General features: G+C 35.9%; 1 protein-coding gene and 1 non-coding gene across 3 annotated transcripts; both read left to right on the top strand.

Annotated features, from left to right (window-relative positions):
• The first annotated feature begins 27,949 nt into the window (after nucleotides 1–27,949).
• Nucleotides 27,950–111,098, top strand: LOC143381772 (uncharacterized). 2 transcript variants are annotated; one of them, XM_076835412.1, is made up of 6 exons: nucleotides 27,950–27,994; nucleotides 31,278–31,340; nucleotides 66,069–66,139; nucleotides 101,668–101,794; nucleotides 108,068–108,146; nucleotides 109,645–111,098. In XM_076835412.1, the coding sequence occupies exons 3-6, from the start codon at nucleotides 66,104–66,106 to the stop codon at nucleotides 111,011–111,013; spliced, it is 1,611 nt and encodes a 536-aa protein (XP_076691527.1). In that variant the 5' UTR covers nucleotides 27,950–27,994; nucleotides 31,278–31,340; nucleotides 66,069–66,103; the 3' UTR covers nucleotides 111,014–111,098. The 2 variants fall into 2 exon arrangements, 1 of the variants encoding a protein (XP_076691527.1); XR_013088890.1 differs by lacking the exons at nucleotides 66,069–66,139; nucleotides 101,668–101,794; nucleotides 108,068–108,146; nucleotides 109,645–111,098 and adding an exon at nucleotides 56,001–56,947.
• Nucleotides 101,450–101,523, top strand: Trnae-uuc (transfer RNA glutamic acid (anticodon UUC)). Its single transcript has one exon. It is a non-coding gene; the product is annotated as a tRNA-Glu (tRNA).
• Nucleotides 111,099–144,179: the final 33,081 nt, after the last annotated feature.

Below are 144,179 nucleotides of genomic sequence, written 5' to 3' on the forward strand. Positions count from 1 at the left end.
GATTCATGGTTTATTATGGTTTATAATAATATAACTTATTATATTATTCATGGTTTATTCATTAAAAAATTTTAATGAGTATGCTATTTCTTTAATATTTTTAAAATTTATTTTTTTCAGAAATATTCTATTTTGACAATCTCAGATTTATAGAAGATTTAAAACAGTAATGAAAAGAATTCCTAAGAAACATTCCCCAAATGTTACAATTTTGTTAACTTTTTTATCTCTTCTTCTCCATTTCTAGATAAGTATAGGTACACAACAATTTTTATCTCTGAACCATTTGCAAGATGTGCACAATATCTTTTTATTCCTAAATACTCACATTTTCTAAAAATGAGAAATTATCTTCTATAACTATGGTGCAATGCTCAAAATAGGAAAACTATATTATAAACATATACTCTACAAATCTTATTCAAAGTTTTCCAGTTATTTCAACAGTTGTCTTTGAACCAAAATAAATCCAATTTTGGGAAATTTTAATATCAATTATTCACTGTATCCAGTGGTGATGATGATGATGATGATGATGATGAACAAGAATATTATTATTATTATTATTATTATTATTATTATTATTATTATTATTATTTTAATCTAGGATGATTCCTGAGTATTTCTGGGCTATTTGACACCTATGATTTTGAATGGTGTATGTCAGTAGTAGTTCTGTAGATTTTCCTTCAGTTTAGGATCATATGATATTATCTTATGAGTGGATTCAGGTTATGCCTTTAGAGGAAGACCATCATGCATACAATACCTAGTTCTTACACTACAGCATATTCTGGCAGCACTGACAAACATGGTCACAAATTATGATCAGCCTCTAGTAATGGTGGACAATCTCTGGGATCTAGAATTAGCTTCTACTTAAGAGTAAGCAAATATCTGGGGCCTCAATCACACAGGCATAAGAAATTATGGAAGTATACAGTGTTACTTGGTGCCATCACTAGTTATTGTTGAATAATTATTTGGTTAAGTAGTATCTGTCGGATTGGTCCACGATGAACATAGTATTTATTTACCCTTTATATTTAATAAATATTTTTTTGTGGAAATACTTTGGGAGTTTGAAAATATCTGCTTGGTCCTTAAAATTTCACTCACTAGAATTAATATTTCATTGATGATTTCTCCTTGTGTCAAATTATTACTATGGTGGTAGCCAAATGATGATTTTTTTCATTGATTTTATGTAAACAAATATAGTAAAACCAACCAAAAGTGGGCAACATAAAAAAGCTTATCATTTTGGTATTCATACCCCAGATATGGACAGCAACTGCCATTTCAAGATGATTACACATCTTTTTGATGTGTTCTCATTCATACTGGAGTACTTTTGACTTTCGTTCACAACAAGATGTTTCAAGCATATTGTTTATTTGCTTGTTCCAGAGCTGGAATTAGCCATTTTTTTCTAGAAGCTCTATTTTTCTGTTAGAGGAGAAATATCTGACAGTATTTGTGGTGGTTGTCATTATTACCTTTGGGTTTTCATGTTAAGGACATTTATCATATCTATAATATAAAAAAAATGTGTATTTTTTCTTTTTAATACTTTTATAATTGTCAATAGTCCTTTATTTTCTTTATTGATGCACGGTGCTGAGAATCAACCCCAGTGCCTCACACATGCTAGGTAAGCACTCTTCCACTGAGGCACAACCCCAGCCCAAAATGTGTATGTTTCATATAAAAAACATGAAGAAAGGTCTTTTATATATATTCTGATTTTATGTGTATATATTCATATATAAAAAGATTTATACTGATAAATTGCATATGCACATGTAAAGAATATTTATTAAAGAATTTTCTTATATATTAGAAATAGTTCAAATACTCTTCAAGAATTCTGTTTTTATATCTGTAAAATAATATAGTATGTAAAAATTTTTGAAAATGGGGTGAGATTTATAGAATATGTATTATTTCAAATACAATGCATATTTAAAGCTCTAGTTTATTAACACATCTTAAGTTGATTTTGTTCTAATACTTCTAACAACTTGCCAAGATGCAGAAAGAAGCTGCTGCCACACTGGCGCTCTACCTGGTTACAGAAATAGTATTCATCATTAGATTTTAATTTTCATTACCAGTGGATAAATGCTCAAATATTTGACTCCCAAATTAACCTTAATTCTGCTGGTGGATTGCACACAGGGATCCCTGTTCCACCAACTTGTCAATATATTTGCTGATATTAAAATTATATCAATGGAATTTGCAAAATATTTCTTCAGAGTACTACATCATTAAGACTTTAGGCCTAGGGCTGGGGATGTGGCTCAAGTGGTAGCGCGCTTGCCTGGCATGTGTGCAGCCCGGGTTCGATTCTCAGCACCACGTACAAACAAAGATGTTGTGTCCGCCGATAACTAAAAGAAAAATAAATATTAAAATAAAAAATAAAAAAAAAGACTTTAGGCCTCATGGATGAGAATTTCTCTGTGGCCATAGCCTAAAATCTGCAATATATAAAATCAAATGTCTGTTGGCACTCCAATAAAACTATATTTTCAGGGTAAGTGGGTGAGTCTCAGTGGTAGAGTACTTGCGAAGCATATATGAAGCCTGAGGACAAATCTCAGCATGGCAAAAGAAAACAACGACAGAAACACTTTATTTGCCAAACAGGCTTACATGCTGGATTTAGTCTTGATTTGTTGGTCCAATGTGCTGCTAATGCAGTGAAACTTCAGTGGTGACCTGCGTGCATTTCATTTTCCTTTCTATGCACAACACACTTCATATGCACCACATCATTCTTCTACAAAGACTTTTTGTACAATTCAGTTTATAAAATAAGAATATTTTCTGAATTTGCATTCCTTTGTTTTGTTATTAAATCACCGTTTCAATATAAGTACTTTGCATATCTGCCCTTGAAACTTATTCTGTTATCTTTTTTTAAAAAATATTATTATTAATTGTTGATGGACCTTTATTTTATTTACTTATTTACATGTAGTGCTGAGGATCAAAACCATTGCCTCACATGTGCTAGACAAGTTCTCTACCACTGAGCAACAACCCCAGCCCTCTGTTATCTTTAAGTAAGAAAACTAATACTCAGCTTATCTAATAAATCAGGAAGAAATTTTCAAGGTGAGTGTAGATTAAATTTTTATGAGTTTATTACTTAATACATTTCTTTAGCATTTTTGGTGTCATTTGTGCAATTTTAAAAATTTCAAAATGTTACATATGATCATTATAAAAAGATTAAAAATACAGTTAAAGAACAAATATTATTTTTTATTATTTCACTTAAATACAATGTTTTTCAAAATGAGGGTCTGTAAACACTAAATTAAAATCAATTTCCTTTTTTTTATTTTATTTTATTTTTTTTTTTTTCTGGTGATTTCTGGATCTAACCCAGGACAAGCTCTACCCTAAGCCATATCCCAAGTCTTCCATTCATTTGTGAAGCTCACTCTTGTGGTTTTCTCTTCCTGCATAACTCCAAGAATTACTTTTCCCAAACTTACCTTTGAATTTCACTTTTAACACATAACTTCATAGGGGCTGGGGATGTGGCTCAAGCGGTATCGTGCTTGCCTGGCATGCGTGCAGCCCAGGTTCGATCCTCAGCACCACATACAAACAAAGATGTTGTGTCCGCCAATAGCTAAAAAAAAAAATAAAATAAAAAAATAAAAAAACACATAACTTCATGCACTTAATTTCACAATTACTCATTCATCAATGAAACATTTCCACTTCTAATAACAAGAATTCCCAAGTGACTGAAGGGAGTTTAGACTCCACACAAACAGTTATACAAATGATTTCTCTTTCCTATAACCACACATAAATGTATGTATACAGCCCCAATACCCAGCCAAATAGTTGTAGTAAAACTAATAAGAAATGGAGATAGAGGGCAAAACCAAGAACAGCTTTGCTGAATAGGGAAGGAAAGCTTTTGCCTTTCCTGCAGATCAGCTTTTCCCCAAAGTTGACACATTGGCATGATCAGGAGAAACTGCCCAATTCTCAGGTTTCCCCTTTTGGAGTCAGAGAAAAGAGGAGAATGTAGGTACAGCATTCTGGATTTTCAGGGAACTGTTTTCTGTCTCCTGTGACACAGAACTGGTGGCATGCTTTGCTAATTAGGCACACTGAGAAAGAGGGAAAAACAATGAACACAAAAGAACCTACAGTGTAGATACCAAGTGGCAGAAAATTTTGTGTACTTCTGATGGAAGCCCCCAGCTCTCTGCCTGGAAAGCTAAGTGTCCGGAGAGAATGTGTCCCCAAGAAGGGTGATGAAGCCCTTAAATACTTAACTGATCTTGCTGGTAAAAGTTTTACCCTGTGTGAACCCACCAGGAGAAAGAATATTCAAACTAAAATTCTCAACCAAAGGCAAACTAGTTTCAAGGAGCATCCCAAGGATAGGCAGAAGACAAAGCCATACTATCCTATAAAAACTGAGGGGCCTAGAAAATGAGATTTTTTTGTTGGTGTTTCTGTTAAGAAATCAGGAATGATTAAAACACTACAGTTTTAAAAGTATTAAGAAATACTAACAACAATGAAAAATAAATGACAATAAATTCAATATTCAGGGATAAATCAATATATAATTGAAAACACAAATGATCATTAAATTTGTGATTCTCAATCTCCCTGACCCCCAGTACTGGGGAAGGAATCTAGGCATACTCCACAACTGAGCTGTACACACCGTTCTTTTTAAATGACCACTTTTAGTTTTGAGACACTAAGTGCCCAGGCTGGCTTCCAACTTACGATGGTCTGCTTCCTTCCACCTCTACCATGCTGGAATTAAGGGCATGAGGCACTGTGCCAAGTTTCTCAACCTTAAATAAAGAAGAAAAAAAGGCAAGTGAAACTTTAATACTAGTATAGAGAAAGAATAATAACCACAGTCCAGTAAAGATAATTTACCAAACAAAAATTAACAAAGATAACAAAAATTTAACAAAGATAATTTAAGGTCAGGAGAATTGACACATACATTTTTCCAAGTGATTTTACTTGGAAGGATGAATCAGAAAGATTTACAAATTCAGGGTCAGTTGCAGCAATTTAGCAAGGCCCTAATCAACAATGAGACTCTGTGTCAGATTAGAATATAAAAATGATTGTGATGGAGCTCGGTGAAAGACTACCACTGAGTCCACTCTCCTATACCAATGAATAAATTAATCAAAATCACAAAACAATATGATTCTAAGGTGTATAAATATGTTCTGGACTACAGAATATGAACATGGAAGTCTTGGTGTTTTATTTGATTAATTTGAAAAAACATGAATATCAAAAACTCGATGGCATAAAAGTTGTACAAATGAATGGAAGTGGGAAAAAATCTAAGTAGAACATCTGTAAAGAGAATCTATGAATCAAGAAAAGTACATTCTAGAGATATAAATCCAGAAGTTAAAGAGATCCCTCTCAGAGAATTCATATCTAATCAACAGTTTAATGAGGTGTACAAATAAAGGAGCAGGCTTGTTGAGTATTTCTAATTAAAATAGCACTTAAAGTGAAAAATGAGCACTACTTCTGCAAACCAGGAGACAGCATCAATTTTAGATGGCACTACATTTAATTTTTCAACTAAAATCTTGAACCTGAGGCATGCCAGCTATTGCTGTTTATATTCAAAGGTAAGTAAATTAAAACTCACTATTTAAAAACTATTTAAATAGAAAATAGAAACATTTAAGAGCAGAAATGAGATGAATGACATATATACAAGAAAAGATTAAAAGTTCTATATTATTAATCTTGGAATTGTTCACTTAGAAAACCTGACACATTGTAAAAAAAAATCCTCACTATCTTAAAATTACAATGAGATATGAATAAGAGATTAATTTTGAAAATAATACCTTTATTTATTTTAGGAATTGAGGATCAATGAATGTCTGTTGCTATTGTCTGAAATCTGTAATAGACAATAAATGAATGGGAATGGACCCATTCAAAATTTAGTTATTACTAGAATAGTGGTAGGGTGATTGCCTACCATGAGTGCACATGGAAGTCCCTGAGGTTGATCATTGTAGCTATAAAATAAAACAAAAAAGTCAAAAAGGTGCCTTTATTTACAAATATGACCATGCTGTAGATTGGTCTACAGGCATTAATTTGCTGATCTTCATGCTATATCCAATTTTCTGCTGATGGAGCAAATCACTTTAAAGTTACTTTACATAACTTTCTCACTCCTTTATAAACATATCTCAACTTGTGTCACACAACATTTTTCAAGTGACTCCATGTAAAATTTTCAAAAATTCATATTTCTAAATGACATTACTTTAAAATTTTCTTCTCTTTTATTTCTTTTTTTTAAATTCAGTTACTCCACATAACCAATTTGTATATGTAAATAGTACAAAATATCTTAGAATAAGCTAATTTGTGTCTACCAAGAAATATTGTCTTTGAAATATTTATTCTTCATGGAACTTTCTTATGCACATATCAACAAAATTTAAAAATCAGCTATATAACATATTACTAAGAAATATTCAAGGGGTCTTTTAGTTAATTTCTATCTTTATGAATTTATTATTAACTACCTTGGTCTAATGTGGTTTCTGTGGCACATGTATGTAATGTAAAAAAAAAAAATAGTGACTGGTTATAATGGTTCAGGCCTGAAATCCCAGTAATGGAAGAATAAATCAGGAGGATCACAAAATCAAAGCAAGCATCAGCAACTCAGTGTGGCACAAGGAAAGTAGTCTTGCTGAGGTGGAGTGAAGAGGAGTAGGTGCAGGACTGGTTGAAGTTACCTGGGAACAGGCACAGAGCCTGAGAATCTATGCTTCAACTACATGGTGAGGCCCAGGTAAAACATAAAAATACTAAGCAGCAGACACCCATCTTACCATGTTTTACACAAAAGCAGAAGCAGGCAGCTACACATTTTTCTGCAACTCTTTAATATAGTACACTAGCCACCAAGTGACCCATTGCAAACTGTGTTTAAGTCTCCCCTGAGCTTGCCACTCAGTGTGCAGACTTTGCCTATTTAATAAGCTCACCTGAAGAAGCCCAGTGCTGTGTGTAAAGGATGGAGCAATATTTTGAAATTTTAAAATATTATCTACTTATCTTTGAAAATTATAACAAACATCAATTTATAAACATTTTATTTATATTAAGTTTATAGAAAAACTGGAAAACACATCTGGTTTTCTTCAGAGAAAATACACCTACTTGTAACCTATTTTACTAGATTAATTCTGCTTCAACTGTTTTAAGGTTTTAAATTGGTCAACTCAAGACTTGATCATCAGTGTTGAAGGTGACACATTGAGTTCTAACTTCACAGTTGGTCCCAGAAAATACTAGCACACACTGGGGCATTGAGAGACTCCCTGTCTCCTCCTTACTTTTTTTCCTTTTTTGTTTTTTCTCAATTTTTTTCTTTTTCTTTTTTTAATTAGAATCCTTGGTTGCTTCATTTAAATAGCACAAATTGGTCTTATAATCTGAGAACTAGTCTCTGTAGCTGGACAGCTCTTGAACCTTATTTTTCAGCTGCTCAACTGCCCTTTCTACAGAAACATAGATACTTTTCTGACATCCTGCTTTTTGCTGTTGTTGCTTGTAAAATCATAACAGATAAATTTAAACAAGTCTAATTACTGTCCTTCAAGAATCAATTCATCTTTCGGGGCTCAAGATACTGAACAAGCAATCCCTGGCCTGGCTGCAGACCTCTTCTTTCAGGAAACCCAATGTAACACCTTTTGGGGCTCCTGTGACTGCAGTCAGTGGCCCAAGAGAGACCAAGCCCCACACTGATGGGATAGGAACCTGCCACCACACTTTTCTGGGTCTGTCACCATGATGGTATATCCCTTCAGAGTGATAGAAAAAACTTCTGGAACACCCTCAGTGTGCAGTGGACTGCTGACCTTGCTCTTCTCCCTTTTACTGTCCAGGAGGCCTGAGTGACTGATTTCTCCTCCTGCAGATCTGAGAGTCAGGCCAAGCTCATCCAAGCTGTTGCTGCACATAGGCAGAAGATTTTCCATCTTCTTTTATTCTGTGAGGGTGAAGTGTTAAAAGTTCTAATAAATGTCAAGATGTGATTTTTTTCCTTTTAGAGCATTTAATGCTTCCAACTTTTTTCCTTTCTTGGTTTCTCTATGATTTTGTTGTTCTTATCTCAGGCAATTTAAATACAAAAGAATCTTAGAGACATATTCCCATGCTCATGACTTATCACTGAATCTTCAGAAGGATTGTTCTTGCTGCTGACATGAGAAAACTCACCATCAGTGATGGACAGCTCTTGGCTGGACCTTTTTTGCTGATTATGGACTTACAGATGTGATGTACAATATGTGTCAGTGCTGTGAGCTAAAGAGGTGTGGGAATGAAAAATCACTAAAATCACTGATGAGAACAAAGTGGAACAAAACACGCTGATGTGCTGATCTGTCACCAAGATGCAGCAGTCCTGAGCCTTGATATTACCAGAGAAAACTGCAAAGGAGCAAGCAGATCCTCTGCAGGCTTCTTGGAGACATGGAATCAGAAAGTGCTATGTCACAGCTATAATGTGCTCCTAACACATCGGATCACATGAGCCTGTAACAATAATCTAAGGTGGTGGCTCCCATGTGAGCTGCTACTAAGGCCTGCATTGTTGGTGTGTTCTGAAGACACCTGGGAAACACTGGCTTCAAAGACATCATTAGCAGTTGGGGGATCAAAGCCCCAACTTTGGAATATGGTCTAGTGATATTTGTAGAGGTTGTGTTTCATGGATTTGGTGTCATGTTTAGAAAGTGTATTCTTAAAAAGAAAGTGGAACAGGTGTGATTACACACACACCTGGGATAAAAAGTGGTTTTATTGTCAAGAGTCTGATAGGCTGCTCTGGTAGAGCAGGGAGACCAGAAGCAACTTCCTATTTGATGTTACTTTTCATAGGCTATAATCATGGTGGCACATTAAGGACAGGTGTAGTCCTGATTGGCATAGAAAGCATCCACTGATTCTGTGGAAAGCAAGTTTGTTTATTAGGAACAGAAACAGTCAGTTCTCCTATCTCTCAAAAAGGGGAATGAAGAAATTGGCACATCCTTTATCATCTCAAGGAGAGACAAAGAAACCAGCATGTCCCCATCTCAGGGGCTGGTAAATTGTCTGCTATCTCTCAATGAGAGAACATACAAAGACCAGCATGTTTAATCTCTGGCTAGTTTATATTTCTTGAGAATAAAAACAGTATTTATAAAGTGGGAGTGGGTAAAAGGAAGATAGCTGTAATTAATTTTTGTTACTTTAATCTTGAATCAGTTTGCAATTAGCTACTCTCTAGTCAAATTGTATTTTCAGGAATTCATGCCAACAATTGTCATCTATTTTTTAATGGAACATTATTTTTAAATTTTACTTCCGAAATATCTTGCCATTACTTTTCCTGGAAGCATATTTTTTCTTGATTTTATATTATCACAATGTTTACAAAATTGTTTTGTACATTATTTATGATTTGAAAAAGATTTTAAGTCTTCTGACACTGCTTAATAAAAATATTTTTCAATAGTACAGTCAATTTATGAGTCTAGAAAACTAAAATCTACTTTACATAGGTGTATTGGTTGTAATCATTTAAATGAAATTACATAACTAGCAAAATCACTGTTTTTTAATGTAACAGAATTCAAAAATTGATTTTTGTAATTTCATTGAATCTCTGAAAAGCCAACCTAGAGAAACATGAATTCCTGAAAATACAATTTGACTAAAGAGTAGCTAATTGCAAACTGATTCAAGATTAAAGTAACAAAAATGAAACAACAAGCTCCAAAAACACGAAAAAAAAAAGATTCTTTTGTGTACATGTTCATCTAGATTTTTCACAAACTGTTATGTCCAACATTTAAAAATTAGAGCAGTAACTGGATGATCTTATTATATGCAATTAATACTAAAGCTGATTTAAGAATGAATACTGTTTCAGAGCTGCCTTTGTTATCTCCAATTCTTTCCTTTTATGCTTCATCATCTTATAAGTTATTTCAATTGCATTGTAGGTGTGATATCGCCAGTTATAGATGATGAGTCCTGCTTCCCCACATGTTGAAGTTTGAACATTAGAGAAGCATGCAGAGGCAAGCATATGAAGCAGGGTTTATAAAAAAGGGGTAACAGACTCTCTCACAAGGGAGGAGGAGGCCATAGCTGGTATCATGATATCCCAAGAAGCGAGGTGTTCTGTCCTTTTTATATGTCCTAGGCTTTCTTTATTCTCACGCTTTCCCCACTTATCTTTCTCCTTCCTGCTTACTTGACTAGGTTCTGGAATGCTCAGTGGGATGGCCCAAAGGTGGGAAACAGGTGGGCTGAAGGGGGAAGAGCAGGACAAGTAGCCAAGGACACATTAACAACCTTATACCTCCCTGTAGAGAGGGGGAGATTCTTGGGACAGGTTACCTTGGCAACAGGTTGGAGCAGGGCAGGTTCTTGATAAGTTCCCTCAGGGGACAAGTCTCCAACTTTCCAGACTCACTCAAAATTGGCCTCCTTGACTGACCTAACTAGATTTTCCTGTCTACACTGACTGCCTGTCTAATTCTGGCTTCAGGTACATATGCCTATAAAAACATATTTTTGACATGCTGTAAATAAGTCTCAAAAATATGAAACTGGAAACTACCAGTGATGTATAAAGCAATATTAACTAAAATGCTCAAATATTTTTTTTAAAAGGTAAAGTTAGAAGCTAATGTGTAGCTTTGTGGTAGCCCTGGGTCCAATCCCCTGCAGGAAAATATGAGAAATTATAAGTTGTGCAGTGTTACTAGCATTTGGCTTCAAACTTGCTGAGGTCAGTAACGGGGACTTGAAATCTAGAGACTAGTATTCACATTATTTTCTGTACTTCACCAGTTCAAGCTTAGTTTTCATTCAGAGTTAGCAAAAACTAATGGTGAGATCTTTATTTCATAGGATTTGGATTTTTATCTTCATAAAATACCATAGTAGGGGCACAGGATCAGGCTGCACTTTCAGACAGAAAATAGATGCAAGTACACAAACAGCCCAATTATTGACAAAGTCAGCTTCTCAGGTTGCAGATGGTGTTTGTCTTTTTTGGTCTCCCTGCTGTTATTGGCTGGAACTTTCTGTCAGTTAGGAGCATTCTCCTAGCTAGAATTTCAGTCCCCTAAATAGTACAATAGATTATAAATGGTGGTTAATTTCAAAGTAGCCCTGATGGAAGAAGAGCCAGAGAAGGAGCAGACATGCACAAAAGAAGTGGAACAATGCTAAGCTCTTATGGAATTGTAAACGACCCAGGATCTTTTGTTTAAGGGAGTAAGAGCCTGTGGAGCTTCCAGTCAAGTGGCATAAAGGCCCATGGGTATGGAAAACAGCATCCCACTAGAAAAGGAGATGGTGTGTGCACCTGACTTCATCGCAAATCTCATCCACAGCTAAAACTTGCAGATTCCTTGTGAGACAAGACTCAGCAATAGCTCCATTGCTAGTTAAGCAAAATGTGAGAGAAGTCACCACCATTTTCCTGAGGCTTTGGTCACTCTTCCTGATTTGGCCAGGTTTAAATATTTGTTTACTCTCTCAGGGGCTTATGGGGCAGCTGGCTGTCCATATGTGCAGGTTCCACACTCTCATATTCAACTAAACTTACCTGCAACATAGTATAAAATTTCCATCAGTACTAATAAATGTACATTTGTCCTTGTCATTACTGCTTAACCTGTTACATGTTATTTATGTTGTACCGGGTATTTTATGTAATCTACAGATGTTTTAATGTATGCAGGAGGGTATGCAAAGATTACATGCAACTACTGTTCCATTTCCTATGAACAACTTAGGCATCCCTGGGGTTTTGATGTTTATGGGGGTCCTGGAACCCATTCAAGTCGGAAGTTAAAAGCTAGGTTTCTGGTGATGCTGATGCTTTGCACAAGATTAGATGAACTCTGGTTCCAGCAACACCTCCAAACTCTGCCCCTTGTATTCTCACTGGCTATGAGAAAATAATACCAGCTAGTGAGTTTAAACTGTTTCAGAGATTTAATGTTCACTAAATGAATCATTCTAGTTAACAAGTTGGATATTAAGAGTATTAAAAATAGTCCCATTTGGTAAATTATAATTATAATTCTACAATTAAATTCAAATTATTATAAATAAATTCTCTTTAAAAAAATAAAGAAAATATTGAAAAATAGATTGCATGGACAAGTCATTAGAGGACATGGAAGAATTGTAAAAAAAAACAACAATCAAACACTTCCAGAATAGGCCAAAATCCAGAAACAGCTGAGTTGAGGCTGATTGAACTTCCTTGGGAAGGACAATTTTGTCACAACTGGAGGTGGAGAAGAGCTACACAATTAGGCTAATTACACAATTACACAAGAAGGCCAAAGGATAAAGTGGAAGAGTGCCGCAGTCTCTGGCTGGGCACAAATCACGAGCCACTCACAGCTTTTAGATTCAGACAGCAATTCTTTATTCCCGAACTCACACCGGCCTTCTACAAACACATTCTGGGGGAATCCACGTTCTCTGCTCAAATCCACACTCCTGGGCTTCTGTCTCCCAAATATATTGTCTGATCCTAAGAACTCAAGAGGAACTCAGGCAGCAGGATACGCCCTATTCTAAAGGGGGAACACCCTAATCTCCTATTATGCTAAACCACCCTATTCTAAAGGGGGAACACCCTAATCTCCTATTATGCTAAACCACCCTATTCTAAAGGGGGAACACCCTAATCTCCTATTATGCTAAACCACTCTATTCTAAAGGGGGAACACCCTAATCTCCTATTATGCTAAACCAGGGACACCCTAAACACGGATCCGCCCTGGTCCTTGAGCAAGGTCACCTTTCAGGATTCCTTCCACTAGACAGCATGGGAGTAGCTGGCAAGGAAATTGTCATACCTACTTGGCTGATGGCTCCCAGCAGAAGAGATTGACACAGAAAGAGATAAAAGGAAGAGGTGAGGGCTACACAGGAGATGATATGAGGTGATGCAGGGCAAAACAGAAGATGAAGATGAAAGATGGTGGAAGGCAACACAAAAGGAAATGAGGATCACTCCATAGGACATGAGAGTATATGGCAGATGACTGCACTGGAGGCCATGAGAGAAGGCAGAGGAAAGTTTTGGAGTAGGTGGTGTAGTGGAGAAATACACAAGGGCTGTGAGAGGACAGAGTGGAGGGCTAACCAGGAAGACATAGAGGAGGGAGAGGAGGGATTCTCAGTGCCCTTGAGAAGAGGTGGTGTAGGCAGAATTACTAAGTCAAAGAGAAAGTGTTGGAAGAATACACAGGCGATGACAAGAGCTCCAGAGGGAGAGGGAGTGGGGGAGGGCTTTCTAGGGGCCATGAGAGGAGGTTGTGTGGATAATCAGGAAGAAGTAGAGGAGGTAGCCTAGGACTACATGGGAAATGACAGGATCCATGAAGAGCTATGCAGGAAGAAGTGAGAACAGGTGGTAAGGGGCTTAACTGGGGCCATGAGAGAAGGAAGTGTAGGGCATGCCATATATGTGAGGAGGTGGTGGTATACTCCACAATAGAGCATGAGGAGAGGTGGTGGAGGTTACACTGACAGAAATGATGGGAAGTGGTTTAGGGCACAGATGAGAAGAAATAGTGAAGGAATAAAAGGAGAAGATGAGAGGAATTGATGAAGGTCTTCACAAGGGATGAGAGGAGTTGGTAGAGAGTTACACAGAGTGGGGAAAGAGTAAGTTGTGGATGTATACATAAGAGGCAGAGAGAGGCAGTGGTGGAGGGCTACACAGTAGCCTGCAAGAGATTGTGTTTTAGGGTTACACAGGGTTATGGGTAGGAGCTGAGTAGAGGTATACAAGAGATGAGAGCAGTTGGTATTGAAAGACACAGAAGTTGAAAGGTGGATGGCTACAAAGAATAGGAAGAGAAGTGATGTCAGAGTGCTACTGTTGAACCTACAATGCAAAGAAAAGACAACTGATGCCAATTTTAAACCAAATTAAAGCAAGCTTATATTGTGTACACAAGACAGCTGATCAGATACTGCCTCTCCTGAAAAGCAGGGCCAGAGGACAGGGCAGTTTTTATAGCACAAAAAATTACAAAGGTGGGTGTCTTGGGAACTTACACCTAACAGAGTTCTGGCAAGCATAATACCAAGGCAGATAGCAGGTTTAATAATCTACATAGCTTAAAATCTCAAGATAGGGAATAAATTTAGATTCCAACATCAGAATTTATGAGGAGAAGCTGGGATTTCAGGGAAAGTTTTTATCTGGTCAGGAAGAGCTGGCCACAGGTAAGTTCAAAGCATGGGGAAAAAAATCCCAGGCAAGTTTTTAAAACATCAAATTATGATAAGGACAAATAGAAATCTTAGTATTTTATAGTGAAACAGAAATGAACTTTTCATGAATTTGTGATGAAATGGCTCTTAATGTTAAGACAGAATTAGGCTTAACATAAATACTCAGAAAACTAAAACCTATGGCATTCTTGCTGGATATTGTGATGAGCTCAAGACTCCAAACCTGAAGCTTGCTGTCTCTTTGTTAAAAACAGACTGTGATCAAGGTTCTAAGGATTAAGAAAGACTGAGGAATTATCCCAGGTTAAATAAAAAATAGATGTAGTCTGATTTCTAATTGATTGTGCATCAGAAAAATAAATAAAATTATTGAAATGACTTCATTGGGATAACCAGCAGACTTTGAATATAGATTGTATATTGGATAATGACATGGTGTCCATGTTACATTTTCTGAAGTTGGTAACCATATTGTGTTATACAAAGGAATGTCCTTGTCTTGGGGAATACATGAAATAATTTGAACAAAAGATCCTAATATTGGAAACTCAAATGCTTTTTTTAAAAGTGTGTATGTGTTATATGCATGTTTGTAAACACATACCTATACACATATAATTATGCACAGAAAGAGAGGCATGTACACATAAGAACTTACAAGGTTGATCGAGCAGGAATATAAGCTGCAGAATCTAGTGTATAAAAGATTATTGTGCTGTTCCTATAACTCTTCTGTAGCTTTGAATATTTCCAAAATAAAAATTAAACAAGCAAACAGAAACTCTCTTGAATTTACTTCTCATGGCATGAATCTCAAAAGTTTTTTTAGGGAACTGTAGTTCAGTGTTAGAGCACTTGCCTAGCATGTGTGGGGTAATGGGTTCAATCCTAAGCACCACTTAAAAATTAAATTTCAAAAAAGGTATTGTGTCCATCTACAACTAAAAAAAACTTATTATTTAGTTTTTTTAGGATCTCAGGAGGCCTTCAGTTGTTAAATATTTGTTTCTAATGAATTGAAAGCTTCCTGTTTTATTCCCAAAATTATTAACAAAATTAAAATGCCTACTAAATGGAAAAAAATAGTATCTCCCCTGTCATTAATTTTATGTACTTAAGACAGCCAAGTTATCTAAGAATCCAACCAGACTTGTTCTTTGTTTGGGGGGATGTGGGGAAGAGTGTGCTTTGATTGTGACATCACATATCTGCAGAGCCATCATTTTCACATTCATGGGAGAATATTATTGGTTTTATCATGAGATTGTGATGCTCCTAACAGGTGTTGACTGATAATAAAGAAACACAGTGAGAGAGATGTACTGCAGATGGACTATGCCCAAGAGACTTTCTAGAAAGACTGAAAGCAAACAGATAGGGTGCTGATTTTCCTCACTACAGTTCACTGTGTTCAGCTCACCCAGAGGCCTCTGCTGGCTCAGCAGCTGGCTGCTTCTCTTCAATCTCATCAAAGGGCTGCTGTGAGACTCAGTTTCCCCAGCTGCACCTTGATCTTCAGTGTAAGCTGACTTGGGGGTGAAGTGGCACCCCCTTTCTCCACAAAAAAGTCTTAATTGGGCTTCTCCAGAAATCTTCACCATGGCTGATTTTAGGACTGTCAGCAAAAGAGTCTCTGCAAAAGAGTGCAATGTAGATAAACTTCCTATTTTTGTGTTGCCCTGTTTTACTTGGCCACTGGCTGGGAAGATACTAGCACTCCAGGTGCTGGACACCCCCTTACTAGTTTTTCACAAATATATCCAGTATAATAGTTTCTAGAAATGTGCAAACTAGGCTTCTGGACTTGAGCTGGGCTTCACAGAGATGTCTACATTTTTAAAATAAGTTACCCACTGGGCTCCATGGTAACAGCTAGCAGGGGGAGGAAAGAAAGGGGAGAAGAAGTTCCCCCCTTCTCAGATGTTGTCCTTGAAGAGTTAACATGCTCATACAAGTGAAAGAATAAAGCTGCTTTTATGTGAACTTCTGCAGACTGTGAACTTCTGAGCCACTCCCTTTACATGCTGGGTATAAAACTCTGAAACTCCCTGAACTCGGGGTTCAGGGTATTAATTGATTACAGCAAAAGCTGTGCCCTCTGAACCTGGCTACAGCCAAATAAAACTGTTTCCTGCTATATTTTGTGCCTTGTCTCCTTTATCCCTAAAACAGGAGGTGGGTCTTCCTGCCCTCTGAAGTTTGTAGCTACTACTGACTTGAAACTCCACCCCCACCAGCATTCCAATGCCTGTGCAAAGATATCATCGAATTCCTAGGACCTTACATTCTTATGACACCTAGGGCTCAATTTGCTCCTGTCTTGGCTGATGTCTTGTTGGTCCTCTGAGTCCTGTGATTTTTATGTGAATATAAGGAGACCTAATTCCAGGTTATGGTATAGTTTTTCACAGCTCCTTCCACTTGGTTTATTTTTTCTGCCTCTTGCACATCTTCTGCCTCCTGCTTAATTCAGTGCAGCTCCTGAAGAACTGGACTGTGTCCTGCCCATCTGTTGTTTGTTTGGATTTCCAACACACACACACACACACACACACACACACACACACACAACATACAGGCTTGGGCAAACATATGCACACACAGATGCACTCTTATAAATGGATCCAAACACATAAAAATAAAAACACACAAATGCACACACACAGACATGGACTGCCTCACAGACACACAAAAGCATATAAATATAGACATACATACTTGTAGATACTCAAATACTTAGACATACACACACGTATACAAATTGATAGACACACAGAGACCCATGGACACTCACACCAGGCCTGTGTGTGAAGCAGACTTTATAAGGGTCTGGGAATCTGGAAAAAGTTTTCAATGCAAACAACTTATACATGAATTTTAAGAATCTTCCTTCAAAGCTCCCTTAACATTTGTCCCTTTCCACCTTTTATATTCCCTTCGCCTCCCCAATATTCTCCTCCACTTTGTCCCTTATCAGAACAATTCATTTCTTTTCAACTTCCTAATTTCAAAGTCTGCTCTGAACTTCCCTTTGCACCTTGCCCTTCTAATGATCTAGTTCTGCTGAGAAACATCCTCTGATTTGGTCTCCTGTGCTCACATCAGCTTTTGCAAGGGTAAAAGAGCAGCAGCGAGATTTATTTGCCCACTGAAGTGAAGTATGTCACACACCCTCACACAGACCTAACATAAAATGCTGGCGGGGAGCTCACCACTTGATTACTACCCTTATTAATGAAAGGTTTTATCCTGGTGCTGTTAGAAGTTTCCTTCCCCCTCTACGAAAACACAGAATATTCCCATATTCCTTTTACCCAGTTTCCTCTAATATTAACTCTTAAAAAAATTAAGTAGGCTGGGCACAATGGTGCATGCCTATAATCCCAGCAACTCAGGAGCCTGAGGCAGGAGGATTGCAAGTTTAAAGCCAGCCTCAGCAAGTAAGCAAGGCCCTAAACAACTTAGCAAGACCCTATCTCAAAATTAAAAAAGGGAGTGGGGGCTTGGGATGTCTCTCAGTGGCCAAGCACCCATGGCTTTAATCCCCAATATAAATACATAAATAAATAACTATAGTATAATGATCAAAACAAAGATATCAACCTGGGTACACAACTATCAACTAACCTATAGACTTTGTTTGAAATTTCACCAATTTTCACCATAAATAAACACCAAACTCAAGGTCTCTCCTCTTGGGTTTGGTGTTTACTTATGACTGGGTCAGGTTATGGATTTTGTAGGGAGATGCCACAGAGGTGAAAAGTCCTTATGGGATTATTTGGTGGGAAGGGGGATACATCAACATGATTGGTAAGGAGTGATGTTAATTTCAATCAATGATTAATGTGATGCTTCTCGGATTTCTTACTATAAACTTACTATCTCTCCCTTTGTGATTAATAAATATCTTGGGGGAGATACCTTGAGAATATCTTATTTCTCTCCCAATTTTTACTCACTTAGGGGATGTGGCTAAGTGGTAGAACACTGGCCTGTCATGGGTGAGGCCCTGGGTTAAATTCCCATACTAGAGGAAAAAAAAAAAAAAACTTTGCTTTTGCTCACTTAAATTTTGGCATCCATTCATAGATCTTACCCATAACAATTATTATTATGTTCTCCTAAAGGTGATTTTGTTTTTATTTCCCTCATCCTTTCTTTATTTATAAACTGTAATTCTCTTTAAGGAAACAACTCTCTCTTTCTCTATTCTTTTCTTTCTTATTTTTTTTTCTATTTATAAGGGCTCATGGTTTTCTATTTAATTCTATCACTTATAATCCAATACTATCATTATTTAGTTGTTCAAACTGTTCCAACTTTGGCTGTTGGGAACTCTTTCAGATTGGATCTTGTAGTTTTTCAATAAGCCCCTATCATATTGACCAAGTTATGCTGCATGCATTACAAACATGTCTCAATATATATATAATTATAATGTACCCATTAAAAAAATAAGCCCCTACCCCTTATTAAGCAGCTCTCTATCTTCTGGCACCACAAGGTGTTCCAGGATTATTTTACATTTTCCCTGCTCCAGCTCTGGGAGCAACCATTTCTTCAAGAGCCCTGGTCTCTTTTACTGGAGAATGGTATTTAGAAGCCAGATCTGTCCTGCTCATTGATATGGAACAAGAGTTCTAAGTCCTCTTGGTGTTCAGAATTTGGAACTATGTTATGTCTATAAATGCATGCATACATGTACATCTCCTTTTCTCTGTTTTCTTTTTTCTTTCATCAAAAATCTTTAGTTCATAATGATGAACTAAAATGACATTAGAATGAACACTGTGGTTATAAATTGAAATCCATCACCACAGTGTTCATTCTAATGCCATTTTTTTCCTTTCTTTTTTTTTTTTTTTTGTACAGGGGATTAAACTCAGAGGTACTCTTCCACTGGGCTACATTCTCAGCCCTTTTTATTTTATCTTGGGACAGGGTCTCACTAAGTTGCCTCAGACTTTCAATCCTGCTGCCTCAGCTTCCTGAGTAGTTGGAATCACAGGCCTGCACTACCATACCCAGCTAATGTCCTCTTTCCTTACTTGTAACTGTGGAATTTTTTCTTCCTTTTCTTTTTTTTTTTTTTTGTAAATTGAAAGGCTGTTGCTTACATATTGCTAAATTGTGAAAAATGTTCCTTGATCATGCCCCCCAAACTTTTTTTCTCCCCTAGAAATGGCTGATATGATAACACTAGATAGGTTGCTAGATATTGCTATCAGAAGCTACACAAAAGAGAAGCAAACTGATTTCATGCTCCTTTTTTATGCAAAAAGAACTAATCATACTCTTTATGCTTTATTGGAAGTGGGGTGCAGAAGGGTCAGTCCAGGCTGTGGAATGTAAGTTTGTTGTTCCAGCCAAATGAGTCAGATGAGATGTGAACGAAAATTTATTTAAGCAGTTGTGTGTCAACATGGTTCTGAAAAAAAAAAAAAAAAGTTATTTCTTGCTCCAGCCCTCTGGAAAAATTTCCACTCTGAGGTCCTCTCACTTTGACCACTGGCCTCCCTGGAGGCAACTTGCCTCTTGGGCCACTCTTTATCTCTTCATTGATTTCTGGTCTCTTCTCATTCCAACAACCCCAACATAACTGCTGCTTCCTTTTCTTCTTACAAATGGAGGTCTATTTCCTTTTCCACAGACCCCCTGAGTGTTCATCTCAGTGTGGGGTCTCAGCAAACATGGCTCAATCAACTTGGGTCTTCAGAATCTTTTTAATCAGAAAAGCCAAACTTACATTTTTCTTTATTTTGTGGCTTGAGCTTTGGTTTCCCTCATAGGTTGCCTTTTCTAATGACATTTGGGGTGTGGAAAACGAACTGTTTTCCTGTCCTTCTACAACAGCCCAGACTTGCTCAATAGGCAACCTCAACTGGAATGTCTCACCAAAACCCCAATTTTGCCTACTGTGCTTCAGATATGTGAAAGATGAGGAGGGAAGGGAAATAGGATCAGATCACTCTGAGGGCATTATTATTCCCAACTGAAATCCCCATTCTTTGAGTTCCTTCTAGTAAGAAAGAAAATAAGCTTGGTGCCAGTATTATTCCTTTTAGAGATATCAATGATTCCAGACGCCCCACTGGCCTGTTTGACTACCATCCTGACCCTCCCGCAGGGAGAGGTGGGGGTCACCTCCACAGTGGCCTGGGCTGACCATAAATGAATTGGAAACACCCATGGTGGGAAGAATGTCAGTGAAAGTGGGAGCCTAAGGAGAACCTATGTTTTCTTAGCCTTATCCAAAAAGCCTGAATGGAACTGTTTGGCAGCCACAGACTTCCTGAGGATGCACTCACTGGGCAGCATCCTGGAGGTACCCGTGTGGTAATTAATGATTGGGACACCAAACTATCACAAGACTGTGAAGAACTCATTTTGAGTATTCTGAGAATACTATGCATTCTAGGAAGGAATGTTTAGCACAGTAACTTAGACTTGGTGGGAAGTATGAGTGATAATATTAATGATGACATCTACAGGGGCATCCTGAGTAGGGATAATAGCAATGTTGTAATAAGAAGATACTCCTAACAACCAAGGTGGTTGGGATTTAGTTCATTTTTTCCTTATGAACCAGGCAAGGCACTTAAGTTTACAACTTAATGAATTCTCATAACTGTGAGGCAGGTACTTCAATTAGACTATTTTACACCTGAGAAACTGTGACTCACAGAGGTGGAGAATTGTACAGAGGTCGAAAAACTACATGAAAACAAAGGCCTTTCATAAATATTTCACCTCATGGTGTAGTCCTATTGGAAGGATCTGTCTTGTGGGTTGTAGGGATTTGATTTACCTGAGTTAAGTATTCATGGGGCCATGGCTGGTGCTTTAGCACAGTATCCCCAATGCTAGTTTCATACTCAGAGAAAGGAAACTGAGACCCAACATATGTGGGTGCAATCTAATGATGGAGGTGCTCAGTCAACCAGTAGAGAAACGTGCTGTTGGAAGCAGTCATAGCACCAGGGATGGGGCCACCCAACCAAGTATTTAATGACCTGGATGGGGTTCAGAAAGAAGGTGGTGAGGATGGAGGGAAGGCACGCCAGAAAGACACAGCAGCAAGAGCCAAAGCACTGCAGTGTGCAGTAAATAGGATGGTGTGGTCCTGCAGTAACAGGCATTTGAATGCAGCCAGAACATAAAGGTAAAGGGGGAGACAAGAGAGAAAAATGCAAGAGAAGCGGTGGCCTTTGGTGAAGCAGCCAAGGCCTTGGGCTCTAGATAGATAAAAGCCTGGATATGGAGTCCAATTCAGTTATGTGCTGGCCATTTTGACTCTGGGCCACATCTTTAGCGCTTTTCTAAGCTTTGTTTTTCATAATTGAAAAGCATAGTGACAGGTAATAGTCTACATGTTAAGCTGATAGCTTGGGTACCTGGTCTGGGGTCACAGAGTTGATGAATGGATTTGCCAAAAAGCATATCTACATTCTATTACATGTAAAGCTTTATTGTTCATAAAGTGCTTATATATTCTTACTTACTTTTGCATATTTCAGATCATTTAACCTGTAAGTAGTATAATTTTTCTGGCTCTGAGCTTATTCTCCCAGTCTTGGTAGCCCTCAAGGGTAGACACCGTATTTTAATCTACCATCACAAGATGTAGCCATGCAGCAATCTCAGGCTTTCTAGAGCATCAGAATTGCTTGGGAGTACCAGACAGCTGCACAGGTCTGTTCCCCATCCCAGATGTATTAAACTAGGACCTTCTGGACTGTGGCTTGAGCTTTCACTCTTGACCAGCTGGGCAGAAAAATTTTTGAATCAATGAGTAAACAATCATACTGTATGTACAGTTGTCCCTCAGTATCCTTGAGAGACTGGTTCCAAGACCTTTCCTGGACTCCAAAATCCATGGATGTTTAACTCTTTATATACAAAGTGGCATAATATTTGTATAACCTATACATATTTTTGGTATATTTTGAATCACCTCTAAATTACTTATAAACATAGTACAATGTAAATTCTATGAAAATAGTTGTTATACTGTATTGTTTAGGGAATAATAATAAAAGAAATGTCTATACATGTTCAGCATAAATGAAGTTTTAAAGATAGTTTTAGGTATTTATGGACACAATACCTTTATTTTATTTGTTTGTTTTATTTTATTTTATTTTTTTTAAATGTGGGACTGAGGATCGAACCCAGTGCCTCACATGTGCTAGGCAAGTGCTCTACCACTGAGCCACCACCCCATCCCATAAATGCAGCTTTAAAAAAACAAAATCTTTTTATTTTTATTTTTGTAGTTGTAGATGGACAGCATGCCTTTATTTTATTTGTTTATTTTTACACAGTGTAAGGATAAAACCCAGTGCCTCACACATGCTAGGCAAGCACTCTGCCACTGAGCTATAGCCCCAGCCCTTGATGCAGGAAGTTTTTGATCCTCAGCTGGTTGAAACTATGGATATGGAAGACCAGCTGAATCAGTCAGGATAGCTACAGCATGCCGTGATAGTCATTAAACCCCAAATTTCAATGTCTTAAAACCAAAAAGGTCTGTGTTTTGCTCACATTAGACAACCGTGATAGATTGGTTGAGGGCTCTGCACAATGGAGAAAACACTATCACGAGCATCATTGTTTGTCCTATCAGAGAGACAGATCTCAGGCTTGTCTCTCTGCACAATGGAGAAAACACTATCACTAGCATTATTGTTTGTCCTATCAGAGAGACAGATCTCAGGCTTGTCTCTCACTAGCATTAAATGCTCTGCCAAGAAGTGGCACAAACTCCCTCCATGCACACTCTTTGATCAGAACTAGTCACATGATGAGGAAGTGCAATCCTGCAGGTGTCCAGAAAATGGAGAGCCAGAAGTCATTGGTGAGCAGTGCAAATGACTACCAGACTCTACAACGTTGGCGTCATCAACTTCATTTCACAGCAATACTTATGAGGTGTGTTCAAGGCCAGATAGAAAATATGGAGTGAGATTTGAGGGTTTTGTGGGGTTTTTTTAGCTCAGGGCCCTATTTTGTTTTGTTTTGTTTTGTTTTGTTTTGTAAATTTAATGAGGCTAGTTGATACACGGCATTAAACTTGGTGGTTCAAAGCCTGGAATCTGGATGTTTTCCAGACTTTCAACTCTGCCACTTACCAGATGTGTGAGCTGAGCAAGTAAAAGACCATTTTATACCCATCAAAGAGATAGTCAAAGGATGCAAGAGGCCAAAGAAGGAGGTGCTTTCTTAAACGGAATGCTTAGAACAAGACAGGGCTTACCTGGGTGGGACTGATAAGGAGAGGGCTACTTTGGGAGGTTGTACAGAAATTGGGTTAGCTCCAGGTGGCAGGGAGGATGCATGTTTATCCCCCATAAATTGCTGCCTCCTGCCTGTCCCAGTGTGAGTGTTTGGGCTGTAAGGAACAGAGAAACCAAGTGGAGTTGGTTTAATAATATGTATTAGCTCAGGAAAGGGATATCCAAGGCCTTGTGTGTCTGAAGCTAGTCCACAGGAATGGTGATGTCATCAAGGACCCAGAATCTTTTAGCTTCTCTGCCCTATTCTCCACCATACAAACCTGTCTTAAGGCCAGCTCCCACGGGCAAAGCCACTGATAACAACTGAGGTTCCATGTAAGTTAGGAGAGTATGCTGGCTTCCTACCGTCCTCCCCCACTCCATTTAGCAGTATGTGGATTGAACCAGGGCCTTGCATGTGTATTCTACCACTAAGCTACATCTCCAGCCCTTTTAAAAAACATTTATATTGAGATATGGTCTCACTAAGTTGCATAGGCTACCTTTAAACTTGCCATCCTCCTACCCCAGCCTTCAAAGTAGCTGGGGATACAGGCATGTGCCACCACATCTGCCCAGAGCTCTTTCTTAAAGCTGATAAAGTTTGTATTACCATTGACTCTAATGAGCTTCCCCCAAATATCTTGTGCTGTAATGAGGTTTGGCTTTTGAGAGATCAGTGTTCTTGGGTAGAAATATTAGCTGTTTTAAGTAGAAAGGGTAGTGCACTAGAGGATGTCAGGCATCCCACAGAATCATTGGTAGAGCTGGAGAAAAGAACTTGAGGCTAAGCTTTGAGGAAAAATGCCCCAAACCACACTGCAGGCTTGGCCAGATGAACTAACCACCAATCCTCCCTTGCTTCCCTGGAGCACCAGGCGCTAGGAGTCTGCCCTTGCTTCAGCTACTGCTGCTGGCAGCCCAGTGCTGCTTCTCCTTCAGGATCTCCACCCTGCAACCACCATACCCAAAGCTGGATGCCTCTGCTACCAAAGCTTATTATTTCTTGCTGATTTATGCCATCCTTGTCACTAGAATGCAGTCCTCCCTCCCTCATGCCGAGTTTGCTCCTATGTATCCTCCACAACTCATTCCAATTAAAGTTCTCTTCTACTCTTTCATGCAGCCATTAGTGGGGAGATCATTATCTGTTTTTTTTTTTTTCATCCTATTTATCACATGGTATTTCAACAGCTTTTGGTTCAATTATTTCACTACTTCCTCTCTCCCTCTAGATCATACACGTGATGTGACCGTGAACTCTGATTACCTCCTCTGCAGCCGTTAACACAGTAACTAGCACATAAGTGCTTAATATGTTTTTATTAAATGAATGAGCATTAAGGAAACCCTATTAGAGGCATTTACAAAATCTCTCTTGGATCAAATGATGTGTTAATACCTTATACCTTTAAACTACACCACACCACATACTATGTAGTATATCTTGAACCCTTAGGGGTTTGCAGATTATAATCACCCCCAATTTTTTTTTTGTCAGACCATAATATCCCTGTGCATCTTACTATGCCTACGTCTCCCCTATGAGGATCTGTCCCACAGAAAATTTTTGCCAGTGACAAGAGCATGTGGCAGGCTTTGGGTCAGGATAGAAACCTGAATCTGGAGTACCAATGCCAGAGGGTGGTGGTAAGATTGTTCCTATACAAAGCTTCCCTCTAATCATGATGTCACTGTGGTATTCCTCCCCAACCTTGCCAAAATTCTCTTAAAAACCTTCATTTTAGGTTTGTTTGTTTGTTTGCTTGCTTTTTGCCTATGGAGTGACTTCCAGAGTAAGGTCTTTAAAAATATTTGGGTGGGCTTTCCTATTTAAGGGGAGCTCTTTATAAAACAGGCTGCCACTCTCCAAGGAAACTGGGAAGAGAGAACTGTGGAGAAGTGTTTTCCTTCCATGATTCGGAGGAAGTGCTAGAGTCACTTGGTTCATTTATCATTGTTTTCAGTGCACTAGAAACTACTTTTATCCCCATGCCTGAGCACATCCTCCAACACAATTTGGAGTTTATATTGGAAGATAAAGAGTAAGTAAAATATCACAAAACTCACCCATGGTCATAATAACTATGATTTATTGAGTGCCTAACAACTGTAATTACTGAGCATCTACTTTGCATATATTAAGCTCAGTTAATCTTCCCAACTATCTATTCATATTCTTATTTTAGATGATAATCTAAGCACAGTCTAAAGAACAATCTACCTTATGGAGAACATAACAGTAAGCAGCTCAGACTGGAGTTTTGACTTGAGATGATTTTTAGGCATTCCATTTTATAAAGGTATAGGCTTTCCTGGTAGAGAAGAACCTGCTGGTCACTGAGTCCAGAGTTTGTAGGTTTGGAGCTGGACTGACTCTGACTTATTCCAATTCTGCCTCTCAATCACTGTGTGCCCTTAGGCAAGTCCTCTCACCTTTTAGATCTTTGGTTTCCTTATCTGTAAAATGGGGGAAATGATAACTTCCATACATGATGGTTCATTTGACTGGACCACTCAGGTAGCTGGTAACACATTATTTCTGGGCATGTCTGTGAGTGGGGTTTCTAAAATGATGCAGTTTGTATCAGTGGCCTTCACCTAAATTGGTTAAAGACCTAGATAAAACAGAAAGGCAGAAGAAAGGTGAATTTGTTTTCACTTCTGGAGCCAGGACACCCATCTTCTTCTGCCCTTCAACATCAGAACTTCAGATTATCTGATCTTCAGACCTTGGTGCTTGCACTTGCAGCCTCCCCAGCTTCTCAGGCCTTCATTCTTGAACTAAGTGTTACATTATTAGCTCCCCTGTTTCTCAGGTGTTTGTACAGGGACTGAGCTATGTCACAGACACCCCTGGTTCTACAGCTTGCAGACAGCATGTTGAGGGATTTCCCAGATTCCATAATAATTTCCTTCTTACATATCTATATCTATATCTTATTTGTTCTGTTTCTCTGGGGAACACTAACTGATACAAGATTATCAGACTAAACGAGTTAGTGAGTGGACAGCACTTGGAGCTGTGCTAGGCACCTTGTAGCTGCCCCTTTGATGTGATTTCACCTCCTTACCCACTCCTTCAGCTGGTGGATTGGGTTGTGTTAATATGTAGAAGGGGACTCATATGCTCTGGCTCATATAGCAGAATTATTTCCTGGAGATTGGACAATCTTGGAGGGTGAGTGGACTTGCATTTTCTAACAGACATAACTATCATGTAAGCTGCTGAAGCCCAGGAAGACTCCAACAAAGGGGTAAACTGAACCTTCAAGGCTCATGATTTTAAAGAATCTGACCCAGAAGTAGTAGACTATGCTGTCTTGTGGAACAGGATCAAACTCAGACTCAGGTTCAAATTCTGACTAACTATGAACACTTATGCTAGTTTCTTCATCTCCAGGACTGGAAGAATATATGCCTTCAATAAATGTTAGCTCCTCTTCTGTAGAAACAATTATTACGATTGCCCCTGGGAAAAAGTGCCATGTGTCTTCTACATAACATCTTGTATATTCTATGTCCTCTATGCCATTCCATCTACTTTGTATCAGCAAAATGTTACCCAAGGAGACTACAGAATTCAATACAGTCTCATCGGTTTCTGGGTCCAGCCCAAGAAATGTCACAGGGAGACCTTAGGAAATTCATGCAATGAAGCTGAAACATTTTATTGATTACAATTTTATCCAGACCAGGGGTATTGTAGCAGATGACCTCCTAGGCATGTCTCTTTTCACTTTGATGAACACTGAGGCCAGGGATGGGGTGGGGAGTGAAGACTGGAGCTAAGAGGCAGTGCCCTTGGTGCAAGCAGGGACAGGGCCTGGGGGTTGTCATGGACGGTACAGGTTTGGGCACCAGAGGAGCCCAGATTCCAATGTGGGCTCTGGCCACTTCCTAGCTGTGTGACTTGGAGCCCATTGCTTAATCTTGCCACGCCAATTTTTCCTCTGTGGAATGGGGAGGATGGTAATATCCTCTTAGGGCAGTTGTGAGGACCCAAGGGGTGTCTTAAAGTTCTCAGCTGCTATAATTACTACTTTTACTGTGGTCCAAGGCCGGATCATGCGCAAAAACACGGGGGTGGGGAGGGGCAACATGGGACCGAGGTGCTGCCTAGCACCTGGGTTTTAATCCTTTGGGGGTCACAGGATGGGAGGAGTGGATTCAGTGGCAGGGATATGGATAGAAGGTCACAAGAACCGCGAGTACCGACCCGTCAGGTGCAGTGGGCGGGGTAAAGGGGAGGGACCAAGCTAATTCCAGGCCGAGTTTGCGCAGTGGTGAGCGCGGAGTAGTGAGGGGAGGATCAAAGTCTCGCGAGATCTCACCGGGCCGTGGCAGCGGCAGCGGAGGAGGCAGCAGGAGAGGTGAGCAACCGGCTGTGGACGGCGGTGGCGGCTATTGGGGGCTGAGGAGCGTGAGAGCGGCAGAGAAGGAGGCCCCTGGCGAGGGGAGCGGGGCAGGTGGGTGGCCAGAGTCTTTGGAGGCAGTCCAGCACGCCCCATGGCTGCTGCGGCGCTGCCCGGTCCGGACCGCGCCATTCCGGACCCGCGCAGGGTGGGGCGGCTGGGCCAGTCCCTTTGGCCAGTCAGACCTCGCGCTCCGTGAGACCGCGGTCCCGCCTCAGTCTCCTACAGCGGCGGGGTTGGCACTGTTGGCCATGGCTGCTCCACTTTGCGGTGTGCCAGGCACTTAACTTGTGCACTTACATGCCTGGGCTGCACAGAGAAGTGCAGCACCCTGCCCAAAGTTGCACTGCTGGGATGTGGTGGGATGGGGCTTCCAACACCCACACAGGCCTGTGCCCCTGTTTTGCCTCTGGTCCATGTCTCAGTAGTGCTTGCAGCTGGTTCCCTGGGGTCCTGGCGGGGCTGCAGATGGTGTGTAGGACCTACTCTGAAATTGGATGCAGCATGGTATGTGAGTTCATTGGGATACACTTTTTCCAAGCCTTTTGTCTGATTCCTGGAAAGTCTTCCATCCTAAACTGTCATTGGTCCCGCGTGTGTGTGTGTGTGTGTGTGTGTGTGTGTGTGTGAGAGAGAGAGAGAGAGAGAGAGAGAGAGAGAGAGAGCGCGAGCGAGCAGAGGTGGGCTTAGAGTGACCTTTGTACACTAGGGGTGGGGTCACTAGCCCAAGACTTGCCCCAGGAAAAAGAAAGTTTGATTCCCATTGAAGCACGTGATTCTAGCCTGGAACTAGCCTGGTTGTCAACCACAGAAACAAGGCCCCTCTCTTTGATGTTGAGCATTTGTAAAGCCCACTTCACTACTGAGCAGTGAGGTTTGTAAATAAGGTTTCACATAAGTGAAAGTGGGTATGATACTTTCACTTACATGTAAAAGAGAAATAAAGGGAGAACAATGTATGATATGCATTGCTCTCACTTATAACCAGAACTTTCAGCTGTGGTGGAAGACAGCATGTGTTTCAGTGCTTGCACCTGCTGCTAATGAAGAAGTTTGAGTTGGTTTAAAAAAAAAGTATTGGGATCTAGTTCAAATAAGAAAAGCAAAGAGGGAGATGAAGATGGAAACTAGGGATAAAACACTTAGTGTTGGGATAACCTTATTTAAGCTAATAAAAAGGAGAGGCTAGATTGAAGTAGGGATGACATGCCAAGGTCAATTACAGGCTGCCTCAGTCTACCCACAGGTCATACTATGACCCTTCCATGGATCCCTTCTTTTCCCACCATGTCACAGCACATCCTTTGTGTCTTGTGCTTTGAGGTACTGCTACTTGAAGAAACAGTAATGAATTCCTTTAGTTGCTTTCTCCTCATGTAAAACAAATGAAACACCAGTGTTCATAAATATGAGTACCTTTTTTTTTGAAAAGTGTGTGAGGGAAACAAACTTCTTTGTTCTTTTTCATGGAGAGCACATGGTGGGCAGTTAATGTATTTGAGGTTAAGTTGTTCAGAAAACACAAGCAGATTTTATGAAATATGGATTATTTTTGTTTCTTTCTCCTATTTCTGAAAGCTTGTAGGTCCACTTATACTTTTTTTCCAAGACATTCTTAAGTTGAATTTTGATGATTCAGCATCTATTAAGTTCATTGTTTACTTAATCAGCCCCCCTGGTGGGTATTTGGGTCTTCTCTAGGTTAATCACAGACCATACTGTGGTGAAACAGCTTGTATACATATCATTTTACATATGCAGGTACATCTGTGGGATACATTCCTAGAAGTGGGATCGCTGCACCACTGGGTAGTGCATTTATAATTTTGTTAAATACTTCCTTTCTTAAGTGTTGCACCATTTTAAACTCCCACAAGTACAGTTGATCCTCCTTATCCATGGAGGATTGGTTTGAGGACCCACTTGTGAATACTAAAATTCAAGGATGCTTGAGTCTATTATATGAAAAGCATAGTATTTGCATATAACCTATGCACATCCTCTGCATACTTTTAAATCATCTTTAGATTGCTTAGAAGATCTAATACAATATTAATGCCATGTAAATAGTTGTTACACTGTATTGTTTAGGGACTAATGACAAGGAAAAAAGTTGTTATGTGTTCAGTATGACAATTTTTTTAAAAAATATTTTCACCTATAATTGTTGAATCCAGTCTGAATACCACAGATAGAAGAGGGCAGATTGCAGTGTATGAGAGTTCCTATATTTCTGAGGGCTTTCCAATGTACTGTGTGTTTACAACCCTTGAATTTGTTAACAGTTTGATAGATGAGAATTATCAATATAGAGTAGTTTTAATGTACATTGCTATCATTATTAATGAGGCTGAGCTCTTATGCTTAAAAACTAGTTGCATTCCTTTTCCTGTAAACTCTCTGTTCATGTGTTTGTTCACATATTTGTTTTGAATTGCTTTTTTCCCCTTATCAATTTCTAGAAATTTATAAATTGTAGAGATTATCCCTGTGTGATATAAATTGTGTAGTTTTTTCCCAGATTTTCACTTATTTTTTATTTACCTTCACATATTTTGATATACAGAAGTCTTACATTTTTTTCTTTGAATTTTACAGTTTATATTACTCATTACGGTATCTTGATTTTTTAAAAAAAATATTTCTTTATTTCTATGTGGTGCTGAGGATTGAACCCAATGCCTCACAAGTGCTAGGCAAGTGCTCTACCACTGAGCTACAGCCCCAGCCCAGGTATCTGGATTTTAAGTCACTGAAAGGCCTCCAAGATTTTTAGAATTTGCCCATGGTTTCTTTTAGTACTTTTATGGTATCACTTTTACATTTAAATGTTCAAATAGGATTTATTCTGGTGTTCAGAATGATGCATAGGTTCAGCTTTCTTTTTCTGTGTCCCTGTTATTTTCACCTGTTGATTTTAGAGCCCTTCTTTGAAGACTCTTATGGTATTGTTAACTTTTGGATGTATTGGGGTGTCTCTGGGGTTTGTATTCTATTAGTCTTTTTCTTCATATATCAGTATCACAGTATTGGTTTTATAAAAGTTTTAGCATCTTTTAAAACTAGTTTCCCCTTGTTGCTTTTCATATTCCTGGGAATTCTTGCTTGCTTATTTTTCCATGAGTACTTTTGAACTGTTTTGTCTAGTTCCAGAAAAACAAAACTAAAATAAATAAACATCAGATTAAATATATACATTTAAAATGTATTTAACTTCTCCAAATTTTTTTTCTTTTTTCAGGTTCTTAATAAAGGTGCTAAGAAAGAATGTAACACAGGAAAATAATTAAATATTTTCACTGTGGTAAGTGTTTTATGATTTTACATTTTAAAAATTCTTTAATTATTATTATTTTTTAGTTCTGCTTCCTTAAGTTGTAAAAGGGATATTGTTTTAGGAGCATTTGACTTCGTAGAACCTGTGGTTGGTAAGGTGGATGCCAATAATGTGGGCTGCTTGAATAATGACGTTTGTCTTTCCCTATCTCTTTGACTCTAATATTTTAATTTCTATTATCTTGTCATTATAAAGTATGGTTCTGAGAAGGAGATCCTGTATTACATCTACTTGCAACATTCAATGAATTCTTTCCTCTTAAATAGGAAGTTGAAAAGATTTGAAGTAATTTTGGTGATATAGAGGCATTTCTTTATCTTAAAAGTTTGTTGAGATTTTTTATTTTACTAATTAGAAAAATTTTTACCCATATAAAACAACTTAATGACAAAAGTCAGCCCTCAACTCCTACACAAAGAAATAGCCACCATTAACTCACTTTTGGAAACTTATTGATGGATATGAAAGTATATAGAAGACTTTAAATAAACAGCAGTTTTTCTCTATATGAAGCTATGTGGTCATTTTTAATGTGTTTTATGTATCTCTATTTGTGAGTTGAAACTGATGTACATAATCACGGGTGATCATTTTACTGGCTGCCTAGTTTGTTTTTTTAATGATTTTTTTAGTTGTCAATAGATCTTTATTTATATATGCGGTGCTGAGAATGAAACCCTGTTCTTCACAGGTGCCAGGCAAGTGCTCTACCACTGAGCTACAACCCCAGCCCTTGCTGCCTAGTTTTCCATCATTTAGAGGCATCATACTTTATCTAGCTACTCCTTTGATAAGATTTAGATTTAGATTAATTTAGATTGTTACTTGTTTTTCTTTCTTGTGAATAATGGTATGTTGATAATAGTATACTTATTCATTTATCTTCTTAGAGTTATAACTGCCCGGTCAAACATTATATATATTTTGAATATTAATAAATGTGGCTGAGCTGTTATCTGTAAAAACTATCCCCTTCAGTGTCCATGAGAATCCTATTTTTAAAACCCTTGCTCACACCAAGTTTTCTTAATCTTTTTTAATCTTTGCTAATCCGATATGGGAAAAAAGTACATTTTTGAGATAACATGTTTTTTACTGGTACTGGGGATTGAACCCAGGGGCACTTCCCCAGTAAATTAGATCCCAAGGACCTTTTATTTTTATTTTTATTTTTTTATTTTGAGACAGGGCCTCGCTAAATTGCTGAGGCTGTCCTTGAACACGTGATCCTCTTGCCTCAGTCTCCTGAGTTGCTGGGATTACAGGTGTGTTCCACTGTACTCAACTATTGAAGGAAACCTTGTGTTATTCAAAGATTTCTTTCATTCAATATTCTTATTAACATAAAGAATTCTCTTCTTAAGGACATACTTGTGTTTCTTATATGTCAGATATTCTTAGGCTTAAATGTGATGAAAATACTTAAATATATTGAATTGTTTTTAGGTCTTTTGCCTTGATTTTAACTCATTATCAATATTTGAAAACTTGAGGGTTGGGGATGTGGCTCAAGTGGTATCGTGGTAGCCTGGCATGTATGAGACACTGGATTCAATCCTCAGAACCACATAAAAATAAAATAAAGATATTGTGTCCACCTAAAAGGTAAATATTAAAAAAATATATTTGAAACCTTGATCAACTAGCTATAATTGTTTTGAATACAGAATGTTTTCCTCTGCAAAGAGCAGTACTTTTGTGTTTTATTCACCTGAAAGGAAGCCTAAAATAACTTTCAAAATAATTCTTTTTAACAATTTTCAAACATGGATACCTATGGCTGAATAGCATACAGAATATTATTTCCATAATTGGTTGATAATATAGTGTTTTTAAGTTATGTAAACTATGTGATTGTGTGTTCATGTGTAAACCTATGTGTATTTCTTCTGTCCAAAAGATTTTATCACTTCCTGATGAAAATATGATTTTTAATTTTATGTTTGCTTTAGGTTTTATTTCAATCAAATAAGAGTTACATATAAGGATGGCCTCACATGAAGCAGATTCACAACTTTGTCATTTACCTACTGTTTATTCTTTGGCTTAATAAGAAAACATTAAACTGTCTTCTCTATATAAATTACATCTAGATTGCTTTTCCTGAGGGGGGCTTTTGTTTTCATCTCAATTAACATTGTTTACTGAATACCCCAAGGTTGGGACCATATGGTCCAACTGGTGATTTATTCACTAGTTTTTATTCAGCACTGAATACCTACCTACCTGGTAGGCATTCACAGGTGCCAGGCAAGTGCTCTACCACCCAAATCATTATTTACTTATTTGTTTAATTTTTTGGTACTGGGGATTGAATCTAGGGGAACTTTACCACTGAAACACATCCTCAGCCCTTTTTTATTTTATTTTTATTTTATTTTATTGTTATTTTGAGACAGGGTCTTGCTAAGTTACTTAGGGCCTCACTAAGTTCCTAAGGCTGGCCATGAACTTAGGATCCTCCTGCCTCAGCCTCAATCTCCCAATGGTTGATGTGTATTGTCATTATTAGGTTAAAGATGTGAAAGAGAATAGCTATACATTTTAATTTAGAGAAGACTAACATGATTTCATTTAAATTAAGATGTGCATAACTGTATGGCAATTGCTACTATTTCATTTGATGAAACTTTGTTTCAAATTTTGATTTGGACTATATTTTTTAGAATCACATAAGCCCTGTAGTTTAAATCTTTTTTTTTTTTTTTTTTTTATGGACAGAGTAAGTATTTAAACTAGGTATGCTGCTAGATCTTGTTTAAAATCTGTTAATGTTTCCCAGTATAGACATGGCAATATTTTTCACAATATGATGTTTAAAAATAAGGATAAAGGGGCTGGGGATGTGGCTCAAGTGGTAGCGCGCTCACCTGGCATGTGCGGCCTCGATTCGATCCTCAGCACCATATTCTTTCTATCTATCTCTCTCTCTCTCAGGAAAAAAAAAAAAGAAAAGCAGGATAAAGTAAATGCCCCCCAAAATAAAGTAAATATAATTGTATGGTTCACATTTTTAAAAATAAAATCAGAGAAATAGATTGCCAGACTTTGAGTAGAATGAATAGAATTTTGTCTGGGACATGTCTGTGAAGCTTTTCTGACTCCTAAACCAGTTTTTCACAGCCAAAGTAAACAGAGAGATGGAACAATTAATGATCTAATAGATTTAAGCATTGTTTTAGTCTGGATTTTTTATAGTTTATTTCTATTGGAATGCAGGATTCTAAAGAATAAAGGTAACTAGTTTTAATTAGTATTTTTTTTTTTTTTTAATAATTTATTTTTTAGTTTTCGGCGTACACAACATCTTTGTTTGCATGTGGTGCTGAGGATCGAACCCAGGACGCACGCATGCCAGGCGAGCGCGCTACCGCTTGAGCCACATCCCCAGCCCCTTAATTAGTATTTTTGTAGAAGTCATTTGCATGTGAAAATTTTAAAATCAAATAATCCTCTAGCAATTTTTATTTGCACTTTAATTTGCCTAGCAATTGTTTCTTTTTTAATATTTATTTTTTAGTTGTAGTTGGACACAATACCTTTATTTTATTGATTTATATGTGGTGCTGAGTATTGAACCCAGGGCCCTGCATGTGCCAGGCAAGCACTCTACTACTGAGCCACAACCACAGCCCCTAGCACTTGTTTCTTAATACATAGTTCAAAATTAAATTAAGGCAGACTTGAAATTATTGAGTCTTCATTATTGAGCCAAATTAATGAGGTTTTCCTGAACTTTTCTTTCTGGGATCTTATTATGGCTAATGATGTAATCTTATTTGTTTTCTAAAATATTGAAGTTCAATATTTTTTAATCTCTTTTCTGTGGCAGTACAGGAATTTGTTTATACAGTGCCTTTTATTTTACTGATGAGTTCATTTCTTTAATTGTGTGCCCTAAAGCTTACTAAAAATATTCCTGGAAAGTGAAGGATTAAATAGAAGTTGTAATTAAAATGAAGGATTTATCCTTTATTTCTCCTGTTAGCTGCATTTGTTAAAATTTTTATACAACATTTAAATAAATATTAAGACTTTATTACAGGGCTGGGATTATGGCTCAGTGGTAGAGTGCCTGCCTGGCATGTGTGAGGCACTGGGTTTGATCTCAGCACAACAATAGATAAATAAGTAAGTAAGTAAGTAAGTAAATAAATAAATAAATCTATTATGTCCATCTACAACTACTAAAAAAAGGACTTTATTATATATTACATTGGTTGGATTTTGTGCATTTGAAACAGTTTCTTCCTATATTAGGCATAAAGCTTAGTTTAGACTGGCATAGTAAGTGATCATTTGATTGGAAAGTTGGGTAGACAGAGAAGTTCAGTCTTCCTGTGCAGAATTTGAGACTTTGTACTCTGAGATGAAACAGCTTGCAATCAGGGTGGTAGTACTGAGCTGCAGTGGGAGGAGAGATGCCAGGTGCTGGTATACAGTGTAGATGAGAGCTGCTCAGGGTTTCCTTCTATAGATTCTGCAACTGACCAGGTCTCCCCAAGGGGCACTGTTAACTCAATGTCTTATGAGTAGAGTTTTAGAAAGGGGAGGAAATAAGAGTAGCTTTGGGGCACAAGGTCCATAATGAGCTCAGAGCTTAGTGAAACTCCCAAAGTTCTGAATGTCCCATCCTCCTGAGAAATTTCCTCCCTCCTAACCCTGAAAGTTTTGTCCAGTGTGTGACATAATGCAAATTTGTGTGGAGCTAGGCAGAGTGAGTCTATTACTACAGAGTCTAGAAGCTGTCTTTAAATGGACATCCAGCATGGGAATGTGGCTGAAAACCACTACCCCCCTCCCCACATCTTATCTATAGCAGTGCAATTGGAATTTCACACAAGCTTTTTCTTCTTTGGTTTGTCTAGAGAGGACACCTTGGTGCAGGTTGTGTTTGTGTATTTTAAACCCTCTGTGATTTGTTTTAGATATATTTCAGTCTGTTAAAATATAACAATTTTTTTTTTTTTTTTTAGTCTGAACATTCTAGCAGCCATCTTTCAAACATTAATTGCTGTCAATGGGAAAGGATATCTTTCCACATCTTTTCTTGGTGCTTACACCATCCCACTTCTTTTTTCTTTTACCTTAATAACAGATTACTGACACTGGGGAATTATAAACATATTGCATCAATCTTTATGGAAAGATTACCAATTATTGCACTGCAAAATAAACATTTCTTTCTAATAGAGTGTTTCTCTCCATGTCTTTCTCTCTCTCAGTTTAGAGTTTTTAAATACCTTTTAGGTGAATGAATGCTTTGTGTCATGCTGTGATTTAATATTTTTAAGAGACTTTATTGATAGCTTTTTTAAAAACCTATGTGGGAGGAGGATGAAGGAGAAAGATTATTCATTCAATGTGAAATCTTCATAGATCTTTAGATGTCCACAAGGTAGAAGGATGGCCAATGTTATTTACCCCTACTCTGGTATAGTTCTGAAATTAGTATTTGCTGTGAAGAGTTGTGAACAGTGAGAATATTTGTGGTGGTCTGTGGATTGAGCATTGCAGTGTGCTCTTTGTGCTGATTAGATCCAGAAGTTTTGTGGAACCCTGGAATACACCATCGATTTCCATTTTCACTGCCCAAATCAGGAGAAATAAAAGCTTGCACTTTCGTGTTACACATACTGGCCAAGTGGCTACACACAGAGTTCAATTTGAATGTCTTCACAAAGCCAATCCAGCAAAGCTACCAGAAATTAGGTGTTGAAGATGAAATAGCAGTTTTTGTTTGTTTATTTGTTTGTTTTTTAATTAAAAGAGTAGCATTTTTAAAGGAGCAATAGTCTCCTCTTATCTTTACTGTAGAACAGCATGGAAAATTTAGACTCTGCTGCAGTGTGTTAGGCACCTTTGTGACTTCCTGCTTTCTACCAACTGGACTTAGACATCATGAGTTGGTATTGGCTCATATTGAGGAAAAAATAAGGAAATCACATAAGGAGACATATATATCAAAGTATAATCTCCCTGATCAATAGATGTCAATATTTTTTCAAGGAGTAAGCTTGAACCTGAATGTAAAATCTTATAGAAGACAAATCATGAATGTATTTTGATGTCCTGTAAATGGTATTGAGTAAAGAGTGCATTTAAGTGAGAACCAGAGCTGAAGCTTAGCTGTAAAGACCAGATTCTATGTATTTATTTAGATAGAAAAGATATACAAAGGCCTGGGTTTTTTGAATGTCTGGGTTGGGCATGTTTGCTCATTCTCCCTGTCCACATCTCTTAATCTATGATAGAGCCATTAGAGAGCAAGATGACATAGCCCGTCTTCTCACTGATTCCTGAAGTTCAAGTGCATTAGATGCTGCTAGAAAGTGGCAGAAGTGCTGATGTGTGGACTTGATTAGGGAAGCTTCTGAAGTAGATTGATGTTTATAGAATTTGTAAATGGGCAGGATAACAGTGAAGAACATTTTCTCTATTTATCTAGCTGAATCTCAGCTTTAAATTGCATTGTCTGTCTCATTATTTAACCCTCATTATCCAAATTGTTATGCTTTTACCTTGTAAACCAAAAGGTATCCCATTCATCATAAATAATAAGAAGCTTTGTCACTGTTCTGACTAAAAGATCTGACAAGAACAATTTTAGAAGAGGAATAGTTTATTTAGGGGCTCATTGTTTCAGATGTCTCAGTCCACAGGTAGCTGGCTCCATTCCTTGGGGTTCAAAGTAAGGCTGAACATCCTGATGGAAGAGTGTGGAGGAGGGAAGCAGAGATAGACTTGCTAATATAATAATTAACTTAATAATTTTTATATTATCACATGATAATCAGAAAGCAGAGAGAGACTTCACTCACCAGATGCAAAATATATACCCAAAAGTCACACCCCAAATAACCCAGCTCCTCCATCCACACCCTACCCACCTTCAGTTGCCTCTCAGTTAATTCCCATCAGGAGATTAATTCACCTATTGGGTTTAGGCTTTCATAACCCAGTCACTTCTCCTGTAAACTTTCTCTCATTGTCTGGCATATGTGCTTTTGGGAAACACCTCACATCCAAACTATAACATCTCCTTTGTTCTAAGAACTTGGGGCCTTAAAATGCCATCAGTGCCCTTATGGGTAGAAGGGGTGGATGGAAGGAAAGAGGCAATCTGGTTTGTTGTTGTTGTTGTTGTTGTTGTTAAAGTGAACTTACACCCAGTGATTGAAAATTTATGATGTAAGCCAGTAAGCACTCATAAAGTAAGTGGCCTAATTAAGAATGAAAAATTGAACCTGATTTTATAAGTTTTTTGCCTAAAAACTTGGACACATGAAATATTGTGAGAAATCATTTTGAATTTTGTTTGTTTAAATTATAGTAACTCTCTTGATATTCCTTAAAATTACACAGGATGAAATCATTTTTCATAGTGTCCATAAATATTGTAAGTCACTGTTTCTTTAGTCTGAGGCTTGGTAGACTGGGTGTCTACTAAGAATGCAGTTCCCCAGCTCAGCAGGTCCCAGGATCTGAAGAAAATTGTCTCCTTCATCAACCCATCAGGACACAAAGGAGTAAATCCAGATTTGGTGGTGGTGAGGTGACAGTATAAGACTAACCTGGGGCCTTCTGCAGGAAAACCTTCCCTGAAGCAAATCTGAGGATAGTAGCCAGAGAAACAGGCATTATTGACCTTTGACCTTGTTTTTTAAGCATAATTTGATCTTTTTTTTTTTTCCTCTCTCAGAGAACTTTAGGGAAATTCTTCTTTGTCTTCAGTTTAATGTAGAAATGGTCCCTGAAAAACCAACACATTAGGAAAATTCTTTACTCAGCCTTGAGTATATTCACGTGTCACCAGGCTCTGAAATGAGTTATCACTCTGCTTTATTATTTTGCCTCATAACTATTGCCTTTCTGATCCTGAATTTGAGCACTTCATGACCCATCTTTTTAGCAGCCTTTTACACTGTGCTAGTGTTTTTTAAATTTATGGTTGAGTAAGTCAAGATTTGGATGGAAGGAAGATGAAATTGAAATATATCTGTCACCAATGTGTGTGTATGTGCATGTGCATGTGATAAAAAGCATATTGATTCAACATCCTCCTCATTATGTTATAGACAAAGCAAAAATAAGAATGTATAGTGAAAGGGCATATATTGCCAGCAACATGTTAGTAAGTATTTAAAATTCAGAGAGTCTTCTCTTTTTTATTATGCAGAATAAATGATTAAAGCTGAATATTGGTGAACCACTCGCTGCTGTGCTCTTTGACTTGTTGGTGATCCACTTTCTACAACATCAACATACTCTCACTTTTTTTGTTATACATAACTTTTCTATGGGTTATTTTCACTCTGAAACACTCTCCTTAACCAAGCGAAGGAGAATTCCTTTGGAAAATACTCAATTCTCTGGTACAAAATGATTGCACAATAAACACAGTTCCTTGGACATCTTAAGGAAGGTTAATTCTCTAGAAAAATCAAATTGGTTTACATTTGTTGGCAAATTTGTTTCTGCATCTCTTTGACCAACTCTAAACCTCCAGGTCCTTGACTTTCTCCTAAACTAGTCTTAACATCTTCCTGATTTCCTCATTAATTCAGTCAAGTAGAATTTTTGACTTCTGTTTTTTTCTTTTTAATGAGACTTTTAACTTTTTGAAAATTATACTTGCAAGAGTATTGCCAACATGAGCTTATATAACTCCCATATAATGGTAAGACCCACTTCCAACCTCATGCATCCTTAAGTTAAACTTGGCCAAGTAAAAGAGAATAACACACATACATACATATATGCTGTGTAAGATATATATAATTTCTTAAATATAAAGAGAAGCATAAATTGGTTCTATGATGTTAATATATGAAAAATTACAAGTTAATATTAATTTTAAGAACTACAGACAATTTTAAGAGGCTGGCCTGTTGCTCAATGGACTCATTCTATTTGCAAAAGCCCAGTGTTTGATCTGAGTTCTTCCCTTGTGAAGCCATGGATAATCTATGGGTATTAAAGATTCGTGGATGAGTAAAGAAGAATTTTAAATATTCTCAGGGATCTACCTGTGTGACCAAGATATCTCTACATGAGAAAAACATGACTCTCTAAGGACTGGAAGGTAAACAAAATTTGTGATTTCAAAGGGGTTTCCTGAGATTAGTGAAAATAGGAAATAAACCACATCTAATGAAATGGTGGCATAGCACATTTGAAAGAAACCCTCCCTTATGATTTTCAGCTCTGGAATGTGGTGTCAATTAGATACTGCCTTTGCCTGAGTGAGAGATTTGCATCCCCATGCAACTTTATTTCTGGCAAGGGTGACACCTGGCAGCTTAGGAAAGAAGACAATTTAGTAAAGAAGCATGACTGAGCAGGTCTGTCCAGCATCAGCCATTCATTGCATAAGGTGAAGAACTTTCTGGGTTTGATGCTATCACAGTCTCTGTCATCCAGGTGTGCACAGTCTTGTCATAAAGAGACATCAAAGCTAGAACATGAGCAAGCAGAATGAAAATGATGTAGGAGAGATGTAAGTGCTCTGGAGGTCAGAGGAGGTGGGCATATCCACAGAGGGACCAGAAGGGGCCTTGGAACAGTGGTGGAAGTCTAGAGATGTCTGAAAGACCAACTAGGGTTTCAACAGACAGATGTGAGTGGGGGCTCTTTAGTTGAGTCCACCAGCTCAGCAAAGATGTGTGGAAATAGAACAATGGTGTTTAAAGACTTGTGAACAGTGAGGCAGAAGCAAAATAGTGGGGCCACCTTTTATCAGTCTCCCGAGGAATAGGATAAGAGGCTTGTTCTCAATTCAGTAGAAAAGCAGAAGGAAAAGATGTGACCAAGAAGTCCATTTGAGTTTGAAATGGAAAGGAACTACTATTAATTGAGTACTTACAGTGTGTTAGGGACTTGATAGTTGTTATCATAATTTTACAGCCAGAAGACTGAGACTCTGGAGAGATTGAGAAATGAAAATCACAGTGGAAATAACTGCAAATTCAAATCACAAAGCTTACCTTCTTTCTCCCACTCCTTATTGGCTAGCAGGGAGGAATGGTGGGGAGATCACTATAGAAGCCACTGTGCCAATCCAGGCAATAGGTAATGAGGGGTAGAAAGAGGAAGATGGCTTTGGAAATGGAAAGAAGGACATAAAGAAGCATCCAAGAAGGCCAGTCACTGTGGCAAAGGAAATAGATGCCTAGGAAGAGTCTAATTAATGCCCAGTTTTGAAGCCTGGACTCAAGAAATGTGTTTAAAAGGAAAAAAAAAAAGCAAGTTTGGAGAAGGGCCTGGTTTAGAGAACAAAAAAAAAAAAAAAACAACATAAGCTCAGTTTGATAGTTACTATGAGATGGATCAGGCTCCGTTTAAGATGTAGGAGACATCTGCACAGAAGTGAGAGGTGAAGACTTTGAATAAATGGCTAAGGTGAAGGAACACGGAAGGACCAGCAGACAGCTTTAGACAATGCCCACCTTTAAGTGGAGGATAGAGATAGAACTAGGGGAGAAAAGGGAGAGGGAAGTGAATCATAGTAATGAGCCTGAAAGGCAGGAGAGAATTTCAAGGCACTGACCCCAAAGGTTAGGAGTCCAGCAGTCCTAGTGCTAGTGGCCTCAAGTTGTATCAGAGAGCACACTGGTCATCCTGCGTCATAGGCCTGGGGCCTGGGACACACTCCAGCCTGAGAGGGTGAGAAGCCATGGGGAAGGTAAAGATGGGGAAAGAGACTTGACTGGGGTGAGGCCCAGGTCAAAGGTGATCCTATTCATGGGTGATGGGGATGCAGGAGCAGAGACGACTAGAAGAATAAAAATGCCCCAGAGAAATATAGACAATGGGGCTAAAGCTTAGAGCTGGAGGCAGAGAAAAAAAAAAATGGCTTTGTTTTTCTTTCTTTCCTACCTACAGAAAACCTGTTTTTGTATTTATTTGCATTTTCTTAAGGATCAGCACTTATGTTACGAGGCATACCTCCAACTCGGAAAAGAACCAAAAGTCACAGTGAATAACAACTAATGGTTTTCTGAAGCCTTCTGTTTTGTTGTTGTTGTTGTTTGTTTGTTTGTTTGTTTGTTTTAATTTGTTATACATGACAGTACAATGACCTTGACATATCATACATTTGAATCTGATGGGATATAATTTCTCATTTTTCTGAGTGTACAGGTTGCAGAATCATATTGGTCATGCAGTCACATATATACACACAGTAATGATAATGTCTGTTTCATTCTACTATCCTTCCTATCCCTCATCCCCTCCCCTCCCCTCCCCTCCCCTCCCATCACTTCTCTCTACCTAATCTATGGTAATGCTCTTCTGCCGCAGTCTCTGGCTGGGCACAAATCACGAGTCACCACACAGCTTGTAGATTCAAACAGCAATTCTTTATTCCCGAACTCACACCTGCCGTCTACAAACACTTTCTGGGGGAATCCACGTTCTCTGCCCAAATCCACTCCTGGGCTTCTGTCTCCCAAATATATTGTCTGACCCTAAGAACTCAAGAGGAACCCAGGCAGCAGGATACGCCCTATTCTAAAGGGGGAACACCCTAATCTCCTATTATGCTAAACCACCCTATTCTAAAGGGGGAACACCCTAATCTCCTATTATGCTAAACCACCCTATTCTAAAGGGGGAACACCCTAATCTCCTATTATGCTAAACCGCCCTATTTTAAAAAGGGGGAACACCCTAATCTCCTATTATGCTAAACCGGGGACACCCTAAACACGGATCCGCCCTGGTCCTTGAGCAAGGTCACCTTTCAGGAGTCCTTCCACTAGACAGCATGGGAGTAGCTGGCAAGGAAATTGTCATACCTACTTGGCTGATGGCTCCCAGCACTCTTCTTTTTTTTTTTTTTTTTTCTCATATCTTCATACATGTATTTTGTATAACGATGAGGGTCTCCTTCCATCATCCATGAATTTTCCCTTCTCCTTCCCACCCTTCTTCCCTATGTAGAGGTAATCTTCTTCCCATGCTCTTTCTCCCTATCCCATTTTGAGTCACCCCCTTATATCAGAGAAGACATTCAGCATTTGTTTTTTGGGGATTGGCTAACTTCACTTAGCATAATCTGCTCTAATGCCATCCATTTCCCTGCAAAAGCCATGATCTTATTATTTTTTAGTTCTGAGTAGTATTCCATTGTGATATATATGCCATGTCTTTTTTAATCCATTGAAGGGCAGAGGAAGTACGTTCTCAACTAGTCTTTCTCTTGAAATCCAAAAATTAGTATTTGGAAAATCATGCCTGTTTATACAGTAAGCATTCTGAAGTGCCTACTGTGTGCCAGAACAGCAGAGCCCGTCCCATAAATCAGAGTTAACAGGTTGTTGTTTTCTCCAGGTCCTAAGGAATCCAGAAAACAGAGCAAGCTTCTGTATTTATAATAATGGAATTGCAGTAATATGTTACTTATTTAAAACAGTGATAAAAACTCATTGCCTGGAAGTAGCCTGTGTTCACAGCACTTCAATATGCATTACAGAGCTCCATGGTGCTATAAGCATGGGTTACAAAGTTGCCAAAGAATACTTGGTGGCAAACTGTCAAGCAAGACCTTATTTTACATTTAATGCCTTGTAGGAAGAAGAGAACACAAGAGGGGTCTTTGGAGCAGACAGGAGAGTTCAGTTGTTGTGAAAAGCAAGGAATCCATGTCCTCCATTGCTGGGGATCTCTAAGTCACTTGCTGGTTTTGCTGAGCCAGGTCTGGGTGCCATCCTTAAATGGAAGAGAATATTTACAAAAGAAAATACATTCTTCAAGTGGGTGTTTTGTAATGTACTCCTGAGAGCTGTCGTGGAGATAAGTTTTATAATGGGTCCTTTTAGCATGAGCTCTGAACCTTCCATCTGACCCTTTGAATTGAATCATTAATCTGTGGTCCAGACTCAAACCTCCTGTGTTTCTTATAACTAATAACTTTGTTTCCTTCATGTTAGTCTGTTTGAAACAGATGCTTTTATAATTGGCTCCCTGGTACTTAGTGATCTACAAAACATGCATTGATCCATGCATGACCTTCTTTGTTATTTTCAATGAAGATAAAACTCCTGAAACTCTCCCTCCCCCACTGCCAAAAAAAACCATTGGGACCTTAACAAGAAATTAAAACATATATCTACCTTATAAATCCACATTCATCTGATTTCCTTCCTTCTCCCAAGCCAAAGTGAACCATTGTCCTGAGTTATGTGATTAATATTCCCTCGCATTCTTTTCTATAGGATCTTATCAAACTTCTTTGTGGGGACCGGAGATATAACTCAGTTGGTAGAGGGCTTGCCTCGCATGCACAAGTCTCTGGGTTCAGTCCCCAGCACAACAAAAAGCAAAATAAAAATTAAAAAGTCTTCTTTGTGTTATACATATTTCAAAAAGTATGTGTGTGAATACATGTTGTTTTAACTTTATAAAAATAAAAAATATAATTATAGGGCTTACTTATATTGGTAAGATCCACTCTGGTGATGCTTGTGGCAGGCATTTGGATTGGGCTTTCTATAATATTTTATTATATGAATATATCAGAATTTATTTACCAACACTGCCTTTCCTGGTTGTCTGGGTTACTCATAAGTTCTTGATATTATGAACTGTGCTTTTATGAACATTCTTACATTTATGTAGTCTTATCCATGTGCAATCTAGGAGTGAAATTGTTAGGTTAAGGGTTATGTTCAACTTTAGGGGAGAGTGTCAAACTATTTTTTTTAATTTTTTTTTATTGGTGCATCATAGTTTTATCTAACAGATTATATATACATGGAATATAATTTCCCCATTTCATTCCCAGTACTTCCTCTTTCCTTCCCCTCCTTCCTCACCTGTTATCCTTCCTCTACTCTGCTGGCCTTCCTTTTCTTATTGCTTCTTTTTTAGTTGGTGCTGTATAGCTGTACAGAAAGGTGGAATTCACTGTGGTATATTTGTATGTATTTATACCATAATTTGGTCAAATGTATTCCAAAGTTCTTCCCTTTTCATGTGCCTTCTCCCTCCCCCTCTACTCCACTGATCTATTTTCCTGGGATCCACTCTCCTTTTTAATTTTTTTTTTTTCTTATTGTGTTCTAGCTTCCACATATGAGAAAAAAAAAAAATGGCCCTTGACTTTCTGAGCCTGGCTTATTTCACTTAACATGATGTTCTCCAATTTCATCCATTCATTCAATTACCAGTAAATGCCATCATTTCATTCTCCTTTATAGCTGAGTAAAACTTGGCTTACATAGATATACCACATTTTCTTCATTTATTCATGTGTTGACGGGCACGTGGGCTGGTTCCATAACTAAGTTATTGTGAATTGTGTTGCTATAAATGTTGATGTAGCTGAATCCCTATAGTATGCTGATTTTAGATCTTTTGGATAAATATCAAGGAGTAAGATAACTGGATCATCTGCTGGTTCCTTTGAGGAATATCCATTGTGCTTTCCAAAGTGCTTGTACTAATTTTCAGTCCCACTGACAATGTCTGAGTGTACCTTTTCCCCCTCATCCTCGTTTTCTCCCGAATATGCCCAGCAGGTTGATAAGATGCTTTAGGTCAAGTACCCAGAACAGGTCCTAGGTCACATGCCATTAAAGCTAAAAGAAGCTTTGGAGATAGGAATGAGGAACCTAACTAAGGCTTATTCATTCAACAACTATTAATCAGGACTAACTTGGTGCTAACTATTGCCCTAAGCCCTGGAAATTTACTAGAGAATGAGCCAAACAAGACCTCCACTTTCCTGGAGTTACTTTCTCATCTTGGGAGGGATTCAGGATGACAGTTTGATTAGGGCACTTTGAAAAACACAATGGTTAAATAGGGAGAGAGAGAAACAAAAAGCTACTGTTCTCGGGCTCCCTTATTCTCTTTTGCCTTCCTGGGAGCAATGCTGAATAGTAGGGCATCTACAAGCACTCAAACTCCCATCTGAAAACACCTCCCACTGCTGCCTCGATTGCTATCTGGTATTCCAATCAAACCCAGTAGTGCAGCCTCAGCACCCAAGCTAGGCAAACATGATTCAGAGAGCCATGAAACTATGATTACACAAGACTAGATATGTTCTGAAATCCACCTGTGTCAAGTATTCCCTCACTGAGCACTCACTGTGTGCCAGGGTCCTGTGGTAGGTACCAGGGATACCAAGATGTGCTTATGTTCTCTAGTAACTCACAGTACCCTGGGCAAGGCAGAAATACATGGTGACACTTTCAAAGCAATGCATGTGCTACAGTGGAGACATGAATGGAGTTCACTGGGAACAGAAACACCTAGTCTGGTCTTAGAAGTCTGGAAGACTTCCTGCAGTAAGGGATGCCTGCTGGAATAGTTTGTGCTATGTAAGGCCACCAGGAGTAGAGAGCTAGTTGGGTGCTAGAGAGCTAGTCCTGAGGTTAAGCACACAATTTAAGCTCTGGCTTAAAAAGCCTCACTTAATATCTTACATTACCCAACCAGAAAAAGCATGCATTTTCTCATCTGTAAAACAGGGATGATAGAGAACATATGTTCATAAGGAGAATTAAATTAAAATGTGTCAAGTACTTAGCTCTTATCTATTCTTTTTATGATCAACTCACAGCAAATCAATTCAATTGGCCAAATGACTAATACACTAAATTTGCCAAAGTCACCAAGTAGCTTAATTAGAATATTCAACTTTGAGTTTCTGATTGTAAGATATGTTTTCCTATTAACCAAATTTAGCTTGATAATGCCATCCAGCAAATGAATCTTGTGTAATGCTACCTTGTAAAAAGTGACATATGCAAAACCCTGGGTTCAACCTTCAGCACTGCAAAGGGGGGTGGGGGAAGATGGCAAAGCAGGAATAAGTCTAAGCTATTTTTTTTTCCTTGTGAAGTGCTATTTTTCAACCAAATATTAAGCATTTCATGTGAAACAAATTTGCTTCAGTTTTTTTCTCATTTCTTTCTGATACTCATGAATGTCTTTCAATGAACTGTATTTTTTTATGATTTTCATCAGTTTTTTTCATGGTATATCAGGCTTAAATTTAAATTTATTAAGTTTAAAATTGAATTTAGTGGTAATTCAGCTTTAAACAATTCAAATTTTAATGCAAAACATCCCAAAGAAATCTGAAATCTTAATTAAGTTTCAAAGCATATTGGAGAAATCAGGATTAGCTGAAAAAATTGTTTCCTGAGAAATGCTGAAAATTTTGGCTCTAAAAAAGATCATTTGGGATACATGAATAAGTAGCAGTTTGCATAAACATTTGACATAAAAATGTGTTCAACAGTTCAAAAATGAGATAGTTAATTTCCTCAGAACAAACTAGTATAATGCATCACATTATCAGTACTTCATTTCTGATATGCATTAACCATAAATAGAAATTTTAAAGGAAACAATCAACAAAACCAGCTTCAAAGAGCTCAAAATTGTTACGTGATCATCAAAAAGTTGAACAAAGATTGTAATCAAAGCATTGACCATATTCTTAAAAAGAAAGAAAGAAAGCTCCATGTAACCATGTTACAATCCAGATAATGGGTACATGGGAATTTATGGTATAATTTTTCCCCTATGGCTGGGAACTGAACCTAGAACCTCATACTCTACGTAAGCACTACTATGCTCTAACGCTGAGTCTCACTGTACAGCCCTGTATAATGTTTATATAAGTTTGAAAATTCTAAATATGCAGGTTGGGGGGGGGGTTGGTGTAAAATCAAATTTTTTTTATAAAAAATGCTGAAAGCATATTCCTATCAATAACAACCAAAACTAAACATTGTCTAAAGCTGTGACATTTTCTGGTAAAAGCTACTGAAACTATTTTGTTTTAATGAATTTCCAAACTGACTAATGTTGGCCAGTGTTTCATTCTGGAAAACTAATTTGATAAATGAGCATTCATAAATTAATTCCTGGGCTATTAAGCCTTGAAGAAGAGAATGCAGTCCTAACAGGAAAAAATAAAAGAAAAAGAAAAAGAAAAACAGAAAATAGATGTGAGAAAGAGGAAGCAACAGAATTTAGCTGGAATTCTGCAACCCAGAGAGGGAGAAGGAATATGGAGATTGGCAGAGCCCAGTCCTAGGTCAGTTATAGCCATGGTAGGGTTTTATAATACTTGGAAGTTGTATTGTGAGGATGTTTTTTTTTTTTTCCTGATTGTAAGCATAATGTGATATAAACAAATTTGAACTAAGGAAAAGAAGCTGAAAAAAGAAAATGAAAACTATAATCCTGTCACTTTTTTATGGGATATGCTAATAAGAATTTTTCTTAATACTTTACTTTTTCTTCTGAAAGGTTAAAAGTCTTGATATGATGACCAGTAGGTGACTGCCTGACCCCAGTCAAGGACCTTTCCAGATAGTACCTTTGTCCACACTGGAGCACCTACCAATATTGACAATTATTTTTTTTTTTTGAAAAAATTATTTATTTATTCTAATTTATTATACATGACAGCAGAATGGATTTATAGTACACATATAGAGCACAGTTTTCCATGTCTCTGGTTGTATACAAAATAGAGTCACACCATTCGTATCTTCATACATGTACTTAGGGTAATGATGTACATCTCATTTCACCATCTTTCCTACCTGCATTCCCCCTCCCTTCCTCTCCCTTCCTCTCGCCCTATCTGAAGTTTCTCCATTTATACCATGCTCCTCCTCAAACCCTCATTATGAATCAGCATCCACATATCAGAGAAAACATTTGGCCTTTGTTTTTGGGGTTGGCTTACTTCACTTAGCATGATATTCCTGTCTTTAAAAAAAGAAAATTACAGTAGTCCCTTTTATCCACATGGGGTAGGTTCCAAGACACCAGCAAATGCCTGAAAACACACTGAATTTTTTATAAAAAATGTTGAAAGCATATTCCCATCAATAACAACCAAAACTAAACATTGCCTAAAGCTATGAAAGCTATCTATTGCTTTTTCTATTCATACATGTATACCTATGATAAAGTTTGTAAATTAGGCACAGTAAGAGAATAACAGCAATAATTAATAATAAAATATGACAGTTACAGCAATATACTATATATGCAAATGTGTTTTCTCTCTCTCTCTCTCTCTCTCTCTCTCTCTCTCTCTCTCTCTCTCTCTCATTCTCTCATTGAATGGAATTTTAGTTAACTGAAACAGCAGACATCAAAATGCTGGATAAGAGGGTTTGTAATTGTTAGAAAATATGACGAGGAGATAAATAAATGTGTGTATGTAAATTTTTGCTAGACAGATATCATTTCCAGCACTTTAATGTGTATCCTAGACTTTTCTTCTGTCATTACTCACATGGATATTATGGAATCTTCTCATATAGTATATTCTAGTTTGTAAGTTTTCTGCCTAACACTACATATAATTTATCAATGTTATAAATGTTCATCTACATTAGTGTTTGAGTGGTACAGAATATTGCATCATGTGAGCAGTGTCTAAACTGCATTCCAAATGTGTGTCACAGTCACCAACCAATCACAGTGAATGCTGGCTAGTGCTCTCATACACTGTCATTGACCAGGTCTTCACTGAGCCAGTCGCACTATGGTAACTTTTACATTGTTTTTATTTGTTCCCAACCAGCTGCAAGGATGAAGTGAATATCTTGTACACTAAACCTTTGTGCACAGCGTGATTATTGTGTAAGGAGACGTTTTAATAAGTTTAATAATAAGTTTTAATAAGTTTAATAATTCCTAAAGGAATTTCCATGTTTTAACTTTTATAATTTATTTAACCAAATTGTTCTCCGAGGTTTTATTAATTTACATCGACATTGGTAGGAAACAAGAGTCCATTTTCCACACTCTCTGAGAATATTACCATCAATATTCTAAGTTCAAATAACATTTCACTAATTCAGTTTGCATTTCTTCTATTACTATTGAGATAAAATTTTCCATGTTTCTTGGTCATTTTTGTTTGTGTGTGTGGACTGTCTGTTGGTATTCTTTCTCCTTTTGTCCACCAAGTGTCTTTTCTCTTATTTATTTGCAAGAAGTGTGTCTATTGAGAGCATTGTCTTCATTAAAGCTGCAAACTTTTTTTTATAAGTTAGTCTTTTGTCTTTTTTTCTGTAACTTTGTCTTTTAGATTCTTAAAAATGTTATGTTGTTAATCTTTCAGTATTTTTAAATTCTCTTTTTGTTTGAATGCATATATATATCATCCAATTTTTCTTTTGACATTCTTTTTTTCATTCTCTTTATCTAAATCTTGGTTCCACTAAGAATTTATGTTAGTATGAGATACAATGCAGGGATCTAACCTTCTTCGAATTGGTGAGCTTAGTGGTCAAATAACATTTATTGAAAATATTCTCTTTGCCTCCTGATTTTAATTGGCACCTTTGTCTTATATTGTACATCTGTTTGCAGCTATATATATTATTGTTAATTCTATTTCTATGTTGATTATTCTTGCAATCATACTTTTATCATTCTGCAATGACTTTTAATAACTTGTTGAATAGTTGCCTTTCTATTATTATGCTGTTTGAAATTTTTATTGGCTAACTGGCCATCCTTACGCATTTATTCTTCTACATGAATATTCAATATTCCTTTTGTCAATTTTTTTTTAAATGTTGTTTAGATTTTTCTTGGAATTATGTTACATTTATGTTATTCTGGAAATAAAGGGCATCCTTACAATATTAGGAAATTAGTGTGTTTTGTCATTTGTTGAAGGTGTTTTTCATGTTCTTCAGTCATATTTTATAGTTCACTCCATAAAGATCAAGCAATTAACTTGCCCAGTTAATTTGAAGCTGTTTATAATTACTGCACATCGTGACAGAGCTCTCCTCCTCTGCCCTGCCCTCGCTATCCTGCTCTGAACATTTATAGAGTTTTATAACTGACCATCTTGTGGAACTCACTCACTATTAATACTTTTTCAGCTGATACTTTTGAATATTACAGGTAGTACAATGATAACTTTGTGCCCTTCTCAATATTCATATTTTTTTCTCTTGTCCTGAGCATGGTTCAGAAATTCACAACTGTGGGTACAGTATTTAACCCATCTCACTATCCCTGAATCTGCTGGACCAGTAGCACCCTTGTTTTCCCTTCTCTCTCTCTCGTTAGTTTCAGATTATCAGGACTGGGACCCTTGGTAAAATTAATTGGAACACTTAAACATTTATATAGCCTGAAGCCAATTAAATTATATAGAAAGTGCCTCTTACCTTAATGTGTGACTGAATTTGTCCACCCATCCCCAAAACATCTGAATCTCTCTCTCATGGAAGTGGTAGGGAGTTCTTTATGAGTTTCTTCTATGGCTTTTAGTCTCATCAGATTTTTCTATCTCTTCTTGAGCAGATGGCTTTGCCTTATTTTATTTTCATAAATTTAAACCAAGTATGCTTTCTTTTTCTTTTCTTTTTTGGTACTTTGGATTGAACCCAGGGGCACTTAACCAGCAAGCCACATCCCCACCCCTTTTTTATATTTTATTTAGAGATAGGGTCTTGCTTAGTAACTTAGGGCCTTGCTAAGTTGCTGAGGCTGGCTTTGAACTCACAATCCTCCTGCCTCAGCCTCTGAAGCCACTGGGTGCTTTAAAAAAAAAAAAAAAAATTCTTAGTTACCATGACAGTACAAAGATCTTGACATATCATATATTTGAATCAGATGGGATATAATTTCTCATTTTTCTGAGTATACAGGTTGCAGAATCAACACACAGTAATAATGATGTCTGGTTCATTCTACTATCCTTCATATCTCCCCAACCCCTCCCATCACTTCTCTCTACCTAATCTAGGGTAATGCTATTCTTTTTTTCTCACATTTTCGTACATGTATTTTGTATAATAATGAGGGTCTCCTTCCACCATTCATGCAATTCCCTTTCTCCCTCCCATTCCCTTCCACCCCTCTTCCCTATGTAGAGGAAATCTTCTTTTCATGCTCTTCCTCTCTTCCCCATTTTGAGTCACCCCCCTTATATCAGAGAAGACATCCGGCATTTGTATTTTTGGGATTGCTTAACTTCACTTAGCATAACCTGCTCTAATGCATGATCTTATAATTTTTTTAGTGCTGAGTAATATTCCATTGTGTATATATGCCACATTTTTTTTTTTATCCATTCATCCATTGAAGGGCATCTAGGTTGCCTCCACAGTCTAGCTATTGTGAATTGTGCTGCTGTAAACATTGATGTGGCTGTGTCTCTGTAGTATGATATTTTTAGGTTTTTGGGGTATAGTCCAAGAAGAGGAATAGCTGGGTCAAATGATGGTTCCATTCCCAGATTTCCAAGGAATCTCCATACTGCTTTTCAAATTGGCTGCACAAATTTGCAGTCCCACCAGCAGTGTATGAGTGTACCTTTTTCCTCCACATCCTCGCCAGCACTTGTTGTTTGTCTTCATCATGGCTGCCATTCTTACTGGAGTGAGATGGTGTTTTAGAGTAGTTTTAATTTCCATATCTCTGATTGCTAGAGATGATGAGTATTTTTTTTTATATATTTGTTGATTGATTGTATATTCTATTCTGAGAAATGTCTGTTCAGGTCCTTGGCCCATTTGTTGATTGGGTTATTTGATTTTTGGTTTATAGCTTTTTGAGTTCTTTGTATACCCTAGGGATTAGAGCTCTATATGATGTGTGAGGGGTAAAAATTTGTTCCCAGTATGTAGACTCCCTATTCACCTCACATATTATTTCTCTTGCTGAGGAAAAAAAAAAAAAAAAAGAACTTTTTAGTTTTAATTCATCCCATTTGTTGATTCTTGGTTTTAATTCTTGTGCTATAAATGTCTTATTAAGGAAATTGGGGCCTAACCCCACATGATGGAGATTAGGGCCTACTTTTTCTTCTATTAGACGCAGAGTCTCTGGTTTAATTCCTAGATCCTTGATCCATTTTGAGTTAACTTCATCACATCAATAGATTTAAAGATAAGAACCACATGATCATCTCAATAGATGCAGATAAAGCATTTGACAAAATACAGCAATGCTTTATGTTCAAAACACTAGAAAAACTAGGGACAACAGGAACTTACCTCAACATTGTAAAAGCTATCTATGTTAAGCCTCAGGCCAGCATCATTCTAAATGAAGAAAAACTGAAGGCATTCCCTCTAAAATCTGGAACACGACAGGGATGCCCTCTCTCACTACTTCTATTCAACATAGTTCTTGAAACACTGGCCAGAGCAATTAGATGAAAGAAATTAAAGGAATAATTATAGGAAAAGAAGAACTTAAACTAGCACTATTTGCTGATGATATAATTCTATAACTAGAAGACCCAAAAAAACTCTACCAAAAAACTTTTAGAACTAGTAAATGAATTCAGCAAAGTGGCAGGATATAAAATCAACACCCATAAATCAAAGGCATTCCTGTATATCAGTGATAAGTCCTCTGAAAAGGAAATGAGGAAACTACCCCATTCATAATATCCTCAAAAAATAAATAAATAAATAAATAAAATACTTAGGAATCAACAAAAGAAATGAAAGGTATATACAAAGAAAACTATAGAACCCTAAAGAGAGAAATAAAAGAAGACCTTAGAATATGGAAAGATCTACCTTGCTTATGAATAGGCAGAATTAATTTTATTAAAATAACCATATTACCAAAAGCACTATACAGATTCAATGCAATTTTGATCAAAATCCCAATGAGAAATAGAAAAAGCAATTATGAAATTCATCTGGAAAAATAAGAGACCCAGAATAGCTAAAGCAATTCTAAGCAGGAAGAGTGAAACAGGTGGTATCACTATACCAGATCTTAAACTATACTTCAGAGCAATAGTAACAAAACAGCATGTTACTGGCACTAAAACAGGCTGGTGGACCAATGGTACAGGATAGAGGACACTGAGACTAACTCACAAAACTACAACTACCTTATATTAGACAAAGGTGCTGAAAGCATGCACTGGAGAAAAAAACAAATGGTGCTGGGAAAACTGGAAATCCATTTGCAACAAAATGAAATTGAATCCCTCTCTCTCACCATGCAAAAAAGTTAACACTGGGTGCTTTTGAATTTAATCTTCCATCTCTATGTTTCTTAATTCTAGCATTATTTATTTGTATTTTCTTTTTTCACATGTAACTTGATAGAGGCTTGCCTCTTTTATTTTTTGTTTTGTTTTGGTACCAGGGATTAAGCTCAGGGGTACTCAACCATGGCACCACATCCCCAGGACTTCTTACTTTTTTTTTTTTTTTTTTGACACAGGGCCTTGCTAAATTGCTTAGGTTCTCACTAAATTGCTTAGTTCCTCACTAAATTGTGAGACTGGCTTTGATTCTGCCTCAGCCTCCTGAGTCACTTAGATAACAGGTGTGCACCACCACCCTTGGCCTTACTGGACTTTAAAAGAGCTATCTCTTTGATTTCTTATCAATTCTATTTTTTCTGCTTTCTAATTTACTTATGTCTGCTTTTATCTTTCACTTTCTGTTTCTACTGTCCATTATATTTTGTCTCCATTTTTTAGTCAATTGATCAGTGTTTCTTTTTTATCCTTCATTTTTATTCAGTTACAAAACCATTTAAACTTTGTCTCCTCTCCTATAAGTAATCATAAAGAAGGATACACAGAGAGGACACTGTAGCTAGGACAGCAGGATCAGAAATAGAGATCAATACTGCACTTCTCTGCTGGGCAACTAGCTCTGCCTCTCAGGTGCCATGATGTGCATAATCTCTTTCATACTTTGCTTCCTGCTAAATGTTAACCAGAGAGCCAAAGTGGCCAAGGGATGCACTCCATCTTTGGCAGTTATGGAAATGAAGGCCCTTCCAACTTTATTGCTTTTTCTGAAAAAAATAAATAACCTATAAAAATGTTAAAACAATCTGTCACTTTTATTTGAATAAATAATAAATTCTAAATTAAGGTAGCACCAGCATTATCTTATAGAGAAAGGTAAGCATCTTCCAAGAAAGATAAAAAAATTAAAAAATGAGAAAAGCTATAGAATGAAAACTCATTTTGACCTTGAGGATTTGGTCTTTGAGAACTTTCCAGCTAAATTTGGCACATAATTTTAGAGCATACATAGATACCCATGAAATTGATGTCTCACAAGTATCTAAACAACCTTATGGTAAGAAAATCTTTGAAAGTGATACCTAAAAAATGTGAGAATGAATCAAAGAAGGGTGACCAATACTCCTCTGAAAAAATGCTTATAAAATATAATTTTAGATCATTTTTATTTATCCATTGAACACTTTCCAAGTTCTTCATGAACTTGAACACCAAGAAGTCAAAATGAGAAACTGTATTAAGAACTATCTAGTTTAGGATCTTGGATCTATTGACAATGATGTTAAAAGGTTAGAGGAAGCACACCTAAAACTGCTGAGTCCAACAATGGACACCATGTGGGGTTAGCAGGGCCTCAATGCCAAAGAAGAAAGAGGATAAGAATCTTGTGAACTAACAAGGTGGGTGAAGCAGAAGGATCACAGGTTTAAAGCCGGCTTCAGCAAAAGTGAGACACTAAGCAACTCACTGAAAGCCTGTCTCTATAAAATGCAAAAAAGGGCTGGGGATGTCACTCAGGGGTTGAGTGCCCTTGAGTTCAATCCCCAAAATTAATAATAATAAATAATAATAATAATAGCTTCTGCTCTACCCTCGGCCAGGTGATGTAAGATCCCAGCAAGGATGGTGCAGACCAGGAATTCAGAGGGACTGAAAAGTTTTAGTGACTGTGAAGTTTGAAGACTTAAATTCCTTACTCAGCGCTTCAGCCTCTAAAATTGGAAAGGTTCCAGTGCCCTTGGACAAGGATGCAGCAATGAACCTAGTTAAACAAGTTGAGCTTATTACTCATCATGTTATGGGAGATTGTGCGGCATAGGCCCCACCTCCTTTGCCATAGGAATGAACTCACCACCTGGACTGGCCCATCAGGAAACTCAAACTTCCCCAAAATAACAAAGGATTCAAGGTGGAGACTTGTTCCATATGGAGACCACCCAAGTCCTGCAGTGGCTGACTGCTGTTAAAGAGAAATGTCTCTCCATCTGACATCAAGAACTAAACTAGCCAGATATATATGCCAAATGTCTTCTTTGATATAAGGAGGGCAACGAAGAATGGAACAGGGAAGAAGAGCATGAGAAGAAGATCACCATTAAATAGGGATGAGAGGGGGGAGGGAAAGGGAGAGAGAAGGGAAATTGCATGGAAATGGAAGGAGACCCTCATTGTTATACAAAATTATGTATAAGAGGAAGTGAGGGGAAAGGGAAAAAAAAACAAGGAAGAGAAATGAATTACATTAGATGGGTTAGAGAGAGAAGATGGGAGGGGAGGGAAGGGGGGATAGTAGAGGATAGGAAAGGCAACCCATATAATCCCTTGGTGCATGAATGGCAAGTGCTCATAAATGGAGTGAACATGGTTCAGGAAGATGATACCTTCAGTACAGGCTGCCATCCTGCTTCATGAGCACCAAGTGAAAATGCCGTTGCCTAGTCTGTGCACATTTGGGGAGGAAAGGGAATTTTGTATTGTCATTCTCTAAATGAGTACATTACCTTGCCAAAAAAAAAAATAATAATAATAATAAAATATTCAAAATAAACTAATCCCAGTAATGGGCATTAATGTGTCAGTAGTGTCAAATGTTTGTGCTTTGATAGACAAATAAAACTGCAAGTATGCTCTGGTAAATCTGAGATATAATAGCCATATAAAATTATATCTTATTGTAATGTATAGTATGTGTACAAAAACACCTCATCAGATGGCAGGCGTACACTCTAAGAAATGCACTCAAAGTGATTTTGCCATTTTTGCAAACATCATAACTGTGCACTAACATTTAGATTGTAGATTACTACAATCCTAGGCTCTACAATATTCTAGCTGTTTTTGTATATAATGCCCATCACTGAGTAAAGGATCACTATGCTACAATTTTTTGTATGTTATAAACTTAGAGAAATCAGTGTACATTTAATAATATTATAAATAGACCTGTGAAACTAAAGAGATAATCTTGTTTTTTATTTATTTTTTAGTTGTAGGTGGACACAATGTCTATATTTTATTTTTTTAATGTGGTGCTTAGGATCAAACTCAGTGCCTCACATGTGCTAAGTGAGCACTCTACCAGCCCTAATCCCAGCCCTAAATAGAGAAACTTTAAAAGAAAAAGCTTTACAATTAGACAATTGCGGCAGTCTGGCTGCAGCAAAATAACGGGGGTGGGGGGGGTGGGGGTGGGGGGGTGAGGAACAATTTGTGTACATTGATACAGTAGAATTGGGAGCCCTTTATTGTAGGACAGGAGGGGTATATATACATTCCACACAGCTTATCTTAATTAACATAAACTAGATAAAGCAGTCAACCAATAAGAAATCTCCATGTTGTATTAAGCACGATTATAAACACTTTGTTTTGTGTCACACAGGTACCCTAAAATTCCAAGAGTTTTCTTTAGAAATAATGGTAATTTTCTACACCTCAGCAGTAGAAACTTTCATTTTTCATTGTCTGTTAGGGTCTGTAAACAAGTCAAGATGGCGCCTGGCATTTTGCCAGAGGGAGTGTTTCCTGAATGTAATCTGTAATATTTTTCATCAAAATTTTAGCATGTGGGGCTGGGGTTATGGCTTGGTGGTAGAGTGGTCACCTAGCACATGTGAGGCACTGGGTTCAATCATCAGCACCACTTAAAAATAAATAAATAAAATAAAGGTATTGTGTACAACTACAACTAAGAAAAAAACATTAACAAAGAAATTTCAACCTTCTTCCCTTTTAAAAGGAAGAGACTAAAGGAAAAAAAAGAGATCTGCTTCAGAGAAGCAAATGAGCTAGTAGTGTCATTAAAAGACACCGATGTATATCATAAAATTATAAAACAATAATAAAGACCAAGGAATCATAGTATGAGCAAAACACAAAGAGGAATCCATATGCATGTAATTTTTGTATTGTTAAGAGCAATAGGATGCTCTAAGCCTATCCATACCAAAAATAACACTAGAAATAAATGGATAATACAATACAATCTAAAGTTAGATGGGGTCATAGTTCCCTCAGAGTGTGTGTGCAGTGTAAGGTAGTGGGTTCAAACTCATTACAAAAAGCAGATATTAAGATGAGATAAAGTTAGAAGTTGTTTTATTCAACCTTTTTCACCAATGTTACTAAAGATATTGACCAGAGAAATTATAGAGGAATAAAAGTTTATTTGCAGGCTTAGGGTTTCAGAGGTCTTTGTCTATAAAAGACTGCTCCATTTCTCAGGGCTCAAGGTGAGGCAGAACATCATGGCAGAAGTGTATGGCAGAGGGAAGCAACATACATGGTGATCACAAAATAGAGACAGATTTTGTTTTGGGGAAATATACAGATTTATACTCCAAAGCCACATCCCCAATTCCCACTTCCTTCAGCCACACACTATCACTTCAGTTACCACACAGTTAATTTATTCAGGGACTCATTCACTGATGAGGTTATGACTATGACCCAATTATTTCTTCTCCAAACCTTCCTACATTGTCTCACATGTGAGCTTTTGGAGGACACCTCACAACTGAACCATAACGGAAATATAGGAGAATAAGAGGCTCCTAACCCTCCCTTTCTCTACTGATACATTGAATACACATCTACTCATGTTATGGGTCCTTCTTTGACAAAGTCATAGATGAGTTCTGAGATTTAGATTCATTGAACAATTGAAAGAATTCCTCAATCAAATGAGTAGAAAAGGCTAGGGTACACCTGGCATTTGAGCTGATGAGTGAAGTGCTATATATTTGAGAAATATCTCCTCAAAGTCAGGGGTCACCTTAAATTAGGGGAGATTAAGATTATATATAAGCTGACTTTATAATTTTCTGTCATTTTCATCTTAATTTATCCATTGGTTAGAGAAGAAGTGATATATAAGTATAAAAATGACAAAGTGGTAGTCTTCTACTTGGTGTCTTTTCATTTGAATCACAACCTGAAGTCAGGGCAGAGAAATTACATATCAAAGGTGTCAGTTTGTTCCAAGAAGAGATTTGCCAATGGTTTTGCTAACTTCTTTTGCTGGAAGAATTGCTTCTCTTTTGATTCAATTATGGGTACAAAAGGGAAAATTAAGCAATCTGCTGATAGACTTTGTAAGATTTGAGCACTTTCTAATCATTTAAATTTCTATATTCCCCAATCCCAAAAATAGATTCTAGCTGTCATGATTCCAATTTTAATTGGAGAGCTAAATAAATAAAGTTTATAAGTATTAGGTGTTTTAATAATGTTTTGCATTTCAGTAAAAGGGAAATATTGATATATAGTTACCAAATACACTTCCCTCATATAAGAAAAAGGTTAATAATTTTGCTAAATGTTTTAAGTTGAAGTTACTTCAAATTACTTCCTGGATGTCATATCCATAAAGTAAGTTTGGATGAGATGGAATTGTTTTTTTAAAAAGTTTAAGTACCAAAGGTAGTCTTGTCTAGAGAAATAATAAGTTAATAAGTATTGGCTTTTCCAATTTGTACTGTAACATCCTTAAGCTTTTTTTTTTTTTTTTTCTTTTTTTGGAGTGTATTTATTTCTCAAGTAAACAACTTAGATATTTTTCTGTTCCTTTTTCTTTCTGATGCAGAGTTCAGGTTAATTAATATTTTACTGCATCTGATAATGTATTACATGTTTGAAGCCTATGACTTTTCATTTTGACATTCTTGTGATTTCATAAGCTGTATTCTTCAAGCAATAAAATTCTAATGTGTTTTATAAATTGTTTTTATATTTAATGATCTATGGGGAGATATCTATCACTATTTTTACTAGTTTCAGGAATGTTAGACCCAAAAGACATTTTTGACATTTGGTGTATTTCTTGTTTGTTTACTGTTATTTCAGAAAATGTGATTTTACTTGTGTTTTTATAATTTACAGCCAGTCATAACAAAACTAATTAAGCAGTATTTTATTTTTAGCATTTTAAAAGTTACTGTAATGTGTTGCCAGTCATTAAAACTTTTTAGTCTTTTGGAGACAAAAACAAAAACAAAACAAAAAAATAAACAAACATACAAAAGATTTGAGCACTTTCTGATCCCTGACCTAACCTTGTTCACCCCAGTAATAATACCATGCCTACAAGTTTTTTTCCAGAATAAGTTTCTCCATGCACTTAGTGTCTAACATTAGCAACTTCGGTTCAAGGGAGTGTATCCTAAACTTCCAAATTCTATAAGCAATAGAGACTGAGCATGTGTAAAACTTCATTTATTGCAAACAATTGGATTTTCATTGTTTTAAACTACTTCCAAGGAGTAAAATTTTCAGCAGTAGTGTAGGCAAAGTGTTAGAAATTCCTGTTTCATCACAGAAAATATTTATAGCACACTCTTCCTCTGGCTACTTGATAGTCTGGAATCTAATACACTTGCATCAAAAATTTAATGCAGGGCTGGGGATGTGGCTCAAGTGGTAGCGCGCTCGCCTGGCATGCATGCGGCCCGGGTTCGATCCTCAGCACCACATACAAATAAAGATGTTGTGTCCGCCTAAAACTAAAAAATAAATATTAAAAAATTCTCTCTCTCTCTCTCTCTCTCTCTCTCTCTCTCTTTAAAAAAAAAATGCATCAGTCAAATGAAAAATTTTCTGCACCTTGTGCAGTGTTGTCAGAATGCCTATGATACAAATTTGAAAGATAAGGATTGGGGTTCTGGCTCAGTTTAGAGTGCTTGCCCAGCACATAGGAGGCACTGTATTTAGCATCAGTACCACATAAAAATAAATAAAAGTAATTTGTCTATCTATGACTAATAAATAAATAAGTAAAATATTTCAAAGTAAAAAATAATCATCTGAAAGATAGTAAGTACCCCAGAGCATATGAGCATGGATATGAAAACTCAGTTGTAAAAGTGTTAGTGAGAATATAAATTGAATAAATGTATTTTGAAAATGATATTTGTATTCTTCAAAAAGTTAAAATAAAAATGCCAGATGATTTAGTAGTAGTAATTCTGGGTATGTATCTAAAAAACTATTGGAGTCATTACATCATAGAAAACACTGCAGTTCCATTTTCACTGTAGTATTATTCACAGAACCTGGTAAAAGAACTGAAGTACCTTTAAGATAAATGGTAGGTTGCACATGGTGCCACATGCCTGTATTCCCAGTAGCTTGGGAGGGTGTGGCAGGAGAATCATAAATGTAAAGCCAGACCCGCAACTTAACAGTGAGGCACTAACCAAATCAGCGAGGCCTTATCTTTAAATAAAATATATAAAAAAAAAGGTCTGGTGATGTAGCTCAGTGGTAGACTAGATCTGTTTTCAACATGTAGTAACATAAATAAATAGGGCCAACATATTGACCCCATGCTTTATTTTCCAAGAAAATTCTGGCTTAACTGGACAGGATGTGTCACATTCCTTAACAAACTGTTATCTGCAGAAGAAATGCAGTTTCAAAATAATGTTCATAAGAGCAACTTAAGTTATCCTGAAGTGAAGACTTTTGTGAGCCTGCTATAGACCAGATTCTGGAACTCAAGAGAAATAAAGATAATTCCTACTACCATAAATTCTGTGTGAGTTTATGCTTAAGAATTCAATTAGAGAGGGTGAACATGAGCCTAATTAACCTAAAGTTGTCATGGCAGAAGATACTTGAGAGTTTGATGTTATCCTGCTGTCAGTCCCAAGTCAAGAACTGTACCTGGGCAGGACTCTTTGGAATCTTTTTTAAGATCTTCAAAAAAAAAAACTGGAGTGCAAGAGAGCCATGCTATTTTCTTTTCAGAGAGAACATACTTTCTTCTATCAGAGTGTCACCTTGTTCCTCCTTCACATCACTTCTAATAAACTCATTGCCTGCCACTCTGACTGATAAGTTTGGAAACTTATGTCTTGATTGAAAAAAAAAAATCTGCATTTGAAGGGGGTGGTCTTCACACTACCTCAATTTTTCAGAGTGTCCCAGCCCTGTATCACTAAAAGATCCTTGCCAGCTGAAGGGCTATCAGAGACTCCCTGGAGTGCCTTCACTTCATACTTTATACTGCTCTCTAGAGGGAAAAGACCTAAGGAATGATATTTACTAGACACTCCAACAGACTTTAGACATGGTGGCTGTTCAAACCTTTTGTTAGGCAGTTATGAAACCCACAAGTAGGACAAAATGGGAGGTTAGAATGAGGACACATCCCACAGGAAATTCTAAAAGGAGGAATTTCAAATCAGATATTGTGATAAGGTATCCTGGGAAGACAGAGAACAGAGACACATTTTCTTATTTTTCAAACTGTCAAGTTACACTTGTCTGCTTTTCTCTCATGTGAAATGCTCACAAAGAGAAAGCAAAATCTTTAAACTGCCATCCAGTTCTTGGAGAAAAATTAGAAATACTGCATTCATTTAAAATGTAAAAAAGAAAATAGTTGACAAGGCAAAGAGGGAATGCTGGCATTAAATATGTGAACAGAGCTGAGTGCAATGGTGCACTTCTGTAATCACAGTATCTTGGAAGGCTGAAGCAGGAGGATCATGAGTTTAATTCCAGCTTCAGCAAAGACGAGGTGCTAAGTAACTCAGTGAGACTCTTTCTTTAAATAAAATACAAAATAAGGCTTGGGATATGGCTCAGGGTCCAGTGACTGAATACATTTTAGAATGACTTATTATCCAATGACAGATAACTAATCCACTCAATATTGGCTGGATGCCAAGATTCAATCACAAGATACCAGCTAGTTTCCATATGGAAGCTAGCTGGTATCTTATAGATAGTGTGGTGGAGGTGTTCCTGCACCTGCTGTCTGAGAGGATCACAGTGTGGGGGATGCTGTGACAGGGCTGCACCACCAGGAAACCAGAACCATGGGGAATGTTAAGTGTTTTGTTCATGATACTCATGAGATAGATAATAGGGCATACAACAATCAATAATAAAAGTACATGTTGCCTGAGATTGCAGGAAAATTCCCAGAATTAGACTAAAGATACAAATAAGATACGTCCTGAGATGTGTTTCAGTATCTCTCACAATACAAACAGTAGTGTTATTTCTTAAGAAATTCACAGGGAAAAGATTGCAAATCAAGGTTCCTGAGAAAAGCTTAACAATTTACACTAAGCCCCTCATTCTAAAGCCACAACCTGTGCAACATATATGCCCTTCACTAACAGATCCTTCTTTGCCCTACACAGGAATTCATGATGAAAATGGGAAACATATAGTTAATATTAAAGAATATAAAGACATAAGAATTTGTATAATTTGTCGAAAGATCAAAGAAACTCTAAAAAATCAGTTAAGTAGGTCATATGAAAAAAGAAAATTACTTTGGAAAAACAGAATTATGTAAAAATTTATATAGATATATTTTAGAGTCAGTTCAGAGTAGTAGGCTTTTAAGTAATAGGTTTCAATGTTTTAAGTGTATTATTGGGGCTTTAGTTTAGAAGCAAAAAAGCTTACCAATAATCATAGATATGCTTTAAAGTTAAAAGTTAATAATAGGTCAAGATACAGGTAATCAAGTTGCATAGTCTAGTACTTAGTGATTGAGGTGAAAATGTAAAAGCTTAATCATGATTGGCAAAGGTTACAAGAACATATTTTAAACAATGTTTCAATATCTTATGAAGTTAATATATGTCAGAAAAGATTGCAACTCTTGAAAATTATGTAAATCAAACAAATTTTGGGCTTTGATGCTATTTATTAACTATATGATTAAACACCTGTTAAAAAAAAGAAGTATAAATGTAAAGGCCCCTCTAGTGGCATCAGATCCTTCCGAAGGCTGCTTGTAACTTGCAACCTGTCATTCTGTCTCCTCTTCTTTTGCTGAGGCAACTTATACTTCAGTACCCCATGCCACTCTTACTTCAGGACCTCTGGATTTCTGCTAGGGCTGGACCTTGGCAATAATAATTAAATTTTTCTTCATTTAAATTTGAAGTTGACGTGCTGTATTGAATTATACAATGTTGATGTGCTGTATTGAATTATAGAAAGTATATGTATAGACATAAATGCCTGTGATTTGTGCTAATATTCTCTTCGTACCCCATACCAAAGAAAAAACAGACATCATAGTTCTATTATTATGCTCAAGGCAAAATTGCAAATAATTTATTTTTTAATTCCTTATACTCTAGGTTCTGGAATACTGAGAGATCTAGAGACCTGGCACCGTTCACCTCTTGTTTATTTTAAATGTTAATACTAGAAACTTTAAAATTTTCTTTGTGCTCCATTTTTTGTAGGGGAGTGGGAACATTGCTGCTTCAGGGAATTACTTAGGAGTTGAAGTCTCAAGCTGTTTTCTCATAAGACCACAGAACAGAAATATTAAATAAAAATTTAAAGTAATTGTGATATTTCATTTTTATATATATGCACTTCTGTCTGGGCTAGATCTACATATTTGGAGGAAACTCTGCCATGAAATAATTTTATCCTGAGGCTCTTAATGCAATTCACAGCAAAAAAAAAAAAAAAGATTCCAGGGCTGTAGAGCATTCCTGTAATATCAGTTACTTGAAAAGCCATCATAGGAGAATTTGAGACCCTTCCCCAGGACTCTATCTATGTTTCTATCTATCCATCAATCCATTCTTCTGTTGTCCTGGAGCTCTGTAGTGAATAATACCCATGGGTCTGATCACCAGTGTTTTTTGTTTGTTTGTTTGTTTTTGCTACTGACAGTTGAACTCAGGGGCACATGACCACTGAGACCACATTCACAGTCCTATTTGTATTTTATTTAAACACAGCATCTCAGTGAGGTTCTTAGTGCCTTGCCATTGCTGAGGCTGGCTTTGAACTCACTGTCCTCCTGCCTCAGACTCTCTAGTTGCTGGGATTACAGGCATGCACCTCTGCATGTGGTGGATCCCCAGTGTTTGATCAACAAAAACAGAGCAGCCAAAAACCTGTCTTTGTGTCCTTACTTGATTCTGATCTGGATGCAATTTACTGTCACTCAAACAGTAGGCCTACTGAAACCACAATTAGACAGGCAGTCAGTGTAGATAGGTAAATCCAGTCAGGTTAAATCTAGGAAGCCAATTTTGAGTGAATCTGGGAAGTTGGAGACTGTCCCCTGAGGGATAGTATCAAAAACCTGCCCCTGCTCCTGTTGCCAAGGTAACCTGTCCTAAGAATTTCCCCTCCCTATAGGGAGCTATAAGGTTATTAATGTGTCCTTGTCTACTCCATCCTGCCCTTCCCCCTTCAACCCACCTATTTCCCACCATTAGGCAATCCCACCAAGCCTTTCTGGGCCTAGGCAGTCCTCAGGAAGGATAAAGATAAGGGGGAAAGGCAGGAGAACAAAGAAAGCCTAGGACATATAAAAAGGGCAGAACCCCTTGCTTCTTGGGATACCATGATACCAGCTATGTCCCCCTTCTCCCTCATGGGAGAAGTCTATGTTACCCTTTTCTAAATAAACCCTGCTTCATATGCTTGCCTCAGCAAGCTTCTCTAATGTTCAGAGTTCAACATGTGGGAAACTAAGACTTTTCACCAATAACTGGCAGTATCACTACCAGTCTCAATTTTGGAGGAAGTTCCTGAAGCCATTTCCAATCTGTCTCTTGGGTGAGAACTGCCCAATCAAGACACAGCCTGTGATGAGGGGGTGGGCTTCCACAGTCTTCTGTTCCTTTTGTTTCTGGAGCCTGCCTTCATTGAATCCATTTTTATGCTTCCAGGTTTCTGTGCTACACTGGAGCTGAAAAAAAACTACATGGGGAACACTAAGCATCCTGAAAGCCAGGAAATGGTAAGTGTGTGTTCTTGTTTTGAGACTGGGTAGAGAGGTTGTTTGAAGCCCATGGGACTGGCAGTGGTGGCTGAAAACTCCTCATAATTGTCTCCAGAGTCTGGTAGCTAGAGGTTCTCTCCATGGCAGCTTAGCCTTCAGTTTTCTCTAACTAGTCTAGTGGAGCTCATATCAGTATTTGAGACCTCAAGTCTTTTGTTCCATAACTGTATGGTGTTTTCAGGGCCTTCCTGAATTCCTATGTGGGCATCTGTGTGCCATTAGCTCAGCATGTCCCCAGATTGTGTGGTGAAAACTGGGAAGAGGACCCCAACTTCATTAGTTGTGTTCCTGCATGAGAGTGAAAGGGTAAAATTTCTAAGCTGCAAAGCCTGAGTTAAAATGTAAAAGACCCGGCATTGTATTGTTAAATTCCTCTGCTACACCCAGAACCTGAAATTCCTGTGGCAGTTAAGACAACGCCCTACTGGCCATTTAGCCTAGGGCCCTGTGCAGTTTGTCAGTAAGCATACAGGGCCCGAACCAATCAGTTTAAATGTGTACCCCGCTTAGGAGTAACCAATCAAACCCCCCCCCCCCAATCTGTTCCTGCCAATGAATGTGCTAATCATGTCTCAGAGTTGTTGTTCAATTTTCCCCGGCGCCTCATGATGATTTGTTCTGATGTATGCAAAGCCCCCGCCCTCCCCAGAAAGTGTACTTAAGCGCTGCTCAACCCCTGCCCAGGGCTCTTGGCTGCTTTCCGTTCTTGAGTGGGCCAGGAGTCCCAGTGCATTGGATTGGATCCTCAATAAACCCCCACCTGCTTTATTGCATAAAGTCAGTCTCTTAGTGGTCTCTTCCTCCAACACTTTGCCGGACCCTTACAAGAGAAGGTGTGGCTTTTTTAGGGACCCCTGTTCTTGCTCCTCCTGAGTGTTTTGTTGTTGTTGTTGTTTATATGTTTGTTTACTTTAGACCAGGAATTATTCCCAGAGGTATTTTTCTACTGACCCACATTCTCAACCTCTTTTTATATTTTTATGTAGAGACAGGGTCTCACTGAGTTTCTTATAACCTCACTAAGTTGCTCAGTCTGGTTTTGAACTCACCATCCTCATGCCTCCTGAGCTTTCTAAATGTAGACTAAGAAGTATCTCAAATCCAGAATGGCTATCTGATAGTTTAGCTATTTATAGGTCTGAGATTAAATCCCAAATTTCCAGCTCTCTTCACAAAGGCAGGGTTCCCTGCTCACCTTGATTAAGAAAAAATAAATAGTGAAATGACCAGGCAGCTGTATAAAGGTCGTCTTATTTAACCACATCTGGAGGCTAATGGATAGATATGTTAATGAGCACCATTAAGGCCTATTCAAATTAAAAAACCTTGAGACTCACTCTTGGGAATACCTTCTACCAAATTCTTTGTCCTTGGAGTGAACCCAGTTGGAAGTCACTTGAAGGAAGATGGGATACAGAAAGGAAAAATATGAACCCAGTTGTTAATAAGAATGCCTTTTTCATTACTCATTTTAAATAGACTTTGCCCCATGCTCTCCAAAAACCATATATAAACTTCGAAGCTGGCACAAAAAAAAAAAAAAAAAAAAAAAAAGGGGTTCTTCTGCTATCATGCCCTCTCCCACATTGTGGGAGTTCTATTTCTTCTTGCTAAAATAAATCTTATTTTTTTTACTCTTACCTTCCTTGAGTGTCCATAGATTTTATTCTTCAAAATTTGTGAAAAAGATCCCAGATATAATTGGTTAAATGGGAAATTTAATTTCATCTCAAAACTTCAGTTTCAACATAATTATTTTTTCTTATGTTTTGTTTTAAAGAGATACTTATTTGTAATTTTCTTCTCCAAGAACTGGAGGGCAGTTTTAAAAGATTTTGCTTTATCCTTATGACTCTTTCACATAAGAAAAAAGCAGGGAAAAATTAGATGACATTAAAAATAATGACTTTTTTCTAAATAAAATACTATAGTCAATGTGTCCCAGTCACCAGGGGGCAAAATTTCGACATGCAGTCAAGGAGAGAAATAAAAAGTGTCCACATGCTTCTGCCCCTTTCAATGCTTTATTCACTCAAATTGCTCAATACAATTAGACTCTATAGGTTCTTACTCAAGAAAATAACAATCCTGAATGGTAGGCATTGCAATGGACATAATCTATTCACAGCAAAAAAAAAAAAATAGTTTGATTAATTTACTGCTAACAATTCTAGATTAATTTTAAACACTGCAAAACTCAGTTAATCATGACAGGCTAGTGACAGCCATTCCCTCTGTGTTCTAAGTTTAAATGTCAGATCAAAAGTTTTAAGCCTTAGGCTTTTAGTCCAGCAGATGCACACTCACTCAGACCATGGTGACAAGGTCCAAAACCAAGGCAGGCTTCTCCTGGCTTGGAGTGGACAACAGGTTGAGGAGAGAACCTATGGAGAAGTTGTGGCTTTCACCAAAGTCCAGATGAAGTGGTAGAGTTTGAGAGATGAGAAAATCATGCAGAGGATCAGAAGAATAATGACAAGTGATGGGATGTCAGGTCCTCATCAGGCTCTTCAGCTTGAGTACATCCTTGTTTCTGCTGGCTAAATCCCTGCTCATTAGCTCTATTATTTATACTAAATTTGGGGGCTTTTAACCTCTCTTTCAATTCTTATTAGCTATCATGGGATTTCTCCATGAATCATTTAGCCTGGGGTTAAAAACTTCTGGTCTTGTGGTCTCCACCCTGATCTTCTTGTCTTTCCTTCTTATCAGGCAAGTATAGCCTGCCAGATATTTTACTCTGTTTATCAGGTTGAGGGGAAGTAACTTTTTTTAGGCCATACTGGAGGACTCTTTGGGTGTGCCTGGTGAGACTGCAGGTTTCAAACTGGAGTTTTTTAAATGGAGCTGTTTAAGCTCAGGGCTAAGACCATCCTCATAGTCCCAATTAAAGACTTTTTTTAATGTAATGGGACCTTAATTGAGGTCCCCCCCCATATATAAGACCACTTTATTAAAATGAACTGTAGAAGCATTCCAAACATTTCCAGCAAACATTTTTTGTCCTAATGTGGAGGAAAATAAAGATGGGACTGGACTTGTTTTAAACTACAAGGAAGTTTAATCACAAAGGCTAGAGTACATAGTGAATCTGAACATCAAAAACCATGTGAGTAACCTAGTACATTTAAAAAAAATTTTTTTTAGTTGTCAATGGACTTTTATTTTACTTATTGATATGTGGATCTGAGAATAGAACCCAGTGCCTCACACATGCTAGGCAAGCTCTCTGCTACTGAGTCAAAACCCCAGCCCTAACCTGGTATATTTTTAATAACCTGTTTTACATAGACATTAAACAGTAGCCTTAATACTTTTTCAGTATCTGTTTGGATTGAATTAATAATCCAGAAATCAGTGAAGCAAAGAATTGAATAATTTTATCTTCAACTGTGGTTTCAGATATCACAGTGTCTGAGTTAAGATTCCCCTTTGAAGAACTTAACTGTGTGTTGTGTTCTCATTCCAACATCCCATATTTGTCCAGTCCTTAGTTTTAGAAGAGTCTGACATAAGGTGTCCCCAGATACCAATGTCTCTTAGTCTATTTAGAAAATATCAGTATCTGAGTCTTCTCTTCTAGATTTCAGTTTGAACTATAAGTGTGTAGCATCTAAGGGGAGTAGTTGGATACTGTGAAGCTGGAAGGAATCTTCTGATGTTCCTTTCATCTAAAAGGAAATTTGTTTGGGGGGTACATACCAGGAATTAAACTCAGAAGCACTCCACCTAGCCTCATCCCTAGCCCTATTTTACATTTTCTTTGGAAAATGAGAGTTGCTTAGTGCCTTACCATTGCTGAGGCTGCTTTGAACTCTCCATCCTCTGCCTCAAACTCTCAAGCCCCTGGAATTACAGGCATTTCCCACCATTGCCTGTCTGGCATTTCTTTTTTTTTTTTTTTTTTTTGTATTAGATACTGTGAATAAAGCTACAATGAAAATGGAATTGCAGTTATTTCTTTGAGAAAAGTTTTCCAATTCATCTAGATGTATGCCCAGAAATATTATTACTGGATTGTATGGCATTTTTTACCCTGATTTATTATTATTATTTTTATTTATTGAGTCATCCTAGATTAACCCATGGGCACTTTGTCACTGTGCTATACACCAACCTGTTCCCCTTTTCTGAGACAGCATCTCACTCATTTGGTTACGGCCTTGCCAAATTGCTGAGACTGGTCTTAAACTTGAGATTCTCCTTTCTTATCCTCCTGAGCCAGTGGGAGCATAGGCATGTGCAGCCTTGTTCTGCTACCCAACATTATTATTAGTGGATTATATGTCATTTTTATCTTTAGCTTTTGAAGAAACTTACACTTTTTTCAAAAAATATATTTATTAATTTTATATTTTCACCAATATTTTTACATGTATATGTACACTGGCATAATTGTCATCTTTCAGAAATTTGTGTACCTTAGTTGGTTTGGCACTAGGAGATGAACCCAGGAGTGCTTACCACTGAGCCACATCCCCAGTCCTTTGTATGTTTTATTTTGAGACAATGTCTCGCTAAATTACTTAGAGGCTTGCTAAGATGCTGAGACTGTCTTTCAAATCACAATTATAAACCTCTGGGATTACAGGCCTCTGCCACCACACCTGGCTCTCAGATTTTACCTAAAGACATTTTAAGAGCCCTGCAGAGGGTACAGGAAATTGGTTGAATTCATGCATTAAATTCCCAAGGCAAGTTTATATGAAGTAGCCAGTGTAGGAGTGTTCTGTAAAGATTTATTCAAATAAACAGGGATTTGTGGTTTCTAACCCCTATTCTGAACTACTATTGGTTATCATAGTCCATAAAGGTGCTAGAAATACAATGTAAATTTATTGGTTTTCAATCTATGTAGATTTGCACATGCTCAGTCACTTTTGCTTCCAGAGCTTAGAAGTTCAGGACATAGTAACTTGAACAAAAGATAAACGCTTAAGTTGAGAAATTTAGTATACAAGCAAACTCATTCTAGGAGAAATTGGTAGTTCTGGCTTTATTATTGGAGTTAGCAGGGTTGGGGCTGGGCTCATGAACTGCTAAAATATTACTCAGGGTACCAGTGGTTCATTATATTTTTCCCTATTACATCCACAATACAACCTAGGGAGAATATCCTCTGACAGCAACAGCAATTGGGAAAATATGTTGGCAAATGTCTTCTTGAGATGAACTAACATCTTTGATACTTGGCCTTGATCCCAGCTGATAAAACACTTGCAGAAGCTTTCATGGCCCCTAGAAATCACCATACATTCTGTGGCTTAGATACTTCTGTATCACTTCTTCCACATTTCTGTTTACTGTGGGTGGTGATACTGACCATTGGGGATTTGGTCTCAAATGGGGTAGTTTGCTAAAGACAGGACTAATACTCAGTGTACCCCAGCTTTCATTCTGATTGAAGGTAAATATTTTCTAAATTGATGAATGTATTTAAGTCTCTCTATTCATTTATAACGTTGTGAAAGAGACACTCAGAACATGAGTAGCTTTTTATTAACTGTATTTTTAGATGGAGAAAAACTCAAGAATTTTAATATTCTGCCTTATTTTTAACATCATCCCCCCATTAACATATGCCTTTTATTGTGTTTCTAAGTTTGGAACCGAGTATCTTGCACATTCTGAACACACACGCTGTGCCAGTAAATTGTGCTACTAGTTCCAAATTCTAACTTCAGATTGGATAATTTCGCCATTCATGTCTAATATTATTTTTCGTATGTATGGTTTTATTTAGGCCTTCCTATTGCTCTTAACAATGCCAAAAAGTAACATATATATGGATTCACATTTGGTTAATTTATGATTCATTTGTTTCTATTATTGCCATATAGTTTCATAATACACATTAATGTCACTTAATAATAGCAACTTTATTTGGTCTTCAAAATGGAAAGTTTTTGGCTGTTTTACATATTTTTCCTAGATAAATTTCAGAAAAACAGTTTAAGCATACTAAAATCTTAATGGGGATATATTATACATTAAACTGAAAAAAATGGTTTTCTTTGTAATTATGAGTTTTATTTACACACATGGTGTGTATAATGGAGCATTTTATGTCCTCTGTAATTTTTTGTTTTGTGATAAGTTGCATATATTTTCTTGAAAGTGTCTATATATGTCATGTGTTACACAGATATCACCTGTATGTAATACTTATGTAATATTTTGTTCTGTCAATTAAACTGAATAAAATTATGTTGTAGGGACAAACAAAGCAAGTCATGGAAGATAGCAGGAAACACTTTTATTTGGCTGCAGCCAGGTTCAGCTTTTGCTATAATCAATCAATCCCCTGAACCCCAAGTTTGGATAGTTTCAAAGTTTTATACCCAGCATATAATAGGATGTGCTCAGAAACTCACAGTCTGCAGAAGTTCACATAAAAGCAGTTTTTTGCTTGTTTTTTTTTTTTTTTTTTCTTTCACTGTTCTGGGCAAGTTTACCCTTCATGGATAGCACCTGAGAAGGGGAGAGATTCTTCTCCCCTTTCTTTCCTCCCCCTGCCAGGTAGTACCAGGGAGCCCAATTGGTAACTTCTTTTATCTTAGAAATGTAAACATCTGTGTGAAGCCCCAGTTAGGCGCCAAGAGGCCTTGTTTACACATTTTTTACAAACTACACTACTGGATACATGTTTGTGAGAAACTAGTAAGTGGGTGTCCAGTACCTGGAGTGCTGATTTCTTCCCAGCCAGTGACCAGTTAAAACAGGGCAACATGAAAATTGGAAGTTTATCTACATTGAACTCTTTTGTAGAGACTCTTTTGGTGACAGTCCAAAAATCAGCCATGGTGAAGATTTCTGGAGAAACCCAGTTAAAACTTCTGTGGAGAAAGCAGGCGCCACTTCAATGAAACTAAAAATATGTCTGATTTCAAGAAAGCAATTTTTTCAAACTATTGTATTTATTTCATTTTGAATGTACTTCCTCTTTGCACGTATTTTTCTGGTTTCAACTGCATGGACTAACATAGCTGTAGCCTTATGCTATCATGTAACTATATATTATCAGGGTTCAAAAGCCCAGTATTTTTATAGGCCTTTCTACTGTTTGAGGAGTATCATATATATTAAATAAACACTTTACACACAAAAAAAATAGCAATTTACATTCTTTCTCTAATTCAAGAGAATTTGTTTCTTGTCCTCATCAATACTGTGTAATTTTTTTGACATCAGATGTTTGCATTTTTCTAATTTGTTAAGATGTTAAGAGGTTTTAATTTTTGAACATTTCTCCTACCAAAAGTGTCATTTCCTTTTTTATTAAATATTCTTAACTTTATGTGAGGTCATTAGTTCTCCCACTTTGTCACTTCTCTTTATACCTTTTCTTAAAATTATTTTATTATTTTAATTGTGGCTGGACATAATACCCTTATGTTATTTATTTATTGATATGTGGTGCTAAGGATGGAACCAAGGGCCTCACCTGTGCCAGGTGAGTGATCTGCTACTGATCCAGAACCCTAGCTCATCTTTGTACCGCTTAATGAAAAAAAAATTATTTTTTAATGTTGCCCAATTTATAAATTTTAACATATTTGTGTAACTTTTTGAAAATAAATAACTGCTCTGTTTTGTGGTTCTTGAGATTTAAAACAAAGTTGCTATTACACTCATCAACATCCCCAGGCATTTTTTAAAAATCTTATATAGAAACATGTTGTTGGCAAGTGACCCAAGCTGACCTTAAAATTTTAACCTTTCTGCCTTAAGTCTTCCAAATAGTTGGCGTTAGAGGCAAGTACTATGACATTTTCAGTATAAATCCCTTTTATTCATGCTGGGGATTGAATACAGGGTTAACTCAAATGAATCACATTCCCAGGATTATTTTATATATTATTTAGTGACAGGGTCTCACTGAGTTTTTTAGTGACTCTTTTTGTTGTGGCTGGCATTGAACTCACAATCCTCCTGCTTCAGTCTTCAGAGTTTTGGGATTACAGGCATTTGCCAGCACACCTAGCATAAATCCCTTGTTATAGTGACTTTTGACAGATATAAATGGGTTATTGAATTTAGGGGTGGTATACCCTTAAGCCACAGCCATATACCCAGGCCATTCGTTATTTTATTTTGAGACAGAAACTTCCTCATGGTGGTCATGGCCTTCCTATGTTGACAAGGCTTTCTTTGAACTCTTGGTTCTTCAGCCTCTACCTCCCAAGTCATTGAGATTATATGTATAATACCATCCACAGCTATATTTTATTTTTATATTGAAGTATATAATACTTCTGAAAATGATTTTTTTCTGGTATTAAGAAAGCATATAATATAGTTTTCCCAAAAAATAACTACTTGTCCCAATGATTTTTTTGAAAGAATATCATATTTCTATTTCTTCAAAGCACTGCACACTTTCTCTAAATTTCAAGTTTTTTGTTGTTTGTTTGGTTTTGTTTCATTTTCTTTTTCTTAATAAAGGTTCTGTGTTACTTACACACATTTATTTATTTGTATTATTATAAGGTATCTACTTATTTCTGTAAGTTTATAGTGTACAGCAATGTGTGGTAAAATCCATCTGTGGTTCAGTGATGTACTTCAAGGAAATATAATATGTAGCCTAAGTATTTGGTAATACAAAATTCTAGATGTCAGTATTCACTGTGACATTTAAAAAATAAATAAGATAAATTTAAAAAGTTAAAAAGTTTAGAGTGCATTTCTTGCAATGTATACCTATCATTAAATGAGGCATATTTGGCACAGGTACATATATATTGCTGTTATATATAATTAATATTTTATTGCTACATCTCAAATTAATTATATCTCTTTCAATTTAATTTGTCTTTTGGAAGCAACCACACATGACACTCTATGCAGATGTACATTTTATATGGTGTGAAAATTTTGCTTTTGCTTAGTATGTTCTGCCCTCTACTCTCCTTTTTATGAAATTTTCATTTCAAAATTATTGATTTTCATGAATTTTAGACTTTTTATTTTTAACTAGTGAAGTCTGTAGAGTTTCTTTTTATCCTCAGTTTTAGGTGCATCCCACTATATAAAGCTTTAATGTTGTGTAATAGACCTCTAATATTCTGCATATTTTACCCCTAATTCTGAGCACTCTGGACTATTAATATCTGAATGGAAAGGATCTCAAAATTATTCATGCAAAAGGCAGGAAATGGATGGAGCAGGATATAAGACTGGTGGATGCTAAGTATGTAGGTGACATTATTTTTTTTTTAAGTATTGGTGGAGGGGCTGGGGTTTTGGCTCAGCTCTAGAGTTCTGACCTAGCACATAAGAGGCCCTGTGTTTGATCATCAGCACCACATAAAAATAAATAAATTAAATAAAGGTATTGTAAACTAAAACTGAAAATAAACACTTTCAAAATTGTGGAGTATATGGGGGTAGGGAGAAAAAGATCAATAAAATTGATTAAAAAAAAAAACTTGAGCAGCAGAAGGGTTCAGATGCAACAATTCTACAATGGCATCATTAGGGTAGAGGGATAGTGTTCTTGGAAGCAGAAATAAAATTTGGGAAGAAAGAAAAAGGTAACTGTTGTACTGTTCCCAAGTGAGGGAGCCAGGTGAATGGGTTCTGTTTTTAACTCTTCCCATCTAGAAGTGGAATTGATAGCTTATAAGGTATGCCTCAGTAAGTAGTAGAACATCATATCCAAGTACTTTTACACTTTTTCAAGGCAACAAGCTCTCCTTTAGAATTCCAGTCACATTACATCTTTGTACTTTTTAGTTATTCATTCATTCTTTTAATTATTTATTTGTTTTTGTATTTACTCACTTTTTCTTTTCATTGTTTTTACATTCCTGGTGATTATATAATGGTATAAATACATTGAATGTTAACTTCTCTAATTTTGGTTTATGTGTTTATTTATATACTTATTATTTGTACATTTTCCCCCTTCCCAAGCCTGATTTATATTAGATCTTAATCTTGTTTTATAAATACTTGATAAAAACACAAACAGCTTAAGGATCTATCTCCTGAGCATAATTCCAATCACAAACTAAAGTGGGCCTCTGGGTCAATTAAAAGCTGTGTCAGATCTCCTCTTTGTTCTTATTTACAGCTTAAAATAGTACTCCTCTCTCACTTGTATATGTTTGAGAACATACTAATTTCCCAATGCAACATTTAATAAATGTAGATGAGTTTTCATCAACAAACCCACTGTTGTTTTTAAATTGTTTAAATCCTTGACCCTGAAAGTTTCACTGATTACCTTTTTTATTCTCTCTCTCTCTCTCCCTCTCTCTCTCTCCCCCTCTCTCCCTCTCTCCCTCTCCCTCCCTCCCTTTCTTTTTCTCCCTCCCTCCCTCCCATTCTCCCTCCTTCCTTCCCTTCCTCCCTCCCTCTCTCTCTCTCTGTCTCTCTGTCTTTCATATTACAGATTGAACCCAGGAATGCTTTTCTGCTAAGAAACATCCTCAGCCCTTTATAAAATATTTTTTATAGAAAAGGGTTTTGCTGAGTTTCTTAGAGCCTCACTAAGTTGCTGAGGATGGCTGGCTTTGAACTAGTGATCTTAAACCAACATCCTCAGAAGACTCTAGGATTATAGGCATGCATCACTTCATACAGCTTTTGATACTCTCTTTAAAATAATCAGTCACAACTCTAATAATTAAAATTGCATTTAAGTCACTCTTTTCTAATGCAGTAATATATTACCAACTAAAATATTTTTGAAACAAATTTATTGAATCACCCTATTTTATTTGAAGAGTTTATTCTGTTACCTCTTTAGAACTTGCTAAATGGTCTTCTTCTTAGAATATGTGTGTCTCTTGTTATCAAATGGGTCTATGAAAAGTGTGTTGAAAATTATGATTCTAAACCTATTATGAACCTCCACATTTCCAAGAGTATTGAGGGCCAAAAAAGAACAATATTCATAACTAATGAATCACTTTCAGTGGAAGCATAGTACCAGTGTCCAAGGTGGAATGCAATCAGGATACTTCAGTGGTAAGGTGGTGTCAGAACCACCACCCTAGGGATTTGGGGACCTCTAAAGCACCATGTACATTTCAGAATCTTTTACTCACCTTTTAAATACAATTACTGCTGCTTGCATAAAAAATAAAACACTATGTATAAGAAAGGTGAATGAGAATTAAATCCTCTGGAGGCACCAAGGTTAATCTTTTATTCTAGTAGATAATTAATCAAATAAGAAACACCTTGCAATTGCCCCCATCTTTCCCAACTACATGAAATAGAACATTTAGATGTACTGAAATGACAAAAATGCATTTCATGGAGGTGGTATCAAAGAAATTTTAATGGCAGAATCTTGGAAATGTGGGATAAAAATATACACATACATATGCAGTTATATAGAGAAAAAGATAAATGATAAGCTCATAAATGCAGGGGTAAATTCGGTGTGCCACATGAGTTGTATGTACAAGGTAATGATAATACCCAAAAGATGAAGAAAGTAGTAATTGAGGTGATTCAGAACTCTATAATTGTGAGGGATAATAATAAAATTTTAGTAAAAAATAGACACTGTTATATCCCTTTGGATATGCCTCTTTCTCCTGCTGTTCATCTGAATTTCATTCTATCAAATGAGCTTAGGTGGGTAAAGTGCTTTCTGAATTTTTGTTTTCTTTTGTTTTCAGGATTTTGTCATCCATGTCTTATAATGCCCAGTCCTGAACTCACTTTTGTGGCTCTTTTACAACTTATTCTCATCTGCAGAGGCACAGACCCACTTCACTCATTTTGTTCAATGAACTGAATTTTCTCTATCTTTGCAAACAATGTTTGGAATAGTCAGTCTATTGGAGGGTCTTCCATATCATATAATATCGTTCTCAGACCCTGTGGGAATTGAGGGTAGTTCCCTGCTGTGTTACTATCATCTTCCCTATCTTCTATGTTTTGAGTACTCCACCAACTCAGAAGAGAAGCATTTGTGGTCACAAGCTAAAGAACACTAGAAGCTATGAGATTTGAGAAAATGCAAGGAATAATTTTCTCTTAGACTTTTATAGGAAGTATGGCTATTTCATCACTTTGATAAAAATTTATATACTCACATTCACTTACACTGTGAAAGTCTTGTATTTAAATAATCCGTAATTGTAAGAAACAATTTCTGGTTATTTCATTCCAATAAGTGACTTAATTCTTTTTTTAGCCATATTAAAAATCAAAAATTACTGCAAATTAAATCTATGTATTCAAATTTCCATCATGATAATGTGATCAGCATTAAAAGGAATTAAGAGAACATTGAACAAAGTTGCCATAAAACATGATTGAAACTTCCCTGCCTTTTCTAAGTGTCAGAAACAGGTTGATCAAGCAGCTTTAAATTTCTGAATAGTATGTAAGTGTATTTGTGATTCATTTTTCAGTACCAGTTTCCAGGGCTGGGGATGTAGCTCAGTTGGTAGAGTGTTTGCCTTGCATGCACAAGGTCGTGGGTTCAATCCCTAGCACCAAAAAAAAAAAAAAAAAAAAAAAGAGAGAGAGAAATAAATACCAGTTTCTTTATGATGTAACTTATTGGTGTTCTTTGATTAAACTATTCTCTTCATGTTAGACACTCACATGTTCTCTTTGCTTTTAGTTACTTCTGATAACTTCTGCCTTAACTATTATTTTCTTATGAACCTAATAGGGATACATTTTATTATTTGGAACTAAAAAAAACTGATTTTCACAAAAGGAGGTTTTCTACTGTTATATATATCCTGATCATTCTTGTTTTATATTTTGGAGATTGGCTGTTAAATTTTCAGCTTTTTAGCCTACTTAATTTATACTTGGTCAATTTGTTGGCTAGTTTCCTATCATTTGTTTCATCAAGTGAATGTAGTTTGATCAATTTTATGGTCCCATTCTCTACTTTTCTACCTCATTGATATTGGTTTCTTCAAAGTTTCCCATCAAAGTCTCTGATTGGTGGTGGGAATAACTAGAAACTAAACTCAGGGCTACTGGAGTACTGAGCCTCATACCCAGCCCTATTTTGTATTTGAATCAGTGGCAGGGCCTCACAGATTTGCATAGTGCCTTGTTTTTGAGGATAGCTTTGAAGTTGAAATCCTTCATCCTCAGTCTCCAGAGCTACTGTGATTATAAGCTTAAGCCACCTTACCCAGCTAGATCTTGCACGTTTTAATTTGATGTCATTTTAAACTTGCAAATACAACTATATTGAACTTACAGAAATATATTTCCATTCATTATATAACTATTATTGTGGTAGCAATTTTTGGGGGATGTAATGTTTCTCTATAATTTTTCTGTTGTACTTACTAAATTAAATATATGATATATCATATTAGTGTCATGTTATTACAGTGTTTTACAACATTTAATATTTTTGTAACTATGTTGTAATAAAAATAAATAAGCTCATATTTCTTCAATCTTATATGACCCCAGTGTAGCTAATTTCAGACACACTTTTTAGTGTTTGTACTCAAATTTGTCATTTTATGATGAGTAGGCCAATGACAAAATTTAGATTCATTCAAAAAAGAAACGTTTAATTGTATTTATTCAGGTTTTATCATCACATCTGATAAGCCTATAAAAAACATAGTAGTGTGACTAATTCATAGGTGATTGTGAGTTGTTTTAGTAATTAATGTGTTACCACAATGTGTCCATTAGAAACAGCTCATAATTTACTCAGTGTACATTCATTAAAATATGATCTTTTGAGAGACCTTTAGCATGACAGCATGAAGATATCCAGGAAAGTTTAGCCCAGCAGAACTACTGAACGGGAAAACAAAATTCCAACTATTTATAATTGCTGGTCCAGAAATGTAGCTCAAGAAAATAGACAAGTAAAGGTACAAAAAAAGTATAAAAGGCAATAGAAATAACACATTTTTTACTTTCTTATTGGATATTGAAAGCAACATATAAAACTGTATATTTAGAATATATGTCCCTAGTACCTCAAAAATTAAAAAAAAAATCTCACATTATGTGGGAAGCATTCTCAATATTCTTCTTTATATTATTTGATACATATTTTGGGGTTTCTAAAGAAAAACATGTAAAAAATAGAGAGTGTCTTCAGACTGAAGTGTTTAACATTTTTATTCATCACCCACACACATACATTTGGCTTGGTACAAAAATCCTGATTTAATTCTACTAATTTACACTTTTTTTCAGAGTGCAACCAAAAGTTTCAGGATGTGTATCTTCTAGTCTAGCATGTATTTAGTGCCACATTAGTTATTCGCCAATGGAAATCAGTCCTCATATGGGCTGAGGAAAAACTATCATTCAATTTCAGTTAATCCAGCTTTTCTCTTATTGATTATGTAGAAGCAATGCTCTGTTGTAAATTCTGTAAGCCCACCAATTTAACTAAGGCACTGATTGATAAATTAATTAATTAATTTTTAATTTTACTGTGGAATTGACTTAAGTAAATGTGTGGCTTTTTATTTTATTCTTCTTATTTTTGTTCTTCTTTGTGCTGGGGATCAAATCTAGCAGTGCTCTATAATTGAGCAAAATCATCTCTGCCTAAGTTGCCCAATTAGTTTTGTACTTTCATTAGCATCAGGAATTAAACCGAGAGGAACTTAACCACTGAGTCACTTCAGAACCTTTTTTTGGTTAAATTTCTGAGGTTGTCTTTAACATTGAGAATTACCTTCTTTTGCCTTCTGAGATGCTGGTATTACAGAAATTCTCCATCATAATAAGGAGCCTTGTACTTATTTGGTTGGCCTCACCATCACAACTTACTAAAATTATAGATGTACACCATAATGCCTGGTGCTTGCTGAGCAAGTGTGAGGTACTGGGTTCAATTCTCAGTATCACATATACATAAATAAATAAAAAATAAAAGTCCATCCACAGCATATGCGTGTGTGTGTGTGTGTGTGTGTGTGTGTATGAATACATACATACATATATATATATATATATATATATATATATAATACATACTTCAAATTTGTTTTTTATTTTATTACTAAATTAATATTTGTTAATAACACTGGTTATTAAACCCATGCTATTATAATAATTAGGCTTCATGAAACTGGATAATGAACTAAAAGTAAAGTATATGTCCTGGTCTCAGGGGATTACAATTCTTCAGTTATTTACAATATATATCATATACCTTTGATTTGCAACTGTAAGTTATCTCCTTCAAGTAGAAATTAAAATTGAGGCTAAACAATGTGTAGGCCAGTTTGTTTTTTTCACCTAAGAACTAAGTGCTGATTTTGTAATTTAAAAACTATTAGATAATTAATTCATTTATAGTAAATTTCAGGTATTAGTTCTTTTAGGGGTTTTGGTGATTGACCCCATTGACACTTTACCAATGAGTCACAGCCTGAGCATTTTCAATTTTAAGACAGGGTCTCTCTATGTTGCATAGGACCTCACTAAGTTGCTGAAGTTGAACTCCAACTTGCAATCCTGACTCAACCTTCAACATTTCTGTGATTACAGTAGTGTTCCACTGCCCCCCACCCTACAGTTATTAGATTTTAAGAGAGCACAATTGGAAATAGAATGACCTTGCTTAGGTGGCTTCATATTTGTAATCCTCTGGCCTCAGCCTCCAAAATTGCCAGTTTTACAGATATATGGTAAATTGTGTAATTTGCATCTTTTTGAATTACTCATATAACTAATGTGTAAATAATATGTCAGGGAACTTTATGCTCAGGACCTTATTTCTCAGGTTTCATTTTGTCTTTTAGTAAATGCCTTGTGACTCCTTTTCCATAAATCTGATTGTCCCTGTGCATAGTTTCTTCTGTCTGAAAACATGGCCATGAGATATAGATGATTTTTGTTTGTTGTAACACAGACTTGTGCCTTGCTATGTTAGAGTAAGACCCAGGACATATGCATGAGCATAGGTAAGAGAGATTGCCAACACTGAACTAGAACAATAGCAGGAGTGAGGAGGCTGAGGAGCCCAGAGAACTGAGGATTGTGTGAGACCTAGCACACTAATCAACAGAGAGATCAAGTTTATATTCTATATAAAATAAATAGGCAATACAAGGAAGCATATGTTTGAAGTATTAGAAGATAGTAGTTAATCATGATTTTTATTCACTCATAAAACAGCAACAACAATCATTAGAATAGTAGCAGAATGTTAATTAGAACATAATAAATGTTCATTTTGGCAATAAGAAATATATATAATACAAAATTAAAAATTGGTAATAGATATCCTTTTAAAAAGAGATAAATAGATATGGCAAGACATGCCTGTAATCCCAGGAGAGGGCTGAGGCAGGAGGATTATAATTGGAGGCCAACCTAATACACTTAGAAAAACTCTCTGCCACTGTAAAAAATAGTCAAAAGGACTAGGGATGTAGTTCAGTGGTGAATGACCCTAAGGTTCCATCTTTGTCCAAAAATACAAAGCAGAAAGAGAGAAAGATAGAGCATGAGGGGCAGAGAGAGAGAGAAAGAAAGAAAGGGAGAGAGAGAAGAACCCAGGGGGTGTGGCAACCAAGATTAAAAATGTACATTTGTACATGGGTTGCGGCAAAACAGGGAACCATCTGCCATGCTTGTGCAAGATCTTGGATTTGATCTCCATCCATGCATGCACACACACACTCACAAAAAATAAATATTTATTTACACAAGAATATTAAAAATTTGACAACTTTACAATAACGGTTGATGTATAGACATAGTTTTCTTATATACTTATTACAAATTATAAAGTAAAAATGAAAATTTAAAAAACCACAGTATATTCACATAAATGTAAGTGGATCTCATGATGAAAACTCAGTGTTTTTTAGAACATTAATAAGTTACATTTTTATTTTTCTATTTTACTTGCTGGAATTTTGACTGCTTTATGCATTCCATAAATTATTTATCTATTTATTCCTGCAAAGCTCATGTGAACATAAAATTAACTTTATAAATATTTTCAGGGTGTAATTCCTTATCATTTAGTATATTTACATGTATACCATTCCCAAAATTTAGTTTCAGGAACTATTTTAGATGAAGAGAAATTAATGCCCAATAGCAGTTTTTTCTTTTCTTTTTTCTTTTTCACAAAGCTCTTGGCAATGACTAATATGTGTTTTTGCTTCATGAATTTACTTGCTCAGAAAATTAAATATAATATTAATTATAAAACACATTACAGTTTTTCTGCTTACTTTCAGTTAGCTTAAGGTTTCCATGTACACATTCATTGTAACATTTAGTGCTCTCATGAAACATACTTGCTCAATATGGCTGGGATAATAGCTCAGAGGTAGAGTGCTTTCCTAGCCTGTGTGAGGCCCAGAGTTCAATTCCTAGGAACACAAAGGTAATATTGCTGAGTAATATTCTACTGTGAGGATTTACATGTTTCCATTTATCTATTTACCTTGCATTGATTTTACATTTTGGTTCTTATGAATAGTCCAGCAATAAATATTCCTATATGAATGACAGTCTCACCACATTTCCAATTACTTTTGGTATATTTCAAAGGTAAATTCTTGTTCATCTAGTAATTCTTTATTTTACCAAAAAACCACCAAGGTAATTTTACTTTTGTATCAAAGAGGCATGGATTTTCAATTTTCTGCATACTGACATATTTTTCTTTTCCATATTGATCCATTTTAGGGTATTTTTTGCAAATGTTAACATTTTTGTTTACATAATGTAAAACAGTTGCATTTGGATAGGCAAAAGGAACAAAAGAATATTGCCAAAAATAAACACTTAGTGGTTTATTCAATGGTCTCACAAAAACAAATTAGAACTGTGACAGAAATTTGTACATGTCAAGAGCTATGAAGTCATCTAGATTTTAGGACTTATCATGACTTAACAGCTTGAAAAATTTGGGGGTCTCTGGGATGTATAACATCTTTCAATAGTTGAGTCTCTTAATGTGGGGTAATTATGAAGGGTGCATTTTGGCACTGGAATGTGAGAGCCAACATCAGCAGCTGAAATTTGAAACATTCTGTTTTATCCAATCATGGTATCTTCAGCCATGCCCTGGAGCATATGTGGACAGCTTTGTTCTGGAAGCATGGGATCTCCTCAGATTTAGTGGTACTGATTGGCATGATCATCAGGAGAGAATCCCAAATCCAAATGTAATTTTTTTTTCTCTGCATAAAAGTATTGCTGGTATATAGGTGACTGAGTTGCTTTTTTCTCCTGAGCTTTCTATATGTCTGAGAAGCCAGACCTCAAATTCAGAACTCGACTTTTTTTTCAGTTTTATTTTTAGGGTCTCAGAATATAATCCTCTATTTTTTATTTTTTCTGTTTACACTCCCAATGCCAACTTTATTACTCTACAACATAATAAACTGTTTCTCATATTTCAAATAGACATATTATTTTGTAACTATTTTTTCTAACACTAGATGGCACTGTTCATAATATTCATTTTATTTTTTAGTTATAGGTGTACACATTATCTTTATTTTATTTTTATGTGCTGCCAAGGATCAAATCCATTTCTTCACATATCTCAGGCAAGCGCTCTACCGCTGAGCCACAATCTAAGTTCTAGGTAGCACTGTTTATGGGATTTTTAATCCTTCTGTTTGTGAGAATTTAATATAAGAGAAAAAAAAAGAAGAATCTTTTGATATTTTGCGATTAAATGTTCATTCTTGTCCTCTCTTGTTCTTTCATAGAAAGAGATACCTTATTGGAATGTATTTAAGTGGGGATTCCCCATTTTAGACTTGGCAGGATGATATGTCCTCATGTCAATCTCATACTTTCTCCTGTGTCAGTTGTTTCTGTGGTATCCACAGCTGTCATGTCTATATAGTTTTGGAGTGTATAGCCCATTTGAATCTCTGTCCTCTCCTGACAAGAGGAAACAGTCTGAAATATAGTGTGGAGATTACCTGGAGAGTAGTGGATGCTCTGTACCTGAAATAAATTTCCTGAGACACCCTTCACTGAAGTCTTTTTTTTTTTTTTTTTCTTTGACTACTAACAATACTGCTACATGATAATGGGCATGCAGTCATTTCTTTGACTTACTCATTTTAACTTCTTGAATTTACACCCAGAATTAATTTAACCATGTTATATGTTATTTCTGTTTTAAATAGTTCAAGGAGTCTACATTATTTTCACAAATGACTTTCCTAAACTTATATTTTCATCAACAGTGGGCAAGTGTTTTCTTTTTCACATATCCGTAGTTTCTTGACATTTTTTGTTATTAGATTGTTGACAAAGCTATTCTCTCTCTTTTTTGGGGGGTAGGCACTGGTGATTGAACTCAAGGGCACTCAACCAATGAGCCAGACCCCAAGCCCTATTTTGTATTTTATTTAGAGACAGGGTCTCACTGAGTTGCTTAGTGCCTCATTTTTCTGAGGCTGGACATTGAACTCATGGTCCTCCTGCCTCAACTTTCCAAACTGCTAGGATTACAGGCATGTGCAACCATTCATGGTGACAAAAAGTACTCTAACATGTGTGCTCAGTATACAAGTGTCCACTTTTTAACTTGTGCATCAAATCTGTCATGGAAGATTCTAGAGTCCAGACTGTCAAGTAGCCACAGAGAGAATATGTGGAAACCTTTTCTGGGAATTAACGACTGTATGTGCTTTCTAAAAACCCCTTCTCTGAACTACTGCTTGAGATTTTAGCAGCCCATTGAGATGCTTGCAAATCATTGGAAAACCAATAGTTTGTGATCTAGGGAAGATTTGCATATGGTCAGTAGTAAAGCTTCATTCCCAAAACTTGAGCATTTGGAATAGCTTTCTCTTTGGGGTCGCCTGCCTAAGCCTCCTACCTTTCTTTTGCAGAGTGTTTTTTGTTGTTGTTGTTGTTGTTTGTTTGTTTGTTTGTTTGTTTGTTTGTTTTAATATGTGAGGTAACTAATTTCTTCCATTGAATGGGAAATGTTAAGAGATTACATCAGTCAGTGAAGAAAAATTTTCCTGCTGGGAAAAATTGGCTGTCATGGAATTTTTAGAGGGGCAAGCTGGAGACTGTAGCTCTTTGTGTGATGAACACCCATAAATGCATAAACCAAATTATTTGTGATTTAACTTCTCTGTCCTGATCCCAGGGTTTTAAGCACATGGATGCCCCTGCATGAACATAGATAACTATCATTTTTTTCTGTATTCTTAGTATTATGAATGTGAAGATCCTTCTTCAGCAGAAGCACAATTAAGATCTAAAGCACAGGAAACTGTTTAGAGGTAGGGTGTTATATATATGGTACCAATCTTCCTCTTCTCAGTACTGGCTGTTGGTAATTCTGTTCCAATTACATAACACATTGCCTAAGGCTGGACTGAGGTGTAAGTCTACCCTAGCTTTTTAAAATCATCAAGTGGCAGATATTTTTCCAGTTGTACTGTTTATATAAATCTCTCAATTCATTTTTTTACTTTGCCTATGAGAAACTTGAAACATAACATTTCCATTTAATATATTCATGGATGGAGAGAGAGTCAGGAGCTACTATTCATTTATATCCCCAACATTGTCTTCCCTTAAGATATGCCTTCTATAGTTGGGCTGGAATTTTAACCCAGTGCTTTGCAGATTGTATACACAAACTATTCCCAAGTGAAGGTATACACAAACTATTCCCAAGTTGATCTTTCTTTAGGTTTGGCCATGTCAATCATTCACATGTGATGTTGCTCTTGAGGTGTTTAGATTTATGTTGATCTTTCAATTTCTGTTAAGTATACATAAAGTTTTACATACATATACATTCAGCTATGGATTTTGTTTTGTATTATGATTCCTTGGTTTTTATTATTGTAAAATAAGTTCTTCTTTTAATTCAGAATTTGGGGGCTGATTTCATGTATAACATACAACATTCCAGATGAATTTTAGAATTTTTTCTCTGGTCACTTATCTCACTAAAAGTAAAATATGCTAACATTTTAATGAGGTGATATTGTAGATTTAGGAGAATTTTATATCTTGGTATTGATGAGTTTTACCATGTACACAATGTTGTGTATAATAAAGTCTTCGATTTTTTTTTTTTTACATTTTTATTTTCTCAAACTCTACATATTTTTATACATGCATGAATGCAAAATATCACATGTATGTGACATCTACATAAAATAATGTGATGACTCACATATTTGTCAAACTGGTTGTATTATGATGAAAATGGGTTCTGAAAATCATTTTTATCACTGTATTACTTTTGTCTTTTTAATCCTATTCTCATTATATATTTCTCAGTGTACATTGCCTTTTCTCCATGTCCTGGATTTTATCTGTTTGGACCAATACTGCCATATCCTTATATGTTATTGTGGTTCAGATATGCAGTAATTTTTATAAGCATATGCTTCTGTTGGGGTATGAACATGTATTTTCAATAGCCATTTCTTAAAAGAAATAACAGTTTTTACACTCTCTTTAGTTCCTGAGAATTTACTTGCTCCATGTGTTTACTGATACTATTTAATTTTGTTTCACAGATATGATTTTAATTTCCATTTTCAAATTACTAAAGCTATTGAGCTATTTTATACTTATTGAACACTATGTTTCCTTTTAAAAAGTGGCTATTGAATTCTCTTCCCTGCCTTTTATTAGTACTGGGGATTGAATTCAGAGGCACTTCACCACTGAACAACATCCTACATCTTTTTTTTTAATATTATCTTTTGATACATGGTTTCAACTAATTGCTTTGGGCCTCAATAAATTGCTGAGAATGGGATCTTATTTCTGAGTATCCTGGCTGGTGGAAGTATAGGGATGTGCCACCATAAATAGCTCTTACTTTTTTTTTTTTTTTTTGAGTCTCTGTTTTTGACATTTTTAAAATTTTTTATTTTATTTATTTACTTTTTTGGCACCCAGTTCAAAAATCAGGCATGCTGTACAACATCCCCTGCTCTTTTTATTTTATTTTTTTAATTTTCAGAAAGGGCCTCTAATTTGCTTATGGCCTGGATAAGTTGCTAAGACTAGCATTAAACTTGGAATCCTCTTGCCCTAGCCTCTTTTTCTCCTTTTTCATATTTGAGACATATATTTTGTCATATGTGAGGCAATTAGTTTTTCCCAATTTGTTACTTCAGTTTGTTCCCTGTAATGATATCAAATCATAATTATGAATTGCATTTAAATTATTTTCTGTTTTGCTATAAAGGTATCATTTAACTTTGAAAAAAACAACCATACTTCTGTCTTTTAATATCATTATTATTTTATTATTTTAGATGATTAAAGAAAGGTGTACCATACTACTCAGACACATTTACAGTCCTGTCTAAAGTTTATTTTGAGTAAGCATCTCACTAAGATGCTTAAGCTGATCTTGATTTTGAATTTTTTCTTCATTTTCCTTCTAAGTAGCTGGTTTTATAGTCACCCACCACTAGATATACTGTATAAATCTCTTTCTGGTAAAAATTTTGCATTTTTATATTTTTATTTTATATTAAATTATTTTTTTAACCAGTGAATGCTTTATTAAGTCATACCAGGAAATGATACAATGACATTTTTTGTTTGTTTGTTTTTCAGATACTCCATTTTTTATGCAACTTTCTTTGGAAGCATTTTCATTTTTTTTCCCTTTATTGTAGTTCAGTTTCTGTGTTTTATCATTGTCTAAATGTCCAGAGTCTTTTTAAATATTCTGTCTTTAGTTCCACAGGGCTAATTTTTCACCTCATTATGAGATCTATATTGATGATTGATTTATTTACTTATACAAAAAAATAAGTAACATATGTAGCTCATTTTAAATCCTATAATCATATGTTTTATGTACTCTAATGGCTAAATAATAACCTAGGTATATAGTGGTCTATATCATCTAGAATTATGTAAGTACCCTGCATCAAGAGCAAAATAACCGAATCACCTTATGGTGTATTTTCCAGAATGCATCCACATCATTAAATGAGGCATCATTATACACACCATACATTTTAAAAGTATATAATACATAAATAATACAAAAATTCTACTTGTGAAATTTACCAGAATTCTTTTAATTTTAGTTGTATTCTCAATGCAACATTTGGAATTACTCCTAATTTCTATGCTATATTAACTGTTAATATGTTTAAATATTACTTCTTTGTTAGTATTTTTCCTCTACTCTCTACCTATAAAAATTGACTTTCTCAAAATATAGAGACCAATATATAGCTAATGAATTCTTAGTTTTATTTTTAATTAATAATTTAATAGTGTAATTTCTTTCTAATCATAACTTAGTCATATTTTTCAAAATGTGTCTAATTTCAAAAAAATTACAAATTTACAAATTTTCAAAAAAATTACAAATTTTTTTTGTTTGGTCCTGGGAATAGAACCCAGGGACTTATGCATGTGAGTGCTAATTACTATTGCCCTAATTACTATATCTATTTAAGGTGTATACTTTTAGTTCTTGATATACAAACACATCTATAAAACCATATCAATAACCAATTAATTCATTCATTACCCCAAAGTATTTTATACTGCCCCTTTTTTAGTCTCTTCCCCATCACCTTTTGTGAAATTAATTTGATCTAATTTAATGATTCAAATACTTGATCAGCATCAAAACTCTACAGATCAATGAGTTATTACAAGTGGAACATATTATGTAACTACTATTTCTATTAAGAAATAGAACATTAATGATGCTACAGAGAACAGCTTCATGTCCTCTTGCTTTCACTGTACCCTCCCATCACCCTAGTGGTAACTTCAACTTTTTCATTCCAACTTGTTTTTTTTTTAATGTATTATTCTTTAAAATAAATAAATATACAGGAGTGGGACCATTTACTTATTTAATTATACAAAAAATGAGTAAAATATGTAGCTCGTTGTGTAGGAAACAAAATCTTACACCAATTATGCTTAAAGTTTGTTGGTGGATCAAATCAGAGGGTGATTCAGGAGCCAGAAAAAGGAAGGGCAGCTCAAAATGTCAGGGATGGAGCATTAAGAGTTCATGTATGAGAGGTTACCAGAGCATAAGGATTGGTGCAATGGGTTGAAGAAAAAAAAAAAGATTAGATATGAGTTACTGGAGAAAATCTGAGGGAGCTCAGATGGAACAGGTTTAGAAGTGGAGCAATAGGCAGATTTAAGTTGAATGAGCAGTGCCTGGAGAGGAAGAAATTAGAAGTCTTAAAAGAAAAAGAGTGTGACATCTCTGGTAGGAGCAGGAAGCCAGATGTGTGGCATACTTGTTTGATTACACCATTACACCATTAAGTTCTGGTTTTTAGGAATTTCTAAATATGAGGCCACTGGGATAAATATTATGCTGCCACAATATTTCCTGTTTTCTCCTAGTTGGGATGAACATTTTTCTCATCTAATAAACAGTTTCTTCTTTCTCCTCAGATCCATTATTTTACTCCTTCACCACTTTTTCTTCTACTCTCTCTAGTTTGCTTTTTTTTTTCCATTGTGTCCATGTTCAGATCCTTGATTCTCAACTATGCCACATTCCTTAAGCTTTACTCTGACATTGCTGTGGGACTGGGCATAGGCTCATGGGAATCTGAAAGGTGGAAGGTGGAGTCAGATGCAGTCTATTTTCATGATGAAAACTGCAGTGGCAGTTACCTGTTGAAACATTCAGAATATTTTGTTGTCCAAGAATAGAACTGATGACTCATCAAGGTATACCTATTTAGGTAGTACCAAATCAGTTTTCCACAAGGCTCTAAATTTTTGCATGGCAAAGAAAAGAATTTGACAATTCTAATAAATTAGCAAGTTTGTAATTTCAATCTTTTTTTTTTTTGTCTTTCTCTTTCATGTTTTCCTTTCTGACTGGTATGCAATAGTGAATTTGCTTGAATATTGTCTTAGTAGTAGTGATTTATACTCTTTTTTTTTTTTTTTTGTAAATTTATGTGATGGTTGAATATTTCTTCTTTCATTAAATGAATTTAGAAATTTTTTTTTCTATAACATACACTTTTGGACTTTAATTCTGTCATATCATCTTTTTCTACATATGTACTTTGCAAGTATTTTCTCCCAGTTTATATTTTAGCTTTGATAACTGAGTGTTCCTCATTCTAAAATATTAAAAAATGCCCTTTAGATACATAAATCCATGGAAATATACAGGGAAAGGTTTTAAAAATTAAGTGGTTTCTGTGGTTACAAATGTTTTATATATATATAAATATATATATATATACACACACACACACACACACACATATACATACATACTACATACATATATATGTATATATAGATAGATAGATATAGATAAAGATACAGATAGTTTGTCTCTCTTTACTCTTTTGAAGTCTGCATTACTACAAAAAGAAGGGAAACATTTGTAACCACAGAAAAGAGACCAATAGCCATGAGAAGCTAAAATGATTCTCTTCCAGAGTTTGTGGGGAAAGTATGGCTTTGCTAATAGTTTGATATTAATCCTCTGTTGTGATAATAAAAACATGTCTATAAGAGAATAAGTTTTTTATTATTTTAAACTGTTATATTTGTGAATATTTCCTTTAGTAGCAATGAGAATCTAGAATCATGCTAAAGTGGTAGGTATCAAATATAAATAGTTGTTGTCCAGGTTGTGAATATATTTGCAAATTATTATTGAAAGCTGCCTACCATATTTTCAGAAACAGAAACAGCTTGATAAAGCAAATTCTTCAAACTCTTCAGTATTTTAATTTTTTTTTCCTTTAAATTCTTAACTTCTACTTACTGCAGATGTGACTTTAGGAAATATTCTATGTTTTTTATAACTTCTCACTACTTATTCTTTATAAAGTATTTTGTTCTAAAATATTTTCGAATGTATTTTATATTCTGCAGTGTTCACAGGTGTAGGGCTGATTCTGACAAACTTTCTGGAAATATTTATTTTTATTTTTAAAGATTGGAGGAATTCTTTATTGCTTCTGTCATCTACTTAATTGAGAACAGGAAATTTACTGGTTCATGTTTCTTTCACTTCTTTCTCTGAGTGGATGTATTTGTGTCTTTTTAATGGTCTTGCTTTTTTGTTTCTAAATTGTAGGTTTGTGAGATTCTCACCAATGCTTTTAATATGGTGAAAGTAAGATATATAAAAGGAGCTTCCTTATGTTTCTTGCTATATTAATTTTGTTCTTTCCTCAAATGAGTAATAACAGAACTTAAAAAGTAGATATTTTCAAGGTCCTCATAAATGAAGTGTGTAAAAATAGGAAACTTTAGATAAAATGGAAAAGTCAACAAAGCATATGCACTTGGGCTTCTGATTAATGTGTATTATGTCATGAATTTCTGGCTGAATGTTATCTAAAGTGTGCTGTCATTGTGTAGATAAAATTTTGAGAGTGAAATCTTAAATTTGGAATGGTCACATAGAACTGTTTTTCATTTCTAATGTGTTTTAGAGTTTTCACCAGGGGTATTAAAGGATCTCTATACGCCTTATTGTGTAGTGTTCAGTGACTTTGGAACCATTCATGAATTTACTTTCCTAAAAACTTTAGAAAAATTTAAAATGGCATATAATAAGGAGGTATTAAATCTGGGTAACTGGTAATAAGCAAGTATTAAAACTGGGTAACTGGTAAAATGTACTTATATACATTTTACATTTATGTAATAAAGTATTCCCATGGTAGTTAATAAGAACCTCTTTGCTTTTTGGGATCATAAATGGAAACACTGATTTAGTCTGTCCTGAGCAAGGATGATTCAAAATGTGTTTACTTTTGAATAATTTCTGAAGCTTTACATAAATGCTTTATGTATATTTATATGTGCATCATACTTTAATGGAAATTTTAAATGTTATGTTTGTGAAATAATTAGGTATTGCAGAATACTAGCAACAATTTGCAATTCAGTACAAATCTCAATTTGGTTCACTTTCTGTTTTAATACTTGATTATTATCAGGCATTTCTCCATGTTCTAACACTTGGGCATAAGGTTTTTGTTGTTGTTGTTGTTGTTGGTTGGTTGGGTTTTTTTGTTTGTTTGTTTTTTTCAGCAACAATGTGGTAAACATTTTTTTAATTTAAATTTTTTTTCAGTACAGGGAACAGTAGTAAGTATTGCTTTACCACTGAGATATATGTACTATCTATCTATCTATATATACATAGTAATATAGTATATATATCTCAGTGGTAAAGCAATACTTATTGTATTAATATAATATAAGCAATAATTATTATATTAATGACACCTTACTGTTCCCAAGCCTGTCATTGAACTTGCAATCCAGCAGTACCAGATACCTTCATTGTAGGATTATTGGCATGCAACACAACCCATGGCTTAACAAATTTTCTTTAATAATTTTCTCCTATTAAATTCTTTGATAAAATGATGTGGTTCATGATGAAGGCACTTATAATTATGTCCTGTGCCTGGTGTATTAGCAGTAATTTTTAACTTAGTTGAATGGGCAAAAATTACTATCAAAGATCAGTGTATACAAAGGATATCAATAATACAATACAGGTGCAGGGTTTAAATAACTGCCTCATAATGGTCCATGTATTAGAGTTCTGTTCCTAAGGTTGTTTTATTTAGTGGAAACTTTACAAGGATAAAGCATATTGGGAATTGTTTAGTTTATTGTAGAGTATGTACTTGAAACAAATTGTTGATGCCTGGTGCTATTTTATGCCATTTGTTCCTGCCATAATGTGCTTACTCACCTCAAACATAAAGCTGTAATACAAATAACTTATCAAAAAGAATCTCCAGGATTTTGATTCAAATTAAGATTTTTTCTATTTGTTAGTTGATTATCACAAGTACTTTTCATAGCTAAAAACAAAACAAAACAAAAAAACTGAAAAATTGTGTGGCTAAATTCATTAGCATATATCTTATGTGTCTTTGCAACTCATTTATTAAAAGATGTTAATTTAAAGTAGTGGTTTTTAGTTTTACTACACAAGATAATTTCTTTCCAGTCTTTCAGAAACACTGAGGGCTGAGTTTTTCTCCAGAGATATGAATTCCAGGGATATGGATTACATTATTTTAATGCAATTTTTTCTTTTTGAAATTAAAGAGCTTCAGGTGACTGTACACTTAAGTCAGAACTGGAAACCACTGGTTCCCAGTTGGTTCCCAACTGGTTCCCAGTTAGCTCTGTGTGTCTTTCTTGGGTGCTGTGTGGATTTGCCCACTTCAGCCTTTCATGTGGGGGTTTATAGAGAACAGATTTGCCATGTTGAAAAAAAATAAAAGGATGATTTTCTTAAATCTTCAGGTGTTTAGTCCAACTGCTAGTGGAGGAAGTATTTTTTTTTCAGTAGATCTATCTTGTTCTCTTGCTTTTATATCAAGAAACTATTTTATAAAAACAATGTCTAGGTTTACTCTAGGTTCAAAATTATAAGTAGACTATGAACACCAAAAAAAAAGAAAGAATAAACTAAGTTGAAGATATACTGTGTGTTGTGCACATTTTTACTGTTATCTCGTGGTGAGAAATGAAAATGAATCATTTAGCTTTATTTTCAAAACATAGTCCACATTGATTTACCCAAATTATACTCTATTAAAAAACAAACAAACAAAACAAAAAACTTGAGTGTTCTTGAAAGTATTTGAATAGTAAAAAGTTGTAAAGGATATGAAACTAAAAAGTGTGCTTCTATAGCAGTGATGTAATTCTTCAGTTCCTAGAATCCTAGAAAAGTTATATGATTTTTTTTTATGGTGCTGGAAATTTATCCAAGGGTCTTTTGCATTCAAGGCAAGCACTCTATCAATTAAACTGTAGTAATAGCCCTAGAAATGTTGCATGATTATTGTGGCCTATGAAAATCTTTTGAGTTTTTGAGACAGACAGTTATGATTCTGAGTTCAAAACCTGAATAGCTTCTTAGTACCTGTGGTATTGTAAAATTTTATTTATTTAGAATAGACATACAAATATTCTCTACATGAAAAGAAAAAAAAGTATAAAATGCAAAAAATCTCCAGTTCCATATTCTTCCCTGTATCCCAGCAAATTGGCAATACTTTTTTATAGCTGTCCTTATCAAGAGGCAGTATCTCTTTGCCAATATGTGAATAAAAAACTGCTATTATATTACAGCCAGTAGTAGAGAGAGAATATGAAAATGTACTGGTATTGTGCTTAAACCTAAAATGTCTTGAATTCTTCCAGTTTTTATCTTTGTAAACCCCACCATCTTAAGAAGAAGAAGCTCATATTAGGTTTATGAAGAAGAGGCCATATGGATGAGAATGAAAGGACCACAGTGGACAGCCATCTGTCTTCCAGGAATAGGGTAACCATGTCAAATAGCAGAGCATATGCTTGTAAAATTTCTGCTGAAATCAGAATAGTCCAGATAAACCCAGTCTAAATTTGGCTTACTCATAAACTGTTCATTTGAATCATGAATTAGTAAGTTTGCTGGTAGTTTGTAATACTTGATAGCTTCATAATACTTGATAGCTTAAAATACATTTAATAGAAACAAGAAGCCAGAATTCAAAACATGATAATTTCAAGTTAACTGCATAGATTTAGGCATGGAAGAAGCACTGAATTTATTTTTCTTGATTTAATGTTGAAAGATCTATAAAATAATTTTGAGTAATGCCAAAATGCATGTAGACATGAAAATGTTATTTGTACTTTAACTCACAGCATACTCTAGAACAAAAGATAAACCAGACAACCATAGCTGGATCACTAGGATGAAGGCCTAATGGAAAAAAAAAAAAAGTTTTAATATTTTTGTTCACAACTAAATTTTAATCTCAAGGTGTAGACAGAAATGAAGACATGAGGACACTTCCCCCTGGATTTGCATCATCTGTTGTTTGCTGTCTAACATATGAAAAGTTACTGTAACAGTTATCAGTTTGGAATTATGGCCTACTTTAGGCAACTCTTATCTTATAGCACCCTCCTGGGTCTAAAAATATTATTTCTTTCTCATTTGATTTAAAGGAGAAATATTGTTAAGGAAGACATGTTTACTCACCTTTGATAAGAAAGGAGGGTTTCATTCATTCAATTTTTTCCACAGCACTCAAATATATACTTTTGATGTGGCAGCCATTTGCCACATGTGGCTAATGAGTTCATGGAATGTGGCTGATCTACCTTGAGAAGTATTAGAAGTGGAAAGAAGTGTGAGATTTGAAAGTTTAATGAAAAATACATGTAGTTAGCTAACAATTTTCATGGTTGATATATAGAATAATAAAATTATGGATATATTGGGTTAAAATATAAATAATTTTCTTAGAAACTATAATCATAATTTTATGTAAGAAAAAATTTTAAGTTATTTTATAACAAATTATTGTAAAGTACCAATTATTTTTGATGTCTTATAATTATAATAATTTATAGAAATTTATTTATAAATTATTATAATTATTTATTTTATTTGTTTTACTTACGACATCTGAAAGTTCAGTCACACATACTTATCATTTTATTTTTTTCAAATATAATGCTATAGAATATTATCTACTTTATCTAAAATCTAGGTGCCTCAAAATTCCTGAACAAGAGCTGAGTGTGTTGTTGCATACCTGTAATGCTGGTGACTCAGAAAACTAAAGAAAGTTAATCGCAAGCTTAGGGTCCGCCTCAAAGACTTAGTGAGATTTTGGCAAAAAAAAATAAAAATTAAAAAAAAACTGGAAATGATCCTCAGTGATGCATTACTGGGTCTATCCCTGGAACCAACCAAACAAACAAACAAAAAAGCCTCATTAAGCCAGAGTATGAAGGTTATGAAACTCAAAAATGTAAAGTAATTCTCACTATTTTATTTGCATTTGTGAATCTGTCATTGGCATTATTGTCACTGATAATTGATATGACATTATATTCAACATTAAATACTTATGTCCCATTGTACAGCCAGATCTTCTTGCACATAAAAGGCTCTGTCTGAGAAGGAATATAATTAATATTTTGTTATTTTTGGGTCCTACAGCCTTAGATGAAATTGTTTCACCTGACACTCAGATGCAGAGGGGTCTGATGTTGGTGTTTTTTTTCTATTCAGGTAAAAATTATTCAATCAGAAGTGATTGGGGTGATAATTATTGAATCAGAGCAACAACCAAAGAATAGAGGGTAAGCTTCAAAATCTGGGAGATAATTCATCTCTGTCTCAGATAAATCTCTTGATCCATCTCCAGGTTTTGTGATGCCTGGGTAGCTCTGTCACAGGCCCTTTCCCTCTAACTCTCAGGGTCTAGAGTATTTTTATTTTTAAAAAATATTTATTTATTTATGTATCTTTGGTTGTAGGTGGATACATTAGTTTGTTTTTATGTGGTGCTGGGGATCAAACCCAGTGCCTCATGTATGCTAGGCAAGCAGTCTACCACTGAGCCACCACCCCAGGCCCTACAGTATTTTAAAAAATGATATGTCTGCAGGCTGGGCATTATGAAACAGAAGAAAGGAGCTGAGTAAAAGTAGTCAGAACTAATTGTGAGAACGTAGGCTTTCCTGAGATCACCTTTGTAATCTTTTAACCCTACTCTAAATTTGATAAAGCTCAATGTACTGCCACCTCTGGTCCTAAGAATGGGTTTGACAGTCAGGATTCTACTTTTTGTCCTGTTCCAGATTGGTGACCTCTGCCTGGCCTGAAAGTAACTCTGTATTTTCTTGCCTACACCCCTTCAGAGTGGATGTTATAGACAGGATCAGGACATGAGGATTTTGACTCATGTAAATAATTCATATTTGGGAGGAGCTGTGGTGCAAGGAGTTTTCAGTTTCTTTTTCCTTACTAGGTGGCGCCCACTTTTTAAGTGTATTTTCCAAATGTGTGGTAAGCATGATTTTCCTAAATGTCATCTTTTCTCAGCTAATTCACTATATTATGAAGTATGGTTCCCTGGAACATTTCAAATAGCACATAGTTTTAATTCATCTTTTCCTTAGTTTTGGATGGAATTTTAAAAAGTGAGTGAGTGTGTGTGTGCATATGTGTGTGGTTGTACTTTTACATGAGAGGAACATGGTGTTATAACATAAAACTCTTTAAAAAGTATTTGTACCTAATGCTATGTGTGAAGATGCATGTTCATAATCTCAGCATTTTAGTAGGCTGAAGCAAGAGGATAAAAAATAAAAAGGGGAGGGGATGGTTGCTCACTGTGTAGACACTGCTGAGTTTAATCTTTAGTATTAAAATTAAAAACATCTTTGAACCCTTTGTTTATTTGTCTTTCATAAGCATAGATAGCAAGTTTAGGGTCCCCTTAAGAAACTTTAGAGTGTGATGCCTCTTAAGTATCTGCCATGTCTTTGAGTGGCTATAGTGTAAAAATTGCATGAAGCTAACCCAAAGTGCCCACAGCTCTCATATTAAATTACCTAGAGAATACCAACCTGTGTGTAATCCTCTCTTCCTACAGAGCAGCTTGTGGTCAGGGAATGGAGCACCTTGTTGGACGAGCTGAATACTCAAGATACTCTAGAGAGTACAAAAATATCCTTTATAGGTTTCATGTATACAGATAAAATATTAGAATATTAATATTATTTTCTCCAAATGTTAGGTTCAGCTCCCCAAAAATACATTGCTGCTCAAATCCATTGATTTTGTAACTGAAAAGAAAGGCAAATATGATTTTTGTCCTCTGTTTTCTTACTCATCTAGGGAAGGTTGATTATAATGTGCCAGAATTTGAAAGGAGAAAAAACTGTAGCAAGGATTTAGGAAAAAAAAAAAAAAAAAAAAAAAAAAAAAAAATATATATATATATATATATATATATATATATATATATATATATATATATCCTAGTGTGTTCGTGCAGACGTCTTCAAGGAAAAACTCACTATATGCTAATTGAAAGATTTAATGTAGTGCCTCATGTTTGGGGTGGTAACTAAATATTTAAGTAAATAGGATGGTGGATTGAGCATCTCTCAATTATTCTAACATTTTTATTACCTATAAAATGTAATTTATCACTAATATTTGAAAGATTTTTAAAAAGTTTCCAAAGAGAAAAGATAGAGTCAAATTTCAAATAAAATTGTATTCAAACTAAGGTAATATTTTAAGCCTGTAAAAGAGCATCATTGAAAGTTAAGTAAGATCTTAATTGTATCTGTGGCTATAATTTTCATTTCTGTGGGGCTATTTCTAGAATGTCAGATTAGAAAAATTCAGAGATAGGTAATAAGCAGCTTTGGTTTTTGTAAATCTACATTGCAATACTTCAAATTCATCAAACATAAGATATGGATGCATCCAAAATCTTAGGCTGTCAAGGGTTTCTTTTTAGAAGAAATAGCAAATAAATATGGTGAAAGAAAAATGAACCAAAGGAGGTTAGAAATCATATCTTTCTGGGAATATTAGGACATGCCAGTAATCACAACCACCTGGAGGTTGAGAAAGAAAGATCAAAGTTGAAGCTTAGTGTAGCAACTTAGTGAGACACTGTCTCAAAAAAAAAAAAAAAAATTAAAAGGCCTAGAATATATCTTAGTTGTAGAATGCCCCCATACCAAAAAATAAATCAAAATTCCAAATGAAGTATCCTTTACCCTGAAGCCAACGAATACTTAGGAGTTTTAAGAAAATTGTGTGTATGTTGTTTTGGGCTGACGTGAGATGGCTCAATATTCTAAGGGTTTCACATAAAGGAGAGACTTAAGCTTCACTTTTTTTTTTTTTTGACAAATATTTTGTTCTTGCCCCTGAATGTAAAAGTGTTCAATTTTTTTTATGGAAAACAATGGGAATATTCAGAATGAGTATCTGAACCAACATATTTAAAATAGTGAGGATCTTCTAAATCATATTGGGAAGGGGGCTTTTCTGTAGCAGAACAGAAAAAAATTGGAGGTAATATCTTCAACCAGTTATTTCCTAAAATGGCCTATATAGTGTCCCACTTTCCTCTGACATTTTTTATATTTTATGCAAGGTTTCAATTGTCAACTTCCAAATTTATATAATTTATAAGAAGCTGGTATACATAAGTGTATTCTTTTTTATCAGAATAAGTAACTTGAGTGTGTAGATTTAGAGACCCCTAATTTATAGGAAATGAATCATAAGTATAAATATTATTCTATTCTGTGGCTTTAAACTGGCACTTCAGGTAATAAAATTATAGGCATAACACCAAACTTGTGGGATCTGTACTAGATGGTATCAGAATTGAATTATTAAACTACTAATTGTTGAAATACTGGTTGTTGTTTGCACATTTGGTATCAAAAGTGGTTGCAGAGTCAGGAGTGGTGGCACAACCTGTAATCACAGTGATGTGGAAAAAATGAGGTAAGAAGAAAGTAAATTTGAGTCCAGTCTCAGTAATTTAGAGACCCTAAGCAACTTTGTAAGCCCATTTATCACAATTAAAAAAAAAAATCAAAACTTCTTGAAATGCATTTCAGGGGTAGAGAGCCCCTGGGTTACATCTCTAATTTAAAATAATAATAATAATAATGTTGTTTCAGAAGAAAGACATCACAGATCAGAATGTAAAACTAACTTCATGTATTGTGTTGGTTCACTAGTGATAAGTGACACCCTGGAAAAGGGAGTATTTCCATGCTGTCAGGGAGGCGTTTAGGGTGCCAGAACCTTTCAGAATTTTTTTCTTAACTGCTTAGTATTCTCTCACTTTCTACTTTGAAATGAACCAGGTGAGGATACAGTTTCACAGTGAGAGTGGTTTTATAAATCTGGGAATGTTAAACCTGATGTGTCAGTTTTCCTATGAACTGAGAGACTAACAGTCTATTCACTTAATTTGCTTTTTAAATTTTTTTTGTTATAACTTTGTGCCATGTAATTCAAGTTGACCCAAGTACCTAAGTGTTTTGTAATAGTTTGATAGTTAAAAATTTTATTTTATTGTTTTAGAAGTGAGTTGTGATGTTGTGGTCTGCAGAAGTAAACGTAATTTTTTAAATATAGTAAGATTTATGGTATATTTAAATAATGAGAAGATAGACAACTTTGGAGATAACCATTCAAATAAATATGTGGACTGTTGAAAGTTTTGGTGTTCTTTAGTGATCTCTTATGTCTTCTACACACTGAGGTGACCACTGTTATATGAGTATAGTTATTACTTATAATTTTGCTATGCCTGTCTCAAGTATCATTGCTTTGTTTAGTTGTGCTTCTTTTGAATATTCAATAACTAATTGCAACTGTTATATATCCTTTGGAATTACGTTGGATTTTTTTTTCATTTTTTTGCTTCAGTGTTTTGCTTCATATGTGCTGCTCCCTGGGTTTTATTATACCAAATTTATCCACCAATTTTACTGCTCATAATGAATTATTGAGGCTGGGGTTATAGCTCAGTTGGTAGAGTGCTTGCCTTTCATGCACAAGGCCCTGGGTTCAATTCCCAGCACCACAAAAAAAGTATCTTATTGAATGGTTGACATCACTACCAAATGTGAAAGCCACCTCTTTTAACTCTCATTAAAATTTGTATGAAATTAAATACTATGTCATTAATCATATGGTTTATGTGATATGTATTTATTCATTTTTATTTCAGGAACCATTGACTTTAAGGGATGTGGTCATTGATTTTTCTGAAGAGGAATGGAAATGCCTGGACCCTTCTCAGCAGACTTTATATGGAGATGTGATGTTAGAGATCTATAGAAATCTACTCTTTATTGGTGAGCCTAAATTTCATTCAGAATTTCTAATTCAAAACCAATATTTAATTTTTTAACTGTATAGAGTATCTTATGCCAGCTTCTATTTTGCATGAAAAAGTTTTAGTTTCTTGTTTTTAGGACAAAGATTGGGCATTTGTTTATGTAGAAAAGAAAAATGTTAAAGATTTTTCTTTATGTTTAACTTATCATTTCTAAGTAGTGCTCACAATGTAGAGAATAAAAATGGTTTCAAAGTATTTTAGTGTTTTTGCCTGAAAAAAATGATTTGGAAAATAATTGTGTAGAATCTTATAGAGTGTTTTCTCTTTTTTTTTTTTCCCTATGGAGGACAACATTAAAAAGACTTCTGTAGTTACCAAGAAAATAACAAAATGTGACATATTCTATTTTCCATCAAAGACATCTTGTCTATAAGTTGTCCTTGGTCACCTTTCTGTCCCCAAAGAAATAACCTTGGGATTTAAAAGAAAACTGACGGTAGACATATATCAAAGTGGGTAGAAATTAATGAAGCAAAGAATACAGATAAGCAGTTCAAATGTCAAAGATGAATTCACATTTTAAAATGTTAATTAATAAACTAAAATCTGACACAATTAATTTTTTTCAAGCCTAGGTTTGTTTCTGTTGCAATAATTATAGAGAATTCCATGTTCTATGTTTACCATGCTTATCAATTATTTAAGCTCCTTCTTGTTCTCCAGTGATCTCCCTACATTCAAATTAACAAAGCATTGAAGGAAAATTAAAAATAAAAGGCAGAGACAAGAAGCAGGAAAGGTGGCATAATGGCATGGAGGTCAAGCTGCTGAGCTTTATTTATATCAGTAGGTTAATCTAGGTCATTGGCATCACTACTACATATTGTTCATTTTATTACTAGGCAGGTTAGAAACTTAGCAACATTATGGACCTTATTCCTCAGTTGCAATATGCAATGTTAGGAGTTTTGTGTAGCTCTCAAGAAAGTCCATTATATAAACTTACTGTTGTGTGGACAGGTTTAGGCTCAGTGAAACATTGTGCTTATCTATAAAGAGAGTTCCTTTATTCCCAGGAGCTGTGTGCCAGAGATCATATTTAAGGCTGATAACCCTCTAGTGCAGAGCCTTTTCAAGCAGGGAATTGTTATAGCAGCTTGACATTGCACGTGTGTTTTATTATTTTACTAGTTCCTGGGGAAATTGGGGGGCATTCTAAGGGTGGGAAGCAGAGTGCCTGTTACCCCTGGGAGTTTGCTCACAGAGGAATGCTTCTCTGTATATTTCCACAGTCAGAATTCCTGCAAAGTATTCCACAATATCTGTGAGAATATTCATAACCTGACATATTATAGGAGAGTTTTTTTTATATAATTTAAATATTTATTCATTCAAAATTTTCTCATCAGAGCTTTATATGAATGCTTATACTGGATATTCTGTGAAATTTTCCTGCCACATAATGAATAGCAGTATTTCACAATACCTGCTCCTAGTTGTTATGTAACTATAGCTGATCAATGTGGTTTAAAGAAGAATTTTCAGGGCTGAGGCTTTAGTTTAGTGGCAGAGGGCTTGCCTCACCCATGTGAGGCATTGTGTTTGTTCCTTAGTACTACATAAAAATAAACAGATATAATAAATGCATTCTGTCCACCTATCACTTCAAAAAAGTTAAAAGAAATATTTCTATTGTAATACAATTATCCAAAATTTTGTGGATTACATTTCTCTAATTCTTGTGTGTTGTTGGTTTTTTTTTTTTTTTTTTTTGAGTTTCACCCTTTAGAGAGCTTCAGTGTTGTTCATTAGGTTTTCTCACATCAGTGATATTGTTTTTATTTCTATATCTATATGTTATAATTGAATAGAAATTATCATGATTTGTCACTTTAGAAAAACATTAGTTGAAATTAAACTGCACGTAAACCATGTGCCGATTTTCAATCAAGTATTCTATGATTTTACTTATATGTACAAATATTACCCCTTTTATATATGATTTTTATATAGTACCTTGATTGTTTATACTCAGTTCTTGTGCTTAATCATATAATGTATCTAAGTATACACACACACACACACACACTGCATATTGAACTCAGAGGTTCTTATAATATTGAGCCACATCATCACCCCCTCCTTTTGAATTTTAGTTTACAAAAGACTCTTGCTAAGTAGCTAAAGCTGAAATTCTATTTACATGCCTCAACCTTTCTTCCATGTAGCTAGAATTAATGGCATATTCATTATCTCTCTATATATGGATCTGTTTTTTTGTCTAGGAGTAAGACTTTAGCATTTTTAAGGTACCATAAAGATGTTTACAATTCTGTTTATCTTTTATGTATTTGTCAAATTTTTAATTGTGATCAAAACTGTATACTGTATAACTTTCCTGAAACTACTGTCTTATATATTTTGAATTTATTGGTCAATAGTGTTCATTTAAATTGTTTTGTAAGATTTTTTTCTAGAAAGTATGTATCACATAAAAAGTAAGTTCATTTTTCCTCCAAAAAAGTGCTCCTTTGTCTCACTTTTTCATCCCTGATGCCATTCTTTTTGGTCTCTATATTTGGCAACAGTAGATATCTCTTATATGTAGAATTACCTTGTATTTGTGTTTTTTTGTGTGTGTGAATTACTATTTCACTTAATATACTATCTTAAAAGTTGATCATTGTAGATATTATATAATTTCTTATCTTTGTAAAGTTTTAAAACTTTTCATAGTTCATTCTAAATTGCCTTCATGTAGTCATGTGAAATGTAATTTGATTGGCTTGCCACATTGGTCTCTATTGAATGTTGTTTTAATGAGAATAGATCTGTAAATATATTTTGATTTGACCATCAAGTTGAGGGATAATTGATGTACTTTCAGTTTTATTACTCATGGCTTCCTCATTTAACCTCAAGTTAACATAAATGTATTGAATATTTTAACTTTTATTATTTTTATATAAGGAAGCATTTTCTTTAAATTTTAATATGTGTAATTATGTATGCACCCAGGATATTCCATAGAATTGTTCAAATAACTTATTTTGTACATGCAACAATAATATTGATTTTTTTTGATTGGTATTACATGGACTTCGTAGATTACATTGAGTGCTATAGGCTTTTTTTTCCTGTATCAGAGGTGTTTAACCACTGAGCCACATCTACACCCTTTTTTTGGGAAGGGTACTGGGGATTGATCTTAGGTGCACTTCCCCCTGAGCTACATCCCAAGCCCCATTTTTTTATTTAATTTAGAAACATGGTCTCCTTCAGTTGCTTAGCACCTTGCTTTTGATGAGGCTGGATTTGAACTCACAGTCCTGCTATCTCAGACTCCTAAGTTGCTTGAATTACAAGTGTGTTATCACACCTGGCTGGCAGCTATTTTTATATTTCATTTTGTAACAATGTCTAGATAAGTTGCTTAGGGCCTTGCTTAATTGCTGAATTTGGCTTTAAATTCATACTTATAAATTTTAAATATCACTTTTGCTTTTGATTTCCAACTTATTATGTTACAATGCAACTTCAATATTGTAATATCTGTTAACATTTGTTTTGTGCTTTTAACCTGTTCTCTTTGGAATAATGTTCCATGGACTATAGAGAATATTGCCTCTGTAAGCCAAAATGGTTTTTAATGTTTTTTGAAGGTTTTTTTAATTCCTTGGGTAAAAGTGCAATGCTATTTTTTATTCTTTGCATTAATTGGGAATTGATGTCTCCTATTATTACTTTGTTGCTTTCTGTGATGTTGAATTTTGTCTGTGTTTTCTTTCTGTATATGAAAAACATTATTGGAGTTACAAATGTATTCACTATGATTGTATTCTAGGGATTTGCCATATTTATTTTTATATAATATTCTACTTTGTCTCTTATTTATATAAATATTATCAACAATTTTGAATGTAATATTTGTTTTATCCTTTTGTTTTTAGTCTTTTTGTGACCTTATATCTAAAAAGAATCTTTTTAGATTTACATCTGACATAGTTAACATGTTTTTTAGGTTTAATCTTGTTTGTCATATTGTGTTTTGATTAGTTTTTTTTTTTTCAAAATAGTTTATTGATACTTAAATTACTGATGAGGGAAGAACTTACTTATAGTTTTCAGGTTTTGTTGATTTTTTTATAATTTTTCTACTATTAAAATATGCCTTAATTTGTAGTTCATACATTTTTATTGAGATATTTTATTTTTTTCTATTTCTTTTTTATCTTTGATTTTTATTTTGTCATTATTTTGGAATTATTTAAGTGCATGAAAACAGTAGAATAAATTGAAAATAACATTCTTATATTCTTAAATGAATAAACAACCAGTGTAACTTCACATAATTTACCACCAAAAGAATAGGTTGTTATAATTTTTGAATGTATGATATGTGAAGATACATTCTACTGTCATGTATAACTAAAGAAAAAATAATGAAAAAAATAAAGTACTTAGTTTGCACTACATTTTAATCTGAAATAATTCTGGTTTTCTAAAACAATCAGTGTCTTTACATGTGTTGCCATGATTTGTTATTGATGTCACACCTGCTTTTCTGATTTATACTAATAACAAAGATTTATGATAATTTTTATGCTTTAGTTTTCCACATTCTATAGTAGAATGAAATGTTTTGTGTACAATGAAAGTAAAATAAAATATATATTTGTAAATTTTCTTTTCCACAAAAGCTTTCAAATTTTATATGATTTCTGTTGTGCAGATTTATTTTATTGGAAATATTTCACTGATTCTTTCTCTTACAGAAGGTCAAGAAGTAAAGCAATTTTTTAATATTTTCATATCTTGAAAGCATATATTTTTCTTAAAGTTCAAAAAAATGGTATTGGTTGATAAAGTATTCTAGGTTCATATTTTCTTTTTCTTTCAACATACATATCTATATATCCCAATTCCTTTCTGGAAGTCTTCTGCAAAGAAATCAACTATTAATCATAAAAGAATATCTTTGTAAATAAAATTTCTCTTTTTCTTAGTTATATCAATTTTTTCTTGAAGAGTTTTAAAAGTTTGATTATAAATTTATTAACTTTTTTCTTTAATTAATTAATTTATTTATTGGGAATTTAACTCAGGAGCACTCAACCATTGAGTCACATCACCGGCACTGTTGTGTATTTCATTTAGAGACAGGGTCTCCCTGAGGTGCTTAGTGCCTCACATTGCTGAGTCTGTCTTTGAACTCGTGATCCTCCTGTCTCAGCCTCACGAGATGCTGGGATTAAAGTCATGCACCACTGTGACCATTATTACCTGTGTCTTTTAATTAATTCTAGCCTTTGATATATTTTCTTCCTCAAATTTTTAATTGATGAGACTGTGTGTGTGTGGGGGGGGTGGTTCTGGGGATCAAGCCTAGCCTTTTGCATGTGAAGCAAGCAGTCTACCATCTAAAATGTATCCCCAGCCTGAGACATTTTTTAAAGAATATTTCTAGTATATAATTTCTACTTTTTCTGTTTCTTTTTTTCTGATTTTTTTTTTCAATTTTCTACATTCTTATTTAGTTTAATAAATATCTTTCAAGAGGTTATTGGGCATTGCTTAGATAATTAACAACATATATTTTCCAACTCTCAATTATTTGTGTGCTTGAGTTGATTATACCCTTTATTGTGTGAGGTATTATTTTCATTGGGATTTTTCTATTTAAAATCTGTTAAACTAGATCATTATAGTCATTTTGGAAAATATTTGGACGTTACAAAGTAAACAAAAATAGGTCATGTTCAATGATATATAAATGTAATTCCATATAATTGGGAATCTAAGGCAGTGGAATGCCAGTTTGAAATAAATTTCAGCATTGTTATAATAAACTGTCTCAAAAAAAAAGTATAAACATAGGAAGGTCTATGGATGTAGTTTAGTGATAGAATACCACTGTGTTTAATCCTAAGAAATACTCCCCACAAAGATAAAAAAATAACTAAATGAGAAATTTATTTTCTGCAACATTTGAGTCACAGGTGGAGTTTAAATATGTTGAAGTAAAGGGCTGTGATTGTGATAATATCAGTCAGTTTGAATGTTGTCCTCATCTGTGGTGCTACAAATTCTTAAGATGATTTTCAAAGTTCTCACAGTGTTTGTCAGCATATTCTAGTAAATTCTATATATTTTTTGAGTAATAATGGCCTTGAATCATACTTTTCTGTGGCTACTCCCCCCACACACCTTGATAAGGTTTTATATATTTGCAGAGTATATTCACCATAGTGTCATAAGTGGAATAACTTGCTATTTTAATTTTTTTCAGGTCTGACTTCTAATCAAAACCAAGAATTTTCAGAAGAACAAGAAATAAAATATTTTTTGCAAAACTTGATAAAGAGCAGGTATGGATACCAAGACAGTAAATAGTAAAGGAATATGAGACAGGGCCATAACTTATGTTAAAAGAGGTAAAGCACCTTATATGTTCTCTAGATCACATAGGAACCTAAAAACAATGACTAGATAATTTTTCCATTTTTTATTTAAGGGAGTGTACATCAAAGGTAGGAATGAGATTTCAACAGGAAGAGTCTTTCTTCAGACAGTTTGATTGGCATTCTGGCAAGTCTCACCCATCTCTGTGATGTTATGTGGCTATGTGGCTCCAATGGATGATACCATCTCCAGTGCCATGCTGAATTTAGACAAAACTAGGTAGTATATAACATGTACTGGATAGTCTGAAACAGCTGGATTTCAACTGTGAGTTCCCAGATACCAGACTTTTTTCCCTAATGGCTTCCATGCTTTTTTTTTTTTTAATTACTTGCACAGTTCATAGATATCTTTCAGCAGCTCCATCTGACATGCACTGCTTCATCTTCATAGCAACAGGGATTTTGACCAGACTCCAAGTGAATATCCCAAAAGATCTATGCATTCTGTGGTGTGGATGGAATGGGAACAACTTTCCAAGTGTGAGATCCAAAGACTTCCTGGATCCTATACATGTCCCCAGTGAACTAAATCCTGTTTCCATTAGATTTTTCTGAGGCCCTCGCACTACTCATCTGTGCATCTCAAGGAATATGTTTTCAACAAATCAAAAGTATTCTCTAACTGATTTCAGTGAGCTAGTTACATAGAAAGAATTTTAACAACACCCTCAGTGATAGATATTTTTGCTGGAAAATTGAGCAGTCCAGCTCAGATGCAGTTTGCTCTTTGGCTTAATGAAAAATGCTCTGGCACATCAGGGCCATGATTATGTCCCAGTGCCTGCAGTATTCCCCGCAAATTAAAACCAGACAATAGTGTGTTGGAGGCAAGGTGGAACTGTAGAGATATGGGGCATTGGCTAAGCAGGAGAGAGACAACAACACATATGGCAGTCATATTTGAGGACATGTGTGCGCTTTTAAATATATTTGCACAGCATTTTGTAATTATACCCTTCCTCTAAAAAATGAAAAATTTTCTATGTAGTCTACTTCATGCTTTAGTTGGTCACTGGAATAATTTGAAATGCACCATTTTGTAAATATCCACAAATATTTCTGTAGACAAGATAGAAGAAGAAGAAGAAGAAGAGGAGGAGGAGGAGGAGGAAGAGAAGGAGGAGAAGGAGATGATTGTTACTTTACAAAAATGATGCAATGAACAGTTTCTCCGTGTGGCAGTGCATGGAATTATAATGAATGTGGGAGTATTTGTACTTACCTACTATTGCTTAATTTAAAGGTATATGTAGATACTCAGACAGACCTCTATATTTATGATAAATCTTTTAGGACCTATAGACAATCTCTACCCTAGGTAATTAGCAGTATATTAGATGTGGTGTAAAATAATGTAAATTCTGTGAAATTCATTAAAATTTTATTCTTTTTTAAATCCTAGAAAACACCCATGTGATCATTTAAAAGAGCTTTACAATGATAAATGTGAAAAAGTTTTTAATCCATGCCCAAAATTTATTTATCCAAGCTTTCATAATCAAGAGACAAATTACAGATATAAGGTATGTGAAAGCACTTTTAATAAAACTACAAGAAATCCTGAACTCCAGAGAATTAGTATGGATGAGAAACCCTACAAGTGTAAAAAATATGTAAAAGCATTTAAAGATTCCTCAGTTGTTTATCAGAGCAGTGATAAATCCTCCATAAGTAAGGAATGTGAAAAAAATTTTACTCAAATTCCATCCATTACTAAAAATCATAGGCTTTACAATGGAGATATACCTTACAAATTGAAGAAATGTGAAAATGTCTTTAAGTGTTGCTCAAACCTTTTTAAACACTACAGTAATCATACTGGAGAGAAAATCTGGAAATGTAAAGAATGTGGCAAAGCTTTTAATAGAAAATCATACCTTACTGAACACCAGAAAATTCATACTGGAGAAAAGCCATACAAATGTAAAGAATGTGGCAAAGCTTTTAGTCAAAACTCACTTCTTACTCGACACCAGAGACTTCATACAGGAGAAACGCCATACAAATGTAGAGAATGTGTCAAAGCTTTTAATCAAAGATCACACCTTACACGACACCAGAGAATTCATACTGGAGAAAAGCCATACAAATGTAAAGAATGTGGCAAAGCTTTTAAACAAAGATCATGCCTTACTCGACACCAGAGAATTCATACTGGAGAAAAGCCATACAAATGTAAAGAATGTGGCAAAGCTTTTAATCAAAAATCATCCCTTACTCAACACCAGAGAATTCATACTGGAGAAAAGCCATACAAATGTAAAGAATGTGCCAAAGCTTTTAATCAAAAGTCACAACTTACTCAACACCAGAGATTTCATACAGGAGAAAAGCCATACAAATGTAAAGAATGTGGCAAAGCTTTTAATCAAAAATCATGCCTTACTGAACACCAGAAAATTCATACTGGAGAAAAGCCATACAAATGTAAAGAATGTGGCAAAGCTTTTAATAAAAAATCACGCCTTACTCAACACCAGAGACTTCATACAGGAGAAAAGCCATACAAATGTAGAGAATGTGGCAAAGCTTTTAATCAAAGATCATACCTTACACAACACCAGAGAATTCATACTGGAGAAAAGCCATACAAATGTAAAGAATGTGGCAAAGCTTTTAAACAAAGATCATGCCTTACTCAACACCAGAGAATTCATACTGGAGAAAAGCCATACAAATGTAGAGAATGTGGCAAAGATTTTAATAAAATATTATGCCTTACTCAACACCAGAGAATTCATACTCGGGAGAAACCATACAAATATCAATAATGTGGCAACGCTTCTAATTGAAGGTCATTCCTTAGTCAACACCAGAGACTTTACATGGGAGAAAAGCCATACAAATGCAAAGAATGTGGCAAAGCTTTTTTTTTTAAGAGAGAGAGAGGTAGAGAGAGAGAATTTTTTTAATATTTATTTTTTAGTTATCGGCGGGCACAACATCTTTTTTTGTATGCGGTGCTGAGGATCGAACCCGGGCGGCACGCATGCCAGGCGAGTGCGCTACCGCTCCGTGGCAAAGCTTTTAATCAAAGATCATACCTTATTTGACACCAGAGAATTAATACTGGGGGAAAGCCATACAAGTTTAAAGAATATGGCAAAGCTCTTTATCAAAAATCACACATTTATCAACACCAGTTAATTCATACTGGGGAGAAACCATACAAATGCAAAGAATGTGGCAAAGCTATTCTATTAGGAAAAAGTATTGTTGTTCATCAAATATTCATACTGGATAAGAGCCATATAAATGTTAAGAATATGGCAAAGTTTTAAGTATGCTTCAAGTGTTAACAAGAAACAGATCATTCATACTTGAGACAATTCTCACAAGTCTATATACTGTAAAAGTCATTTGTTGTAAGATCACACCTCATTGGTCACCAGAAACTTCATACTAGAAAGAAAAATTATAATTGCCCAGAGATAGCTCCGCAGCACTGACTCCATGAAACTCCAACCCTTGCCCAACTGGCCGTTACTCAGGAGCCCATGGAAGTGGGCAGGAAGCATGGTTGGATCCTTGGCCCTCTTTCCTTCTGAGGACCTCTCTAGGCTCACTTGTCCTTTCCTCAGTTTCTCTGTTTTAATTGATTGAATTCAAATCGTCTTTTTTTCCAAAGCTATCTCTGGACTTAAAGGCCTCTTTTGTACCAAACCAACACATTAATAAAACTATCTTATGCCTGAAGTCTATGATCACATCAATGTTTTCCCCATAACCTCAGATGGACAGCATGTTCCTTTGTCAATGTCTTATTTATTTATTTTATTTTATTTTGGGGGGTATAGTGAGGATTGAATTCAGGGGCACTCAAACACTAAGCCACATCCCAGCCCTATTTTGTATTTATTTATAGACACAATTTCCATTGAGTTGCTTAGGGCCTCACTTTTACTAATAAGGTTGGATTTGAACTTGTTTTTCTCCTGCTTCAGCCTCCTGTGCTGCTTGGATGATCAGCATGCATCACTGCATCCAAAAGTCAATGTCTTTTGCTCTGTAGTTAGTTTAATTTTACTCAGGATTTTTATGTCCATAAAAAACATTCAAAAGATGTTTTTGTCACACTTCAAGCATCAGATTCTGGCTTTTAAAATGTCCTGAATGATACATCTTAGCTTTCTACATCAAATGCAGAGTTTATAAGTTTGAAACCAGGTGGCTGAGAAACAAATATATTCAACAGCAAAATGCAATACATGTTGTGGTTAAATCTACACATGTAGTGGGTGTGAATGCTCACACTGAATAGACAGCAGGAGGACTGTCCATGACCCCTGAGGGCCCTGAGCCTCCATCCATGACTTTGAGCCCCTGAGCCTCCAGAGGGTCTGTACAAATGAGAAAGAAGCACACTACATTTTCCCACCCCTAAACATACTGTAGAATTTACTAGACAGACCAGGGGAAGCACTGAGTGTCTTTGTACCAATGTGTGGCTCTACTTGCATATATTATATGCTTTAGAGAACACTGAGTCAGTACCTGATGAAACATAGTTGCCCTTTTTTTTCTCTTAAAAGAAAACCACAGCCCTGCACACTTTAAATCAATAACTTTGTTACATTTGAAAAAAATAAGAATGATTTAAAAAATGGTGTCAATGAAAAGCATTTGGACTGATGAGTCCATCCTGCCAGTAACGCTTACAAGGATACAGTTGTGTCACCCAGGAAAAAGCAGGTCTGTCCCAAGCCACACTGTGAAAGCTCAGAAAGTTACATCTTTCCCTGGACCCATCCTCGGCTCTTCAAGGTGCTTCTTCCCAGGGAATGATGTTTTTAACAGTTAATAAAGTATGAGGAAATCTCTTCCACTGCAGTACTTCAGGTTCTCTCAGGATTCTGGAAGACTCAGTCTAAAGCTGGGAACAGTGGTACACACTTTTCATCCAAGCAGCAGGGGAGGCTGAGGAAGGAGGATCACAGTTTCAAAACGAGCCTCAGCAATTTCACAAGAATCTAAGCAACTTAGGAAGATCCTAACTCTAAATAAAAAGACTTGGGGACATGGCTCAGTAGTAGAGAGCACTTTGGTTTGATCCCAAGTTAAAAACAAGACAAAGAGACTCGGAATTTGTGGTCATCAGACTCAGTTTTTGCTGTGCATAAGTCTGAACAATTACATCATTTAAAAAGCTTTTTTTAAAAAAATGATAATAGCTATAGTTATTTAGTGATCACCATAGTGCTATAAAGCACAGATACCTCCACTGACTTACTGTCACAGAAATACCTCCATGATAATCCCACAATATTAAGATGGTGCCTCTGTTGATGGGGGATTCATTTGGTAGCCTCTGTTCAGTTACTGTCTTACAACAGGTGTGCACTAAACCCCTGAAAGTTCCAGTAATTCAGATCAAAAATCATGCCTTACTCAACACCAGAGAATTCACACTGGAGAAAACCTATACAAATGTAAAGAAGGTGTCAAAGCTTTTAATCAAATATTATGCCTTACTCAACACCAGAGAATTCATACTGGGGAGAAACCATACAAATATCAATAATGTGGTAAAGCTAAGGAACTTAGTACGATCATAACTCTAAATTAAACAGACCCCAAGAAGGCACAGAGACATCCATGCAAACTCCACTGCAGGTGTGAACTTAACTTTGTGCCTCAGTGCTCAGTAGTTCTCAGCCATGGCAGTGGTTTTACCCACTGGACATTGGGCCTTTTAGAGGCATTTTTTTTTTTATTTTCAAGGTAGGGAATATGATTACTAGACATCATCATGATGGGCAAGCCCCTTACCTAAAACAACCCTTTGGTCTCTAACCATGCTGAGGCTCAGGAACACTGAGGTAGATCATGCATGCTGGGGGAAAAAAACTGGTATTTTTCTAATTTATTATTTTCTCCCCAGTGCTTTAAGCACAATGATTGTCTCCCAGTAGTGAGGAATGGAGGAAAGAAACAAGAGAAGGAGCAGAAGGAGACACACAGCATATTATCAGATGAAACCTAAAGCCTGTAGGCAGGTGAATTATTAATTTGGACCTGATTATGGTGCTACTAACTCTCTGTCAAAGAGTTCTACCATCCTTCCCAAACCTTACCAGTCCCAGGTCAGTTGTCAGTATTGAGCCAGATTCCCCTACTTGAACAACAGGCAAGATTCTTCCTTAGCAGAAACCCCATTGAGGAAGTAGTCTTTCCACCTCTTCTATTCCAAGAATAAATAATGAGTCATTGAGGACTTCACGTGCGTGCATGCGCGCACATACACACACACACACACAAATTAATATTCAGGCCATCAGAATCTGCAACCCCATGCTGGAGCTGGTGGCCTGGGAAATTATCTTGCCATCTACAAGAAAAACCTTTGACTTCTGATCCTGCACATTCTAGAATTTTCTGTGCAGTGTTCCACTTTCCCCTTCCAAGGTGCCATCCTAGAGAAAAAAAAGCTACAGTAAGACTCAAAGCCAGGCCACTGCCCTTTTCTCTGTACCTGAGTAGTCTGACCTTATCCCAAACATCCTGAGCTTGCCCCAGGCAGGTATCACCTGGTGACAAATTGAGGATCAAATTACAGAGGAGAGACTGTTGACAGGAAACAGAATTCTCTACTCTGCTGGCCAAGCTTTATGCCTCACTTGAAGACACTCTATTAAAACAAGGGGTCCTGCTACTCTGCAGTCACCCACAAGGCTGCATAAGGTCCATGAAGCAAAAAAAAAAAAAAAAAAAAATGATCACAAACAGTTCCTTGCCTGAGGGAGCAGAGAACAAGCCTCTAGAAGCACCTACAGAGTCATTTTCTTTTCTTTTTTTTTTTTTTTTTCCTGGAAATAGAAAGTACTGATGGTACCAAGGCCTTTTACAGTTGGGACTCTCTTCCTTTGACAATGGGGCTTTGCTGACCATGAAGGGGAGAAATTCTTAGACTGTGTGTGGGGGTGGGTGGGTGGGGGTGTGTATTTGAGGAGCAGAGGAAGGTACTGGGGATTTAACCAAGAGCATTTTACAGCTGTTCTACTATACCTCAAGAAGATCCCTAGATGTGTTTTTTAAATTTTACTGTGAGCCAGGATCTCACTAAATTGTTCAGGCTGACCTTGAACTTACAATCCATCAGCTTCAGTCCCCTGAATCACTTGATTTATAGGCATGGACCACTCACCCAGGCATGGACCACTTCATGCAGTCATGACCTTCTGGAGAGAGCTAATTCTTAGAGATAGTCAGCCATCTTCCCAAGTTGTTCATGTGCAAATTAACTAATATAATTTCCATACTACCAATGTCCTTTCTATTATGCTCCCAGCATCCCAAGTCAGACTTTGTCTGATCTAATCATGGCATGTCCTAGTACCAGAATACCAGAGATGGCTCATGCCCCCTTAAGCTCACTGAAATCATAACAACATACTAACCCTAAATCCACTTATGCTGTCTCATCTTTTCTTCCTGCATGAATAGAAAAAAGTCTCTTTTCCATATTCTCCATCACCTCCCACACCCTCATCTCCTGACCAACCCTGGATCTTCCCAAAGGGCTCTTCACTACTGCTTATAGAAAACTGTAGCTCTCTGTGACAAATGTGTGTGTTTATGTGCATCTCCTATATATGATTAAAACAAACCCAAGGCACTCTTGCAACAATGGCAAATCTATAAATCTCCTCAAAAAGGCCAGAGCAACTACATCTGTAACCTGTACCACTTGCTCTTGGTCATGGGGAGGCACCAAAGCCCCTGCTTTCTGTTAGGCATTCCCCATCTTAGTGCTGGGAAACACAAAAGGCTTCCAGAGGTGGAGGGAAAGGAGGGGCTCTTCACCTGGAATGTGGGAATTGTGCAGGCACTGTTCCTGTTGCATACAGTCTCTTCCACCATTGTTGTAAACATGGGTTGCAGAAGAGGTACATTGCAGATAAAGTCCACAATAGTCTGGAGTAGAGCTAGGCTTGGACCCAAGATTCAAATTCAAGATATCTTCCCACCTTCTGAGTTACTTTTCTTATAAACACCTTAAAGCATCAAAAAGGCAGGCCATATGTTCTAGATGTTCATAAAACCAGAGTATACTTTTCAGGAGAAGAAAATATTGTTTCCACTTTTCTCCTCCAGATTGGTATTATAAGGGCCTGTGACCATATCTCTGCCACCACCAGGACTTCAGGCTGTGGGGAAATAGCCTGTCCTGTATGGGGAGAAGGACCTATAACATTCTAAATAAATTTCCTGCTACAGTACTATAGTAGTACTGTAGTCAAAGACCCTGGCTTCATATGACTTCCTGGAATCTGCAGTAAAACCTGCCTCAGCAGAGCGACACTTCAGGGACTCTGATGGGAGAAACCAAGAGAAGCCCCCAGCCACCTGCTGAGTGCCCTCCACTGGCAAAAAAAAAACAGAACAACAACAACAACAAAAAACTGGCTCGCCATCTAGTGGTCTTATCGGGCAACTGTGGGGATCTGCACATCATGTTCCAGAATCTTTAATTATGGTAGTGTGTGACTGGAGGAGGTGGGACTGGGGGGCATAGCTTTGGGGTATATATTTTCTACCTGGAGAATAGAAACTCTTTCTGCGTCCTGATCTCATATGAGCTACTTCCCTCTGCCACACGCCCCATCATGATGTTCAGCCTCACCTCAAGCCTCTACTAAACCATGAGCCTTCTAATAAACTCTTTCTCCTCTTAAAAAAAAAAAAAAAAGAAAGAAAACCATGGTCCATTCAGTCATGGTTACGGTGCAGTAACATGACCTTTAGAGATGTTTTTTTTGTTGTTTTTAGTTTGAGATGGATGCATTTTTTTTATTTCATTTCTATGTGGTGCTGAGTATCAAACCCAGTGCCTCATGCATGCTATGAGAACACTTCCACTGAGTCACAAATCAAGCCCCCTTTAGAGTTCTTAAACAAGATATTGGGTATTGCTTTAATCTCTGGAAGAGAAGTAAAGGTTAAAATGTTTACAGGGATTTGACTCTTACCTGTGGGTGTTGTGGTTGAAGGTCTTAATGGGGTCATTGCAACAGGATTCCCTGAACATCTCAGCAGTAGAGATCCATGCGCCCAGCCCCTTGGATCTCAGGTTCTGTCCACCATGGCTGAAACTAGACAATTTTGGATACAGGTTATTAAGGTGTAAGTTAGTGAGGTCATAATAACTTTTTTGTAAAGTGGTGAAAAAAAATTGTTCTTGGAGGAGAGACCAAATCAGAGTACAGATTTTAAGCCCCAACCATGCAACTGAATGGATCATAAAAATTAAGATTTGTGAGCCACTCTGAGTCTCATATAATAAGGCTGGGCTGCAGCCTGAGAATCCACATTTCTATCCCGTTCTCTGATAAAACTGATGTTTGTTTGGGGCCCAGTCTTTGGGACCCAGGATCAACCATAGTATGACTTAGACTAAAATACTTCTAGCTAAATGATAGGGGACAGATGTGAGTGGTGAGAGCATGAGGTTCAGGGAATAATTCTATAATGTGGGGTTCACTGTGCTGACCCTCACATGCTTTCCTTTTCATGAAGAAATTAACCTACAACCCTGCCTGCCTTAAGTGCCTCAGTAAACTATGTGTTATCTGCAGGAGAAAATCAGGTATAAAATAATGTCCATAAGAGGAACCCATGTTACCCTTAAGAAGGGAACTTTTGTGACTCTTTCCACATACCAGATTCTAAAACCCAGAGAGATAAAAATATTTTTTCCTAACTCTAAAATCTGCAAGAATTTATGGTTAAGAATCCAGTGAGAATCATTTGCATTAGCCAAGGTGACCTAAAGTTATCTGATGTTATCCAGCTGTCAGTTCAAAGTCAAATGGTAGGCCTGGATGGGACTCTTTGGAAACTTCTCTGGGATACCCAATAAAAGTGGATTGCATGAAAGGCACACTGTCTCTCTCCTTTCTCAGAGGACCCATTATCTTCTATGAGAGTGTCACCTTTCCCTGTTTATCCCTTCAATAAACTAATGCCTGTTATTCTGAGTGAAATGTCTGAAATCTTTCTTAGTTACAAGAATTAGAGTTTGAAGGGGGGCCTTCTTACTGTTTCAGTTTACATGAAGTCACCAACCTTGTATCATTAAACATTTAAAAAGTTCTCATGATCTACATTAAGCTTGCTCCAGCTATACTTTCAAGATTTACAGAGTTGTAGTCCCCAGCTCTTTCAGGAAAAGCCAAAAGATAGAGCTAAGATCAGCTAAGATAAAGCTAAATGATGTGACTGTATTTTTCCTCACACTCTAGTTGTTAGGACTACCAGGAGATATGGTTGAACCCAGTTCTTGTGCAGCAAAAACCTTTGGTTCCCACTGCTTCATCCAAATAACCAATGAGGTCATCATCCACAGCATGTGAGGCCAGGTATGAGATGTCTCCACAAGATCCATGCACATTTTCATCACTTTCACATAAACATTTGCATGTGAGGTGTTTTATGCTAGAAACTGACCAAAACAAATGGTAAACCTGTGCACTGGACAACCAGAAGAATTTTATCAGAGGATCAGTTCCATTTTGTATCTCCAGCATAAGGGGTTCTGGTAAATGCTTGGCTCAATAAACCACTCTTAGTTTAGAAATAAGCAGTGATCTGATCTCCACCCACAAATTCTGTTCAGCCTATTCAAACCACTAGTACATGTAGCCAATCAGAAGTTATCCCAGCTCAGGGACACTCAAGAAACTTGAATCTAAATCTGGTTCTACCTGTTCTACTCACTCAAGAAATGTATCTCAATTGATGTGGTTCTTAATATGCATTGCAGACCTAGTAAAAAAAAATAATTTGCCTGAAACTAGAAACAAATTATTGGTTATAAATGTATGTTCACTGACAAACATGTATATATAATACAGTAAAACAAACAAACAAACAAAAAAAAAAAACACTTTCAGAGTTAATTTATCCACTGAGCAATATCCCCAGCCCTATTTTGTATTTTATTTAGAGACAGAGTTGCTTAATACCATGTTATTGCTAAGGCTGGCTTTGGACTCAGGAAGGTCCTTCCTCAGCCTCCAGAGCCACTCAGATTACAGTCTTGTGCTACTGCACCTGGCCCCAAATTTGTTTTCTTTTACAAGTAAAGTATCTGTGGGTAGTTCTGACTGAGGCATAGCTGATTTCAGAAATCAGGGCCTTTTCACCTCTCACTTCCCATTTCATTTCAGGGCCTTTCCTGAGGCATAGTTGGCAATAAGCTTTCCATGCTCACTTTCTATAGTTATTTGTGGCCCTCTGGAACAGTATGTCCAGACCAGCTCAAACCAACTTGGCAGGTTAAGAGCCTCTTGTTCAGGGGGCTTCATGCTATGACTTCCTGGTCTGGGTAACCTGTCTGATTCACCCCACATGGAGTGGAATGCAGAAGGGGATTCCCAGGAAAAAGCACAAGCAACTTCTGGAAGAAGAGAAAACAGACACTGGAGACAAATAACACATCAGACTCCCTTCTGATCTTCAGGGAAGCCAATGTCTATATGTGGAGCTGAGAAGTCTATGTTAGTTCATGACACTGTCCAAACACTCAGGGCTCAGGACATCCCCATCTCATAGATGAGGAGACCAGAACTCAGAGGGAATTAAACTTCCAGTAAAAGGCCACTGGCCTTGAAAGTGGTAGACCTGAATATGAATACAAATCCAGACTGTTTTGAATCAGTCTTGACCTCCCAGCTCAAGGTTACTCTCCATCAAGTACAAGAAGATTGTCATTGACATAGAGGAGAAAGAGGGGAAGCAGGAAAGATAAAGATTCCCTGATAGAACTTCACATAGACCCTGTACTGGTAAATTTGTTCCTGAGTTCGGGAGGCTTCCTGCCTACTAATATTTTCTAGTGGTTAATACACATATATATTTCCACATAACTTTTTGGAAGTTTGGCATTAGTATTTTTTTTGTTCACTTATTTTTCTTAAGTCAACTTACCTGTTATACTTACAGAAATGTCCTCCAAACCTTAAGTGTTTGTGGCAGTTTTAAATCAAAATGAGTAATGCTTGCCCCAAGTAAAAATTAGCTTTAAAAGTCCATAAAAGGATTAAATTAAAGGCTAGTCATCTGTTCAAGATTCAATATCATCCCACAATTGAAGTGGGGTCTTCAGAATGAATTTGGAAAATTAGAGCTACCAGGTTACACCAGAACACAAATGACCCCTATGCTCCTTCTCCACATGCAGTTTTCCATTCCTGCAATTTCCTCTGCAGTCTGACAGCAAGGCTAAGGAACTACCAGCTCGTGTAAACCAGGATGCCAGGTTATCCTACCCCCAATGTGGCCAGGTCTCCACACCTTATCTTTAGGCTCTAGGTCCTGGCCACTGCACCCCCTAGTTTCTGAACACATACTTTTATAGGTGTATAAATTTCTTCAGGGTCCTTGCTTTCTTCCAGCACTATTTTGCCTGAACATTGTATCATGTTATAACTCCCATTTTACCTTTAGTGTGATTATTGCTTTAAGTGTCCTGGGAAGAAGTGACCAGGTTTGCAGGATGTATCCAGGAAGCCAGGCATTGCTAGGCCATGAACATCTTTTCCCAATTTTCCTTTGTCTACCTGCTGCACAAATGATTGTCTTAGACCAATTTTCAGGGGGAATACACAGAGGCCACCAACCCCAAAATCAAGAAGGGCTTTGAGATTAAGAACAAATACCAGTCACTGTGAAGAGAAAAAAGTCAGTCCTCAGGGACCTGGTCTAACTATCTTGCACAAACAGCTGTGACAGAGCTGTATTTGATCAATATCCCCTGATTCCTTGCACAAGGTTTTCTTTTAATCAACTGAGATTATTTCTATCCCAAATGAAATTAATCTCCTTTCTCTGAGGACAGAGTATGCAAACTTCTCATTCTAAAATTGTTTATTCTCTGTGGAACAGCCATGTAGTCATAATGACTTTCTCTCACCTAGTAGATGAACCACATGACCTCCTAGAATCTAATAATCCTATAGAAATAGAAATAAAAAACTTGGGAAAAACAAAAGGATCTAGAGATCCCCACCACACCTTGCCCTCATCCTGAAGACTCCAAGACTTTTCATCCTGTGGATGGAGAAGGCTTCGTGTGACTGCATAAACCAGAAGGCTACACATTAAGTACATTTCCTCTGTCTCAGAAAGCAATATGAAGTCATTGTGTCTTCAAGAAGGCAGGTTGTGGCTTAAGCTCTTTTGTCTCATACTTGGCCACTCAGTTCCCTTCTTCTCAGCCCTGTTTCACAATTGGGTTTCAGTCTGGCTTCTCTCTCAGTGCTGGTAAGGGTCATCCTTAAGGGGTCAATGCATCCCACCTGCTCAAACTCAGTACAACTACACCATAAATAAAGCTGAGTATGGGTGAGAGACACAAAGAGTCTAAGGAGAAGAGGTCCAAATAATTTAAGGACAGATATTCTCCCAAAAACCTAGAATTCCAAGAAAGTGTGGATGGGAGAGAACAGAAATCATTCCCCAACCAAGAATACTTCCTCTACACTCACTTCTAGTTTTATTATTTGGGATAAGATGTTTATATTTTACAGATTATTTTTAGAATAGCTAGAAACTATAAGGAACCCAATCATCCAAAATAGCAATATGGCTGGGTATCTATGGTGCGACTATTCTACAAGCTCTTATGCAGACTTAAGAATGATGGTTTTAAAATATGGATGCTTTAATTCAGATAATTTTCATATGTAAAAAAATAGTAAATTGCATGTGTGATGAGATTACTACTATGTTAATTGATGCTGCATTTCTTAAGCAAAATGTTTCAACTATAGTGGTCCTAGTGAACTTGTGGGCTACTGCATACAAATATAGAAATATATGACCGAAGTATAATCCCTGTTTCCACACAGTGCCTCAGAGTTGCCTGGGACACCCAACTCTGGCCTGCATGCCCTGTACAGCTGTCCCTAGGAATTTATGCTAGGAAGCTCATCCAGGTGCCAAACCTGTCCTGCTTCATAGGAGTTGCCACACCAAGAAGAATGACACTGTATTTTACAGAGTGCACGTGGTCTTGAGGAATTTTTTTTTTTTAATTTTAAGGCTTGGAATGGACATTCCTATGAGAATGAATGTGTCAGTGTTGATTGGGGATTGAGCCCTGACGCTGACCTCAGAGGGTTTAAAATTCAGGATGACTATTCACAGGTTAACCTTTTACATCTTGTCCCTTCTCCAGTATTGTAAGAGAACTCGAAGGTCACTAGTACCTTCCAAGTGCCACAGGCACAGTTCTCTGTGTCTGTTTTTCTGTCTCTCTTCTTGCTGCCCACCTTTTTTCACCAGGATCCCATAGGGAGTTCATTCATCAGCACTGTGTAAGGCCATATTTTGACATGCTGCTTGTTAACACTGAGATGAAACTAGAGGTGTGGTCCCCTTCCTTGTTGGGGCTGCTACCTGTACTGACCAGAAAATACTAGAGGAGTGTGCATCTTGTCTACCATGGCCAAGAGTCTGTACCAGCATTAAGATCAGCTCCTGGACAAATGTGCCCCAAAGGGGTGGCTGCATTAATTTAACCTTGAAAATTCAAGAGGATACTTACCTCAAGTTGTGACTTCCAGAGATACATGGCACACCATAGCTGGGAGCATCTTGGGCACATTGGTACCAGTCTCAGCTTGGCTTAGCTAAGGAACTGTTCTTTGGAGAAATGGCCCATCCCTCTCCTCAAGATCTGAGGACCAGGCCTGATTTTGATTCACCTACACTTCATTGAGAAAGGTGTGGTTTTTGGCCCCAATACATTTCATTTCTTTCTTGCTCCCTCCTCTTTTCCCTCTTCTCGCCCTATATTAATTTTTTTCCATAATCATAGTCATGACAACAGTGTACAAGTCATCCCTGGACTCATGGTCATGTGTCTTAAGCTTCCCAGTCAATCCTTCAAGTGAAATCTTGTCCCCACGTTATAAATAAAGCAAAACTAGCCCCCAAAATTCCATAGATGCTCTTACTGAGAAGCAAATGTCAAAAACACTGAGAAGGCACCACCTCTAGCAATTATAGAAATGCAAATTAAAACTACACTGAGCTACCAATTCCAATTATAGCTACCATTTCAATTATAATGCCAATTATCAGGAATATAAGTAAAAGCAAATTTTGGTGAGGATGTGAGAAAAAAGGAAACACTCAAACATTGTAGTGAGACTGCAAATTTGTGTAACCTCTCTCTAATGCAGTGTGGAGATTCAAAAAAACTTAATATTTAACCCCCCTTTTGAACCAATTATCACATTCTTCAGTGTATATATATATATATATATATATATATATATATATATATATGACTTGATATCAGGACTTGATATCAGCATAATACAGTGACACAGTCACATCAATGTTTATAGCAACACAATTCACAAGAGTTGAGTTATGGACCCAAGCTAGATATCCATCAACTGATAAATGGATAGAGAAACTGTTGTATATATAAACAATAATATATTACTCAGCCATAAAAAAAAGAATGACTCTATGACATTTCCCAGTAATTAAATGGATATGGAGACTCTCATTCTAAGTGAAACAAGCAAATCCCAAAAAAACATAGATGGAATGTTTTTGCTGATATGTGGAGGCTAAACCACAATAAATGAGAGAGAAAAGGGAAGAAGTTCAGTAGATTATTCAAAGAAGCCTTCAAGAAAGGTAGAATAGATAGGAATAGAAAAGACAGTAGAATGAATCTAAAATAAGTTAGGTTGTATGCATATGAAAATATACAAATGAATTCCACCATCATGTCCACCCACAATAATGAAATTCATAATTAGAATAATTATGAATTATTGTTTAACTTTACAAAATATCACTATTTATTTTTCTGGTGCTGAGGATCGAACCCAGGTCTTTACATGTGAGGCAAGCACTTTACCAATGTGCTATATCCCCAGCTCCAAATAATTATGAATTATAAATAAGAATTTCTATGCTTGTACAATTTTATCAAAATGGATTCTATGTCATGTATACTTAAGAATAACAACTAAAATAAAGTAAATTAAAAAATAGTGAATAGGAGCATGAAACAAAATTGATAGCATCATAGCCTGATGATTAAATGTCTTTAGGTTCATTTCAGAATTTTCTGAATCTCTCCCTATGTGGAGTCTGCCAAAGATATTCAGGCTTGAAAGAAAGGTAGAAGTTCAGGATGCTATAAAGAGGAGAAGAAGGGACTGCACCCTTGCTGCATTGATATACAGGTGAAGGGATCCAAATGAGAAGATAATCTCAAGGCCCTCCATGTTTAACTAGGGCAGAGAGGAACAGTGTGCTTGATTATATATTTATTTAATGGCACATACATGGAGATATATATAGAATTAGGAAAATCTGGAATTAGTTTCCCTGGATTCACAATGAAAGTCAAATATTTTTTTCCTTGAAGAGAGAGACCCTTGACCCTCTTTTAACAATAAGTCTTGTCTGTATTATATGACTTTTGGCACCCCTGATATTTGGGGAGCAAGATACAGAGCTCTCTTTTGAATCAGATCAAAACAAGCAGGCAGAGGTGAGAAGTTTGTAATGCTGTTTTTTTCCTTTGTAAAGTACAGAATGTCCAGCTGCAACTAAGGATGCATCCCTGGGCAGTGCCTTTTTGACTTTTGTAGGAAGGCAGGTGAGCACCCAGGTCCCAGGATCCAGGTGAGTGGCGGGAGCCAGAAAGAATGCCCAGGTTTGCCTTGGTCTGTGGAAAGCTGCCATCATGTGGCCACCACAGGTATTTCCCTCAAAAATGGCTCACCAGTGAGCAAGGGAGACCTGGGACAGATGGATTTTACACGTCTGTGCTCTCTGATGTCTCTTCTGTGCTGATCTTCTTATTCTGCCTCCAGATTAAACCAGTTAGACAAAAATAAGGCTCTAATGCTGACATCCACTTCCAAGTCTACTACAGGGCACCTGTCAAGCCTGCTGGAAGCCTTCACCAACGTGAGCAAAAAGCAATGTGTTTATTGGGCACTGAATATTTCTTTTCTGTTTCTATTGTTTTTGTTTTAGCTACCTGCCCCAGGTAGTCAATGTATCAGTCAACTCCACTGGCCTTACAGTTCTTTTACAAGATGTATTGACAACTTTCCAAAAGACTGAAAGGCCATATTCATTTGTATATTTTTAAACATATAAAAAATGAAAAGTCAGCACTCCAAAGAATGCTTTGTGATAGTCTTATTATAGGAAGTGGCCCAGGTAATGAAGCTTTGAAATCAACCTCAATTTTTTAGCATTAGAACCAAACAGAACTTAGAACTCTGGTAACCAGGCACACACATTCGAGAGAGGGTGCATTATTCATCTCATTTAAAGGAAGATGCACAAGATAAAAAGATGCTTTCATAATGTATTCATAACTTCCAGTATTCTAGGCACAAAAATGTCCAGAGCACATTTGCATGTTGGCTCAGCCTTCACACCAGGACCTATGCGTATTTATCAGAAGGCTAAAAGGGAGCAGTTCAGAGAAGACCAATCCAGGCCAGTCCTCATCTGGGATCACAGCTGGAAAGTTTTTTTGACCTTACCCTTCTCTGTGTCAGGGGGGAGTGCAGTAATTGAGGGGTACCTGCAATGGCAGAATTAGGTTATATCATGACATGGGCGTTAGGGTGGATATTTAAATATTGGATTGTAGGGTTTTTTACTGAAATAACTATCCAAAGACCTTATTCTGTAATCCAATGTGTGGAGGTCTATGCATATATTCATCTATTTCTAATCTGTGTATAAATATTTTCAGTGGGAGTGTCATCTTTGGAAACAGCCAGTATTAATTATTGTCCTACATGTCCTACAAACTTTTTGCCGAGCTCCTTGTAGACCATAAGAAAGCTACTTGTTAATTCTGTCTCCTGGGGAAAGAGCAAGTGCACCATAAAACTCACAATGATATCTGTGGTGTGGGGTTAGCTAAGCCTTCTGGAGAATTGTCTCCTCAGGAGAAAAAAAAAAAAACTGGAGATGGACAGAATATGCAGAACAAATACCCAAGATGGGTAATCTCCTAAACTCTAAGAATTTTACCACTTGAATGATCTACATGCCCATTCCAAAAGAATTCTAGACTGTATTATTCTCCCTGACAATAGAGTAGATGTAAATCTTCAGATTACATACGTGAAGAAATAACAGAGAAATCATTTTCACATCATTTTCAGTGTTTATTGGGCACTGAGTAGTTCTTTTCTGTTGCTACTGTTTTTGTTTTAACTACCTGTCCCAGGTAGCCCATGTACCAGTCAGTTACACTGGCCTTCTAGTCCTTTGATGAGACTTATATATGAACATCCTTACCAGGAAGTTTTGACACAAAGAGAAGTGAGAGTTACACAAACAAAGGAGGTAAATGTAGTCTATATTGTTTTGTGACTGTGCCATACCCGAAAACAATTCTCTATAGCCCCATCCAGTAAGAAGCTATGTCCTTGAATGCCTTCAGAAATTCTAGTAAGAATTTTTTTTTGCAGCAGGTCAGTCTTTCAATGCTGTTGGAATATGATTTGATCCAATTGTACATTCATTCAGCCAAGGGGCAGGGACAGTATATGTGTATTCTAATGAGCTGCATCAGTGTCATAGGGATCTCCTAAGACAATGAATAGATGGAGTTACACAGATATTTATTTGTCCTAATTCTTGAATTTTTATATCAAGATACTTGCTGGAATGATTTCTTTTGAGGCCCATACTTTGAGATGTAGATTGCCATCTTCTGTCTCCATGTTTGCATGACATTTTCCTGGGCTTCTTTGTGTCCTTAGAATGTAGGTTGCTCTAAACATTAAAGCTTCAAATACAATTGATTATACCTGCTTGCACCATTTGCATATTAAGTGAACCAATAAAAATTAAAATTTAAAATTACCAATAATTTGAAAAGAATATCCTCATTTAAGAGTCCTAACTCAGTCTTTAATAAAGAGCTATTTTGAGAATAGCTTGGTTATTTTTCAGCCAGTGACCATGTAACATTATTCTTTGCAGCTCATTGTTCTGTTCTTCGATGGATGTTTAGATGTCACTGTTATCCCTGAATTGGATCTAGCTTTAGTATTGATTTGGCCAGGCCTGTTGTTGACTTGTACAACTGTAGGCTTTCCCTCCTTTTTTTAAATTGAGTTGTGTTTGATATTACTTTCTCTAATGATAAATCAGTAACCACTGCTTATTTGTATTTATTCTTTTATCAGTTTTATTTACTTTTGTCTAATTAGTGGCAATCTATTACAGAATAGTCACCTTGTGATTAGTTAAGCATTATTTCAAGGTGTTCTTGCCTATTTCACATTCAAGATATTTTTATAATGCTAGACAGGTTTTCTTTATTTTGAGATTTAAGTTGATAACAATGATATTTGGTATACATTTTTAAAAATTGTATTTTTAATTTAAAAACACTATTCTGAGTATAAAGGTTTTAAAAATAATAATTTTCAAAATAATCATGAAATCTTGGATTAAAATATATTATTGCAGCCAAGTGGCTTCACTTAGGTGAAGAATTTTTATGTAAGTGTAAGAAGATTTTGTTGTGTTTTATTGTTCAAAGCAGAAATTTTAAGACAATTTGCTTAATAGATTTTAATTAAAATTATGAAAGTAACTGTGGCATAAACTTTTTTACTCCCCTAACTGATCACCAATGGAATCTCTTCTTTAAGCCCAGTTTGGCCATTTGTCCACCTTGGCCTCCAAATACTGTTTGAATCTAGAGTATTTTTAAGCTTATTTAGCAAATATTTCTATTTTTGGTTATTGAAACAGGAAAACAAACCTGAAATATATGCAAAAGTCATATTTAAAAATTCTAAAAGTACTAATTACCTTAGAAAATGTGATAACTGCTATCACTTTTTATTTTTTATGAAAAGTAATTTAGATATACACTTTATGTCAAATTCAATCATAAGAGATGCCTTTTTTATTTGGGTGAAACAAGAAAGAAGGAAGGAAGGAAGGAAGGAAGGAAGGAAGGAAGGAAGGAAGGAAGGAAGGAAGGAAGGAGAGAGAGAGAAAGAAAGAAAGAAAGAAAGAAAGAATATCTCATTGCCTTAGAAAATTGTCAGGCTGAGCAAATGGCAGTGCAGTGTTTTATAGAAATGTTCTGAAAAATACCACTCAGAGTTACTGGAAATTGAGCTCAGGGGCACTCAATAACTAAACTACAACCTGACACCTTTTTTGTATTTTATATAGAGATAGGGTCTCACTGAGTTGCTCCGTGCCTTGCAATTCCTGAGGCTGTCTTTGAAATTGTGATCCTCCTATCTCAGCCTCCTGAGCCACTGGGATTACAGGCATGTTTCACCATGGCCAGCTATGTAAGATATCATAAATAAGTATATGCATGACATTTTTTACAAGTTTATATATTACTCAAAGACATATAGCTTTTTATTTCTAATGAAATTCAGCTTTTAATTGAAGATGGAAAGACAGTCCTGCATTGCTCCTGCCCATATGGTTGACAGGCAAAAGTCAGATGTCATCAGATGTGTTCTGTACCAAGAGAGGTGCTTTTTAGCCTGAAAGATGTTGGGAACCACTCTGGACAGTACACACATTTAAGTTCTGAGTAAGGGGTACTGAACGGTTATTGTGCCCCACAATATATTGGACTTTTACCCCCACTCAAATAATGAGGTGCGGTTCCAGTTTTGGGAATCTCTCAGTGGGGTTGAGTTACATACTCCTGTTCCTTAGTAATCCTATCTCTTTGCCCTTTTGGGGACAAAATGTTCCATGGAACTTCCCCTTGTGGATCCCCTATATAAGAATAAAAAATTCCAGTGGCTCTCTCTCTTTCCATGGACACCCAGGGTTGGAGAGCCATTCCAAAGTGTGAAAGTGGTTCTTCTTTGTCTTATGTGCTTCTTTCACCATTTTCTTACCTTGTGAAATAATCAGAATTGTGAACACAGCATACATCACCAGCTCCATTGGATGGCAATAGGAATATTTGGCTGGAAGTCTCCTACACATTGAAACATTGCATCAGCTTTAAACTTCCTCAGTCAGTTCACAAACACAACAGGAGTGAGAGATTTTTGCCCAGGGAGAGGAACCTCTTCTCCACTCCTACTACTTGTTAATCATATCTCATGTTGAGATTTTAAACTTACAGGTAATTTTTTTCAGTTTAAAGAAAAACAGTAAGTCTTATTTTCCAACTTGAAAAATTACTTAAAAAGCCTACTAATAATTTTAGTGGCTATTATTATATTGAGGACCTCTTGAAACATATCTTCTTTAATTCCTCCAATTGGTTTCTGAGGCAAGTATAATTCGTTTCCCTTACAATCCTCACAACAGATTAGAGCTGATAACTTACCAAGGGCACAACTGATGAGCTGGTATTCCAACCCAGGTCTACACACCATGCTCCTCTTCTGCATCAGCCTAATTCTTCTTTTCACTTTACTCACTGAACTTTCTTCAGACTCTTGATAATTTTTTTCTCATATTGTTTTTCTTTTTCTTCTTTTATGTAGAAGACTGGCTTTCAATTGGAAAAAAAAATTCCAGTTTTGGCTAAAGATAGAAAGGCATTTTACTTTTACTGTTGCCCAATGGTTTGCAGGCAAAAATCAGATGGCTTCAGATGTGTTCTACACCATCAGAGGTTCCTATAAAAAATCTGAAAATTTGACTAAAAGTTCATTGTGCAAAATAAAACATTTATATTCTTGTTATGTAGGTTATATTTAGATTTATCTCAATTTGTGTAGCAGTGTCAGTTATTGCTGTAATTCAAAACTAGAATTAGTAACTTTTTGATATGGTAATGGCAAGGAGCCATGGATAACACTTAGGATTTCTGGCCTGATCCACCAATAGGATAGAACTTTTCCTGAAATGATGAGACTGTTTTGTTTGTTTGTTTGTTTGTTTTGAGATGCAAGTTTGCATATATGTGTGTATGTGGGTTGATGGTTGTGTTTACAGTTTATTTTGGACATGTGAAATTTGAAATATATATTGTTTAGTGAAAAGAAACCAATGTTTTGAGTGTCGTATGTATTGGATCCAAAGTAAGCAAAGATATCTAGGTTAATTTTGGCATGTTAATAAAATTTAAAGTTTTTTACAAACCTTTAAAACATGTGAGGCAATAGGCCCAGCTCAGGGATTCCCATTGCATCAGGCATGCCCTTATCTTGGAGTCACAGTGTTGATTTTGGTTATATTTTGTGAAAATACTTTTTTTGGAGTATATAGAGAGTTGTAGAACTGAACAATAGAAGAGGACTCAGCAGTTGTAAGGGTTGCTCTTTTGTTAAGAGAGCAATTAAACAGTGAAATGGTTTCCCCAAAACATAAGTGCCTAATTTCTGGAAATTGTGAACATGTTAGGTTACATGGCACAGGGAAATTAAAGTTGAAAAAGCAGTGATAAAATGACAAAGATGGAAAGAAGGGATGAATGGAAAAAAGAAGTCTTCTAGCTAGTGTGGCAAGATTTAGTATATCTACCCTATATCAGGCACACAATCAAGTGCTGGAATCTCTTTGTCTTAACATTTTTTTCACAGGCTTTAGCCCTGAGAGTCACATTTCAATGTATGTTATGTATACATAAAGAGGGAGAGGTCTAATTCTCTCAAGTTTTCTCTTCTCTCTCTGGAAAGAGAAAGGCTTAGCATTTCTTATGTAGTGTGTGTAGGAGAGGTAGTAACTGGATCCTCATACCCACCTTATAGCTGTTATCATTTGCATTCTTGGGCTCTTACAACATTATTGTCCTCAGATTATGATTTTCATTAAAACTCTGAGGTAAGAGAAGAATCTTTTATTCTTTTTAATATCCTGATTATTTTATATTGGAATAACTGTTTAAATCTGTAAGTCTTTTCTAGTTTTTGTTTGTTTGCCCCATTTACCTCTCATGGTACTGGAAATTGAACCCAGGGAATTCTACATCGACATCCCTGATTTTTTTTTTTTTTTTGAGACAGAGTCTTACTAAGTTGCTAAGGCTGGCCTCAATTTTGTGATTCTCATGCCTTTGCCTCCTGAGTTACTGAGTTTAGAAGTGTGTGACACCTAGCCCAGATAGTTTCCTAATCTTACCTAGCCCACAAGCCTAGGTTTTGACCCTCTAAAACATCTTTTTTTTATAACTAAATTTGGCCTGCTGATATAGCAGATATAAAGTACTGGTGCAGAGGAATGAATGAAAAGATATGAAGGAAAGTCAGGTACTGTCTGTAAACTTCATCAGAAGAAGAAAAACTAAAAGTAACCAATCTCAAGACAAAAATCATTTAGAGCAGAAAAATATCTTGAATGAGCAAATGAAATTTAGAAAAATTTAGAATAAGTTGTATTCAAAATTTTGAATAGGTAATCATGGATTTTATTTTTCTGAGAATATAAAAAATGCATGTTTATTTCCTTGATTTACTGAAATCAAATAGTTAATTTTCTATCTTTGCATAGGAAAAAATGCAAAGATAGTTTTATACAAAGATGTATAAAACTATTTATACATATATATATAGTCTTATTTTATACATATACTCTTATTTTTAAATATAATTCTTCTGTATGTGCTTTGGTTTATATTTTCTACATTTCTTTCTCTTACTCTGACTATTAAATGCAAACTTTGATGTCAAGTAATGCTTATCTTACCTCTGTGAGAATATTTATGCAACCATTTATCAGATTATGACACCAAAATTGGGTCTGAGCAATGGCAATCTTCTGCTTTCATGTTTTTGTGCTTAAATAACATCCTGTAGCCTACATGACAGGAATCTGAAAGCATAAGTGTTCTTGCACGAGTTTTACCAGAATTGTGAATTATATAGGCTAAATATATCAAACCTTTAGTCAACATTGTGATAGATGGCTTGCCAGTAATGATCTGGACTGTGAAGCATGGGCATCCCAAGTGAATGGGAAACATTCTGACTCATAATTTCCCATGCTTAAGTACTTGAAAATCCATTAGTTTATTAACATTTTATGTTAGTTGCTCCAAGAAAGATATGTTTAATTTAGCACAAGTCACAACTTAATTCTTGAATGAAGATCTGATTGTAATAATAGAGTATATCTATATGTGTAAACTAAGTCATATTGTTTGAATAATAATAATAAAAATTCTAGAAGATATGGATTCCAGACCATTTTCCACTTGAGAAATTTATTTTTTTCCATTGTCCCCATTTACTCATGCCAAAAATGAAGATGGTGTATTGAATACTACTTCTAAGATTCTTTCTAGTGTTAACATGCAACAATGCTATTATGCATGTTGGGAGCTTATGACAAGTTTAGCCTCTCCCTCTTTTTCCCTTCCTCTATGCAGTCTTTGAATAGTTACTGAACACTTACTTAGTGCCAGGTGCTGTTCTGATTGCTATGCAGAGAAAGGAGAGGGAAGTCTAAAATGAATTGTTGGTGGTGAGAAAATAGGTTAATAAGCAGGGTCCTTTAAGGTGAGGATGAAGTCTCAGAGGACCTGAGCAGAATGTAATGGAAAAGAGCACTGAGCTGGGTGAGGATCCTTTAAATTAAGTGTAAATGATAGCCTCTTTGTAGAAGTGACATTTTAAAAATTATTTTATGAATTTATAATTAATATGTAATTAAATGCACAAATTCCAATCACACAGGTTGATGGATTTTAACAACTGTGTGCATAAAAGAACTCACTACGCTGGTAGTAAGAGTTTTCTCTACATTTCCTCCTGCCCTGCCCTGCCAATAATCTAATTTTTTTAAACCTAGGTTAGCAATTGTTACCTATCCTAAAATTTAATACTACTAGAGTCATTGAATATGAAATCCTTTGTGTCTAACTTCACTCAGTCAACATAATCTATGTGACATTCCTAACATGATAATTAATAATAACAATAATTAACACTTTTTGAGTGCCAGGCACTGTTTTAACTGTTTTGCAGTTAATTGTTTGTTTAATCATTACCACAGACCAGTAAGTCAGTGCTGATTCTCACATTACTGGTGAGAAGAAAGGCAAACAGGCTGACACCAAGAGTGACCTTGGATTCCGGAGAACACACTTGACCCTCTGTGCTGTGCTGGCTCTTAGGATGATGTTCAAGGATGAAAAGCAGTTAGCAATGCAGAGCCCAGTGGAGGCATGTCCTAGGTAGAGGATAAAGGCAGGCAGGTGCAAGAAAGAGCTGCATGCATTTGCAAAATTGAAGAATCTATGGCCAGATGATTGTGTTCATACAGGACAGATGGGTGAACAGAGAAATTCGAGTCCCTATAGGCCCCAGAATCTAGAAAGGAATATAGATTTTATTCTTTAAAATCTAGAATTCTTTGAAAGTTTGTTGTTTTTATTTTGTTTTTTAAAATAATTTTTAATTGTGGAAAAAATATCTATATAACATGAAATTTACCATTTCAACATGTGTAGTTAAAAGAGGGTTAAATACATTCATGGTCTGGCAACCATTACTAGTGTCCATCTCCATAACATTGAGAAATGAAGCTCTATACTCATTAAATATTAATTCTTTATTCCCTTTTCTCATCAGCCCTTGGAAACCACAATTCTATATTCTGACTATGAATTTTCTGCTCTATGGTCCTCATTTACATAGATTCTACAGTATTTTTCATTTTTTTTCCCAATTTTCATTTTTAATTAAATAGTGTTTTGAGATAATTTTCAATTCACATGCAGTTTCAGAAAGTAAATCAGGGTTAATGCTATGTCCCCTTTAGCCAGTTCCTATACATCTTTAAAAAATGAGCACAGTGCCACAATCAGGATACTTACGATGATACAAATAAGATACAGAATATTTTTTTCATACAATGATCTGCACATTTCTCTTTAATGGCTACAATTTTTTTTTCTTTTGCATCAACCCCTATCTAAACCCTGGCAATCACTAATCTGCTATTTTTTCTATAATTTTGTCATTTCAAGAATTTGTATGAGAAAAATACTGCAGTGTGTAGTTTTTTGAAGTTGACTTTTGTATTCAGCATAATTCTCTTTTGTCACACAAGTAAAAAGGTATTCACGTATTTAATAAGTCATTTAAGGGCTAGAGTTGTAGCTCAGAAGGAGAATGCCTGCCTACCACATGTGAGGAACTGGGTTCAATCATCAGCACCACATAAAAACAAATAAAATAAAGATACTGTGTCCATTTATGACTTAAAAAGTCATTTGAGTGAAAAAGCATACAATATGCAGCTAAAATAAGAACTGTGATTCTGATAGATATGAGGAAAATACTCAGAATAAAGCACTGAATTAGAAATATGAAAACTATGAAAGAAAAATTAAGAGGATGGGAAGTTAATCAGTAGACATGTCAGAAAATTTCCAGAAAAAAAAATGGAGAGAGTTGGGGTTAGATAATGTTGAAAGATAAAACTGCTACAATATTTCCTAAAATGATGAATCTTTGTAGTTAAGAAGGAGGGAAAAAAATCAAGTAAAAACAAATCCAAAGCCATACATAGTACACTTTAACTACAGAATTTCACGGACAATGAAGATCTTATTTGGGGGGAGGTGGGTACTGGGTATTGAACACAGGGGCACTCAACCACTAACACCCCAAGCCCCATTTTGAATCTTTTTTTTTTTTGTATTTATAGACTCTTTTATTTTTTTCATTATTAGTTGTTCAAAACATTACCTAGCTCTTGACATATCATATTTCATACATTTGATTCAAGTGGGTTATGAACTCCCATTTTTCCCCTGTATACAGACTGCAGAATCACATCGGTTACACTTCCATGTTTTTACATACTGCCATACTAGTGTCTGTTGTATTCTGCTGCCTTTCCTATCCTCTACTATCCCCCCTCTCCTTCACAGGAAATGAAGACAAAATATATACTTTTGAAAATGAAATCAGCCACACTAAGAAGATGGTAAGAAATTATGAACAGAAATTCTAAGAAATACAAGATAACATGAAAAGATCAAAATAGATGAAGTCTTGAAGATAGAAACCAAAAGCAATGCATAACCTTTTTGAAAATAATAATATCAGAAAAATTTTCAAATCAATAAAATGGAAAATCAACTACAAGAGCCTTACAAGACCCCAGATGAACAAAATTACAGCAAAACCTCACCAAGGCACATAAGAGTGAATAACCAACAGAATAAGAATAGAATTTTAAAGCCTGCAGGAAACAAAGATTACATATAGGGGTAAACAAGTTAGATTTTATCTGTTTTCTCAACCTAAACCCTCAATTGCAGGAGGTCCTTGAATAATATATATCAAGCTCTAAAAGAAAGTGAATTCCAACCAAGATCATTGTATATAGCAAAATTAAGCTTCAGATTTAAAGACGCAGGCTCTGAAAATCTGCCATATTTAGAGAAGGACAGAGATAAAATGCCAAAAGTGTGCAGATGGGAGGAGGCATCAGGAGAGCTTGGTGGCATGCAGCCACCAGAAAGCAACCTTTTTAGCTGATTCCATCCTTGCTTAAGAGTCTTGACTCAATAAGAAATGAATTCTGTACAAAATGAGTAAATAAGAGATGAGCAAAGCAGGGGCAGAGAATGGAGCATTAGGGAGAAAAGTGAGAAGCAGAGAGCAAGGGGTGAGGGAGCTATCTTTATAGTATCCCTTTGGATAAAATCTGCTTATAACAGACTCAGCTCAACAGCCTGGTTGGGAAAAGGTTCAGCTCCAATCTCACCACAATTATTAATTGGAAAGCCCCCTGGAAAAACTGTGCTGTGAAAAGATTAGAAAATTTAGGATCAGACAACCCTAGCAGCACTAGTTCATCCTTTACTCATGATAATTATACTTTATGATTTAGTGCTTAGTTTAAGTGCCTGCTCACAAAACTATACTGTTTTTCCTTGGAAGATTATAAATTAGGAGGAATTCTTAGAACTTATCTTTGAGAGCATGAATGATTCCTTCAGTTTAGACTTACCCATTCATTATTTGAAGAAATAAATTATTTTATTTGAGAGATAAATTATGTCCTCTGGTGATATGTACAATGTGAATATTTTTATAATTGTAGTCTATAACTTAATGCATGAAGCTGTTTTGAGAATGAATTATGCTGAGTAATTTTTGGGATTTAGAATCTCACCTTTATGAAGTCTGTGTTCATGGTCTTTTTAACACCTACCTTTGATTCTATAAAAATCATTGAGATACCGTTATTGTCTAATTCAGTACTCTCAATTATCATTTACCAGTGCTTTTTAGAATTTGGCATTCTATTTTGAAATCTACATTATGCCAAGAACTTTGGAAAATTAATTTACTGCTGATACTTTTATTAACATTTTTTCTTAATTTCAGTCTGAATAGAAGCTGCCGTATTTGAACTGGAGTTACTTAGTCAAATTATAGCTAAATTTAAGAATTTTTTCTGTAGAAATGAATGTGAAAAGTACTTGTGTCAATTCAATTTGAAGTGAAAGGAGATATTGGCAACCTACCTTTGGCTGATCTTTGATCCTTAGTTGTGAGTGGACTATCTAGTTATTTAGTGCTTGGCCTTCAGCTACTAGACTATTTATGAATTTGAATAAATTGTAAATGCCCTGGGCACAAATTAATAATTTCTTTGATTTTGTAAGGAAATAAAGAATATTGGCAGTCATGTAATTTTTGAAAAGCATTTAGTAATTAAAATAAAAAAACATTTCTGAATTCTTCATAGAAAACATCCTTTGTTTAGTACAATTTTGTGTTCTTACTATTAACGTCTTTAGGAATATATAATATTTAAACATTGAAAAGAGGCAATACAAAATGGTAGGTAGAATGTGAACTTAGAAATCTGACTGACTGCCTGGGCTCAAATCCTGGCTCTGACATGGCACAGCCATGTAGCCTTGGGCACACTACTCAACATCTCAGGATTTTTCTTTCCTTTTCTGTAAAGATGGCATAATAAAAATGCCTGCATCAGGATTGCTGTAGGAAAACCTCTTGAAAATGTATAAAAATGTGTAAATCTTTGGACCTTAAGTAATACCCGGGTCATAGAAGACCATCCTAACTTTTCTTTCTTTCTTTCTTTCTTTCTTTCTTTCTTTCTTTCTTTCTTTCTTTCTTTCTTTCTTTCTTCTCTCTCTCTCTCTCTCTCTCTCTCTCTCTCTCTCTCTCTCTCTCTTTCTTTTTCTTTCTTTCTTTCTTTTTTTTTCCTTATTACAGGAGGTCCCTCTTATTCAGTTCCCTTTCCATAATTTTAGTTACTAGGTAATCTGCAGTTCTAAATTGTTGCATGGAAAATTCCATAAATAAAAAATTCATGAGTTTTAAATATGTGCTATTCTGAGTATAGTGGTGAAATAATGATCCTTCCCATTGAGGAAGACTCTGAAGATACTCAAGATGCCCTGCTCCACAGGGGAGAGCTCCAGCAGACTGTCGCTGGTGTCCGCATGCACGACACCTATGGGACAGTCTGGGAGCACCTGCAGGTGGCAGCCAATGCCCACGTTGTAGTACAGCCGCTGCAGCTGCTTGATGTAATCACTGGCGCTGCTCTGGATGGCAGCCTCCATGTGCTGTGAGCTCTTGACTTCCTTTTCTTACCTTACACATTAACCCTGAAAGTAAAACCCATTCTGTGGACAACCCTTCAAAGATGCTCTTTGTCATTAAAGACCCTGTTTTAGCAGACAGAGAAGGTACTGGAGATCCAGACCTTATTTCTGGTTATTCTGAGGGGAAAAAAAAATGGTGCTGAAAATGCCTGATGAAAGGAAGGTCCCGCACTCACAGTCTAGGTCAGAGATGGAGGTACACAGTAACAATGACAGATGTTTTGCCCTCTGCATCCTCCAAATGCATCTCATTTTACATGGTAAAGCTATGTAATGTATCTTCAAGTATGTGTGTGTCTGCACAAATGTGCATATGTGTATCAGATAGCCAGTATACCCATTTTATTTCATTTTGAACTTTGATAATTAAACTTGATAATTTCAATTTGATGATTAATAATTAGATTATTTTATTTCCATATATTATACCCTATTACAGGGTAAAAGGCTTTGGTTCTTGTCCATGTCTCAAGTAAAATATTGATTTTTAGACTAAGATTTTTTTTTTTTTTTTTTTTTTTGGTGCTGGGGATTGAACAAAAGGCCTTATGCATGCAAGGCAAGCACTCTATCAACTGAGCTATATCCCCAGCTAGAGAAAGATTTGTGATGAATATAAAATATCTCCCATCAGAGAAGTGGACATACATGTTTTTTTTTTTTCTCCAAGTGGGGTAGTTTCAGTTGGAGAATAAAAGCTGAATATTGTTTCATACATACCTATCTTCCTCTTAACATTTTTAACTAAAAACATTTATGGAAGTAGGATTTATGTTCAGGATATATCTCTTTAGTCTCATGGTTCGTTGCTCTATTTTCTTTGAAGCTGTTCTCTTAGAAGTGTCTGCTGATATTGAGCATTCTTATACTACCACAAAGGATATGTTGAAGAGAGAGAGACCATTTAGATCATATGTCTAGAGGTTGCACATGTGAGTGTAGGATAACCGGATCAATTTAGTTTGCCCTACATTGTCCCTGTTTCAGAGGTTAATATTTTTTTTAATCCCTGGGAAAATCAAGGTGGTTGGCCACCCTTCTTGTTTACTGCTCCTGGGGTTATATAACTTGCCCTATTGTATTTGTCTTTTCTTTACTACTGTCAAAGTTTCTATATTTCCAAGGAACTATGGAAAGTTCAATGCCAAGCGAGGCTGAAATATTTTGTGAAGAGAACTGAATTTATTTCCAAAGTATTTTCCTCGGTAATGTATCATTGTCCCTACAGCAGAACTTACTATAGATTCCACTTATATAACATTATTAAAATTAGAAGATGACAGATTGTTGGGGGTTAGTGAGGTAGGGGAGGGCCAAAGGTGAGTGGATTAGAGAAGGACATTCCAATGGGGCCCTATGGCCATGGAAATACTCTGCCTTGACTGCTTCACAGCAGCATTCTGGTGAGGTGTCCAGTTGTTATTTTGTAGGCTGCTATCATTTCAGGAAATTGGTAAAGGGGATACATCATCTGTGAATTATTATTTCTTTAAAAAACCTGTGAATCTGTAGTTATCTCAAGAGCTTAGATACAGGGAATGTGAAGAGAAATGTGAAACCCGCTAACAATATTAGAAAAGGTTTTATTTCCAGGTTGGGTCAGTTGCTTAGTGGCAAAATAGCTTGCCTAACGTGTGGGGCATTGGGTTTGATCCTTAAAACCACATACATAAACACATAAATAAAATAAAGGCATTCTGTTCATCTACAACTACCAAAAAATAAGGAAAATATTTAATTCCCAAAGTCTGGATGGTTTCCAGAAGGAAACTCCTCTAGAAACACTTTGTAGCTGTTCCTGGACAGGCAGTGTATTAAGAGCTTTGAGACCATAGATACTCATCGTGGTGCCAGCACAGATACTACTTAATTTTTGTTTGATGCTGTACACAGCATGTTCAGCATATTAGTATTATTTCAAAATGTAGAGGCTTCTGAGTATTTCTTAGAAATGTGATATGCTTTCTCAGTGCCCCAAAGAGCAGTGAAGTGAAAAGGAAGCTATGGTCAGTACAGTCTGGTGGTGCAGAGCCTAGGCTCGGACACCACACCAGGGTTCATGTCTTAGCTCTACTTCCTCTGGGTAGTATAATCTTTGGCAAATCATTTATTGTTTTTGGCATTAGCTCTTAAATGTAGCATGAGATCAGAGCAGTTGTGTCTCTATCATAAGAGTGATGTGAAGAATAATTGAGACAATAAATGCATTCTATGAGTACTCTGCAGATGCCAACTGTTCTTCAGTTATTATTGGAAGCAGTTACAGTAGTGGTGCAGGAAAACCAAGAGATATATTTCTTCTTTCCTTTCAACAACTGTGATTTGTAGAAAGTCTCTTAGCCTTCCATAACTTTGTTTTCTTCTGTGGAATCTCATCATGTCTTAGTACATGACAGGTCAACAAGTTTCTTGGTTCCAAATGCCTGGATTGTGAGGTGAACTTTATAGAGGCAATAAAGCCATGACTGAAAGCAAAGGCTACAGTCTCACAGGCTTCAATTTGTAGCTTGCCTCTGCCTCAGTTCCAAGGCACATGTATCTCACTGCTGATCCACATCTTTCCCCTCTGCTTTTCTATAAGACTGCATTTTTTTTCCAGAACAGCACTATAACCAACCCACCCCAGGTGCAACTCAAAATTATTACTACTGTTCTAATATCTCTAATATTATTACTCACTCTCTACTCAAACTAGTGCCCAATAGGCAAATTTATCAGTGCCACTACCCTCTTCCTGTCTTGTGTTTTTCCAGTTAAAGTGTTTTTGGCCTGCATTTATTAATTCTACATATTGGCTTTGCTTCTTTTTCAGCTTTAAGGTTAGATTTGGGTAAGTGGAAGAGACCATAGAGCCTGCAAATCCTATCTGTTTGCTGTTTGGTTCTTTGTGGAACATGTTTGCTGACCTTCATCTAAGAAAGTTATGACAGACACATCCTTCAGTTTCCTGGCTTTCCTTCCACCTAAGGATTCTGTGGCCTGTGTTTTCCTCCTCCATTTTCTGGCTGAGTTGTTTTAAGTTGTTTCTAGGTGTGTTAACGCTTCTGAATTATACAGCAGTGAGCATGTGGACAGGCCAGGTGGAGCGGAATAGAAGGAGGGCAAGGCAGGATTATCCACAGCCATGCTTCAGCTGCTTTCCTGGTCCTGGGATACCTATTTTTAGTATTTTATTATATAAAAAATACTCATATTTTGTAACACTTTTAAAATCATTGGTTGTTGTTGCCTGTGACTGGATGAAACACAACCATAATATATAGTCTTACTAGTAAAATTGTGAAAAAATTGTTTGACTTCTCTACTCTTCAGATTTTCTGTTTCTCGTTTTAATAATAATTATGATTAAAATAGGTAATCAATATAAAGCTTTGTCTCAGTTTTTTGTGAAGTAAGCAAGTAATTGGAAGTTATTATTTTTATTTCCTAATAAATCTATACATTATTTTAAATTTCTTTGAGTCTATGTGTATGTGGGCATATATTCACCAAATCAAGTACCTTTATTTAGAAATGTTTTGATAACCAGAACATGTATTTTAGTTACAAACAAAATATATTTCCACTGTAGATGTAGTTAATGTAATCATCTCTTTGGAAATAAATGTTTTGTATTTGAGTTGAGCTACAAATATGTTTGCTAAATGTTTTTGAAAACATATGCATCCATTGTTTAGAATATTGTCTCAAGGAAACATCCAATGTCATTTATGCTATTAGGTAATGTTTACAGTTTATAACAGAAAACAATATCAAAAATTTTTCTGTTTAAAAAATAAATGATAATAATAATAATAACATTGATGGATACTAATTGGGGCAGAATCTGAGATCGAAACATAACATTGTTTTAGATATTAATTCCATGGTACTTAATCCATAAAACTTGTTAATGGCAATGCCATGTAACTATGACTGTTTCAAAGTACAAAATTCAAGAGATGTGTTCCTTTTTGCATTCCTTTGATAAAGAATTCATAATTACTGCTTTTGACTGGGAGGACTTTAATACAAAAGTAGCCAGATATTTTTCCTTAATTATCTCACATCAGGGATTTGAAACATTTTATAATCATTTTAATACAAGTATATCTAAAGTGTTAGCTGTAAAGAAATTCTTTCATAATATTCAAATGATCTGTTCATAGCCAACCCCAACTATGAATACAGATATTCAAATAATTTATTGCTGCATTAAACCACCTCACCTCATGCAGACATGAGGTGTCCACTAAAATGACTTAGTTTTCTAACCAAGTCACCTATCTGGGATTCCATATTAGCCAATGAACTTTAATTATAATGTCATATTTAATGCAGGCTATCTCAAGCCTTATAATAGTCAGAAAACAGAGATAGGTATGTGGGTTCTTGGAAATATCAGTGTTATAATTTAGATATTAGTTTTCCCCCAGAAGCTCATGTATGAGACAATGCAAAAAGGTTTAGATGTGAAATGATAAGTTTATGAGAGTCTCACCTATTCAGTGAATTAATCTTCTGATAAGAATTGAGTGGTAAGTAACTAGAGGCAAGTACAGAATAGCAAAAGGAGAAGTGTCCATGGTGTCAGGCCTTTGGGGTTTATATTTTCTCTCTAGTGAGCAAAGCACGCTCTGTTTTCTGGCAACTTCTTTTCAGCTTCTTTTTTCCACCACACTCTCCTGCCATGGTGTTTTTTTCTCATTCCAGACCCTGAGGAATGAAGTTAGCCAGGTCTGCACTGAGACCTCTAAAACTTTGAGCCCCCAAATAAACTCTTCCTCCTCTATAATTTTTCTTGTACTTAATTTTGGTCACAGCCATATAAAGCTAAATAAAACAGTAAGATGCTTCCATATTTGGGTACCTAATTTTAGACTAATAGGTAAACTATGCAAGGCCTTACAAAGTTCAAATCAAATGTTGACTCTGCACCAGAATTTCAAGATGCCTTTGAAAAGTTGAAACAGCCTCATGACAGGACCTGCCATATGCTAGTCTAGCACATATAAAGTGTTAAGGCTATATACATATGAGAAACAATGTATAGTCCTTGAAGATCTCATACAAACATTAAAGACATATTGTGATCATTAACCTATGTGTCAGAAGACCTTGACCATATAGTGAAGAAGGGTCTTCCTTCATTTACGGTATAATTGTAACTTTTTTAATACCACAAAATATTGAGAAACCCACTCTCAATTACTTCTTTGGGGTAAAATACATCTCAACAGAGTACAGCAGAAATTATAAATTTTTAAAAATCACATAAGAGGAAATATTCAAATGACACATAAATTTATAAACATGAGTACAAAGCAATACTATTTGAGGAGCTAAAATTTAAGCCAACAGAGACTATTGTACACTTACCAGAAAGAAAAGAAAAAGAAGAAAACACACAGAAAAGACGAATTGTAACAGACATGTTAAGTAATTGGAATTGTCTAGCCTGCTCTGGCAAGGTAAAAGTTAATGGCACTTTAGAAAATGGGGTGGTAAACTATCTACTAAGGCATATACTATGAGCCATCAATTCTAATACCACACAGAACTGAAGTGGAAAAAGCATTCTATGGAAATGCTCTCACTGGCCTCCCCACTGTTGCCTTTACCACTGGGAACTATTCTGCCAGCTTCCACCACACTCTTCTGTCCAGGATTCTTCAACCTGGACACTGAGACCCAGTTTTCAAACAAGTCTAAACACCACTTTAGCACAATGTCAGAGAAAGTCAACAGGTAGTGCTCTTTTAATGCCAAGGACCTGAAAGATAAGAAAATGAAGAATAATGCAAGCAGGAAAGACCAAAATAAAGAATGAGAAGGAAAAAATTATCTGATGAGCATGTAGAAGGGAATAAATAGGATACAGAATATGAGAAAGAAGATAAAGTGAAGCCCAGTTGGCATAAATCAGAAACTGTGGTGACAGCAGTAGAACCCTTCCAGTGGGTATGGGAAGGGCTTCCTCTTGGGTAGTGAGAGTGAAAAAAAAAAAAAACAAAAAACCAGTGTGTGAACATTTTACCTGCTTGTAGCTTGGAGAGCTGCCCCAGAGATGACACTTTTTAAAATTCAGGCTTTTGATTTCCACCTATCTAGATGCTGACCTGCTTACTCTACCATTGTTACACCAGCTGACCTGTTCCATTTGAGCTTTACCCTGGTTTCCAACTTCCCTTCTTCTCTTCCTTGCTCTTTTTCTGCATCCTACCACTTATTCTCTGATATCCTCTCTTAGCAGGCCCCAGCATTATGTCCTGCCTCAGCCCCCTCCTTCTACATATCAGGATTTACCTCAATTCCCCCTTTTTGTATTGAGTAAAGAAGGAGTAACCCTTTTTTATTATTTGCTTTTTTGAAAGAAATAAATAGCCCTATATAGA

The sequence above is a fragment of the Callospermophilus lateralis genome, chromosome 16 (assembly GCF_048772815.1).
Source record: "Callospermophilus lateralis isolate mCalLat2 chromosome 16, mCalLat2.hap1, whole genome shotgun sequence".
NCBI classification, from domain to species: Eukaryota; Metazoa; Chordata; class Mammalia; order Rodentia; family Sciuridae; genus Callospermophilus; species Callospermophilus lateralis.

Coding starts and splice junctions, on each gene's coding strand:
- LOC143381772 (XM_076835412.1), top strand. CDS start 66,104: ATGGGGAACACTAAGCATCCTGAAAGCCAGGAAATG. Junction 66,140..101,667: donor ATCCTGAAAGCCAGGAAATG/GTAAGTGTGTGT, acceptor TTTTTATTTCAG/GAACCATTGACTTTAAGGGA. Junction 101,795..108,067: donor TAGAAATCTACTCTTTATTG/GTGAGCCTAAAT, acceptor AATTTTTTTCAG/GTCTGACTTCTAATCAAAAC.